Source organism: Acinonyx jubatus, chromosome E1, assembly GCF_027475565.1.
Source record: "Acinonyx jubatus isolate Ajub_Pintada_27869175 chromosome E1, VMU_Ajub_asm_v1.0, whole genome shotgun sequence".
Classification (NCBI taxonomy): domain Eukaryota; kingdom Metazoa; phylum Chordata; class Mammalia; order Carnivora; family Felidae; genus Acinonyx; species Acinonyx jubatus.
Genome location: NC_069397.1, coordinates 35626391 through 35765387, shown reverse-complemented (window position 1 = coordinate 35765387; position 138997 = coordinate 35626391). Strand labels below are relative to the sequence as shown.

Genomic DNA, 138997 nt, shown 5'->3' with positions numbered 1-138997 from the left:
GTGAATGCAAAGGGAGCAGAGCACAGGGTCAATTTGTAGCTGACTGAGCACATACCAAGCTCAGGGCCAGAGGGAGCCCTTCCGAGATCCCAACCACAGAAAAGGCTACAGTGTCTCCCGCCCCCTGTGATTTAACGTAAAAACAAGACCAAACGGTAAAATATCACTAAGGAAGTCCAGCAGAGTTCTTGTCCCTCCTCCTATCCCCATGATGACTTCTTCGTTGTTTGCTGGGAATTTCAATATTTTTTAATGTTTTTTTTAATTATTTATTTTTGGGAGAGAGAGAGAGACACACGGAGACAGAGCACAAGCAGGGGAGGGTCAGAGAGAGAGGGAGACACAGAATCTGAAGCAGCTCCAGGCTCTGAGCTGTCAGCCCAGAGCCCGACGCAGGGCTCGAACTCACGAACTGCGAGATCATGACCTGGGCCGAAGTCGGACACTTAATCGACTGAGCTACCCAGGCGCCCCAAGGTTTTCAAATGATTTTTAATGCCTTTGTTTCAATAATCCTTAGGAATGTGCTTAGTTTGCTTGGGGTGACCCAGAACAGCCCAGATCCAATGAACTGATTCATCACCTTCACCTCCAAGGTTTCTATGACCATAAAGCCAATCTTCTGGGGCCCTTCCCCTCTTTACCTCCAAATCCCTGCCAACCTTCTCACCACTGCAACCCCTGTCCTTTGATGCCCTTCCTACCTACCACCTGTTCTTCCCTCATAAACGCTTTGGTTTTTAAAAAATGTATTAATGTGTTTATTATAACTTATTATAACATATTATTAGCAATGACATAATATAACATTAAAGGAAGTTTAGAAAAGGACACGGTAAGGTATATATCTGGAGCCAGGATTACTAGGTTAATATAGAAATTAGCTTCTAGTTTTATTTTTTATTTTTTTTTTCAACGTTTTTTATTTATTTTTGGGACAGAGAGAGACAGAGCATGAACGGGGGAGGGGCAGAGAGAGAGGGGGACACAGAATCGGAAACAGGCTCCAGGCCCTGAGCCATCAGCCCAGAGCCCGACGCGGGGCTCGAACTCACGGACCGCGAGATCGTGACCTGGCTGAAGTCGGACGCTTAACCGACTGCGCCACCCAGGCGCCCCTTATATTTTTTTTTCTTAATTTTTTTTCAAAGTTTTTTATTTATTTTTGGGACAGAGAGAGACAGAGCACGAACAGGGGAGGGGCAGAGAGAGAGGGAGACACAGAATCGGAAAGCTTCTAGTTTTATTTTATCTATCTACCTATCTATCTTCCATGTTGTTTCCCAGAGGGACTCCCAACAATTTGGCCTACCTCCAGCAATATACCATAACAGCTGGCTCACCAACTCACATAATCTCATGGGAATCACTTTCCCTCCATACCCAAACTTGCTAATTCTAGACAATTTTTTGTACCTGTCGCCACATTTTTAACATTACTGCATCCTTCCGTGTCTCTCTGCCCCTTTCCCACACCAAAATTGGGGAGTAGAGGGCTCTAACTTGGAGGCTGCGCATGAATAACTCAGTAATAAAGCTGCCCTCCTGGGTGGCTCCGTCGGTTGAGTGTCGGACTTCGGCTCAAGTCATGATCTCGCGGTTTGTGGGTTCGAGCCCCGCCGTCGGGCTCTGTGCTGATGGCTCGGAGCCTGGCGCCTGCTTCCGATTCTGTGTCTCCCTCTCTCTCTGCCTCTCCCCCACTCGTGCTCTGTCTCTCCCTCTCTCTCAAAAATAAATAAACGTTAAAAAATTTAAAAAAAAAAAGCCTCCCTTATACGTGTGTACTTCTTTAGTGTTTTCAGAGAATTATCACACCCACCATCACACTGAAAGCTCACAGCCGTCGCCAAGAGGAAGGGCAGAATTATTAAGTCAGCCAGGGACTGCCCCTGGTTTCTCTCTTGCCGAAGGGGGGCTGTCACTTATTCCCAAGCCCAGTTATGGTGACACCTGAAAAGGGGAGACAGAGTTGTACTCGGCACAACCACCCGACGAAACCTGGGCCTCGTGAGCCCGTGTTGCCCAGTGGACAGGCACATTCTTGGCAAAGTCCAAGAGGACCGAGGTATGTGAAATATTGACCTGGGGCTGCTCCCTTGATTTCAGATAAACGGCCCGTTCCGCTCCCCTAGCCCTCTGCAACGGCTTCTGTTTACCAAGCCGTGGAGGAGTGGCTCCGTTTACCCAAAGGTTAATGTTAACTCGAGGAGACAAAACTGACCCTGAACGTGGCCTCTGGAGTCGCGAGTTGTCTCTGCTGTCTTTCGAGTCCTTGCCCAAGTGGTAAGAACAAGTCATGGCTGCTGCTGTCTGCCTGCCTCAAAGAGAAAAACAACAACAACAACAATAAGATCAAATTCTGTTTCCTCTTGTCCCAGAGGGCCTCAGGCACATGGACCAGGGAACCGAACCCTTGCACTTCTCAGGGAACTGATCGCCACCGCATTGGTTCCCACCTGCCTTTCCCCTGTATTCTAGGCTATCTATGACCCGAGAGCCAGTTGAATGGTGCTTGAGTCAGGTGCAAGGTGGCGGAGAGCAGTCGATGCCCCACGTGTCTATTTTTGCTTTGCCTTTGGTCTCCCAGCTTCCTCCTCCCCCAGCCCTCTCCGTCCTGTTTCTTCCCCAAGGCTAAATCCCGCTGACTTCTCTCAAAGGTTCCTGATAGAGAATACGGTGCTCAAAGTTTGCCAGGGGGAGGAAAGGGGGGGGGTGCCTGGGGTCACATGCTGAATCCACCTGCAGAAATGTTTACTTGGCCCACCACAGTGTGTAGTTGTTATAGTTTTAAATAGAAGTAGGGGCGCCTGGGTGGCTCAGTCAGTTAGGCGTCCGACTTCAACTCAGGTCACGATCTCGCGGTCCGTGAGTTCAAGCCCCGCGTCAGGCTCTGGGCTGATGGCTCAGAGCCTGGAGCCTGCTTCGGATTCTGTGTCTCCCTCTCTCTCTGCCCCTCCCCCGTTCATGCTCTGTCTCTCTCTGTCTCAAAAATAAATAAACGTTAAAAAAATTTTTTTTTTAAATAGAAGTCGTTGCTGGGGTGCCTGGTGACTCAGCCAGTTAGGCGTCCGGCTCTTGGTGTGTCGGCTCAGGTCCTGACGTCACGGTTCATGAACTCGACCGTGGCACCAGGCTCTGCCCTAACAGCCTGACAGAGCGGAGCCTGCTTGGATTCTCTCTCCCTCTCTCTCTCTGCCCCTCCCCTGCAGGCGCGCATGCGCGCGCTCTCAAAACAAATAAGTAAAACTTAGCAAGAACAGGTACATAAAGGAGTTGCCAATACGTAGGAAATGTGGATTTCTCCTAAAAATCCAGATTTCTGTCGCTTTTGGAAAAGTAGGTCCCCAGTGCTTCATGCCAGAAATCCGCCAGAGCCAAATAATGCCTCCCTCATTAGCTATTTTTCAACCTGCCCCAGTCCCGTCCCTGTGGTCTCCGTGACACCAGAGTCACAAAACAGCTGCGCCTGTGCTGTTATTTTTCTCACAGTAGCATGAAGAGAGAGGAAACATTTTCGTACGTCCAGGTCATTTCTCTCCGGGCCGCAAGCCTGGCGCCCTTGACATCTGGATTTGCCTGCCCTCTTCTGGCATCTCTCTGGCCCCCAAGCAGCTGTGAGTTAGAACAGAAGCTGCTTCCTCCAGAGAGTCTCAGGTCTTACTGGACTCTACCAGTCTCCTCTTACCCAGTGCCAGCAGCCACTCCCTTCTCTCCCGCCCAACAATTCGGGTGTCAAAAGGAGTCTCGCAGTCTTGTGGAACTAGAGAAGGAGAGGCAGCAAATTCGAAGGACGGGGCTAAGGAGAATAGAAAAGGGTGAAGGGGGGCTGCCGGCATCCCGAGATATACGTACATCCTGGCGTGAGGGCCGCTGCAGTGAGAGACGTGACTTTAAGTCACCTGCTAAGAGAAGTCTCTGAGAACTCAGATTCTGGAGCCTGTCTGCCTGGATTGAAATCCCGGCTCTGCCACTTTCTAGTCGCGTGACCTCGGGCAATGTATTTCATTGCCCCTTCTGCCTTAGTTTCCCCATCTGTAAAATGGTTTGCCCCAACCAGTTACGGAAATTAAAAGGAGTTAATACAATACAAAGTGCTTAGGACAGTGCCAGGCGCAGAGTAAGTGCTCACTAAAGGCTACCTGTCAGCACCAGCTATGTGGCCCTGGACTGTGACCTCCCTGATGGAAAAGACAGTGTCTGTGAATGCTCAGCTCCTACTACCGGGTCTGGCAGATACCAGAGGGTTATAAGCTTCCTGAATGATCAGACTGGAAGAATGAATAGATTCATGGACTCATTTAGCTTACCGTTCGTTTTCCTCATCTATATAATAGAAGCGCTGTTGTGAGCATTAGATAAACAGCAGTTTTTCAAGCACTGGCCTTGGGTTGAAGAGGGCACTTACAACACTTCGTGTCACTCATGTGTAACCGTAGCTACTTTTACAACCTACTTACCACGTAACTAAGCATTTACATTGTACTGAAGCATTTTCTATCCATATGTACTGTCTCAGCAGACCATCAGGTCATAGATATTCTCTTGCCTCCATTACAGATGAGAAGATTGAGGCACAGAGGGGCAAAGGCAGGAGACATAGCTGGGGTTCCACAGCCTATCTCTCTTCTACACGCCACACGCCGCCTTTCCCTCTCAGCTGATCACTCATAAACGGTGTGACCGGAAAGTGAAGCGACTGGTCTCCCAGCTCCCAGAAGCAGTTTTGGTGACCTCAGTCCCTTAACAATCAGTTGGTCCCATTTTCCTTAAAGCCAACTGCTTCCAAATTCCCACCTCCATTAAGGGCCTGGATCTCCCCAGATTTGCCATAACCTGGGAACAAGTCTACTGTTTCGAGTTTGTATTTATTTTCTCTGTTTCCTGCCCTTCTCGTCACCAAAGTCCACGTTGTACGTGGGTTCTTATTTGGGCTGTAATTATTACTTTTTTTTTTTTAAAGTAGCCTCACACCCAGCGCAGAGCCCGACACAGGGCTTGAACTCATGACGCTGAGATCAGGACCTGAACTGAGATCAAGAGCCAGACACTTCACCAAAAAAATAGAATAAGCAGCTCTTCCCGCCCATGGGTCCTGTCCCCATGCTTTAATAAAATCACCTTTTTGCACCAAAAAAAAAAAAAAAAAAAAGTCATACACTTCTCTCGACAATAGCCAAAGTATGGAAAGAGCCCAAACGTGCATTGGCAGATGAATGGATAAAGAAGATGTGGTATATATAGACAATGGAGTATTGCTCAGCAATCAAAAAGAATGAAATCTCGCCATTTGCAACTGTGTGGATGGAACTGGAGGTCGTGAGGCTAAGCGAAATCAGTCAGTCAGAGAAAGACAAATATCATATGACTTCACTCGTATGAGGAATTTAAGATACCAAACAGATGAATATAAGGGAAGGGAAGCAAAAATAATATAAAAACAGGGAGGGAGACAAAACGGAAGAGACTCATAAATATGGTGAACAAACAGAGGGTTACTGGAGAGGTTGTGGGAGGGGAGATGGGCTAAATGGATAAGGGGCATTAAGGAATCTACTCCTGAAATCATTGTTGCACCATATGCTAACTAACTTGGAGGTAAATTAAATAACTAAAAAAAAAAAAAAAAAAAAGAGTCAGACGCTTAACCGACTGAGCCACCCAGGCACCCCTGGAACACTTTCTCAGCTCTTACTGAATTCCTCAATATTACAGCTGGGAGGGACCATGAGAATACCTAGTTGAAACGTTTGCTTTTTAGAAGTTTTGAAATGCCCCTGCCAGCTAGAGGAGGGGACTTGCACAAAGCCAGAGAGCGAGTCAGAAGGGCCAGGACCAAAGCCCTGGCTACTGAACCCTCTGCTCATCTTTCCACTACGCCAGGTGAATGGACAGGCAATGCGGACTAAGCGCTTTGGAGAACGTTTAAGGCAACTGACTTGTGCTAACGTAGCAAACAGAGTAAATACCATCTTCGGTTTTACATAATGACGCAAGAAACATTTAGTTCACCTTTCCAAAGAGGACAGTTAAGACCATTTACAAACAGTGATGTTTCCTCTCATTTTAGTGTGGGGTTTGATCTTGGAGAAGCTTCCACGCCAGGCAAAGCCGACCAAATCTGGCTAGACAGCATGAAAATGCCCTTCATTGGCCACCAGGGGGAGGGAATGAGCCCTGGGATGGCTTCATGCAAACACGTTGCAGATTATTTGGAAAAATCTCACAGCAAGGGAGCGTTTCCACTTCTGAAAGACTATACATGCTGACTCCTCTTCTTCCCCCTAGAGGTGCACGGAAAATATCTAGCACTTTCTTTGGCAAGGCGGAATTAATACGGGTGTCAATACATTGGAGAAAAGAATTATTTGGTGGTTACGAACAGATCATGGAGCATGTTTAAAGTTGTAACTAAGTTTTTTCATCCCAACCTTCAGAGTCTGGACTTTACTTTGTCTGTAGAATTACATATGGCACTGAAGGGCCATCCTGCTGTGTCTGCCGGATGACTACCTTCTCTTCTCCCAAATAATATGTTTCCCGCACCTCCTCCCTTTTACAACTTTGAGTCCTCATTCCTCTACCAGAAGCATTGGAAAAGGTTGAAAGTAGGTTGGGGAAGATGGGGAGGTTAGATCTCTGGATCTTGCTTTCAGCTTTGCCTCTTTGATTTTGTATGTCATAAGAAGCCAGGTAATATCGCCTCCCTCATTCCCTTTTTTTTTTTTTTTTAGTGTCATTGACATACAATGTTACATTGCTTTCAGGTTCACCTTCATTCCCTATCTTTTCTGTGATTACCGGACCACCAGAAGATAAAAACTTCACATCTAGAAAAGTGCTTTGGGGTGCCTGGGTGGCGCAGTCAGTTAAGTATCCAAGTTCAGCTCAGGTCATGATCTCACGGTTTGTGGGTTCGAGCCCCGCGTCCAACTCTGTGCTGACAGCTGAGAGCCTGGAGCCTGCTTCGGATTCTGTGTCTCCCTCTCTCTCTGCCCTTCCCCCACTCACACTCTCTCTCTCAAAGACAAATAAATATATATTTTAAAAAGAAAAGTGCGGGCCGCCTGGGTGGCTCAGTCAGTTGAGCGCCGATTTCAGCTCAGGTCATGATCTCATTGCTTGTGGGTTCGAGCCCCGCGTCGGGCTCTGTGCTGACAGCTCAGAGCCTGGAGCCTGCTTCGGATTCTGTGTCTCCCTGTCTCTCTGCCCTTCTCCTGCTTGTGCTCTGTCTCTCTCTTTCTCAAAAATAAAATAAACATTAAAAACAATTTTTAAGTGCTTTGAGCTTTGATGCAGGCAGAATAAATTGAGGTGCTTTTTATGAACTTTTGCCTTTTCATTCTAGCCACCCTTGGAATTTCAGCCCAGGGACTAAATGGGTTCTTAGCAAGATGTGGATTAACAAGGGAGGGATGGGGGCACTCAACTGCGTAAGGGCTGTGCCAGTAAGAAGTGCTGAGAGTGACCAGCCATATTCTCTGGAAACACTCAGAATCTTGCTGACTCAGATTCCATTTTTTGCTCTGCCAGAAACTGAGGGGAAGATGCATTGTTCAGGGCAGGCTCACGCCCAGCCATTTTCTGCACAATACTCTGCATCACCAGCAAAGACAGATGGATCTGGATCCAGACCCCAGCTCTACTTCCTAGTGGGTGACTGTGGGTGAGAAACTGAGTTTCTTTGTACCTCAGTTTCCTCATGAGGAAAATGAGGAAAATAATATCTATCTTGGGGCGTTATTTAAAGATGAAATGAGTTAACATTTATAATGCTCTTAAAGCAGTGCTTGGCTTAAAATAAAAGCTATGTAAAATGAAAATATAACAGCAGGATTGGTGTATCTATTAAATAACTTACTGAATGAAGAGCCTGGTACATACCGGTGCTTAGTAAAGGTTAGCTCCCTTCCCATCTCATTCCCAAATGTGAGTTACATCTTTCCTAGGGTTCAAATCCCAAAGGAGAACATTCCTCAAGCCTAGAAGAATTCTCCCTCAGGAGGTGAGAAATAGGAACTGGAAAGGGGGGAGCTGAAAAGGAGGGGCAGGGGCATTTGTTGAGGGCTGTGCTGGCTATCCAAAACAGAAGTGTCTTTCTGGAAGGTTTCTCCAGGCAAAGGAAGAAAGGAGATCAGGAGATCAGGAGAAAGGCCCAGCGATGGGGAAGGAGGAGGCAGAGAAAGTTTGGCGATTCCCAGGGATCTCAGATATCTAAGGGACAGCTCCCTGGGCGGGGTTTGGGAAATCCAGGGCAGGAAGTGAGGGTGCACCGGTTCGGGTGAGAAGTGGGGACAGGAGGGGGTATGGAGCTAGAAACGGAAGAGAGTGAGGGCAAGGTCCTGGCATCGGGGTCTTGAGGATGAGAAAGGGAGCGAGGGTATTTCCGGGGTGAACGCCAGTACGGAGCTGGGAAGAGATGAGCTGCGGCGCCAAGGGGGAGCAGGGACTGGGAGGGCGAGTGGCGTTGGCCATAGAGAGCCACCAGGGAGGACAGAAGGAGTAACCCTGGTGAACTGGGCACCGAGGGGGACTTCGGGGGTATGAAGAACCAGGTTTTCCGTGGGGAGACACTAGGAGGCCGCGATCTAGGGCCAGCATCGGGTTTGGGGGGCTCTTACCCGCAATTCCTATCTCCCCGTCTTGCCCCCGCTCTGCTGCGCGTATCGTTCGCAGCCACACTTTCGGGCCCCCTCCTCAAAAGACTTAAGGAGACAAGGTCCCATTGGCTGCCCCACAACCCTTAAGCCCAACCCGCGCTCCTCCTAACTTGGGGTGCGCCCAGCCCACATATATTTGCATATAGGGCTTTCCAGGTCTTCGATTGGCCCCAGCGGCAGGCGGCCGTGCCCCCCCCCCCCCAATCCAATTAACCGCCCCTTTGCTCTGAGAGGCCAGCGCCCGAGGTCGTCCCGGGAGACGCGGAGGACGCTTGGGCCGCGCTCCTCGCGCTCGGGGCGGCTCCACTGCTAGCCCTGCGCGGGTCCCCGCCCTCCCCCGCCCGTGCCGTCGGGGCGTCGGGGCGTCGTGCGCAGGCGCAGCTGGAGCCTCGGCGCCGAGCGGATCCGAATTGTCTGCCTCGGAAGCTCCAGCTGCCCGGGAGGGGGAGGGGGAGGGGGAGGGGGAGGGGGGCGAGTGGGGTGCACCGAGGGGGGCGGTCTCGTCCTCTGGCGCTCTGGGGAGGATGAAAAGCCGAAGCCGGGACCAGAGGGGAGCCGCGCAGACAGCATTGGATTGAGACCCAAGTCAAGATCTCAGGCATGTGTAATCACGGGCAGTTGACATCATCTCTCCGGGTTTAGCTTCTCCAACCGTAGAGTAGATACCGCAAACCTGCAAGGAACCGCTCTGGCTTACTGAATCATGACATCTCAGAGAGTGGGGGGGTCGTGGCCCCTCTACCGAACGAGCCCCTGGCCGAGAGAGGCTGCCGCGCAGGGCTCCGGGGTCTGGGCTTCGCACAGCGACATTCTGATTGTCCTCTGGCAGGCGGGGGAATCAGAGTAATGACTGGATTCGCATGATCGTGGTTTCCTTCCGTTTCCGCCTGTGTCAGCCCAGACTCCTGCGGGCCTGCAAAGGGTTGGCGGCCAGCAGAGCTGTTTCTACCTGGGTTCGTTCAGGATTGGGGAAAGACCAAAGGATCGATTTAAAACTCCTGAAGTTTAAGGGGGGCGGTGGGTCAGTTGGTCGGCTCAGGTCATGACCTCACGGGCGGTGAATTCGAGCCCTAAATGGGGCTCTCTACTGTCAGCATGGAGCCCGCCTGGGATTCTCTCTCTCCCTCTTTCTCTCTGGCCCTCCCCCGCTTGCTCTCTCTCGTGCGCGCTCTCTCTCGACATGAATGAATAAACTTTAAAAAGCACTTTAAAAAAAAATAAATAAAATTCCTGAACCACAGTGTTCTCAGGAAACTCCCTTATGGATGGCGCCGGGGATTTCTTGTTGCCTATATCCATTGTTCTTCATTCTGCAGATTTCCAGATGCTTGAATTGATGTTCCTGAAATGTAGCTGCTCCTGCGGGAAAGGATTGTTCAGTCCCAAGGAGTAAGACTTAGGTAAGACTCTGCAACATTGACTCTCACGCTGAGGATAGAGTTCTCTTCCCTCGGTTGAGGGGAGACAGAGGAGACACAGGCCCTTCCCAGAGAAGCCGTAATCAAAAGGACTAGTGGAAGAGGCAAGATCCTCGCTGATGTGGAGGATGTGGAGTTAGTCCCCGGAGAGTTTCCGAGAGGATGAAGGTTTTAGCAGATTCATTGGGAACATTGTGTCCAATCCATGTGCCTGAGACTTCGTGCTGGCCTCTGATCCCTTATCTGAATAAAGCAGAGCTTTACAACAGTCCGCTGTCCCTCTCCCTGAGACGCCCCCTATGTCCCCAGGGAGGCTCTGTTCCTGGACACTTGGACATTCCAAAAATTGTGTAAACAAGTCTCATCAGAAGCCCATTTTGAAGCCCTAATCACCCCCCCCAACCCCCTCCCTTATAAAACTGATACATAATAAACCTTTACGCCTAGCTGTTTGTACAGTTACTGGCGACTGAGTGCTCTCATATGCCTGTAAATAAACTGTTAACCTTTTGACCTAAGTTGCTGGAGAAAGTTTTCCTCCGACACAGGACCCTGTCCCTTTACCAGCTGATCTGCCCAGCCAGGAGCCTAGAGGCAAAGGCATGGCTTAGCCCCAAGTGGACAATGAAAGGCTGGTTAGTGATGCTTAAATTCACGCTGGAGGGCCTGAGGTGAAACCAGGGGCCCATCTGCTGCTCTTCCAGAAACCTCCCTGCCATCCTATCCTCTACCTCTTCCCTCGGTCCCCCTTCCCTCCAGGTGGCCCTGGGCTATCGCGCCCCTCCCCACCTCCAGGGCCCTGGAGGCCCAGGTGACCAGTCATCAACTGGCCGAGAGCAGATGCTTCCCTAAGACCAACCGTCCCGGCTCTGTTTCCCTCCCCCTTCCGGCCTCTTTCTTTCCCCCAGTGTCCCACCAATCTACTCTGCCAAGCTGGGCTTTGGTCTGAGGTCCCTCTGGAGCGATATTGTGATGGAAATGAGGGAAAGGATGCGGGAGGGAGCGGCAAAGATTTACAACTTCCAGAGGGTTTCCATTAAAATCCCTGACAACTGGTTATTTACGAGAGGGTTGGCCACAGTGGGAGCTAATAGGCCAGAGCCTGGCACCCCTGTCCTTTCAGGGGTGCTGACAAGGGGGTGAAACAGTAGAAGTGCCCCCACTCTAGAGCAAAGCATCCCCTCCAGGGCTGGAGGGACGGCCAGGAAATCAGAAAGCATCCGTGATTTGTGCCAGGCAAACCCCAAACAGAAAGATCCCTGAGGCAAACACCGAGGGTTTTTCTGGGCCTGGGTGTGAAAGGTTGAAGCAGCATGTTGAGCCTCCTTCAGTCATCAGAAAAGTTGGACCCCGTCCCCTCCCCCGAAACTCAAACTCAGAGGCAAAAGTGCCCAAGGGAGAGACTGCAGGCACAGGTATGAAATTTTTCACGGTCTTTTTGTTCCCAAGGCACCCACCTGACTAAATAGTAAGACAGTTTCCCCTCAAAATGGTGTCTGCTCTCCAGTTGACACACAGACTCCTTCTCAGTTTGGGACTCTTCCTCTCAGTAGTTGATGGGGGAACAAAGAAAGTCCTGCTTCTGCCTGTACCAGTCAAAGGAAGTCTTGGTATGGGACACCTGGGAGGCTCAGTCGGTGAAGCGACCGACTTCGGCCCAGGTCATGATCTCACAGTTCGTGAGTTTGAGCCCCGCGTCGGGCTCTGTGCCGACAGCCCAGAGCCTGGAGCCTGCTCCAGATTCTGTGTCTCCCTCTCTCTCTCTGCCCCTCCCCCGCTCACTCTTTGTCTCTCGTTCTCTCAACAGAGCAAAACAAACAAAATAAAAAACTTAAAAAAAACACACACACACACACACAACCACAAAGCAAGTCTTGGTATCTGTACCAGGGACAATGGCGTCGGGAGTGGAAATGAGACAAAGATTCTTAGAAGACCTTTTTTTTTCTCATACCCCAGGTTTTGGTTTTGGTTCTGTTCCGTTTTTTTGCTTTAAGTCTGCAAGGTCTGAGAGTCACAGAATCAGAGTTCTTTTTCAATCAGAAGAGATCTTACAGGCCACGCGGTATTTCTCTTGTGTTTAGAAGACGAAATTGAAAGGCGCCCGGGGGTGGGGGGGGCTCAGTCCGTTAAGCATCTGACTCTTGGTTTCGGCTCAGGTCACGATCTCATGGTTCATGAGATGGAGCCCCGCGTTGGGCTCTGTGCTGGCAGTGCAGAGCCTGCTTAGGATTCTCTCTCTCCCTTTCTCTGCCCCTCCTCTGCTTGCTCTCTCTCTCTCTCAAAATAAATAAAATACACTTAAAAAAAAAAAAAAAGAATTAGAAGAGGAAATCGAGGCCCAAAAAAATGTAGTGGGACTTGCAAGCAGTTATGGTCACACAGAATCTTTGCTTTTTATTTATCTTTTAATTAAAAAAAATTTTTTTAATGTGTATTTATTTTTGAGACACACACACACACACACACACACACACACACACACAGAGCATGAGCAAGGGAGGGGCAGCGAGAGAGGGGGACACAGAATCCGAAGCAGGCTCCAGGCTCCGAGGCGTCAGCACAGAGCCGGACGCGGGGCTCAAACTCACGGACCAGGAGAACGTGACCTGACACTTAACCGACTGAGCCACCCAGGTGCCCCTTGAATCTTTGCTTTTCACAAAATTGTTTAATGATTGACTTAAATATTCAATGGGTATAGAATGGTGAAGTAAATTATGGTAGAATCACTTATTACAACAAAAAGGAAACCAATAATCATATGGTTTATAGCAATATAAAACGGTGTTTGGGGGCGCCTGGGTGGCTCAGTCAGTTGAACATCTGACTTCAGCTCGGATCATGATCTCTCACGGCTTGTGAGTTCGAGCCCCACATTGGGCTCTGTGCTGACAGCTCGGAGCCTGGAGCCTGCCTCTGATTCTGTATCTCCCTCTCTCTCTGCCCCTCCCCTGCTCACACTCTGTCTCTCTCTCCCTCAAAAATAAATAAACATTTTAAAAAATGGTGTTTAACCCAACAGTAGTAAGCAACAACAACAAAAAATTGCAAAGGCTATGACTATAATCGTGTCAAACGTGCACTTGTATGCATAAAAAACTGAAAGAAATGTTAAGAGAATTTTCTAAGGAAAGGAAAAGCATGACTCTCCTACAGATATAAAAATGAACGCATGTTAAAGATTTTATGTCACTCAGTAGGGAGCCAGTCAGTCAGATGGTTCAGCTGGTTCCAAAAAAGCAGCACAATTTGTCTGATAAAAAAGAACGTTGAAAGAAATTGCAAATGGACGCCAAACTGCTTTTTCTTCCACAAGGAAAGGAGGCAAAATAGTCCAACCTCTATCAGATCAGACAGAAATTCCTTGCCAATCAGTTACCTACAATTTACGGAGTTGTAAAATGCTTCCCATAGAATCAGTTCAAATTGGCTAATTCAGGGAAGGGTGTCCAACAGAGAGATTTTTCTCTACAGACAACAGTCTTGAAAATATGTGTAGGATTATGAAATGTCTCTTTCTTTTTAGTTTATTTAATGTAACTTTTTAAAACAAAGATATGCCTCCCAAGTTCTTACAGGGACCATATAATATCCCCTGAAATGTTCAATAGGTGATTTGGTTTGCCCACACATTCTAAAAACACAGGGTTAATGTGAGGCATACCTGGCTCCTGTTTCTCCAAAAGTTTATAAAACAGCACACCCGGGGTGCCTGGGTGGCTCAGTCGGTTGAGCGTCCAACTTCGGCTCAGGTCATCATCTCGCAGTTCGTGAGTTCGAGCCCCGCATCGGACTCTGCGCTGACAGCTTGGAGCCCGGAGCCTGCTTCGGATTCTGTGTCTCCCCCTCCCTCTCTGCCCCTTCCTTGCTCATGCTCTCTCTCTGTCTCTCTTAAAAAAAAAAATTAAAAAAAAAAAACAAAGCAGCACACCCAACCTGCATTCGTTGAAAGCCTAATGGTATCCCAACCTAATTAGTAGTCTCCTTCTTGCCATTGGTTATTCAATTCTTCTCTTTCTCAAAGCCGGGCGTAGAAACTCTCTGTACTTGGGAATGCAAGCTGGTGCAGCCACTCTGGAAAACAGTATGGAGGTTCCTCAAAAAACTAAAAAGAGAACTACCCTACGACCCAGCAATTGCACTACTAGGCATTTATCCATGGGCTACAGGTGCTGTTTCGAAGGGACACATGCACCCCCATGTTTATAGCAGCACTATCAACGATAGCCAAAGTATGGAAAGAGCCCAAATGTCCATCGATGGATGAATGGATAAAGAAGATGTGGTCTATCTATACAATGGAGTATTACTCGGCAACCAAAAAGAATGAAATCTTGCCATTTGCAACTATGTGGATGGAACTGGAGGGTATTATGCTAAGTGAAATTTGTCAGTCAGAGAAAGACAAATATCATATGACTTCACTCATATGAGGACTTTAAGAGACAAAACAGATGAACATAAGGGAAGGGAAGCAAAAATCATATAAAAACAGGGAGGGGGACAAAACAGAAGAGACTCATAAATATGGAGAATAAACAGGGTTCCTGGAGGGGTTGTGGGAGGGGGCACGGGCTAAATGGGTCAGGGGCACGAAGGAATCTACTCCTGAAATCATTGTTGCACTGTATGCTGACTAATTTGGATGTAAATTTTAAAAAATAAAGTTAAAATTAAAAAAGAAACTCTCTGTGCTCTGTAAGGCATCCAATTGCAGAGTCTTAGGCGGTTACAGAGCCGGAGAGCTTCAAGGGATAAAATTCCTCTCACTGCCTTTTTCCAGGGAGTGGAGAGTCTAAACGCCAGAGTCATTGCCACGGGATACAGCTGGGCAGGGCTGGAGCGAGCGCAGGGGTAAAAGTGAGCCGCTGCTTGGACATCTTGTAGGCTGCCTCCTGCCTCTCCTTCCCACAGTCCACACCCCTGTCGCCCAGATACTGTAGCTTTGCACCAGCCAGGACAGTGCTGACACATATCTATTTAAATTTCAATTTGATAGGGAATTTCCATGTCTGTGTGGGTTCCCCATACGTACCTGCATATGCTATTAAATTTGATTTTCTCCAAACAAATAAGTAAATACTCCATATAAAACCCAGTTCCCAGGTGCACTAGCCACATTTTAAGTGCTCGACAGCTACATGCGGTCAGCACAGGTACTGAGCACTGCCTTCGTTGCGGAGAATCCTACTGGAGAGCACCACTGGGGAGGACTATTCCCTCTCTCCACGTCGTTTCTCCTCCATCCCTTTTCCTGCGGGCCAAGCTTGTTATTCAAAATAAATCAAATGTCACCTTTGACCAAGACTCTTTGACCAAACTTTGGTTGGGCTCCTCTGAGCCCTCTTGACGCGGCTTCAACCTTGGGCTTCTATGTCTGCCTTTGCCAAGTCCACAGCTGGGGTGCAGGGGTACCAGGGCACCTGGCTCTGGGTGAGGGGGTGGGGGGGGGGGCAAACAGACCAGGTTCAGCCACTCACCGCTGACAAAATGCAAAGACAGGTGGCAGAACAAGGAAGGAATTTATTTCAGGGAAGGGCAACACCGGGAAGACAGTGGACCCTCTGAGATACAATCTCCAAAGTGCCGAAAATACTCCTGGGTTTTGTAAGGAAAATGTGGGACAGAGGTCAGAGAGTACTGCAGGTGGAAAGCGAAGGTCAGGTCATTGTTGTCTTGAGGTCACGTGGGGTCTTGCTGGCTCAGGGCAATCGTCGTTGCTTGAAGGGGTAGTTTTGGTTCCCATCATGATGATTTGCCTGCGGGTTCTTTTGCCTGAATTAAGAGATAAGCAGGAAAAAGAAAACTTTACTTAGAAAGTACAGACTGAGGTCAAAATGGAGGTAGTTGAGGTCCTCTTTCAAGTCCGGTTTCAGCAAAAATCTTAAATCAGCTTAGAGAGAATCCTTACTCTTCCTATCTGATCAATCCCTAGCCTGCCTTCAGCAAGAGTCCTATTAAATCAGTTTAGCAAGAACCCCCCATTCTTGATGTCTTCTCCTCTTAGTAATTTTCCACCACTGACTCCCTCATTCTGCTTGATTGGCTGTAAATCCCCACTTGTCCTTACTGTTTTTGGAACTGGGTACAATCTCTCTCTGTTTGTAATGCTCCTATTACAACCGTCCCAAATAAAGTTTTCCTTTCTGTTTTAATAGGCCTCAGAATAATTTTTTCTTTACCACTTTTTCTATGAAACCTTCTTTCTTGCCCCTAGGAAAAATGAATTCTATGCTACCTTAGCACTATGTAAATTCCTCTTCTAAAGCCACTACCATGGGGTATCATACTCATTTATGCATTTGTCTGCCCGTATGGATTACCGAACTCTCATGAAGAATAAATATGGTGAGAGTCATGATTAAGAGCACAGTCATTTATTTGAGTCAGAATGCTCAGTTCAAAGTCTTCTGATGGCACTTACTGTCTGGGTGAGCTTGCACAAGTAACTTTACGTCTCAAAGCCTCAACTGTCTCATCTGTGAAAAGGGTGTAATAAAAAGTGCTTCCCTTGTAAGGATTCAATGAGAAAACCCACTGTGTCAGGCAGAGTAACTACCCCCATCCCCAGTCTTCGTCTCCATTCCTAACACTTGAAGATAGGAGAGGAGGATTTTCTCTGTAGGTCTGAATATTGATTCCCATTCCTTCAATATCCAGTTATAAAGGGTTCCACTTGCAGCCTTCCCTTGACACTTCTATTGGAAATAAATCACAAACTAATCAATGTTTTTTATTCCACGCTATCGAACTTAGCTTCCCAAAATGTCAACAAAACAACCTGTTGATAAGACAAAACTGAGATCATTCTTACCTTACTGAGAAAGAAGACAGTCTTTTTTTTTTTTCCTTTTAAGTAGGCTTTTTGCCCAGCACAGGGCCCTACATGGGGCTTGAACTCACAACCCTGAGCTCAAGACCTCAGCTGAATCAAGAGTCAGAGGCTTAACTGACTGAGCCACTCAGGCACCCCACAAGGATACTTTCTTGCCAAAGTTGTAGCAGCAGCACAGAGGCAGAAAGACAAAATAGTGGTGTTTATTGAGACTCTGAAGTTGGTTTGGGGAAGGGGTGGGTGGATTTTTCAATGCAAAGATAGAGGCAAAAGTTGATTAGGGTAGGGTAAGGGTCATGATATCATAGTTTAGTATGGGTGGACACAGCCAAGCAAGGATTTTGAGGCCAAGGGCTCTTAGAATCTATCATGTGATGCTTTCTCTTAAACAATCAGTGGTTCTTTTTTTTTAGGCAGTTCCTAAAATGCACAATGGATTCATTTGCATTTTTAACTTCCCCACAAGAGTGTCATGAAATAGTTGTGTTAATATAGACATTAAGGTATGTAGGGGTAGGAGATTTCAGTTCCAAGGGCTTTTTAGAAAGCCACTAAGTAAAATTAAGGGAGATGTATCCAGGATACTGAGGGCACTTATCCCTGTAGACGGAGTTTAAAATGGAAAAGCAGGGGCGCCTGGGTGGCTCAGTCGGTTGAGCGCCGACTTCAGCTCAGGTCACGATCTCACGGTCCGTGAGTTCAAGCCCCGCATCGGGCCCCTGTGCTGACAGCTCAGAGCCCGGAGCCTGTTTCAGATTCTATGTCTCCCTCTCGCTGACCCTCCCCCGTTCATGCTCTGTCTCTCTCTGTCTCAAAAATAAATAAATAAACGTTAAAAAAAAAATTTTAAAAAAATGGAAAAGCATAATTTTGGTCACTCAGAAGGTGATTTGAACTTTCAAAAGAAGCCCCAGTCCCTGATTTACTCATTATTCCCAACCATGCATTCATCTCAGTTGAATGCCACCAGTCTTGAGAGAAGACACAATAAGGAATGCTCATGCCCCTACCTGAAATGTAAAGTGGTTTCAGGGGCATAAATCCCCCCGCGTTAGACTGCACAGAAAAGTTTCTGTCCAGATTTAGATGGATGCTACTCCTTACAGAAGAGGCACTTCTCAATTTACCTGTCCATAGAAAAGCATGTGCAGTGTTAAAGAAATAATTATTCTGACATTTGCTAAACCCGTAAGAGAGACATTATCCAGGACTATTGCCACAGGGACCGTTACAATAGAGGAGACATATGGTGCTCAATTCCAAATACGATAAGGACAAGTGCATGAAAAATTACTAAAGGGAGACATCAAGGGTGGGAGGGGATTCCTGTTGAAGTGCCTTAACAGAATTCTTGCTGAAGGCAGGCCGTCGATCAGCTATCAAGGGTGAGAATTTCCAAGTTGACTTTGCAGGATTCTGAGTTTGTGCTTAGTAAGAACTACCCTGACAGAGTTAACACTAAAAAATAATTTCATTATAGAGAGGGAATGATGAGACACAGGAAGTGGGGCACATAGGGAGATTGCTGGATCTCCTTTATTTAGGGGCAGGGGAGGCATGATTAAATGCCAAAGGGGGTCTCATCTATAAGACTCTTAGGGAAGTGTGATGTGGGGGCAGGAGAAAAATGAAGATGACTTCTCGATGGCCCTTTCTCGTTCAGGACTGGAAGAAGTAAAGTTTTGGGCTTTTTTTTTTAAAGGTAAGTAAACAGCTCATTCTAAGGGAAAAATAGGCTCCTTGGGTGAGAATGCTGTTTGGGATGGGCGAAAAGCACAAAGAGCCGCAGAGCGCCCCTGGGGCTCAGTCACCTGAGCACTACAAGTCCCAGCAAACATCGCGGCGAGGGCGGAGCTTGGTAGCCGTTGTGACGTGGTGGGCGGGATCAGACGGGGTCTGCGGTCCCAGGAGTTTTTAGCCCCGCCCCTGTCCCTTGCCCTGCCCTGTTGCTGTTGTGCCGACGCCGGCTGCTACCCCCGGTGAGTCCCTGGAGTGAAAGGAGGGCAATTAGGGGCAGTTGGGCCTTCGGGTTCCCCAAATTCAGACTTCCACTCCTGAGGAGGCACCTTGGGCAGGCAGAGATGTGGCTAGTTTCGGTTTTCACCAGCTTCCATCTTCCTAGGGTGACAGTAAGTGTGAGTGGCGTCATGGAGTCCCTGGAGCCCCTCCCGTGGCCTTGGAGGGTTGAGGGGCAGTTTTCTCCCGAGGAGGGCCGAGCTTCAGTGCTTGTGGCCGGGTGGCAGGCTCCTTGAGCAGAAGGGACCCCTCTGACGGCGAGTCAGGGTCTTGACGTCACAGCGTCATCTACCCCACCCCCCACCCCCCAGTGGGCTGAGGTCTTGGCAGTTCCTTAATCCCTATCCTTGACGACATCAGCATTGCTGTTTGCTTCGAGGCCGCGGCGGCGCTCTGCCCGGTCACCCTAGGCAAGTTACTTTCTCTTTGGGCCTCAGTTTCCCTGTCCGTGATCCCCAAAGCCCCTTTCCTTCAGATGAGGCCTTCTGTAATTGGAGATATTCTAGGCAGCCGAGAAGAAAGAGAGTAGTGACCTGCTTTTTTACGGTTGATCTCCTGTAGCCCCTCCTCACCGCTACCTTCACCCCAATTCAGTGTAGGTGCTAATGTTCCCCGTTAGGATTTCAACCCCTCCCAGGCGTGTTAACTTTTCCGGATCACTTGGATTCTTTGTTCCTGATGCAAGCCAACAAGTGGCCTTTGCTGGAGCTGAGTAGAATAACACAGATGCTATGTATTACAACTTAACTTCCCCTGTTGGCAAAAACCGTTTCAAACAAAAGACTTTTAATGCAGTCGGTCTTTGTAGATTAGGGAGAGTACATGACTAGGAACTATCCAGGTGACTCACTTTCACGGGTATTTTCAAAGGGCCTCTACCTGAAACTCGACCCTTGAGCAGGTATGACAGCTGTGGAGTGGAAAGGACCCCGAGAGAGACAGTGAGAGTTACTTAGTGTCGACAAGCTGTAGTATCTTTCAAGTCAGGTGGTACATCCAGGGCTCTTTAAAAACTTTGTGCTTGTTGATATCATACCATGGTTCCTTCTTTCCTTGGATGACAAGAGAGGCCGTGTAGATGACCTCTTTCGCTTTCTTTTTCTTTCACTTAGGATCACCATGATCGCTGGAAAGTTTCTTAGAGATTTTCTAGCCTGATCCATGCGTTTTACTGATGAGGATCCTGAGGCCTAAAAGGAGGGAGTGTGAGTTGGTTAAGATCGCAGAGCAGGGGCGCCTGGGTGGCGCAGTCGGTTAAGCGTCCGACTTCAGCCAGGTCACGATCTCGCGGTCCGTGAGTTCGAGCCCCGCGTCAGGCTCTGGGCTGATGGCTCAGAGCCTGGAGCCTGTTTCCGATTCTGTGTCTCCCTCTCTCTCTGCCCCTCCCCCGTTCATGCTCTGTCTCTCTCTGTCCCAAAAATAAATAAACGTTGAAAAAAAAAAATTTAAAGATCGCAGAGCTAGGACAGGAACCCAGGCCCCTTGGCTCCTAGCCTCGCTCCCTTCCCACTCACTACACTTGAAACGCTGTCCCCACCCATGTCATTTCAGGGGTCAGCACGGTCACCCCTTTCAAGGAAAAAGTGTACCATCTCGTTAAGTTAGAGGTGGAGGACACGGCTTTGAGCCTCTCAAACCGTTTTTTCTGGTTGCCTGCATCTCCTGTCCCAGAACGATTTTTCTTTTCTTCCCTGGTACCGTTGCCTCTGCTGGTGTGGGGTGTGGCGGAGGGCCTGCTTAGCACAAGCTGGGCAGCCAATCCCAACCGTTGTTAAGGAGGAATGTTAAAAGCCTCCTGGAGGTCCACAAATTTTCTAAGGTACTCTGAAAGATTTTAGGTAAAGAACTAGAATGAGGGGCGCCTGGGTGGCTCAGTCGGTTAAGCGCCCGCCTCTTGATCTCGGCTCGGGTCTTGATCTCAGGGTTCATGAGCGCGAGCCCCGAATAGGGATCCGTGCTGCTGGCCGGGAGCCTGCTTGGGATTCTGTCTCTCCTTTCCGCCCCTCCCCTGCTGGTGCACACATGTGTGTGTCCTCTCTTTTTCTCTCTCTCTCTCTCTCAAAATAAACGAACTTTAAAAAAAAAAAAAAAACTAGAATGATCTTGGAAATTTTGTTTTGTTTTTTTAATAGTCTTTTTTTTTTTTTTCAGTTTGTTTATTTTGAGAGAGAGAGAGTGCAAGCGGGCAGGGGGCAGAGAGAGACAGACAGAAGATCCGAAGCAGGCTCCGTGCTGTCAGCGCAGAGCCTGACATGGGGCTCAAACTCAGGAACCCCATGAGATCATGACCTGAGCCAAAGTCAAGAGTAAGATGCTTAACCAGTGGAGCCACCCAGGTGCCCCTGAACTTGGAAATTTTGGATTCCAACAAGTGGCTCAATAGTTTGAAGATCAGTGACTGTGTGTCTTTGCTTTTGCTCATGGCCATCCTTACACCCAGAGTGGCTGCTGTCCATGTTCTCTAAGGGTAGTTTTGAGTACGTATCTCTTCTTGGGCCTGGGAGGAGTGGGATTCAAATCCGTTCATGCATTTTGCTAATTGCTACTAGTTTAGAAAGTTGCATAAGCAGAATGAAGGAATTAGAGTAAATGTGGTTTGGTTTTTTTGCTTATCTTTGTTTTTACTGTTCCCAAATGAAGAATTGGTTTGCATTTCTCTCTTCGCTGTGGAAACATTTGGTTTCCTTCTGGGCACTAATCCAGAGACACTACTGATAGTCTTTATTTCTCTAAACATGTGGCCACTGGTATGAAAGGCTGATGCAAAAATGTTGGGCATACTCTATGACAGAACTTCGGTTATTTTTTTTTTTAGTTATTTTTATTTTTAAGATTATTTCTTCTTCCTGGTTAGGCATACACGGGGAGAATCTTTAGAAAAACTGGTGAGTTGATTTGGTTGAGTATTTGCATTGTTAGAATCTGAACCAGGAAGCTTTGCAGTATTTTTAGATTTTTCTGCTAAAAAGCATACCCGTGTCCTTTATGAATTCACTCAGAGCCGAAGTAGCATTAGCTGTTCCTTTTCAGGAGAGCATAACAGAATCTATGCCCTCATAGAACGGTCCTGGGAGTAGTAGATTAGGCTTGAAAAGCTCATTAGATGAAAATGTGTCAGGTTTTCTTAGAAGCCAGAAGCCAGTTCAGGGGACTCATTTGAAAATCCATTGCCTGTTATTGCATACATCCTCTGAGAACCCTAATCCTTTCGGAAACTGAGCTGAAAAATCACAGTCCAAGTAAAGTGCCTCTGACGGTTTGTTGAATCTCTGCGTTATCTTCCCATACTCGACCGTTTGCTTGTAGACATCCCTTCTTGGCCTTGGTCACTGCTTATGTGGCTAGTCTTTGGTGTGAGGGTAGGAAGAAGGAGTTAAGTGGAATACCAGTCCGTGATTTCTAGGGGACCTAATTTCATCCCACTGCTTTTTCATGACTCAGTAGCTCTCCAGGCTTCTACATTTTTGTTTGTTTATTTGTTTACTTTGACAGAGAACGAGCTGGGGAAGGGCAGACAGAGAGGGAGAGACAGAGAATCCCAAGTAGGCTTCCCGCTGTCACCCCAGAGCCTGATGGGGGTGGAGTTCGAACTCAAAAACCACAAGATCACAACCTGAGCTGAAATCCAGAGTTGGATGTTTAACCATCTGAGCCACCCAGGCGCCCCCAGGCTTCTACGTTTAACTTTTACGTTTTTTTTGTTTTTTCTCCTTCCCTCCCTGGATATGATCAGAATTAGAAATGATGGTGGACATCATTAGACATGACGGTGGTTCTATGGGGGAAGAGTGGTTAAGGAAGGGGAAGTCGGGGGCGCCTGGGTGGCCCAGTTGGTTGAGCGTCCGACTTCGGCTCAGGTCACGATCTCACAGTTCATGAGTTTGAGCCCCGTGTTGGGTTCTGTGCTGACGGCTCAGAGCCTGGAGACTGCTTCAGATTCCGTGTCTCCCTCTCTCTCTGCCCCTCCTCCACTCACACCCTGTGTCTCTCTCTCTCTCTCTCTCTCTCTCTCTCAAAATAAATAAACTTAAAAAAAATTTTTTTTAATAAAAAAAAAAAGAAGGGGAAGTTGATGCTTAAATCCTTCCACTTTTCCTTCCGTTGCTTAAATCATTCTACTTTTCCTTCCATATCCTCTCTGCCCCTTCTATAAACAGTCATTTCCGGACTACTTTGTCAGAAAGGTAATTTCCCCAGCCATTATCAGAGCCCATTTCTCCCAGGGAACTTAATCACGGGCGGGGGGGGGGGGCCTGGAGGAAGGGTTCAAGGATCGCTGACTTTGGGGCCCCTGGGTGGCTCAGTTGGTTGAGCATCCAGCTCTTGGTTTCTGCTCAGGTCATGATCTCATGGTTCGTGGGTTTGACCCCGGCATCAGGCCCTGTGTTGACACTGCAGAGCCTGCTTGAGATTCTCTCTTTCCCTTTCTCTGCTCCTCCCCTGCTCAGTGTGTGTGTGTGTGTGTGTGTGTGTGTGTGTGTGTGCGCGCGCGCGCGCGCGCGCGCTGTCCTTTCTTCAGTGTTCTGTTCACGAGCTCATTGATTGATTGTTTTCTCGAGTAAAGAAAGAGATCGCACGAAGCCCTCTTACCCTTGGCTGGTCTTGCCTTTCAGAGTAACATCCATTTGCAAAACAGCTCGCCAGAGTTTTGAGTGTGTAGAAGGTGGGTAATGGAGTGTGAATTTTATGGGTCCTGAAGGAAATCAAATCTGTGCCTTTTGTTTTTTTGGCTCTTGAACCAGCTAGGCCAGCTGAACCAGCCATACCGAGAATTGACATAGCACTTGGAGAGAATCATCTCTTCACCCTGTTTCAGAAAAGGGAAAGCTGAGAAACAGCAGCCTCTCTAAGGGTCTCCAACAAAATTAAGAGCAGGGCCTCAAAAAAATGAGCCGCATCGTCATTCACACCATTGTTTGCCTACAAAGCACCTTCCTTTCATTTTTTGATGAATCTCATGCATTTCATTTATTCAGTGAATACTTAATCAGCAATTGCTATGGGCTAGGCATTATGTGATGTACATTGGGGTGATAGTGTTAGGAAGTAAAAGAAGAGGGAGTTGGGTACTCAGGTTAATTGAGAGACAGGCCCTGAAGCCACTCTTACCCGCGTGTTCTTTATGATCCACAGATCACAGATTAGGTCGTTTTACAAGCTCAGATAAACGTTCCAGGCCGAGGACAGAGGGAATATGCTGACCTCAGTATGACTCGAGACCCCTAGGAAAGAGAGAGGTCCGCAAGCAGAGAAGCCCTCCGTGGCCACCCTCCCGTAGCACCCAAGAGATCACACAGGCAGCCGCTTATCGTAAAGGAACCGGTTCTGACCTAGACGGGGACGTGACCTCCCCCTTCCTCAGAAAAACTGATCTGAGGTTTGAGGTTGCGGATGTGGCTAAACTGTGTCACAAACCAGAAAGCCAATACATGTCTCAGTTCCTTAGCTCAATCCCAAGACTAGGCAGTTCAGTGCCATCGAAGTCCTCTCGCCTTCTCTGTGAAAAACTGCCTACTGGAGGAGTTGAAAGAAGGGGCCTCGTTGTTCAGAGTCCAAAATAAAACCAGGAAATAAATAGGGTCAGGCAGGGCTAGAAGAGCTATGTTTTTTGGTTATTTTACTTATTTTTACAAATTGTGCGTATATGGGGCGCCTGGGTGGCTCAGTCAGTTAAGCGTCCGACTTCGGCTCAGGTCGTGATCTCATGGTCTGTGAGTTCAAGCCCCGCGTCAGGCTCTGTGCTGACCTCTCAGAGCCTGGAGCCTGCTTTGGTTTCTGTCTCTCTGTCTCTGTCTCTGTCTCTGTCTCTCTGTCTCTCTCTCTCTCTCTGCCCCTCCCCTGCACGTGCACGCTCTCTTTCTCTCTCAAGAACAAACACTAAAATAAATAAAAAGAAGTTGAGTGTATACAATCTTCCAGCATGTTCCAGCAGCCAAATTTGTAAGGTATTGCATTCCCGTGGATTCAACTCTCCTTCATGTGCTGTGTCAGCTGAATATGTTTCCATTGCCCAGTGAAACCCTGGGTTGAGGACCATGGATAGACTCACTAAATGTTAGACCAGGGTGGCATTTAGAAGAAAGAGCAGGCGACTTTTGAGAGGCAGGAAATAGCTGGTCTCAACAATTCAAAAGATTCTGTTTCTTTTATATACTGTTTTACTTCCCAAATACTTTCTAATCCTTGAGTACATCTTTATCTGTACTGTGACCTGCGAAGGTGATGTACAGGTTTTATCCCCAATTTTATAGATAGGGATCCAACTCGCTTGCCGTCCTCCAAACGGGGGCAGCATTTCTCTGTTTCGTTGCTTTTATGCGTGCCATTTCACTTACCTGGAGTTTTCTCACCCCCAAACCCGCTTGTCAAAACGTTCATCTTCCTTGAGGGATCATCCAGGACTCTACTCACTCCTCAAAGCCTTTCTTCTTCTCTCTAACCATTGGCATCTCTCCCTCTTGTTTTTTGTTGTTGTTGTTGTTGTTGTTGTTTTAATGTTTTTATTTATTTTTGCGACAGAGAGAGACAGAACATGGGCAGGGGAGGGGCAGAGAGAGAGGGAGACACAGAATGGGAAGCAGGCTCCAGGCTCTGAGCTGTCAGCACAGCGCCCGATGCGGGGCTCGAACCCACAGACTGTGAGATCATGACCCGAGCCGAAGTCGGACGCTTAACCGACAAGCCACCCAGGCGCCCCTGTTGTTGTTAAGATAACTTGGGTGGTTTTGTTTTGTTTTGAGTTTATTTATTTGAGATAGAGAGTGTGCACGTGTAGGAGGAAGAGAATCCCAAGCAGGCCCCACACTGTCAGCACAGAGCCTCATGCGGGGCTTGATCTCACGAACCATGAGACCATGAGATCGTGACCTGAGCCGATCGTGATCGGGAGTCAGATGTTTCACCAACTGAGCCACCCAGGCACCCCGTCCCTTTTTTTTTTTTTTTCTTTTTTTTTTTAAGTTTATTTATCTCCTGGGGAATCTGGGTGGCTCAGTTGGTTAAGTGTCCGACTTCAGCTCAGGTCATGATCTCATTCACAAGTTTGAGCCTTGCGTCGGGCTCTGGGCTGACAGCTCAGAGCCTGGAGCCTGCTTCTGATTCTGACTCCCCCCCCCCCCCCCCGCCCCTCCCCCACTCATTCTCCCTCCCCCCTCTCAAAAATAAACATTAAACAAAAATGTTAAGTTTATTTATCTCCCTCTTTTGAACCCAAGACCATTTTGCATGGATTCTGTCCATTTGGCAGTGAGGTAGATGTTATTAGCCCCATTTTACAGGTGAGGAAACAGGCCTAGGGCCCAGCTGATGAAGTGAATTGCTCAAGCTCACGCATTTAATCGGTGGCGAGGCTGGAATTTGAACTTCATTTCAGAACCCATGCTTGTCCCCTTGCATGTCAAATAACCCCCTGCTCTCAACCCTATCTTTCTTCCTGCACCTCTGCCCAGCTCCTAGCAGAGTGAATACATGCAAAGACTCACTAATTATAGGATAAATGCAACTGAATGGAGAAGCTGACAGCTTGAGAAACCGACATTCTGGAAGTCACGGGACTTGCTGCGATGAAAAATCTAAACTCTAGGTCTTATAGTTCCCAGCTCAGGTTATTTTCCTCTAGGCTGCCTTACTTATGTAAGGCATTTAGAAGTAGAACAAGCTAGGGGCACCTGGGTGGCTCAGTCGGCTGAGCATCTGACTTCGGCTCAGGTCATGATCTCGTAGTTTGTGGGTTCAAGCCCCGCATCGGGCTCTGTGCTACCAGCTCAGCGCCTCGAGCCTGCTTCACATTCTGTGTCGCTCCCTCCCTCTGTCTCTCCACCGCTCATGCTCTCTGTCACTCAAAAATAAGTAAAAATTAAAAAACAAAAAAAGAAGTAGAACAAGCTAGCTATGAGCGGAGAATAAAGGTATGTGAGGGTGGTGGAGATCAAAGACATTCATACGAAGTTCTAGCATAGGAAGCTCTGAATGCAAAATGGCTCAAAGTGAAACAGAAAACAAGTTGTATGATCTCAATCCTTGTCAGGCTTTTGCTTTTCCTGACTTGCCTCGAATGGAATGTTCCTAGAAATCTCTCACAAATTTCAGACAGCCGTTTCTGAGCCGTATTCTATCCCCTGTCTCATAACAGGACGCCCACCATGGAAGAAACCGTAGAAGATCCCCCCACATCCACTGTCTTGCTGGATCATTGTCATTTCTCTCAGGTCATCTTTAACAGCGTGGAGAAGTTCTACGTCCCTGGAGGGGACGTCACGTGCTATTATACACTCACCCAACAGTTCATTCCCCGTCGAAAAGATTGGATTGGCATCTTTAGAGTAAGTGCTCAAAAACCAAATGTAAATGTTTTATTGATTTATTTTTATTTTTTTTAATTTTTTTTAACGTTTTTATTTATTTCTGAGACAGAGAGAGACAGAGCATGAACGGGGGAAGGGCAGAAAGAGAGAGGGAGACACAGAATCGGAAGCAGGCTCCAGGCTCTGAGCCATCAGCCCAGAGCCCGACGCGGGGCTCAAACTCAAGGACTGTGAGATTGTGACCTGAGCTGAAGTCGGACGCTTAACCGACTGAGCCACCCAGGCGCCCCTTGATTTATCTTTAAATGTTTATTTGTTTTTGAGAGAGAGAGAGAGAGGGACAGAAAAGGATCTGTGCTGACAGCTCAGAGCCCAACGCGGGGCTCAAAGTCATGGATCGTGAGATCGTGACCCGAGCCGAAGTCTGACGCTTAACCGACCGACCAACCCAGGCGCCCCCAAATGTAAATGTTTTAAAGTTAATCCTATTTTGAAATGTCCACCTGTGAGTTGACTGGGATGAGTGGCCCCTTACATAATTTCCGTGACCTTAAATATTTGCTTGCCAACTTAGTAGAGTGTTTTAATATGAGTATTACGGATCTGAAAAGGATGTTGAGAAGTTACCCGGTTTGACATCCTGCACCCGAGAAGTTTGTTCCTGAATAAATACGTCTTGCTTCTTTGTAAAGATTTCCAGGGAGAGGAATTTTTCTGAGGTCCCTCAGGGACCTCTTCTAGTGTCTAATTACCCTGCGGGTTCAAGTACAGAAGTGGTACTTTTTTATTATAGTCCACTCACTCTCTGCCTCCCATTCTCCCCACCCCCATCTGTATCTCTGTCTCTCACATCACATACACACACACACACACACACACACACACACACACATCATAATGACAGATCTTCCTATTATATCCAGAGACAGGAGCTAAAGGTCAAATTTTAAGTAATTTACACCGCTGAGTTCCAACGTCAGTGACCTTTGTTTTGACATCTCAGTATGTCATGTGCTTGTTTGCCAGTGTTCGTCCTGAAATCAGACATCCTTCTTGACAACACAGGGAAGGAGCTGGCGCTTGTTCACATCCCGCGTGGAGCCACTTTTCCTTAATTGTTTGGAATTCCAAGCTAACTGATGGGGCCATGGAAGCTGGTGTTTAGAAGCAGGGATAGTAGACAACCAGAGAGACCCTGGCAAGCATCATGGCGCCTCCTGAGACCGAAGGATATTGAGCTGTTAGACTCAAGGATGTTCTGGGGGCGCCTGCGTGGCTTAGTTGGTTGAGCGTCCGACTCTTGACTTGAGCTCAGGTCATGATCTCACGGTTTGTGAGTTTGAGCCCCAAGTCGGGCTCCACACTGAAAGTGCAGGGCCTGCTTGGGAGTCTCTCTCTCTCTCTCTCTCTCTCTCTCTCTCTCTCCTTCCCCTATGCTCTCTCTCTCTCTCTCAAAATAAATAAATAAACTTCACAAAAAAATACAGGATGTTCAGAAAACTGACACATCAGTGTTTCCCATTTTGAAAAGAAGTTAGTAGTTGTTTTTCTCTTCCCTGTATGTAGCAAAGCTGGCCAGTAGAACTTTCTACAAGGGAGCTATACCTTCAGCTACACGTTCACTGTCTAGGACAATGACCTTTAGCCCCATGTGGCTGTCAAGCACTTAAGATGTGACTAGTGAATTAATTAAAAGTTAATTAATTGAAATTTGAATGGCCTCCTGTGGCCAGTGGCTATCGTACTGGACAATGCAGACATCGGCAAGAAAAAAATTAGCCTTTGAAATGCGATCTGTAACTTTTTTTGCAACAGGGTCATACTTCGGTTTTGCTTAGATTGATTATATTTCCCAAGCACTTAGCAACTTCCAGTGAGGACTTAACCATAAGCCAAGTGAAAATCTTATGCTTTTTTAAAAACGAATGTTTAAAGGCATATTTTTTTTTTTAATTTTTTTTTTCAACGTTTATTTTTTTTGGGACAGAGAGAGACAGAGCATGAACGGGGGAGGGGCAGAGAGAGAGGGAGACACAGAATCGGAAACAGGCTCCAGGCTCTGAGCCATCAGCCCAGAGCCCGACGCGGGGCTCGAACTCACGGACCGCGAGATCGTGACCTGGCTGAAGTCGGACGCTTAACCGACTGCGCCACCCAGGCGCCCCTAAAGGCATATTTTTAATGCATCTATCTTTGGAATGCTTCATGCATCTCAGAGGTATTGCCATGACTCCATGAAGAAAGCATGGTTAATCAAAGAATGGCTTCTAATATTCATTGTTCATAAAGCTGTTGATTTGAACAGCTCCCCAAGAGCCTGAAAGGTTTTTTTTATTATTATTGAGCGAGAGCAGGAATGCAAGTGAATGAGGGCAGAGAGAGAGAAAGAGAGAGAGAATCCCATGAGGGGCAGAGAGAGAAGTGGAGCTCACCCGATGCGGGACTCGAACTCACAGACCATGAGATCATGGCCTGAGCTGAAGTCAGATGCTTAACCAACTGAGCCACCCAGGCGCCCCTGGAAAGACAGCTGTAAGGCTCATAAGGAGAACACAAATTTCTTGAGAACATACAGTGTGCTATGTCTCTGATGAGGTTTTTTTGTTTTTGCGTTTATTTATTTTTGAGAGGGAGGGAGCACACAAGCGGGGGTAGGGGGGAGGGGAGAGAGAGAGGGAGACACAGAATCCGAAGCAGGCTCCAGGCTCTGAGTTGTCAGCCCAGAGCCCAACGTGGGGCTCAAAGCCACAGACTGCGAGATCATGACCTGAGCTGAAGTTGGGCGCTACACCGGCTGAGCCCCCCAGGGGCCCCTGATGAGGTCTCGTGCATGGGTGCACATGCGTGTGCATGCGTGTGCGTGTGCTCTTTGATCCTGACAGCACAGCTGCACCCTCAGGTGGGCGTGTTCCCTCTTGTGCACAGGTGAATAACATGAATAGACTCAAGACCGTGACCTTCCTGAGGTCTCCCAGTGAGTGAGTGGGGAGCAAGTGTGTTAGACGCCTAAACCTTTGCGCTATTCTGCTGAGTTCACACGAACAGCAGAAGGTATATTAGAGAGCGAAGAGCTGCCTGTAGAGTGTCATCCCTCACCTCTCCCTCGGAAAGCCCTCCCGGTGTTTGTTCTTGCAACGAGGTCTTTCTGAAGGAAACCCCACGCCGCATGGGCTCAGACTCACAAGCTCGGGGTCAAGAGTCGCATGTTCCACCGACTGAGCCTTCTTGCGGCGTAGTCTCGACCATAGTCCTCAGCTCCTCCCCAGCCCTGACCCTGGGCCTTCCTGGCACGGCGCGGACGCTCGCGAACTGGTTTTCAGCGTCCACTATGCTTCGTCTTCTCAATAAAGCAAAAGCTGCCCACACCGATAGAGCCTCAAGCAGGTGGTAGCTTTCCTGCCTTCAGCGCGTGGCCCTGTGCTCCGGGCTGTCCTTTACCTGGGCGTTTACGTGTGCCCAAGGTCCGAGGGGACAGGTCCGAGAAGCGCGCCCGGACCAGCGCGACTCAGGTGGGGGACCCAAGGCCAGAAATCACAGGCGGCCAGAAGTTGTCTCCTGGTTCCAAGACCGCAGTAATTCTTAGGCCTTCCCAGATATTTTGGTCACAGTGCATTAAGAAACTCCAGGATGTGAATGAAGACTCCATAAAATTCCTGCTTCCTGTACCAACCGCAGGCCGTGCTGGCTCCGGGCTGCTTCCAGCGATGGGGTGCGTATTAATGAGACACTAAAACATGCCCTGGTACGTTCTGATGAGCGTTCAGTGTCGCCTTTTCAACCCTGCACTGATTCCTTCATATATAAAAATGGAATTTTATTTTCAGTTCTTCTTCTTCCCACTGGGCTCAGGCAGGGTCAAAATACGGCAATAGATGTAATTTTGCTTCTCATTTGCTGAGTGTTCTCCCCTTGAAGACACAATGGCTCCCTTTCTAGTCTCCGGTGTGCCCTTACCGTCTCGATATGATTTGAGCCATCTTTTACCCTCCTTCGACTTTACTGAGAATATTTTCCACTTAACCGGCTTCCTGCTCTGAGGCATATTTTACAGTATCCGTATATCATGACTTAATGCTTTCAATACCTGGAAGGGGCCTTTATGACTACCAGAAGCACCAAAGGGCCTTCCTTAAGCACGTGTTAAGAAAAACACTGAAGAAAGAAAATTCTATAGACTGGGCTCAGTTTCCTGGGGCCTCATCACCTCAGAACCCTTTGGCCCCTCTACTCCGCTGCAACATGCACATTATTCAAAAAGTGCATGTTAAAGATGTGCTAGTCTAACCAGGTCAGTATGGGTGACGAGACTGGACTGGACACAGGAGAGGACTGACCAGTGGAGAAGGCAGATCAGAAGGGCTTTCTGATTAAGAAGTTCTACGAAGCGTTGTAAGAAGACAGCGGGATCAAGAGTCACAACCCCAGATTTTCCCCAGTCACTCACCGTTCTCTGTCTGACTGGGTGTTAATAATTTTTGGAACTCTTGTCCTGGGTGTGGAACGGCTGGTTTACATTTCCTTCTGAGATAGGTATTCTGGACTGTGCGGGCGTGCAGGCCAGTGTCTAGTTGTATCAGACCTTGTACCACATATAGTTGTCATGAGTCAAAAAGCAAGATCTGGGGGCGCCTGGATGGCCCAGTCGGTTAAGCGTCCGACTTTGGCTCAGGTCATGACCTCACGGTTCGTGGGTTCGAGCCTCGCGTCGGGCTTTGTGCCGACAGCTTGGAGCCCGGAGCCTGCTTCGGATTCTGTGTCTCCCTCTCTCTCTGCCCCTCCCCCCACTCGCACACTCTCTCTCTCTCAAAAATAAATATTAAAAAAACTTACTAATAAAAAGATCTGATCCAATGGTGGGTGGATCTTATCATACTGAATTCATTTTACTTTCAACATAAACAAATCAAAAGCAAGTGTATTTTGAGAAGACATAGCCCAAATCAGGACTCTCCCCTGAGCAGTTTGAGATGCTGAATGAGAACCTTTTGTCATTGCAGGTGGGTTGGAAGACGACCCGAGAGTATTACACCTTCATGTGGGTTTCTTTGCCCGTTGACCTAAACAGCGACTCAGCCAAACAGCAGGAGGTTCAGTTCAAAGGTAAGGAAAATAAATACCGGATCAAAGGTGTTGAAGACCGCGGCCAACACGGATTCCCTTGAGCTTAATTAAGCTTTCTGGGGCAGATAAAAAGACTTCCAGATTTTCAGCTTTCTTACTAGACCTAATTTTGGATTAAAAATCATGTTGCGTCTTCAGCTTATTACCTGCCCAAGGATGACGAGTATTACCAGTTCTGCTATGTGGATCAGGACGGCGTGGTCCGGGGAGCAAGTATCCCTTTCCAGTTCCGTCCAGAAAATGAAGAGGACATCCTGGTTGTTACCACTCAGGTCTGTAAATCTTACCTCGAGCCCTTCCCGCCATTAAGAGTAGCGATTTCACAGGACACCTGGCTGGCTCAGCTGGTGGAGCATGTGACTCTTTTTTTTTTTTTTTAATTTTTTTTCATGTTTTATTTATTTTTGAGATAGAGACAGAGCGTGAGCAGGGGAGGGGCAGAGAGAGAGAGAGAGAGCGAGACACAGAATCCGAAGCAGGCTCCAGGCTCCGAGCGGTCAGCAGCACAGAGCCCAACGCGGGGCTCGAACTCACAAACCGTGAGATCGTGACCTGAGCCGAAGTCGGAGGCTTAACCGACTGAGCCACCCAGGAGCCCCTGGAGCATGTGACTCTTGATCTCAGGGTCAGGAGTTCAAGCTCCACCTTGAGCATGGAGCCTACTTTAATTAAAAAAAAAAAAAAAAAAAAAAAAACAAATCGTAATTTCAGGATAGGGTAGAATTTGAGCCAAAAAAATAAGCCTTTACTGAATGCCTTAACAGATGCTGTTGGGAGAAATGTATCCTGTACCCACTCAAACCAGTCAGGAATGACGTGGAAACATTGAACAGAATCACAAGAAGTGATTTCTCCTTTCTCTAAAACTTCTGTAACTCCGTTGGCATTCAGTTACTCCCTTCACTTTTCCAATCGCTTAATTTTTGTCATCACATCTTAGCACCACAGTAAATGTATCTGCTCCTCTGAGGAGGCACACACCAAATATTCTTTGTGTCTCTTAGTTCTGGCCCAGGGCCAGGTACACATGAGTATTAGATTCATTTACTCACCCACTTATTTCATGGGATGCCCTCTTTCCATCCAGCCCCGTGGCGGGCAGGGAAGAATGGATTAAATCACTTACTGTCCCGAAGCTCGTCCAATAGGAGAGACAAACGATACTAAGCATTTGCGAGAAGAATCCACATTCTTCTGTCATTCCCCCTTTTAACGTTTTTTTTTTTTTTTTAAGTAGAAATATATTTTGGGGTTCATAAAAAAATATTTTCAAAAGTCATTACAGTGAATCGCTTCTCACTTAAAAATAAACTCTTGAAACGTATTTAACTTGTTTTCTTACTGAAGCCTTAACCACTTTCCAACCCCATGTATCTTGGTTATAATCCTAAACTTTCTTGAGCAGTTTCTTGGGCAAGCACCTTACAGTCCATGTACCTTTCCTAATAGATCTAGTCCAGACTTTTAATAATTCTGGGGAGACCTCTCCAAGTCCTTGTGTTGGTCTCCATATCTCTTAGTCCGGTGACGTCACATTGGATGGGCTGGGACACACTCAGGCGGAGGAGTGGTCAAGCGTATCTTCACCCATGGGGTCAGCGGAACGTAAACATAAACCAGTTACTGAGATGGCATCTTTATTGATATGGATTCTTCGCACCCCATATCCTGTCCCAGCCTTGAGACGGATTCACACGTGTTGTTAGTGGGTCTTGACATCTGTTTGTTTAATCTCCCTTTCTCTGGGCTTCCTGACTGGGTCCCCAGTCCCTGCTGGGTCACTGCCATTATTCCCTCGTCCCCTCACACATTCCCAAGGAGCCCACCAAGGGAAGCCCAGCCTGTCACCTTTGCCGAGTGGCCACGGAGAGCAGTGATGGCAGTGGGAAAGGCACGCAGAGACAAACACGGGGATGCGGTCGGAGCCAACCCTCCACCCCAGAAAGATGAGCCACTTTTTCGCTTTTTATGGTCTTCCTTTTGTTTGCCTGCCTTTCTTGGTAACGGCGGGCTCCGTGTTGCAATTATCCAGACGTGCCTACACGGCCCCCTTCCCCTCCCAACTGAGGAGGTGTTCCCATTCGAGGTTCACAGATGTCCTAATAGTGAGTGGGAAGCCAGCAGACCCTCAGCATCCCAGCCTGTGGGAACGTTCCGCCAGAGGCACTTGACTATCCGTCGAGCTACAAAAGGTCGAATACAAATTGATGGAATGCTCTTTCGTAGGGTGAGGTGGAGGAAATCGAGCAGCGCAATAAGGAGCTTTGCAAAGAAAACCAGGAGCTGAAGGACACCTGTGTCAGCCTCCAGAAGCAGAACTCAGACACGCAGGCTGAGCTCCACAAGACGCAGGTATGGCCGCTGGTTCACCATGAACCTGCACACCCACTCAACAAACAAGCAAAACGTGTAATGAACCTGGAGTACAGAGGTCAGAAACGGGTGGTGTCTCTTCTCCAGCACCACTTTCTCTCTGGCCTGTGATCTCACTCCCTCACACTCATATTTTTGAATAGGCACAGCGTTGAAAGTTTTCTGTGGATTACTTTGTTGCAACTCTGGAATAGGTACTGTTATTACCCCGAGTTTACAGATGAGTAACCTGAGGCCTGAAGGGCAAGTGCTCCCTTCTACAGCTAATCAGTGATGGTGGAGCCAGGATTCAAACTCAGGCGGCGTGACGTCTTCCTAGTTCGTACGTAGAATATAAAGTATTTTCTCTGATTAGCTAGATCCGGACATCGAGGGAGAAGAGAGGATGAAGGCAAGGTTGCAAGTTCTCCTAAGTCCTTGCTGCTTCTCTTTTGAAACATCCTTCAAAACAGCAGGTGGTAAATGCGAGTTGAGCATGCAAGGAGCTAAAGAGGAGAATCTTCTCTAAAGACTATAAACTAATTACCCTGAGGTCATGCCTTAGAAGTTTCCAGAACACGCAGACGTTGGCAGTCACCATCTGTAGAGCCCTTGATCTACAGGTGAGGAACCCGAGGCCCAAAGGAGAGAGGAAGAGGTCAATTTAGTGATCCCACTGGGTTAGGACCCACTTCTCTTCGCTCCCAGACAGACTGTTCTTTATACCTCGCTGTCACACAAGTGCCCATGATGTCCTCGCCCCTGGGCTGGTATAGAAGTGTGGATGACAGGTCCAAGATACAGATCTGGCCAATCGTAGGCAGTGAGGTAACAGGGGTGGCGTAGGTATATAATTCACAAGCTCTCTTTCGACCATCAGTGTCTGGCCAGGAGCTCACCTGCCAGGTTCTAGCCAAGGAATCAGAAGGTCTGGGTTCTTGGGTTAGCTCGCCTACCTACTTGCTACCAGTTGTAATGATAACACAAGCCAATATTCAGCACCTACTGTGTGCCACTGTAATTAAGCCTATCGCTTCACTTACTCCTTAAAATGACCCGGCAGCTCAGGGGCGTGTGAGTGTGGATCAGTCAGTTAAGCGTCCAGCCCTTGATTTCGGCTCAGGTCATGATCTCACAGTTCGTGAGATCGAGCCCTGCACTGGGCTCTGTGCTGTTAGGAGAGTCTCTGCTTGGGATTCTTCTCTCTCTCTCTCTCTCTCTCTCTTTCTTTCTTTCTCTGCCCCTCCCCCACTTGCATGCACTCACGCTCTCTCAAAATAAGTGAATAAAACATTAAAAAAAGGGGCGCCTGGGTGGCGCAGTCGGTTAAGCGTCCGACTTCAGCCAGGTCACGATCTCGCGGTCCATGAGTTCGAGCCCCGCGTCGGGCTCTGGGTTGATGGCTCAGAGCCTGGAGCCTGTTTCCGATTCTGTGTCTCCCTCTCTCTCTGCCCCTCCCCCGTTCATGCTCTGTCTCTCTCTGTCCCAAAAATAAATAAACGTTGAAAAAAAAAATTAAAAAAAAAAAAAAACATTAAAAAAAAAAAATGGGGCGCCTGGGTGGCTCAGTCAGTTAAGTGTCCGACTTCAGCTCAGGTCATGATCTCAGTTCATGGGTTCAAGCCCCGTGTCGGGCTCTGTGCTGACAGCTCGGAGCCTGGAGCCTGCTTCAGATTCTGTGTCGTCCTCTCTCGCTGCCCCTCCCCTGCTCCTGCTCTGTCTGCCTCTCTTTCTCAAAAATAGATAATAAACAGAAATTATTTTTTAAAAGACTATGCATTTGTAAGTCTTGGAGCTAAAAGCAGCGAGTCAAAAAATTAATTAAAAAAATAAAAGCAGCGAGTTATTATTGATACGCTGGCTTGGCTTCAGTGCAAAATGAAGTTGGGGAAGAAAAAACAAATGGCTGGGACCAGTACGGTGGCCACTAGCCGCAGGTGGCTATTGAACACTTGAAACAGGGCATATTGTGATACTCCGGCAGCATAAAGTGTATAACAGATTTTGAAGGCTCCGTATGAAAAGAAAGTAAAATATTTCCTTTTTATTTACATATTGAAACAGTATTTTAGACCTGGTGGGTTAAATATGCCGTTAATAAAATTAATTGTGTCTGTTTCTTTTTACTTTTTTGAATGTGGCTACTTGACTTTTAATTACGTGTGCAGCATTCATGAATGTATTGGATAGCACCTTTCAAAGAGAAAAGCCACTTTATTTCACCCACTGCTGTGTCCGCAGTGCAGGAACAGTGCTTCCTAGGCAGTCACTGAACATTTGCTTAATGAATTAATGGACAGATACAAGCTCCAGGGGAAGAGAAGTTAAGGTGCGTACGTTTTGGGGAAAGAACAGATCGAGAACACGTTAATACGGAAATCCCCTTACTCGGACGTTTCGTTCACTGTTGTGTCATGACACATAGCAAGTGCCTAACACGTAGTAAGTGTTCTGTGAATATTTGTTGGATGCCTGAGATACTAAAAAATGGCTTAGAAATGGTCGGTTCCTTTGACGTTCTGCAGGAGGAGCTAGAAATTCTAAAGAGCACCGCTCAGAAGCTGGAACAGGAAGCGAAGGCGCAGAAGGACGGCTGGGAGACGGAGCTGCTTCAGTAAGTGTGGTTCCCGGCCGGGAGCAGCTGCGTGTTGTAGACACCCTTGGCCGGGCTCTGATCAGTTCTCCAGAACTCCCTAGAAAACAGTCCTGCTATCAGGACAGTGATCGGAATGATTGTAGGTTAGACAGTTAGGATCTGAATGGTAAGGAGACACGGCCTGAAGTCCAGTATTAACGTCAAGTTGTCGAATGCAGGCAGTTGGAGGCCAGGAAGCCGAAACGGGACGGAAGAGGAGTGGATTTTAAACTCACTCCGCGGCCCTAGGGCCAAGGCGGCCTTAAATCATTGAAGGCCTGGGGGATCTGACCCGCAATCAGCGTGTTTTTCACCTCCGCAGACTGAAAGAACAAAACCAGAAGATGTCCTCAGAAAACGAGAAGATGGAAGTCAGGGTGGAGCAGCTCCAGGTAGGTGATGCCGGACCTTTGCCAGAGTGCGTTGTCCTCCCCTTGCCACCATGCCTGCCTGGTGGCCCAGAGAGAGAAAGCTACGTTGCACCGTAGTGAGTGCCCGAAGCGTGCCTTTCAAAACATCAGACTAGGGGCGCCTGGACGGCTCAGTCTTAGGTTAAGCGTCCAGCTTCAGCTCAGGTCAGGTCATGATCTCACAGTTCGTGAGTTCGAGCCCTGCTTCGGCCTCTGTGCTGACAGCTCAGAGCCTGGAGCCTGCTTCAGATTCTGTGTCTCCCTCTCTTTCTGCCCCTCCCCTGCTCACGTGTGCTCTCTCTCTCTCTCTCTCTCTCTGTCTCAAAAATAAACGTTAAAAAAAAAAACTGGGGGGTGCCTGGGTGGCTTAGTCGGTTAAGCATCCAACTTCGGCTCAGGTCATGATCTCGCAGTGTGTGGGTTCGAGCCCCGCGTCGGGCTCTGTGCTGACAGCTCGGAGCCGGGAGCCTGCTTCGGATTCTGTGTCTCCTTCTCTCTCTGCCCCTTCACCTCTTGTGCTCTGTCTTTCTGTCTCTCAAAAATAAACAAATGTAAAAAAAAAAAAAAAAATCTTTTTTTAAAGATGGGGGACTGTCAGCTCTCCCAGTGGTTTCCAGACTTTTTTCTTTTAGCTGTAAAATCCCTGCAAGCCAAGTCTTTCTCAAAAGCCTAGAACGTAAAGCAGATAGCAGCTGAATCACTCTTGTTTTGAGGAAGCTGTACCTTAAAGAGCGGCTGGTTGAATTGTCCTCATTCGAGTCTCGGCTACTGAGGGTGTAAGGTAGAGCTGAAGAGAAAACGTTCCAGGGGTGTCTGGCTGGCAGTTGGGAGTTGCTACGGAACACACACCCCTTTGTGTTAGCGTTCATTAAATAGCACTGTCTCCCTCTTCAGTGGTCCCTTCATATCTTGGTTATATTCACTCATCTTGCTTAGGCCCAGCTGTCAACTCGAGAGAAGGAAATGGAGAAGCTCGTTCAGGGAGATCAAGATAAGACAGAGCAGTTGGAGCGACTGAACAAGGAAAACAGCCAGCTTCTTCTCACTCTAACCCAGCAGGTAGAGTCACGGACGAAACTAACATTTTTAGGCCCTTGCGGGAAAGCGTATGTTGTTCTTTCTTTACTCTGTCGTGTACCTGGGTTATCGCCGGCTCCGGGAAAGGCCTCAGAGGAAGCCACCTGAAATGAGGGGCCTCGTGGCTGTTCTCAGAAGCCAGCAAGGGCAGACTCACCTCTGTCTCTGCATCCTGGCTCGCTCATCAGCTCAGCGGGGCCCTTCCCCAGTGCGCGTGTGCCTGTGTTTCCGCAGCGGCGGTACTGAAATTTATTTCCGTGCAGAAGGAGCGCCAAAAGAAGCTGGAGCAGACAGTAGAGGAGATGCTGAAGCAGGAAGAAACAACCACCCTGAAGAAACAGCAAGCGTTAAAGGCATGTCTGTCTTCGGATGGCTTTTGGGGGAGGGAGCCTACGGGAAGGAAGGGGAAGGGTCTGTTTTCAGGTGACGGAAAGGATAAAAAAGACAGATGGGGACAGCGTTCCCCTCCGGACGTTTTGCTCTCGACCCAGAAGAGGACAGAGAATCTGTCGTTTACAAAACGTCTCAGAGAGGTGGCCGTTTCTGCCGTGTGGCGAATGGCAGAGCGATACCGAAAGTGAAACCACATGACAGGTTGTGGTAAACACAACCTTGGACTAGGTTACGACCCAGAGTAACCCGACTCCCTCCTTAAAGAGTTCTTATGGGGGCAGACAAATTAACAATTGTGGCGCTAAGCTGGACGGTTAGAGAATATGGCAGCAGTCAAAACAGATTTTGTTGTAACTACTATAATATTAGCAATTAGCATTCTAAATTATTCTGAGCTATAATAATATAGTAACGAAAGCCTAACCGTCTGATCTTTTCCTATAGTAGAATAGAATGTTGGAAAAGAGGCCTCGTGGTGATGACAGGTAGCAAGAAGCCCCATTTTCTGAATTGATAGAAGGGTATGAGAAACCCTGATGTCTGGAGGGTATCCAGCTGCTGGGTTTATAAATCCTGTCACACAGGCATCATGCATTCACTCAGTCATTACTCGGTCAACTATGGAGTCCCAGTATATATGAGAGACCATATATTTTCGCATGCTAAGGAGGAAAACAAAGTTCTCTGAACTCTGTTTCCGAACCAAATCGGCTGCCCAGAGAAATGTTTTATTTGGCCACACTGATGTTTTTCAGAAATTGAATTGGTGACCGACCACTAAACATGGGAATATTTCCCACTTACAAAAAAATTTTTTAACGCTTATTTATTATTGAGAGACAGAGAGAGACAGAGCATGAGCATGGGAGGGGCAGAGAGAGGAGGAGACACAGAATATAAAGCAGGCTCCAGGCTCTGAGCACAGAGCCCGACGCAGGGCTCAAACTCACGAACCGCGAGATCATGACCTGAGCCAAAGTCAGACGCCCAACCAACTGAGCCACCCAGGCGCCCCAGGAATCGCTCGTTTAAACGACCTGTGGCCATTCAGGGGTCTGAACGTCCTTGTGGCGGGTGTGGGTTCCCTGGGTTTTCGTGGAGTGTTTTCCAAGACCCAGGCGCCCCATTCTTCATTCCCCACCTATCCCAAGGAACCCTAACTATGAGGACCGTGTATCTTATGCTTCAGGAGCCTAGGAACAAGACAACGGCAGTGGAGGAGCAGTTAGTACAAGAGGTGGAGCGCCTCCAGGCAAAGGTAGAGGCCGGGAAAGCCTGTTTCTTAGAGAAGTACAAAGAGTGTCAACGACTCCACAAACAGATCAGGCAACTCAGGGCTGCTGCGCTGGTAGGTGACGGAAATAAGGGGCCCAGGCAGCAAGGGGTGTGAAGGTTTGTGGTGCTTAGACCAAGCCCAGAGGACTGTCCACCCTTGTTCAGAAGAGGCGGGATGGCGTGGACGGCCAGAAACCAGTCTGGGCCCCCCCCCCGAAATCTCGGCCCCCAGCTCCACCACAGATCTCAGGGAAGGATTTTGTAACCACCGAGTAGGTGTCTGCGTAGACTCAGATAGTCCTTTCTTATTTCTGCCTTTTGAGGAAGTGAAGCAGGACCAGAAGAGCCAGCAAGAGCCCATGGGGATGGGGAGCCAGGAGCCAGCAGTGAGCACTGTCGTCGGGTAGTCCCTCCCGCATTACTACCTCAGGGCCGGCTAGAAGCACACGGCAGTCCGGGCACCAGCATTCAAATAAAAAAATCTTGGAAAAAAAAAACCAAAAACCAAAACAAAAACGCAACTGCTAGGACTAGCTTAAGTGTCTTTGTGAGGCGTGTGCATGTGTGTGTGTGTGGAGGCAGGAGGTGGGAGCAAGCCTACCCGTTGTGGGGTGTTTGAACATAGGTCATCATACTGGGAAGCCCAGGACCTCAGCCTGGGTTCCCGGTGGCCGCGGAGGAATGCCTTCCAGGGTTCCTTCGTCCTCCGTGTTACTTGAGCCCAGAGGCCCGTCCTCCCTGGGAGGGGGCCGCGCCAGCCTAAGCGCCCCACGCCGCCTTGAGTGAGATGTTCATTCGAGACAGAGATGCTCATATCCGTGGCTGGGTGCGGTCGAACAAGGTTCCATTTAGCCCTAATCCTGATAAGTCCATCTGGAGGCTCTTCCCAAGCTTATCACCCTTTCCATCTTTGGTTGCTTACACTGCCACTAACCCAAAAGAAATTGGCATCTCGATGCCGGCCCAGGCCTCCCAGCATCTTGTTAAGTCACTTCTCTGTAAGTCGACACCGCCTGCGTCTCCTCCTCTGCGCCCCAGCTCCCTTGCCCCCCCACCCGCGAGTCCCACCAGTTTGGGAAAGCAGGTCCTCTACAGGCCCCTCGCTTTCCCCCACTTGGGATCCAGATGACAGTATGTGATCCTAACCCTAATTGTTTTTTATTATCGATAGGACGAGAACGCTGGCCTGTCAAGAAAACTGAGTGAGAACAAGATTATATATGATGCTCTGCAGAAAGAGAAAGAGAGATTGGAAAGAGAAAATGATGTGAGTGTGTACGGAGGGCGAAAACCTCAAGGTTTTAAGGGGAGGGAGCAGGGTGACCTGGAGATGTGGTGACCAAGAGGTAAATAAAAGAGCCCTTTCTGGGACAGTGGGTGAGACCATTGCTCCTGAGAACAAAGTTAATCTGGTTTCCTCACCTCCCATGAACTCTGTCTTGGTTCCTCAATCGAAACTTGCTTGGTGTGGCAGGAATCAACAAGAAAGGAACAGCCTTGATTAAGATCTAAATTAATTTTACTCTTAACTTCATACCTATTGTAGGTATTGTTTTTGGGGAATCATATCCTGCGTCCTTTTTGTGCTAGTTGAGGGACCCCTTTCCTTCAGCACAACTTTCTCCTTTTTCTCTGCCACTAAACCAGGGCAGAAGTGATGGTCTGTACTATCGCTGGACCCTTGGTGGGCCCTTAAGAAAATGCTGTGCATTCATTCGTGCCCTCATTCATTCATTCATTCATTCATTCAACCAACATTTATTTTCTGCTGTGAGTTAAACACAAGTTATTGTTGATTGAGGATGATGGCCCTAAATAAAGAAACTGCACTTGGGGGCGCCTGGATGTCTCAGTCGGAGGAGCATGGGACTCGTGATCTCGGGGTTGTGAGTTCGAGCCCCACCTTAGGTGGAGAGATTATTAAGCACAATAAGTTAAAACTTTTTTTTATTAAAAAAAATTTTTTTTTTAATGTTTATTTTTGACAGAGAGAGACAGAGCATGAGCGGGGGAGGGGCAGGGAGAGAGGGAGACACAGAATCCGAAACAGGCTCCAGGCTCTGAGCCATCAGCCCAGAGCCCGACGCGGGGCTTGAACCCACAGACCGCGAGATCATGACCTGAGCCGAAGTCGGACGCTCAACCGACTGAGCCACCTAGGCACCCCAAAACTTTTTTTTTTTTTTTAAAAGAAGCTGCACACAAAGGCACTTTCCTGCTCTTGCATCAAAGGTGTCTGTGCATTCTGGCTTCTACTCCTGGATCCACACCTCCCGTGGATCTCCATCTTTCCCCTGTCCGAAACCCTCCCGGGCTGTGCCTCCAAGTGATCTTTTCTGGCTTTGATTACGCCATTTATGCCCCTTTCAGCACCGTAGGGACCTTTGGAGCCTGTTTCCGGTCTTGTTATTCTCATCCTCTTGATTTAGATGAATACACCTTGACTTTGCAGTCTCTGTTTTCCCATGTAGGCTCTTGGGAAGGAGGGAGGACACACAATTTGCAACAGGGAAAAAGATCTGATTTTTTTTTTCTTTTAAGATTTTTTTTTTTTTAAGTAATCTCTTCCCCCATTGTGGGGCTCGAACCTGCAACCCTGAGATCAAGAGTCCCGTGCTCTTCCGACTGAGCCAGCCAGGCACCCCAAGATCTGATATTTGAAAGTGTGGTTAAGAACCGATAGTAAAGCCCTTTTAAGATGTCAAGGGGCAGTTTACTAATTATAAGAGCTTTAAACGCTGTCTGTCCTCCTCGTAGCTGCTTCTCTCTCATTCTTCCCATTATTCCCTCCCTCCCTCCCTCCCTTCCTTCTTTCTCTCTCTCTCTATTGGTGTATCCATCTGAAAGGATAAAACATGAAGACGGGAAAGTCATATCAGATGAGTATTCACACTGTGTAAGAAAATCGTCCTGGGAAGGTGGGACGGAGACCAAAAGAACCATTTTACCCTCAATAGCATCCAACAGCTCCAACCTTAATATAGCTCCTGCCGCCCTCCTGTAGGCACCCAACTTTTGTACCCCACCTCAGCTGGTATGTGATTTAGAGGCTTAAAATTCTTTTTTTGAGTTCATCTAAACAAAATGCAGCGTATATTTCAATTCAGGTCTAAAGAACTGAGATCTTCGGGGTGTTGAGGCCGCTGCTTTCTCTGGAGAAGAATTACAAATGATCATTTCCCGGGACCCCCCAGTGCCCCGCTGTTCATCGAGAGCTACCTCTTTCCCACCTTCCCACCTTGCCAAGCGGGCTATCCCCTCTCCACTTGCTTGTGGCCATTCTCTGTCGTCGTCTTTCAATATGTCTCTCTATCCAACGTTCTGTCCCTAGCTTTTGAAGAGGGAGAACAGCAGATTGCTGAGTTACATGGGCCTGGATTTTGACTCCTTGCCATACCAAGTGCCGACTTCAGATCAAGGAGGTGCAGGACAACACCCGGCCCTTGTCTATGGAAACCCCTATTCCGGTAAGAGACAACTGCCGTTTGAGCCCGAAGGCCCCTGCCCGCATCCTTTTCCCCCCACTAAAATTCTTTTTGGCCTGCGATGCTAATTAAGACCAGTCTCATTGTTAAGACTTGCTGGGCAGAAGCTGAGGACCCAATAGAAGGATTGCCAGGCGAGAAGTGTTAATTGAGAAATAAATCTGAATCTAGAAGACGCAAATCAGATCATTCGCCTAGAGGCAGCAGACACAAATTGAGTCCCGTGGCTATATTCCAAATATATAAATCAGAGAAATGTCTCTGTGTAGAAGATATACACACACAAAGCTGAGGAAGCTAATTAAGGTTTGGAAATGGAAGCACACGAGGTGGGGTATGCCACCCAGGAATGGGCAGTTATGGCGGCCACCTCGATGGCCTGACCGAGGGTAACAGGAACGTGCACCACAGAGACCCCGGGGTGGTTTGGAGGACAGAAGTGGGGGGTGAAAACCAGTCTTGTCACTCAAGGACTGAGGGGTCAGGGTGCCCTTGCCAGGCACGAGGGAACAGGGAACTTCTCTTCCTTTGTCTCCAAAAGCAATAGAAGACCTCATTGCCTTTTCTTGGGCAGTTTAAAGCAGCCGTGTTCTCTTAAGAGCCCCAGTCAAATCTTTACAGCAGGCAGGGGTATACCTTTGTTTTCCTCTTTAAAAACTGTTCTCGAAGCCTTTCCTTTAAAAATACCTGTTTGCACGGATTCAGTCTTCAGATCCATTCTCAAGTTGTTTCCTTACTAAATCATGGCTGTTTTTATTAAAATCTCGTTTTTCCCATACTGAGGTTTATTTGTTTTTTCTGACTGTATAGCAGTATGCATGGCTACCCCAAATGCCACTTCATTATTTTTTCCTCTTTTCCCTTTATCATCGACCTAGATCCCCTCTAGGGATCACCTAGGGATGTATCACCTAGGGATGGTATTTCTTTCACTGAATGAAATCTTTGTTATTATCCTCAGGTATCCAGGAAAGTTCTGCCCCAAGCCTGGTAAGTACGTGAATCATGAGAGTGCCCACATCAAATCCTTGAGAAATGTCCCTTCCTGCTCAAGTTCATGGGAGAAGCGTAGGGAGCCTGGTTCGTTTTGATAATTCCGGAAGTCAGCTGGATCGATTGGGTCAAAACCCGAAGCTGAGTGAGCCTGTCGAGGCAGGGAGAAGAAAGCCCGGTTCATCCGCCAGCTTTCTGGCAGGTAGATCTCCACCCGTGAGCGGAGGTACCAGAACTAGGGAGGAGATGCGAACAAGGCAGCCGGTGCAACAGGGCATGTCCCGTGTCCCTTCTGGGCTGGAAGCTCTTTGACCGCTTTAGCACTAGTGGGTCCTTTCACCCCTGGGTAGAGAAAGCCCCAGGGAGGGCCTCCAAACGTGAATCGGTTCGTTCGTCGTCCGTTTCCTGAGCACCTGCCGTGGGCCAAGCATTATGCTCCGTGCTGAGAATCTAGTAGAACACGGGACGTGGCCCCTGTTACCTAGAGCTTGCCTCTGTGCTGACCTCTTTGCCCTTCCTCCCAGCTCGCCGTCAAGAAGTGCCCCACCTGCAAATCCGACTACACTGGCGACATTCTTGATTTCACCTCGGAGCAGCAACGCCCACAGCCCCTCTGTCTGAGTTGTCCGATTTGTGACAAGACCTTCCCAGCAAAAGAGAAGCAGATCTTCGAAGACCATGTGTTCTGCCACAGTCTCTAAGTGTTCCGGCCTCTTGGATCTATACCGTACATAGATTTTGATAGAGTAGAACCTATAGCTTCTACTTGGAGTTATGACCCAAGACCCTGCCTAACGTGAAATTATTAGGGATTTACTCAGTCCTGCTGCCCTAAGGGTGGAGTCATGCTGATTATGTGGTGAGGGCTGTTACTTCCATCCTTGTGGGTTACTACTACCTTTTAAATCCCATAACTGGCCGTGGCCTGCTCTCCCCTCTGGTGCCCAGCCTTCTGAGGGTCTCCAGCACAAGGGCCCTGGGACGGAACTGACCGGCTTGACTCGAGTACTAAGTGATTCATTTTCTGAGCTGTCCCAGCGCCCTTCAAGGTCAGGCCTTGAGTGGTTTTGCACTCAGTTCTGAGTCTTAACCCTTCGGCTGGTGATTGAGCAGAGGCTAAGAATTTCTTCCTCCTCCTCCTCCTCCTCCTCCTCCTCCTCAGGTCCCTTCCTCCCACTGATGGCATTAAACTGGGCAAAAATGTCACTGCAGAGAACTCGGTCATCCAATTTGGAGACCAAAGGTTTCACAGCTCCCAGCAGAAGCATCTTATTCCTGAACCCTGGACACAAAGTATTGTTTCAATCACAGGCCTTCTTTCTCTCTGGATACCTCTGTTTGGCATTTTCTACTCTTCGATCTTTCCTATGCACGTAACTTTTATTGTTGTAAGTCCTTTTGTAATGATTAGTAGGACCTGTTAGAAACTGGGTTTGCAACTTTCTGAGCAGGTGAGTTTTGAATATGGAGAAGTCAGAATAATGAGCGCTATTAATCTCTTTAATACTAAAAATAAACTAGTCCTCTGTTTCAGGGACGTGGGTAACTTCAATTTGGTAATTTGAGTTTGCGGTCTTTTATTTCTAAGCTTAGGAGAAAAGGGTGACCAAGAGCCCTGTGGGACTTGTAGGCCCCAGCAGTGATTTCCTTTCATTTGTCTGAACTAGTCAACAAAAGTGTCCCGGCCCTTGTCTTGAGACGGAGAGCAAGGTGACGGAGCATTAGTTTGAGAAATCTAGGGCTCTGACTTCGTGTTCCAGCTTTCCGTGCACTTTTTGAAAGGGAACAGTGTGGACTCGGGCACTCTTCGCGAACCAGGTTCTAGTCCCTCCGTCCAGATTTGCCTAATTGAACTACAAGAAAGCAATTCCATTTTCTCTCCCCCTCCAGGGACGGAACAAATGGAAAGGACTCTCAGGCAGGCCACCAGCGGGTCACCATAGAGACTTGTACAAAAACCTCAGAATGATGTAAGACATGATGTCACGAGTAAGGTTGAGCCAGCCTCCTTCCGGGGTTTTCCCTACGTGATTGGAGTTCGGCCCTAGACCAGCTATATTGCCCCCCGGCCACCGCTCCTTGTCTGTATTTCTCCTCTGATAAAACGAACATGAAACTGTACTCCTGCTTCTCCTCCTCCCCTATCAGCATTTCATCGAGCTGTCTCGTGGACGCCCCGCCTTTCACCCCTTAAGGTTCCAATGTGACATTAAGAGGAACTCGGGCAGAGAAACGTAACGGGGAGGTGGTAACACCGGTTTCCTGGCAGATCCCTTTCCTCGCTGCAGAAATTCTGCAGCTCCCCAGATAGTTCCAGCAGAGAGCTGCAATTTCCTTTATTTTGCACTCATCAGCTCTTAATTAAGCACATGAATGGCGAAGAGCAGTGGTGCACGTGATCCAAATCAGTGAATACCAAAAAAAAAAAAAAAAAAAAGGTGCTAATGATCCTTTTTGCTGGACGTAAGACAAAGCATCTTTAACCACTGTTCGTTATCCCCAGCTGCTCTTACCAAGGACTTGAAGGGGAACTTATGCTCCAGGCGGCTCCTGGTGAAAGGAAACAATCATTCGCCTCTAACCCACTCCTTACCCCAGCCTTTCCCCTCTCACCTCCTTGCACCCACTCGTTTCAGAGCCGTAAAATACCCCGCAAAAAAAAATAGCAGGAAGTTACGGGGGCAAATGGTATTTAGAGCCCAACTGGGTTTTAGAATCGTCGTACCCGTCATGGCAACCAGTTTCCCCTCCTAACTCAGTTGCTCTTGGTCTTAATACGAACGTGTTTTTGCGCTACTTAGCACGCTTCCGGCACCCGGCACATGTGTGTGCGAGAGCGTGGTAAGAGAAAGCTAATGAAAATCCGGGACGTGAGTGTTGGCGAGGCCGTCCGAGAGCCTGGGGCCCTAAGAACACCTGTAGCTTCAGCCCTGTGCCCTGGGATAAAATGAAAACTGCCCCGATGTTTAAATGTCATTCTATGATTTCGGGTGGTTTTCTTGCAGTGGCCGTGGGACTGCACCGAGCTGAGCCCGCTCTAAGCTGGTCTCCTAGCAGCAAATGGCAATGCGATGAGCCGCCCTGGCTGAGGGATTGCAGTCCCCCGAGTAGAAAAAAAAAAAAAAAGACGCAAAGTGGACTCCCCGTGGGGATCAAACCCAAAGAGACACTCCCCTAATTCCCCTGAGGTGACCAACAGGGGGCCACACACTCGGGGAAGTCAGGCGAGCCCCAGCGCTCTCCTTAGTTGACCTCCTATAAATATTAATGTAATTGTCTTTACCTGCATGTAGCGCTTTATCGTCTGGACCGCGTTCGCGTGTTCCACGCACACTTTCAGTAATCTCTGAAAGGGCTCTGAACTCTCATTTTCGTAGAGGAAGAAGTTGAAACGTGGAGCAATAACTTGCCCACCATGGAAACAACCCAAATGCCCATCGGTTGATGAGTGGGCGAATGAAATAACGGCCTATCTAGAGGAGGAGATATTATTTGGGAGCAAAAAGGAATTGAGGGGCACCTGGCCGGCTCGGTAAAGCACGCGATTCTGGATCTCGGGGTTGGAAGCTTGAGCCCCACATTGAGTATAGAGATTACTTAAAAATAAAATTTAAAGGGCGCCTGGGGGCGGGGGGGCTCAGGCGGTTGAGCCACCGACTTTGGCTCAGGTCGTCATCTCACAGTTCGTGAGTTCGAGCCCCGCGTCGGGCTCTGGGCTGCCAGCTCAGAGCCTGGAGCCTGCTTCAGATTCTGTGTCTCCCTCTCTCTCTCTGACCCTCCCCCGTTCATGCTGTCTCTCTCTGTCTCAAACATAAAAATAAAACATTAAAATTAATTAATTAAAATAAAATAAAATTGAAGGGGCGCCTGGGTGGCTCAGTCGGTTGAGCGTCCCGCTGTTGATTTCAGCTCAGGTCATGATCCCAACGTCACGAGATCAGGCCCCCACGTCGGGCTCTGTGCTGAGTGTGGAGCCTGCTTGGGATCCTTTCTCTCCCTGTCCTCCTGCCCGTCTCCCCTGCACTCTCTCCCTCTCTCTGAAATAATACAATTTATTGTGCAGATAGTGGCATAATTACATACTTTATTTTATTGAATTACTTTATTTTTTTTAATGTTTATTTTTTAAGAGAGAGAGAAAGACAGAATGAGAGTAGGGGAGGGGCAGAGAGAGCGAGAGGGAGACCCAGAATTCGAAGCAGGCTCCAGGCTCCGAGCTGTCAGTCCAGAGCCCGACACGGGGCCCGAACCCACGAACCGTGAGATCGTGACCTGCGCCGAAGTCGGACGCTTCACCGACCGAGCCACCCAGGCGCCCCTGAATTACACACTCTAAAGGGGTGAACGGTGTGCTCTACGAATTCTGTCTCAAGCTGTTGTATTCTTAAAAGGTTAAAAAGCTTGCGAAGGTCATCCGCGGGTTCACAGTAGAATATCTTGAGTACAGAGAGGGAGCTGGGTCCACATTATTGAACTTGGTTCGAAGTATGCTTATTTCGGTACCACCCACTGCCACAACGGTATTGGGTTCTCCCCCCACCTTGGGCTGGAGGCAGGCGGCAGCTTTGGTGGTGATGGAATCAAGATGAACGGGGTCAGGGCATTTAATAGTAGCCCACCATTTGGCCGGCAGCATTAGTGGTCTCTGGGAATATCTATTCTGTGGAGATGAATGTCCCCAATAAAGTTGGGGGAGAGAGTCACCAGCCACAAATTTCAGATAATCATATTAAGGGATCCAGCCTGCTCTGCCTAATGTTATTACTTTCTCCCTGTGGAAAGAAAGCATATGGCACTCTGGGGACTCAGTCTATTGTTGACTCAGTCAATCAACATTTATTGAGCACCCACGGTGGGCAGAACTAGCACAGGGCCAGGATTTTAAAAAATAGAAAAGTTCTTCCCTTGAGGTATCTACGAGATTAATGAAGACATTCCCTCTGTCCTCGGGGAACCCTTTCAACTGCTGGCGGAGGGTCTCAGGTTTCGGGGGTCTCCTAATCTGACGGGGAAAAGAGACGGCCACCCCCGAAAGCAATTTCAGGACAGAAAAAAAGGGAAGCCATCGCACCAACGTAAGGACGTAAGTAAGGGCTGCGGGACCAGAGTGTTCATGAAGGGGTGATCGAAGCCTAAGTTAGTGATGTCTTCTAAAAGGTTGAGGGACAGAAGTGGCAGGCAAAAACTGGATTGTATTCTGAGGGTCTCTAAACAGGGCGAGGGAGAGGGGAAGTCAGAGAAGGGGCCCAGAATGCAAAGGACTCTGAACCAAAAGCACTAGAATATAAAAAGGGACCAGCCTCTGTCCCAGAAGACTGTAATCTAGGTGGATCATGTCTAACACGCTCGTCGGAGCTCAGGAGGCAGGAGTGAGGGTAGACGGGAGCAAGGTGGGTATAGGAGTGTCTCAGAATCCCAGGCTTCGGGACTCCCAGCATCCGGGGCTGGAGCTCTAGGCGGCCCAGAACTAACTTCCCTTATCGGCTCATCCTGCTCCTCTGACTGCACACTTCTCGTTCATTCTAGAAGCTGACTCTGCCGCCCGGACCACATAATGTAGAATGGTGGCTATCTGCAGGCCTGGGTTTTTCAGCTACTCTGTTTTTTTTTTTTTTTTTTTTTTTATTATTCTTTTTAATCTCTATTTTTGAAGGAGACCACCCACCGCAGAGGTTCAAGAGAGCAGCCAAGGCCTGGACCAGATTGGAGATAGACATGGGAGGGAAAAAAAAACCCAGAACTATTTTTTTTTTAATGTTTTATTTATTTTTGAGACAGAGACAGAGCACAAGCGGGGAGGGGCAGAGAAAGAGGGAGACACAGAATCGGAAGCAGGCTCCAGGCTCCGAGCTGTCCGCACCGAGCCCAACGCGGGGCTCGAACTCACAAACGGCGAGATCATGACCTGATATGAAATCAGATGCTTAACCCACTGAGCCACCCAGGCGCCCCCCAAACTAGAGCTATTTAAGGAGTTGAAACCAGCAGGATTTTTGTGACCCATTAGATGCCAAAGAATGAGGGTATATTAATTTGCTAGGGCCACCGTAACAAATGAACGCGAATCGGGTGCCTTCAAGCAACAGAAAGTTATTCTCTCACAGTTCAGGTTCTGGAAGCCCTCAGATGTGCAAACCCAAGGTGGTGTGGGCAGGGCCACGCTCCTCCCAGAGGCTGTAGGAGACAGTCCGTTCTTTCAGTGGCTGTTGGCATTCCTTGACTTGTGGCTTCACTCCAATCTCTGCCTCCGTGGTCACAATACCTCCTCAGTGTGTGTTCTCTGCCCGTCTCTTAAGGACACTTGTCACTGGATTTAGGGGGCACCTGGATAATCCAAGATAAAAGATAATCACGTCTTTTGTCATATAAGGCGGTGCTCTCTAGCTATATAAGGTAACGGTCACAGGTTCTGGGCCATGGACGTCTCTTTCCGGGGGAGGGGGCACCATTCAACCCACTCCCGGACGGTAGGGAAGGATAAGTACTAGGGTTCTGACCCAGGCCACCAAGGTAGACAACACAGAAGAAAGAGGGGCTTGCGGGGAGGGAATTTCAGCTTTAAGCATGCTGACTCTGAGGGACTCGTGGGGACAGTCAGTAGGCAGTGGGAGAAACGTGTCGGCAAAGGGCTGGGCCGGAGACGAAAGTCATTGTTGACATAGGGCAGTCTCGCTGAAACCGCACGGCGAGGGCACCAGCCTGGGCAGGGGAGATGGAAACGGTGGGGACCCCAAAAAACATCAACCGTAGGGGGTGGGCAGTCATCCAAGACGGGAAGAAAAGCCAGGAGAGAAATGGCAGGCTGAAAGGCCAGCGAGAAAACAGCTTCAGAAAAGGAATTCACCCAATCGGGTCAAATACTAGGAGGGTAGGGCTGGAAAGACACCTTTGACTGGGAATTGAACAGACCTGCAAACACGTCCACTTTCTCCCGTTTAAAAAACCCACATATGCTCTGGGCCACCTGGGTGGCTCAGTCGGTTGAGCGTCTGACTTCGGTTCAGGGCATGATCCCCCAGTTCATGGGTTCGAGCCCCGCGTCGGGCTCTGTGCTGACCGCTCGGAGCCTGGAGCCTGCTTCCGACTCTGTGTCTCCCTCTGTCTCTGCCCCTCCCCGGCTCGCACTCTGTCTCCCTCTCAAAAATAAAATAGGGGCGCCTGGGTGCCGCAGTCGGTTAAGCGTCCGACTTCAGCCAGGTCACGATCTCGCGGTCCGTGAGTTCAAGCCCCGCGTCGGGCTCTGTGCTGACAGCTCAGAGCCTGGAGCCTGTTTCAGATTCTGTGTCTCCCTCTCTCTGACCCTCCCCCGTTCATGCTCTCTCTCTCTGTCTCAAAAATAAATAAATGTTAAAAAAATAAATAAATAAAATAAACATTTAAAAAAAAATTTTAATAAATAAACATTAAAAAGCAAATCACATTTTAAGAAGTTCAAGTATAGTTCTATGAAGCAAACACAATCACTCACATTTCCATCCGGTTTTTTCCATGAGCTTAAAAAAAAAAAAAAAAAGACCGTTCATTCACATGTGTGTCCACATGGATGCGTGTAGGCACCTGCCTTGATTCCCGTCATAAGCATCCTTCTCCCAGTCCTCCCTGAGGGCCTGTCCCCAGCTGGGGGGCCTGAGTTCCGGACCTCGGTGAGGCTACCACCGCCCCCCCCCCCACCGCCCCCTGCAAGCCTGTGGGAGTGTGACCCTCCTGACCAGGGACACTTTTCCTCACCTCCTCCCACGGAAGCTGCTGCACCTGTTTGACCTGAACAAACACCAGGCGCTTTTCCCCGGGTCAATATTTCACATCCGTTGTCATCCATCCTCAACATCTGCTCCGGGAGGGAGGTGTTGTCTCTGCCCTCCCACTTCGGACCGCCTCATGGTCTCCCCCCCCACCCATGCCCCCCCCCCAAAAGAGGCTCTCTACAAGCCCCCAGGGCAGAGGCGCTTCCTCCTCAATGCTGCTCAGCATGTATCCTCTTTTCCTTTTTAAATCCTCTAGCTTCTGCCTGAGCTAATAAACTCTCTTAAATTACAAGGAGAACCGCCTCCATCTGGAAGCCTTCCCAGATTGCTGAACACTTGGGTACCCGGTCAACGCTGGCCGCCTCGTGTTGAATTCAGTGATCCCGCCCAGGCTTCAGCCGGCACAATCCAATCCCTGCGGGTCCCTCTGTGCTTTTGGATGTAAATGGTCAATTCCCCCGGTATCCGCCAGTGGGCCCAGAGTCTAGCCAAATGTCTGGCTTGCCCCCCTCTGCTTCCCGACTAGTTGCTTCCCACCATCACCATGAAGGAGCCCTGGGAGACACATCTTCATCTGAACAGCATCTCAAAATAGATGAGGAAGAGAAAAACCAATGCAGAAATGTGACGAAATACAGTGCAAAGCCTAACTAGGAATCGTTCCCAATATTTGTGTTTTTGCTCCCCACATTGGCTGGCAAAGGCATTTTCCAATTGCTCTAATCAGCTTCCAAGAACAGGGACAGACTCTGCCAGTCTGTTCTTTCCCCTCTGTGCTAATCTGTGACCCCCGGACGCCTCGTTTATTATTATGACATTATTTAAAACCGACACACATTGAGTGTTTCCTGTAAGTCAGTCCTGTAAGCCCTTTTTATCTTATTTTAGAGTGTATTTATTTTGAGAGGGGGGAAGGGGAGGGGCAGAGAGAGAGAGAGAGAGAGAGGGAGGGCAAGAGAATCCCAAGCAGGCTCTGTGCGGTCAGCGCAGAACCGGACGCTGGGCTCGAACTCGTGACCCTGGGATCACGACCTGAGCGGAAATCAGGAGTCTGAACGCTCAACCGACTGAGCTGCCCAGATGCCTCTATCTATCCCTTCTTATAGAGGAGGGAGCCAAGGCTTAATGAGGATGAGGATGGGGGGGGGAGGGAAAGGTGACACAGCGGGGGGCCGAGGGTGGGGCTAGAACCAGGGTTTAGGTTTGTAACACTATCCTGTTTGGGGAAACAGCAAATCCCTGCTGTGGGAGAGGGGGAGGGCTGGGTGTGGAGCTGGGCCTAACTTCCTCTCACCAGCCATTCCGTCCTCTCTGCAATAAAAGTTCATAGTCCAGGAAATTCCCTGCAAATGACAATGACCCTGAAACTTTCCCAAAGATAAGAACTGCTTGGCCGGGCTGGGGGGGGGGGGCCTCCCCCCACCACGTCTCTCCCCCCCACCCTCCCCGCCCCGTAACTCTTTCTTTGCCAGGCTTTCCAGCCTACCTTCAAGTCGGGACAAATCCTCCTACAGCCGCCCAGAGCCGGGTCGCCATCCCCATCAGGGGGACCCGTCCTGCCGTCCCACCCAACCCCACCTCTCCCTCCCTTCCCATCTGCCTTCTGGGAGTTTTTGCAGCTCACACCCTCCACTCGGCCCCAGAAAATCAACTGTTACTGTTAAGCAGCGGGGAGACTTAGGCAGGGCGGCAAAGAGTACTTGTAAAACAGAAACGTACTCGGGTCTAGGAAACTGCTATAAATGGGCATCTTGGCAAGGCCAGCGCTCCGTCTCCTGCGTGTAAACCCCGGGCGATTGCCAAACGGAGCGTCTGTTTATCAACTGCCGCGGATTCAGGAAGCGCCCGTCACCAGGGCAACCCGCCCAGTCCCCTGCCTCCAGAAGTGACCACCCCTGAGATGAAAAATCGCCCTTGGGAAGAAACTAAGGAGCTTTTACTGTTTGCTCGGGGCTTCACATCCTTTGTTGTCAGGAAATTCCTCCTGTAGCCGACATCCCGCACAATGGGGCTGTTTTTGTTGTTGTTCCCCATCTACCGCATAATATTTCCTTTTGATTTGAGCAAAATCGTGGGCTTCGAATGCGTGTATGGTAAGCACTGTGTTGAGCACTTTGTATTTGGTCGTTTCAATCCCCACAACAAACCATGAATCGTTAACGTATGAACAATTAATGATTAAAGAGATCATTAATGTACCCATTTTACAGACGGGACATCCAGGCTGAGAGAGGTTGAGTCAATTGCCCAAGGTCATACAGTAACGGAGTTGGGATCTGAGTTCAGACAGTCCAACTTGAGAGCCCCCGTGCTTAATTATTAACGCTTTGCATCTCCCTGCAGTTTTCACCTCCATAAACCCGCCTTTATTCCCCTTTGACCCAGGAAACCTACAACAGGTCCCAAAGAACCCAAACACATATTTTAGAGCCAGAGCCAAGGAAGGTTTCCTTCCCATCACACAATTCAATCTCTGACCGCGTCCACACCAGCCACTGCCCCTGGACAGCCCTGCCCTGCTCTCGTCCCTCTCAACAAAGAGGTTTCTTAACCGGAACTGGGGGACCCTGAGAGCCATTCAGGAAAGCTCCAGAGAACCAGCAGCCCTGGTCCCAAGGGAAAAAGGAGCCCCTGTTTCAGACGAGATCTGGCAGACGAGATCTAGGGTGGTATGGCCCTAGACAAAGGAGCCCCTATTTCTTTTTATTTCTTTTTAATTTTTTTTATTATTATTTTTTTTGAGACAGAGAGAGACAGAGCATGAACGGGGGAGGGGCAGAGAGAGAGGGAGACACAGAATCGGAAGCAGGCTCCAGGCTCTGAGCCATCAGCCCAGAGCCCGATGCGGGGCTTGAACCCACGGACCGCAAGATCGTGACCTGAGCCGAAGTTGGACGCCCAACCGACTGAGCCACCCAGGCGCCCCTAGGAGCCCCTATTTCAACGTGGCTGTATTTGCTAATTAAAAAGCACTTCAACAAAAGGCCTTTGTTTATTTTTATTTATTTTTTTTTTTTTGAGAGCGAGAGAGAGAGCAGGGGAGAGGGGCAGAAAGAGAGGGAGACAGAGGGTCCCAAGCAGGCTGCACACCATCACCACAGAGCCTGACGCAGGGCTCGAGCCCACGAACCTCGAGATCGTGACCTGAGCGGAAAGGAGAAGTCAGACATTCGCCGGACGGACGGAGCCACCCAGGTGCCCCAGCAAAAGACCTTTTAAGGAAGAGTTATTTGGGGGGAATTATGCATTCAGTAGTGTTGATGGGAACTCAGCGTAGAATTCCTAGCGAGCAAACCGCAGAGGAAAACACCTCGTGTCTCCTGTGATTGGTCTGTCCTTCGGCTCCTACCTCCCTTCCCTGCCTCCCACATCTGTCCCGCCCCTTCTCTACCCCACAGGGTCTGTCACTGGCCCTGAGTTTTGACAACCCTATACCTGTGTCTCCAGAGAGCACTCGGGCCAGCAGAGCTTCGTGGTCCAGAGCCCAGACCCTGGAACCAGACCTCCCGGCCACAGTCTTAGGCAAGTTACCTTGGTGTCCCCCTTTGGCAATGGTCGTGACAGTCTTTGCTTCAGCTCGATGAGTTGACATGTGTAAAGCATTTAGAACATAAAGAGCATGGGTTTGAAGTCAGCCTTGAATCCTGACTTTCAGCAACTTCCTTAACCTCTCTGAACTTCAGTTTCCCTGTCTGTAAAACGAATCCAATAACATCTCCCTCTCATTAGGGTTCTTGAGAGGATTAAATGAGACAATATGGGTAAGGGACTTAGCACAGGGTGTCATTGGAGGTGAACGCTCAGTAAGTGGCCCTTGTGGGGGCACCTGGGTGGCTCAGTCAGTTACGCATCCCACTTGGGCTCAGGTCATGATCTTGCGGTTCACGAGTTCAAGCCTCACGTCGGGCTCTGTGCTGACGGCCCAGAGCCTGGACGCTGCTTCGGATTCCGTGTCTCCCTCCCTCTCTGCCCCTCCCCTGCCACCCTGCAACCACTCTCTCTGTCAAAAATACACGAAGTCCCCTCGTGTATAAATTGGAGACCAAAACACCGCAGGAATTCTGTAAGGCCCGAAGGACATGCCTTGGGGTTTCCCTTTCCCTCCGTCCTGCTCCATCCCACCTACTGCCTGTGGGATGCTGACTCGGCCGGCAAGGCCCACTCAAAATGCTGCCTCTTCCCAGAAGCCTACCTGCGTCCCCTACCCGACGCCGACCGGTTCGGACTCGAATTCCTAGACCCTCAGTTCTGTTCTTGTCTCCTGTCCCTTCTGCCTCTTGAAGGCTGAAGGGACAGCACCTCTTCCTGTTCGGCATCTCCCCAGCGGAGGAACTTTTAAGTGCAGGAAATACCACCCCTCTTAAATCTTACCTCAAAATCAAGCAAGATGGGAGTGGGGGGCAGCCGTTGTTCCGGGGCTTGGCGGTAGAGCCCTCGCAGGAAGAGGGGACCCCGGCCCGGCCGGCCACTCGGCGGCTGAGCTCACGAGCAGCCCCCGGAGCCCTCTGGCGGGCAGTCTGGGCCTCCGCAGAACACTCCGTTGGGTTTACTCCCTCCCCGGGGCCTTTTCGAGGGCATGGAGGGAGGGTCCTTGACACTTCAGGAGCGCCTCCCTCATGTCAAGAATATTAAGATGCCCTCACACATCCCACGTGAGATGTGTTTATCTCCACACTCTGTACAAGTGGGGTTGCAGTTGATCGGTTGGTGTTCTGTGGCCATTTGTTTGGCTGCCATTTACTTAACTATTTATGAGTTTCCGTTTTGCAATTTCCTCTTTTCATTTTGAAATCAATCGCATTTTCCCGTGCTTTACCCCTAGTCAGTGCCTAAACCGGGTTGGTTAGATCCTGGGTCCCAGAGCTTGTCGACTAGAGAGCCCATCTGGACCACATGCGTCTTATCGGTCTTTCTATCTATTTATGTATCTATTTATCTATCATCTATCTATCTATCATCTGTCTATCATCTATCTATCTATCTATCTGTCATCTATCTATCTCCAGGTTTCTCCCCACTATCCAAAAGTGGAAGGATCCTATGAAACCTTCTGTAAGCCAAAATGGCATAAAGGGAAGACGCCCTTAGCAGTAATTTATATGGAGAATTTCCGCCTTTCTGATACCTTAGGGCACTTCTTGCAAACGGAGGCACAAAACAAATGGAGATAAAGCGCAGATGCCCACAGTCAGGGCAGAGCGCTGGAGGCTTGGTGTTGGGACGCTGAGGGTGGTTGGGAGGGACCGGGGAGCTCGGCGGGGCCACTCTGCGGCTGGGGGTGCTCGCTGCCTCGACAGACTTCTCAGCTCACCGCAAAACTAACGCTGGGCGAGTGCTGTTTTCACTTGTTTTCATAAAAGCAAAGATACCCTTTGGGCTTCTCTCAGTGAGTGAAAACAGGTACTTATAAAGGTCTTTTGTAAGAGCAAAGTGGCCTGATGGCTTTGGGCAAGCGGTGGGCACCTGCGCCTGTCCAGTTGCCAAGGATGGGAAGGCAGCCATTGGGCAGGAGCTGGAGAAGCGGCGCGTGGTGTGAGACTGCCCTCTAGAGGTTGTTCCCGGAAGGTGCAGGTGGGGAGGCCCCTGCCTGGGCGATTAGCCACCCCGCCGCTCCTTCACTGGCATTGACTGAGCCCCCACCTGTCCCAGACACCATGCACACGCTCTCGGAACAAAGGGTGACACAAAGAGGGTACAAATGGGCAACCCCCATTTTGGAGCGGCTGCTGCACACACATAACACGCAATTACAGCTGGGGGCAATGACTACCCTAATAGCTGTGCGTACCGACTTCTGTGGGAGCACAGGGGGAACGGGAAGAAGTCTGGAACCACAGGGGAAGGCATCACAGGTGAGGTGACATTTACCTTGGGCCTTGAAGGGTGAGCAAGGGGTTTCCAGGCAGCACCGGGAGGAAAGGGATTCTGGGCGCATGAGCAAAGGGCGAACAGCCCAAGACCCATCTGGAGAGGCAGGTGGGGCAGATGGCGAAGAAACTCCCATTCGAAAAACAAAAATGTGATGCTCTGGCCAAACCAGAGGGAGGCCTGACCCAGCCGCACAAACGGCCCCAACGTCCGGGGGAGTCAGACATACCCAGGACCATGACATCAGACACTTAGACACAGCAGCTGTGTCTCAAAGGGACAGCGCTGATCCAATGGAAGGGGCGAGGTCCGGGGGGGCAGGGGTGAGACCAGGAAAGCAGAGCCCCTCTGTCCTCTGGGCACCTCCCACCTAAGTGTAATTTGTGTGTAAACTACGTACAAGGGACTGGCAGGTGATCGGTTCTGCCACCAGGTTGTTTCGAGACTTCGAGCAAGTCACTTAATGAGGCAGAACCGTGTGCTCAATCTGAAAAGGGGACTATGATAATAACACCCGTATCAGGGTATGATTAATGCCGCATATCATAACAATACCACCTATTGGGGTTGTTTGAGGATTAAAGGAGATGAAGGCATAAAAAGGACGTCCTTAACTTGGTGCCTGGCACCCGGCAGAAACTCAGTAAAGGTCAGCGAGTTCCCACAATTCCACCCTTTTTTTTAAAGTGCATTTATTTATTTTGAGAGAGAAAGAGACAACAAGGAGGGGAAGGGCAGAGAGAGAATCCCAAGCAGACTCCCAGGCTCAGAGCTCAACCCAGGACTCGAGCTCACGAACTGTGCGATCACGACCTGAGCCAACATCAAGAGTTGGATTCTTAACTGACTGAGCCACCCAATTGCCCCTCCCACAATTCCATTCTTGACCGACTTTTCTTCTTCTTCTTCTTCTTCTTCTTCTTCTTCTTCTTCTTCTTTTCAGGAATAGAATTTACTGATTCATCACTTACTTATAACACCCAGTGCTCATCCCAACAAAGGCCCTCCTGTCGCCAATGGCCCATTTAGCCCACCACCCCCCCCAACAACCCTCAACTTGTGCTCTGTATTTCAGAGTCTCTTAGGTATGGTTTGTCTCCCTCTCTCTCTTTTTTTAAAATTAATTTTGCTTCCCTTCCCTTATGTTCATCTGTTGTGTACCTTGAGTTCCACATATGAGCGAAGTCACACGATATTTGTTTTTCTCTGACTTATTTTGCTTAGCATAACATACTCTAGTTCCATCCACGTGTGGCAAACGGCAAGATTTCATTCTTTTTCACTGCCAAGTAGTATTCCATTGTGTATATATACCACATCTTCTTTATCCATTCATCCATTGATGGACATTTGGGCTCTTTCCATACTTTGGCTATTGTTGATAGTGCTGCTACAAACATGGGGTGCATGTGTCCCTTCGAAACAGCACATCTGTATCCCGTGGATAAATGCCTAGTAGTGCAATTGCTGGGTCGTAGGGTAGTTCTATTTTTAGTTTTTTGAGTAGCCTCCATACTGTTTTCCAGAGCGGCTGCCCCAGCTTGCATTGCCACCAACGATGCAAAAGGCATCCTCTTTCTCCGCATCCTCGCCAACATCTGTTGTTGCCTGAGTTGTTAATGTGAGCCATTCTGACAGGTGCGAGGTGGTATGTCATTGTGGTTTTGATTTGTATTTTCCCTGATGATGAGTGATGTTGAACATCTTTTCATGTGTCTGTTAGTCATCCGGATGTCTTCTTTGGAGAAGTGTCTGTTCATGCCTCTCCACCGGATTATTTGTTTTTTGGGTGTTGAGTTTGATAAGTTCTTTATAGATTTTGGATACTAACCCTTACCTGACATGTCATTTGCACATATCTTCTCCCATTCCTTTGGTTGCCTTTTAGTTTGGCTGATTGTTTCCTTTGCTGTGCAGAAGCTTTTTATTTTTTTTTTTTAATTTTTTTTTTAATGTTTATTTATTTTTGAGACAGAGCATGAATGGGGGAGCGTCAGAGAGAGGTAGACACAGAATCTGAAACAGGCTCCAGGCTCTGAGCGGTCAGCACAGAACCCGACACGGGGCTCGAACTCACGGACCGCGAAATCATGACCTGAGCCGAAGTCGGCCACTTAACCAACTGAGCCACCCAGGTGCCCCAGAAGCTTTTTATTTTGATGAGGTCCCAAGAGTTCACTTTTTTCTTTTTTTAATGTTTATTTATTTATTTTGAGAGAGAGAGCAAGTGCACACATGTGAGCTGAGGAGGGGCAGAGAGAGAGAATCTTAAGCAGCCTTCATGCTGTCACCCGACTTGGGGCTCGATCCCATGAACCTCAAGATCATGACCTGAACCGAAACCAAGAGTCAGATGCTTAACCGGCTGAGCCGCCGACTAAGCCACCTACACGCTCCTCCTACAATTCCATTCTTGACCCTCTCAACTTCCACATTAACTCCCACTTCTTAGTCGTGGCTCTCCCCCATACCCCATGCCTCCCAAATCTGCCTCTAGACCTCTCTCGTCTGAGCTTCACAAGCTCACACACAGCTGCCCATGAGACACCTGCACCCAGAGGTGCTTCAGGAGCCTAAATCCAGCACCCCAAAAAGAATGTCTTCTCTGCTCCACCCTGGCATCCCTTCTCTCTAACTTGACTGATGACACCATCCAACCCACCCAGGAAACCCGAAGGCCACCCTAGACTTCTCTCCACTTCCTTGTGACCTGTCACTTCCCAAATTCCCAAACATCCCTAGAATCTGCTGCCTCCTCCCACTCTTAAGGTCTCGCATGGGCCTCCTTATTTCTCCTCTCCTCCACCTGCTACCTAAGGATGCTTCTAAGTCACAGGGCTGCTCCTGGCTTCCCCCAGCCCAGATCACTTCATGGCACATCAACATGCACGAGACAAAGGCCAGACTCCCAGCCTCACACACAAGGAGGCGAGCTCTGGATCTTGCAAGCATCGAGGACCTGAGCCACACTGAAGATATTTGGGTAGTGGGGGTTATTACAAGGACGCACAGGGAAGGGAGGAGGACAGGAGTCTCAGCCACCAAACAGCCAGGCCGTGTGGGAACTGGAAGGTGACTGAGTGGTCCATAAGACAGCGCCTCTGCGGGAAGGCAGTCCTTTACTGGGAAACATGACAACATTTCCGCAAAAGTGTATGAGCGTCATATGTCTGAACGTTGAAAAACAGATTTATGTGGTAGAGGAAAGGCAATTCTGGTCTCAGGAAGCAAAACAAGATCTCGAAATACCTAAACATGATCCAGAAAGCAGAATAAAATAGCGACTTAAGAGTATTGCTCAGAAACAGGCTGCCCTGGCTCCCTCATTATTGCCTGGGAGATTCCAGACAAATTGACTGCTCTCTTCCCCAGTTTCCTTTCTATAATAATAGCATACTAGTCATTTCATATATCAGGGGGCAGATTAAGAAGGAGAGAGAGAGAAAGAAATGATCTTGGTCTGACCACACTGCTATGCTGTGGGCCTCTTTGTTAAAGCAGCTGAGCATGTACCTTTAACAAAGACAGCGTCTTTTTTTTTTTTTTACTGTAATTTATTGTCAAATTGGCTTCCATACAACACCCAGTGTTCATCCCAACAAGTGCCCTCCTCAATGCCCATCACCCACTTTCCTTTCTCTCCCCCACCCCCCATCAACCCTCAGTTTGTTCTCTGTATTTAAGAGTCTCTTATGGTTTGCCTCCCTCCCTCTCTCTTTGTAACTATTTTTTCCCCTTCCCTCCCCCCATGGTCTTCTGTTAAGTTTCTCAAGATCCACATATGAGTGAAAACATATAATATCTGTCCTTCTCTGACTGACGTATTTCACTTAGCATAATACCCTCCAGTTTCATCCACGTTGCTACAAATGGCCGGATTTCATTCTTTCTCATTGCCAAGTGTATTCCATTGTGTATATAAACCACATTTTCTTTCTCCATTCATCACTTGATGGACATTTAAGGCTCTTTCCATAATTTGGCTATTGTTGAAAGTGCTGCTATAAACATTAGGGTACATGGGCCCCTAGACAGCATCTTTTTCTGCATGATCCTTCCCTGTTAGAAAAGCGCACTGGGAATGCAAGCTGGTGCAGCCACTCTGGAAAACAGTATGGAGGTGCCTCAAAGAACTAAAAATAGAACTACCCTACGACCCAGCAATTGCACTACTAGGCATTTATCCACGGGATACAGGTGTGCTGTTTCAAAGGGACACGTGCACCCCCATGTTTATAGCAGCACTATCCACGATAGCCAAAGTATGGAAAGAGCCCAAATGTCCATTGATGGATGAATGGATAAAGAAGGTGTATATATATACAATGGAGTATTACTTGGCAATCAAAAAGAATGAAATCTTGCCATGTGCAACTGCGTGGATGGAACCGGAGGGTATTATGCTGAGCGAAATTAGTCAGTGAGAGAAAGACAAAAATCATATGACTTCACCCGTATGCGGACTTTAAGAGACAAAACAGAGGAACATAAGGGAAGGGAAACAAAAATCATATAAAAACAGGGAGGGGGACAAAACAGAAGAGACTCATAAATATGGAGAACAGAGGGTTCCTGGAGGGGGTGTGGGAGGGGGGATGGGCTACATGGGGAAGGGGCATTAAGGAATCTACTCCTGAAATCATTGTGGCACGATATGCTAATTTGGATGTAAATTTTTAAAAATTAAAATTAAAACTAAAAAAAAAAAAAGAAAAGAAAAGCGCACAAAGGCACGAGGACACGCTTGACTCACACACTGAAAAGGATCTGCAAATGGCCTTTAAAGATCTGAAAATACGTTCAATCCACGCATTGAGAAATGCAAATTAAACCCACGCCGTCATCATAGTTCTCATTTATCAGACTGGCAGAAATTCAAAGGCTTGACCCGTAGTCTGTTGGCGAGGCTCTGCGGGAAGGAAACAGGTCCTCTCACACGTGGCTGATGTGACATAATGAGAAATATATATTTGGTCTCTGCCGCAGGTTCTGAACCCTGAGCTCCTAAAACCCTGGGAATTTCCTGAGCGGGAGGTGTGAAAGGAGTTTGTGCTGAGTTTATGCTGATGAGGTGACTCTTGGGAGGATGGGATTGACTGTCAGAGGGACCAACCTCAGGATGGAATCCCACCCACCCCTACGTCTGGGGAGAGAGCCTAGTGTGGGGATTAAATTAATCACCAATGGCCCGCGATTTAACGGACGGTGCCTATGTAACGGAAGCTGCATTAAAACCCTAAGCAGAGGGGTTTGGGGAACTTCCAGGTTGGTGAACACACGGAGGGGCTGGCTGAGCCTGGAGAGGGTGTGGAAGCTTCACCCCTCTTCCCACATGCTTTGCCCCGTACCCCCCCATCTAACCGTTCCTGCGTTGTATCCTTCATAATAAACCAGCGGTACAAAGGGTTGTGTTTCCCTGAGTTCTATGAAATTATCAAACCCTTCTAGGAAATTATCAAACCTGAGGCCCGGGAATCCCCAATATACGGCTGGCTGGGTCAGAAGGGTGGGAGGCCTGGACTAGGGATGGGTGTCTGAAGGGGGGGGGGGCTAGTTTTGTGGGACCGAGCCCTCAACCCGTGGGGTCCGCACGAACTGGGGAGTTGGGGTCAGAACAGATGTGAGTCGTAGGACACTTCGTCGGTGAACAGAGACTTGGAGAATTGGTTGCTGTGGGGAACATTCCAGCACGTTTGGGGTCAGAAGTGAGTAAAGTTTTCCCCTAGCTGTTGGAAGTCCAAAACCGCCCCTGTGCTGAAGGACTGGGAAATGCCCAACAAACAAGACCTGGCAATCCCACTTCTAGAATTTCCCCCGAATATCACCCTCCCCAACAATATAGGAAAAAACATACACACGAGGCTTTCTGGCATCATTTACAGTAGCAAAGTTTTAGAAACAACGTAAATGCCCAAACACCGGAGACTGGCTAAAGAAATCACAGAACAGGGGCACCCGGGGGTCTCAATCGGTTAAGCATCGGGCTCTTGATTTCGGCTCAGGTCAAGGTCTCACAGTGGTGGGATCAAGCTCCAAGTCGGGCTCTGCCCTAGGCATGGAGCCTGCTTAAGATTCTCTCTCTCTCCCTCTGCCCCTCTCCCCTGCTCGTGCTCTCTCTCTCTGTCTCAAAAACGAAAACAGGGAAATCACAGCACATCCATGACAGTGGAGTCCTGTGCAGCGGTAACAAAAGACAGAGGACGTTTGCGCTGAACTGATACACAGCAACGGCCAGGACGTAGTCAGTGAGAAAAGCAAAGTGCAAAAGAGTGTGTACGTGTAAAAACCTTCCTTTTGGGTAAGGGAAATACTCTGCCGCAAAGAGGAGCAGGGGGCGGGGCGTTCCACACAGGAGAGTGACACAGGAGAGTGAAGATGACAGTGCGACAGCAGAGCCCCCCGGCTAGATGCAGCAGGCAGGTGAAGGGCTTCTGGGAGGACAGGCTTGCCCTTGGGGAGAAGCACGATGAAGAGTCATTGGAGGGGAGGGAAGGGTTAGTCGCAGTTACAAAGAAAATGAAACAAGTGAAGAAATGAGACGATTAATTCCAGGCAACACAGAAAATTGCCAGAGAAAAGAAATGTCATCCTAAGAAACTACATGGCTCAGCTGGGAGTCATAGTTATTTGTCACAAACTGTAAACGTTGGGGCGTCTGGCTGGCTCAGATCTCAGAGCATGTGACTCTTGATCTCGGGGTTGTAAGTTCGAGCCCCGTGTTGGGTGTAGAGATTACTTTAAAAAAAAAAAATCCTGGGCACCTGGGGGGCTCAGTTGGTTAAGTGACTGAGTTTGGCTCAGGTCATGATCTCACGGTGTGTGGGTTCTCAGCTGTCAGCACAGAGCCTGCTTCGGATCGTCCGTCCCCCTCTCTCTCTGCCCCTCCCCTGCTTGTATGCACACTCTCTCTCAAAAGTAAAGAAACATCTTAAAGAAACTTTTAAAATTGTTGGGGTGCCTGGGTGGCTCAGTCGGTGGAGGGTCTGATTCTTGATTTCAGCTCAGGTCATGATCAAGGGATGGAGCCCTGCGTTGGGCCCTGGGTTGACAGCGTGGAGCCTGCTTGGGATTCTCTCTCTCCCTCTCCCTCTGCCCCTCCCCTACTCACGCTCTGCCTTTCTCTGTCTCTCAAAAATAAATAAACGGTACAGTTTTTTTTAATAAAATAAACAAAAAATAAAATAAAATAAACCAAGTAAATTTGAAGGTCTAGTTGACTTTGTTAAACGATTCACGATTGTGCCAGGATCCACCTCGCCAGGAGGGGGCCACTCCAAACAGCGGTACAAAATCGAAGGTCTTTATAGAAGGAGGGCGGGGCGAGGAAGGTACAAGCAAAAGCAAAAAAAAAAAAAAAAAAAAGGGACCGTTCCAGGGCAAGGTCACTTTCCCTCAGTGGGAAGCACAAAGGGTCTTATGCACATGACTTTCTCTTCCTCTGGGGGATGGGGAAGGCCCATCCGTACCAGATGACCTCATGGGTGCTATCAGAAAATTCCTGACTGACATTTCTGAGGGAGGTTGAAGCTGCCACGAGACTAACTATGAAGGCCTGGGTTGGTGACTTGGCTTGGCCCAAGGAACGCCATTTTGGGCCTGTGGTTTTCCTTTGAACGGCGCCGTGAACCCAACAGGCACACCAAGGTCCCCGCCCTCGAGGACCTCCAACCGTAGGAAGGTGAGAGGCGATAAACAGGAAACAGCACCAACAACTCGCTGTTTGTTACCACGACGGCTACAATTCGTTGCGGTCAGAATAGAACAGTGTGTCAGAAGGTGCTGAGTCCTATAAAGGAACTAACGGAACCAGGTAAGGAGTTTGGGGAGATTGGGAAGTAAGGGTTGCAATTTTCAATGGGATGCTCAGGGCAAGAGTCATGGAAAAGGCAAGCTTGGAACAGAGACACGGAAAACAAAACACCAGGGAGCGAGCTCCGTGGACATAAGGGGGCAGAGCAAGAACGTGCCCAGGATGGTCGAGCAACAGGAGGGAATCACTAGGGGGGAGTCGTAGGAGAGGTCAGGCAGGTTATGGAGGACCAAGTTCTGAAAGAAATGGGAAGCCATCGTGGGATTTTGAGCAGAGGAGTGACATAATGAACCTGTATCTTGAAAGGATCTCTGGGGCTGCTGGGGGGGGGGGGGGGGATTTATGATAAGGAAGCAAGGAAAAGCAGAGCAAGTGTTAGGGGTTGTCTGCAGTGATCCAGACGAGAAAATGGAGGGGGCTGGGGCCAGAGCAGTAGCCCTGTTGGTGTGGAGAAGTAGCCAGACCCTGGATGTAGTCTGGAGGCAGAACCAGCCTGGTTTCCTGGGATTGAATGTAGGGTGTTAGAGAAACCAGCTTTGTTGAAGAAATGGAAATGGCGGAGGGGTGGGGTGCGCCTGGGTGGTTCAGTCGGTGAAGTGTCCGACTTCAGCTCAGGTCATGATCTCACGGTTCATGGGTTCCAGCCCCACCTCGGGGTCTATGCTGACAGCTCAGAGCCCGGAGCCTGCTTCGGATTGTGTGTCTCCCTCTCTCTCTGCCCCTCCCCTGCTCTCTCTCTCTCTCGCTCTCTCTCTCTCAAAAAGAAATAATAAAGATTTTTTTTTAATTAAAAAAAAAAAAGAAATAGAAACAGGAGTGCCTGGGTGACTCGGTTACTTAAGCAGCGGACTCGTGGTTTGGGTTCAGGTCATGATCATGATCTCACAGTTTGTGGGATCAAGCCCCATGTCCGGACCTGAGCTGACAGCTCAGAGCCTGCTTGGGATCCTCTCCCTCTCGCTCTCTCTTGCTCTCAAAAATAAATAAATAAGTATTAAAAAAACAAAAAAGCAAAAAAACCCCCCAAACCTCAGGTCTCTCTGAAGTATCTTCCATTGAGCCCCCTCTGCTGGACAGATGTGAAATTGCCTCCCTTTTAGTCCTTTTTTTGTTTGTTTGTTTAGTTTATTTATTTGGAGAGAGAGCAAGCAGGGCAGAGAGAGGCAGAGGAATAGAAAGAGAGAGTGAATCCCAAGCAGGCTCCGTACTAACGGCGCTGTGAGCACGGAGCCCAACATGGGGCTCAATCCCATGAACCAGGAGATCACGAGCTGAGCGGAAATCCAGAGTTGGACGCTTAGCCAACTGAGCTAACCAGGCGCTCCTGAGATTGCCTCCTTTTTAAAAGGCCACAGAGGGGCGCCTGGGTGGTTCAGTCGGTTAAGCGTCCGACTTCGGCTCAGCTCACGATCTCGCGGTTCATGAATTCGAGCCCTGCCTTGGGGTCTATGCTGACAGCTCAGAGCCTGGAGCCTGCTTTGGATTCTGTGTCTCCCTCTCTCTCTCTCTCTCTCTGCCCCTCCCCTGCTCATGCTTTGACTCTCTCTCTCTCTCAAAAAAAAAAAATAATAATAAATAATAAACACTTAAAAAAATTTTAAAGGCCACAGAGCTGTGGAATGCAAAAGCGCAGGGTTAACCTTCCAAGGCCGATTGGAGGAGCAGAGCTCGAATCAGGCCCTCCCACCCCCCACTACTCACCGTTCACGCCCTGGAGCCAAGACCCTTAACTGGAGAGGAATTGAAATAGACGAGCAGAGCACCCGACGCAAGCCTAGTCCTGACTCTTTACCAGGCCTGGGAATAGTCAAAGAAAGATAAGATTTCTGGTTTGGGCTTCATATCAGACACCCACAAATAGGATGCTCGGGCCAGCAAGGTTTCTATGCGAATTGTAGCACCAGAAAAAATATATCATTCTGGCAAATAGAGACCTGAGATCTTCCTAAAGCAATGTTGCTGGAAGGCTCCATCCACGTAAAAAGGGTACCGGCAATACTAGGATGTGGAGGGCTCAGTCTGAACAAATCCCCGTAAACCAATGTTTACGTAGGAGCCCCTACCCACTGGTCTTCTTTGGGACAGCCTTGAAGGACGCCGGCTGTACAAGAGCAGTCATCCAAGCAGGTAGATCACTGGGACCGAGGAATTCACTCCACTGCCCAGAGAGTTAGTTACACGACGGCACCCGTGAGATTTGCTGGTTCCCTCATTTGCCTGTATGGACTCGTTCACCAAGACACAGCACAGCCTCTGGACCACTGGCCAAGCACGGTGCTTTCATAGACCCTTCCCACGAAACGCTTTCCTTAAGGGTAGCTGTTATTCTCTCTCTCAAAATAAATCAATACACTAAAAAATGGTTAAGATGGTAAACTTTTTTTTTTAATTTTTTTTTCAACGTTTTTTTATTTATTTTTGGGACAGAGAGAGACAGAGCATGAACGGGGGAGGGGCAGAGAGAGAGGGAGACACAGAATCGGAAACAGGCTCCAGGCTCCGAGCCATCAGCCCAGAGCCCGACGCGGGGCTCGAACTCCCGGACCGCGAGATCGTGACCTGGCTGAAGTCGGACGCTTAACCGACTGCACCACCCAGGCGCCCCGTAAGATGGTAAACTTTTTTAAGTTTTATTTTATTTTGAGAGAGAGAGAGAGAGAGATGCAGCCACAGGAGGGGCAGAGAAAGAGAGAGAGAGAGAAAGAAAGAGAGAGAGAGAGAATCCCAAGCAGACTCCACACTCCAGGAGGAGCCCCACGTGGGGCTCAGTCTCACAACCATGAGATCATGACCTCAGCCGAAATCAAGAGTCAGACGTTTAACTGAGCCACCAGGCGCCCCAACGTGGTAAATTTTATGTTACACGTATTTTAACACAGTAAATTCTTTTCAAAAAAATCAGATGAACGTGTCTTCATCAGCCACATGCTGGGAGAGGCAAACTGAGTTAAAAAGGTTTTTTGTAATGTTTTTATTTATTTTTGATAGAGAGGGCACTAGCGGGCAGAGAGAGAGGGAGACACAGAACCGGAAGCAGGTTCCAGGCTCCGAGCTGTCAGCACAGAGCCCGACGTGGGGCTGGAACCCACGGTCTCTGAGACCATGATCTGAGCCGAAGTCAGACGCTCAACCGACTGAGCCACCCAGGCGCTCCGGAGATGCAAAACTGATTTAGACATAGATTGTACCATCTGACCGTTTTTAAATCGTAAGAGAGGGAGGAACTGGGCTGGAACTCGGAAGAAGTCTCCGCAAAGGTAATGACTGACGAAGTAGGTAAGTTGTGGCTAAAACAAAATACAATAAAGCCAGGTGCTCCAAAAGGTCTTGGCACTATGGCTGCACAAATGAACCAAGTGTCCATGAGTCTGTCCTGATCCTTGTGCCAAGGGAGAGCCTCACTGCACGGAAGGAAGCCCAAGCGAATGTCCGAGAGCAAGAATTCTTGTCCCATTCAAGCGTCCCCCTAGCTGGACTAAGAATCAAATTGACATGAGACAGATTAAGAGGAGAAAATCAAGTTTGGCAGGGTATGAGTGGGGAATCCACACAGACATGGAGATTCCAAAGAAAGTCAGGCAAAGTGAGGTATATATGTCACTCCAAACCAAGGGGAAGGGGTGAGGATCTGGGACTTCCCGGGAAGGTAAAGAAAGGTAAATGCTTGGTAAACAAATGTTTGCCCTGCCCGACAAATGGGTTCCTCAGATAACATTCATCTCTGCTAATAGCCCTGATCCTGGGAAAGATCCCCAGTTTAGATTCTTCTAGGGTCGTTAAGGGAGGGGCAAAGTTTTCCTGGGGGCATAGCTGCCTCAAGGTGTTGCTTTGCAAATTACCTGGATGTGGATGATTGTAACTTTGGGAAAATGATAAGTTGCAGTTGTCCTTGAGGGGATGGGGTCATGCTTAGTGGCCTCATCTCAAGCTATACTGGGAGAAAGATGTGTGTGTGTGTTCGCACAAAAATGCACACATGCCCTAGACAACATGGCCTGGAATAGAGTGGAGCCCGTTGGGGGTGTCGTCCTGGTTATGGGTGTTCTCTTACCCTTTTCTAGATGCTACCCTTTAATTCTTGGTATGACTCCAAGTCATATTTGAGAGTGGCGGGTTTTTTTTTTTTTTAATGTCTACATGCATAGATTTTAATGTCTTGACTTCTTATTTAATTACACTGCGGTCTGAGAATGTGGTCTGTGTGATATTGACTCTTTGGTATTTTATGGAAGCTTATTTTGTGGCTCAGTAGGGGGTCGAATTTTATAAGTTTTCCACGCCTGCTCGCAAAGAATGCATGCTCTCTGATCACTGAGGGCAGAGTTCTTTGTAAATTGAATAACTGAAGGCAGTTAATCGTGCATTCAAACCTTCTTATCCTTAGTTGATTATGGGTCTGTTAGATGTGTCTATTACAGAGATGTGGTAAGTCCCCCACCGTACTGATGAATTTCTGAGCTTCTCCCTATAATTCTGTCAGTGGTCACATTACCTGCATATTATTAGATGCATACAGTTTGTTTTCTCTTTTAAATGTTTGTTTATTTATTTTGAGAGAAAGACCGTGAGCTGGGGAGGGGCAGAGGGAGAGGGTGAGGGAATCCCAAGCAGACTTCACACGGTCAGCGCAGAGCCCCATGCGGGGCTCGAACTCACAAACCGTGAGTTCATGACCTGAGCTGAAATCAAGAATCGGACGCTTAACTGACTGAGCCACCCAGGCGCCCCATCATCAAAAAAAATTTTTTTTTTTTTTTGCATCTCTGTTGGTTTATTCCAATCAGCATAAAGCCATGGTGTTATTTTTTCTATCTTTAAAAAAAATTTTTTTTTAATCTTTATTTTTAAGAGAGAGAGAAAGAGAGACAGAGTGCGAGTAGGGGAGGGGCAGAGAGAGAGGGAGACACAGAATCTGAAGCTGGTTCCAGGCTCTGAGCTGTCAGCACAGAGCCCGACGCAGGGCTCGAACCCACGAACCATGAGATCATGACCTGAGCCGAAACCGGACGCTTAACCGACTGAGCCACCCGGGCGTCCCTGCTATTTTTTCTATCTTAAAGAAAAATTCAGTTGGCCTCACTTCTTCCACTAGCTGCAGCCTCATTTCTCTCTTCCCTTTTCCGGTAAAAAAAAAGGGTATGTAGTCCTCTCTCCCCATTCACTTATTTTTCTCATTTTCAATTTTTTTGGTGTTTTATGTTCAGTGTTATGTTTTAAAATAACCTGCTCCTATTTCAGGGGCGCCTGGGTGGCGCAGTCGGTTAAGCGTCCGACTTCAGCCAGGTCACGATCTCGCGGTCCGTGAGTTCGAGCCCCGCGTCAGGCTCTGGGCTGATGGCTCGGAGCCTGGAGCCTGTTTCCGATTCTGTGTCTCCCTCTCTCTCTGCCCCTCCCCCGTTCATGCTCTGTCTCTCTCTGTCCCCCAAAAAATAGATAAACGTTGAAAAAAAAATTTAAAATAACCTGCTCCTATTTCAAAAGACGCACATGAGCATTGCAGAAAATTAGAAAATGTAGGTAAGCAAAAATAATAAAATGGAGGACACCTGGGTGGCTCCGTGGGTTGGGCGTCCAACTCTTGGTTTCGCCTAGGGTCATGATCTCACGGTTCATGAGATCCAGCCCCACGACCCCACTCTGGACTCCGCCCTAACAAAGAGAAGGGGATTTTCTCTCTCTCCCCTTCTCTGTCTGCCCCTGCCACTCTCTCTCAAAAATGGATGAATACACTTAAAAAAGTAATAATAGTATGAAAGGGCGGGCCTACACCAGCCGACTCCATCTTGTTCTGTGTCCTTCACCTTGACCACACCTCCTCCCCTTGAGTAACCCCCCCCCCTCACCTGCCTAACAGGACTGGACCCTTCCCCAGGACCCTTCCCCAGCCAATCAGCTGAGGCCATAGCCATTACCTCACCAACTGCCCCCAGGCCCCAATAAAACCTTTGTCCTTTTGAAACTCGCTCTCTTTCCCTGGTATCTCACCGCTGCTTCGGTGCAGGTAGGGGATTGAGCTCGAGCTAGCTCGAATAAAGGCTCTTTGCTTTTGCATCGGACTCGGCTCCCTAGTGGTCTTTGGGGATCACGAATTCTGGGCATAACAAGTACAAAATGGAAACATATTCTAACCATACTGAGAGTACCCGTGTTAATCATTTGGTACTCCAGTATACCTGGATCTTTTAGATACATATATATTTTTTTAATGTATGGGTTTGTTAATCAACATGAGATCATACCATACATACTATTTTATAACCTCTTTTTTTATTAATCAGTCATCTCTTCCTTTCCAAATCAAAAATTTTTCATCCCACCTCATAGCTAAACCATAATAAAAAAATTTTCAATAATCCCCCAAACGCCTTTTACTTTTAAAAAATTTTTTCAAAGATTTCTTTTCCATGTTTATTTTATTTATTTTATTTTTTTTTTATATTTTTTTTTAACGTTTATTTTTGAGACAGAGAGAGACAGAGCATGAACGGGGGAGGGTCACAGAGAGAGGGAGACACAGAATCTGAAACAGGCTCCAGGCTCTGAGCTGTCAGCACAGAGCCCGACGCGGGGCTCGAACCCACAGACCGTGAGATCATGACCTGAGCCGAAGTCGGATGCTTAACCGACCGAGCCACCCAGGCGCCCCTCCATGTTTATTTTAGAGACAGAGCAGAGGAGGGGCAGAGAGAGGAGGACAGAGTATCTGAAGCGGACTCCGTGCTGACAGCAGCGAGCCTGACCTGGGGCTTGAACTCACGAACTGAGAGATCATGACCTGAGCTGAAGTCAGACACTCACCTGAGCCCCCCAGGCAGCCCGCAAAACGTCTCTTATACCTGGTGTGTCCGTATCAGGATTCAAACCATGGCCACACGTTGCATCTGCTCTACCAGCACAATCTCCCTTTTTCAGGACACTAACTTGTTGAAGGCATTAGCCCACAGGTCCTGTCTTCTGGTACTTTTTAACTCGTTCCTCTATCACCCGGATTTCTTATAAACCGAAAGTTAGAGGTAAAGACTTAACGGTTTCCAGATAAATGACTCTGAGTAGATACATGATCAATGACGTATACTCCATACTGAGTCTCATCTCACACAGCCTCTGGGGACACCACTTATGACAACACTGTTGGACCCAGGGTCAAGGTGAGGACAGCATGATCTGTCCGTTGTAAATAACACTCCCCTCTTGTGCCTGGAAAGTAATCTATCATTATGTTGTGGCTTTGGCACTACGTGAATGTTCGATTTCCTGTCTTCTGGTTCTCCCGATGGTTTCAAACCAATCCTTGCTTGAATCTTAATTTCAGAGAATTTGCAAAGTGATGATGTTCAAGTTCTAGGTTATTCAATAAAGTTTTTCCTTATCAGCTGGTCTGTTTGACTCTCCTAAAATACATTTCCTACTTGAAAGACAAGATAAATGCCCATTTATTTTTCTTTCATTACCAATTTTCAAAGCAAGTTTTAGTTAAACAGCCAGATGAAACGGTGACAAAGCACTATGCTCTTAAACCCACCCCCCCGTCAGCTTTCACACCCGGGGATCCGCTGAATTTCTCTTGCAAAATTCACCAATGGCCTGTAGGCTGCTACATTCAGAAGTCAAGTCTGGGAAGTCAAGTCTAGGGGTGTCTGGGTAGTTTAGCGGGTTAAACATTCCACTCTTGATCTCAGCGCATGTCTTGATCTCAGAGTTCAAGCTCGGCACCGGGCTCGGTGCTTGGGTGTGACGCCTACTGAAATAAAAAAAAAAAAGTCAAGTCTAGAACCCACCTAGTTTGATCACTCCCTCCTTGAAACCCTTTCTTCGTTTGACTTTCAAGACAACGCTTTGCTTCAATTATCCTACTTCACTAGCCATTCCTTGTCCTTCGTCTTTGTAAGTTCTCATTTCTCTGGACTCTCGATACTGGAGTGGCTCAAGCTCCCTCCATGAATTTCTCAGTCTACACTCATTCTTTTTTCAACCTTGATCAAAGAGTATATATTTTTTTTAATTTGCATGCTATTTGTTTACTTATTTATTTTTAAATTTAATTTTTTATTTTTTTAAAACATTTTTAATGTTTCTTTTTCTTTTTGAGAGACAGAGCGTGAGCAGGGGAGGGGCAGAGAGAGAGGGAGACATAGAATCCGAAGCAGGCTCCAGGCTCTGAGCGGTCAGCACAGAACCCAATATGGGGCTCGAACCCACAGGCGGTGAGACCATGACCTGAGGCAACGTCGGACACCCAACTGACTGAGCCATCCAGGCGCCCCGACGGTAGTTTTGATTTGCATTTCCCTAATGGCTAACGACTGAGAGCACCTTCTCATGTGCTTATTGGCCATGCATATGGTTTTTTTACATTTTTTTTTACATTTTTTATTTATTTTTGAGAGACAGAGAGAGACAGAGCACAAGTGGGGGAGGGGCAGAGAGAGAATGAGACACAGAATCAGAAGCAGGCTCCAGGTTCTGAGCTGTCAGCACAGAGCCTGATGCGAGGCTCGAACTCACAAACTATGAGATCATGACCTGAGTCACTCAGGAGCCCCCATGTGTATGTTTTTGAAGGGAAGATGTCTCTTCAGATCTTTTGCCTATTTTTTTAAATAGTTTCTTTTTTTAATGTTTATTTATTTATTTTGAGAGAGAGAGAATGGGGGGGGGGGCCAGAAAGAGAGAGACAGAGAGAATCCCAAGCAGGCTCTGCCCTGTCAGCACAGAGCCTGATGCAGGTCTCAAGCTCACAAACTGTGAGATCATGACCTGAGCCCAAATCGAGCATTGGATGCTTAACCGACTGAGGCACCCAGGTGCCCTTCTTTTGCCTATGTTTAATTTGGCTTCATTTTTATTACTGAGTTATAAGAGTTGTTCATATATTTTGACATAAGTCCCTTATTAAACATGTATGACTTGCAAACATTTTCTTGCACTCTGTGGGTTGTCCTCTCACCATCATTTGTGTGTGTGTGTGAGCTCTATGCCCAATGTGGCTCGAACTCACCACCCCGAGATCAAGAGCCACATGCTCTACTGTCTGGGCCAGCTGGGTGCCCCGGGTTGTCCTCTCACTGTCTTGAAGGTATCCTTTGAAACACAAAGGGTTTTAATGTTAATTACACCCAATTTATCTAACTTTTTATTTTGTCACTGGTGTTTTTGGTGTCCTAAGAAAATATGGTGTATCCAAGGTCAGGAAGATTTATACTTATTTTTCTTATTCTTAGAATTATTGCAGTTTTAGCTGTTACGTTTAGATCTGTTATGCATTTCGAACTAATTTTTGTAGCCGGTGTGAGGTAGGGGTCCAGCTTTATCCTTTAGGATGTGGATACTGTTTCCCCAGCACCCATTTGTTGACACTGGTATTCTTTCCTCCGTTGAGTCGTCTTCGAACCCTTGTTGAAAATGAATCGACTGTAAATGTAAGGATTTAGTTCTGGACTCTTACTTCTTTTACATTGATCTGTCATCTATCCTTATGCTAGTACTGTACTGTCCTGAGTATTGTAGTTTGTAGCAACTTTTTAAATTAGGAGGTATGAGTCTTCCACCTTTGTTCTTCTTTTTCAAGATTGTTTTTGCTGTTGTGGGTGCCTTGCATTTGCATTCGAATTTTGGCATCAACTCTTCAATTTCTGCAAAGAAGTCAGCTGGGATTTGGATAGGGATTGCGCTGAATCTGTAGATCAACTTGGGAGCATTGTCCTCTTAACAATGTTAAGTGTTCCAATCCCATAAGCCTGGAATACCTTTCCACTTATGTAAGTCTTTAATTTCTTTCTAATTTCTTTCAATAACTTTTGTACTTTTCAGTGTACAAGTCTTATACTTAATTTGTTAAGTTTATTCTCAGTAACTTTATTCTTTTGGATGCTATTACAAATGCAATTGTTTTCTTAATTTCATTTTTTAGATTGTTCATTGCTAGTGTATGGAAAGACAATTAATTTTTGTATATTTATCTTGTGTTCTGCCACCTTGCTGAACTTATTCTAGTAGATTCAGGAGAATTCTTCAAGAATATAAAAGACCATGTCAGGGGCTCCTAGGTGGCTCAGTTGGCTGAGTGTCCAACTCCTGATTTCAGCTCAGGTCATGATCCCAGGGTCATGGGATTGAGACTGTGTTGGGCTCTGCACTGAACATGGACACTGCTTCAGATCCTCTCTCCCCCTCTCTCTCTCCCTCCCCCCATTTGCTCTCTCTCTGTCAAATAAAATAAAAACTTTAAAAAAAATTTATAGGCAGCTCTTTCTGCCCATGGTCCTGCCCCCGTGCTTTACAAAAAAACATCTTTTAGCACTGAAAAAAAGTTTATAAAAAATAAAAATAAAAGATCATGTCAGGGTGCCTGGTCAGCTCAGTCCAGAAAGTGTGTGACTCTTGATCTCAGGGTGGTGAGTTCGAGCCCCGTGTTGGATGCAGAGATTAGATAGGTAGATAGGTAGATAGATAGATAGATAGATAGATAGATAGATAGATAGATAAGTCATCTGCAAATAGAGATCGTTTTACTTTTTACTTTTTTGTTGTTGTTTGTTTGTTTTGTTTTAATGCTTATTTATTTTTGAGACACAGAAAGAGAGCGTGAGGGACCGGGGAGGGGGTGCGGTGGGCAGAAAGACGGAGACAGAGGATCTGAAGCAGGCTCTGCGTTAACCTCAGAGAGCCCAACGTGGGGCTTGAAACCATGAACCAAGAGACCATGACCTGAGCTAAAGTTGGACGCTTAACCTACTGAGCCACCCAGGTGCCCCACTTCTTCCTTCCTCATGTGAATGTCTTTTATTTCTTTTTCATTCATAATTTCCTTGACTATACCCTCCAAGCACAATATTGAATAGAAGTGGTGAAAGCAGAAATCTTTGTCCTGTTTCCGTTCTTGGGGGGAAAGCACCAGTCCTTCACCATTAAGTATGATGTTGGCTGTGAGTTTTTCATAGATAGGCTTTATCAAGCTGATGAAATTCCCTTCTATTCTAGTTTACTGAATGTGTTTATCGTGGAAGTATGTTGCATTTTGTCAATGCTTCTTCTGTATCTATGGAGATGGTTGTGGGGTTTTTGATCTTTACTCTATTAACATGCTATATGCATTGTTGGGTTTTTTTTTAATGTTTTATTTGTTTTTGAGAGGGAGAGAAAGAGACCACAAGTGAGGGAGGGGCAGAGAGAGAGGGAGACACAGAATCCGAAGCAGGCTTCAGGCTCCGAGCTGTCAGCACAGAGCCTGATGCGAGGCTCAAACTCACGAACTGTGACATCATGACCTGAGCCAAAGTCGGACATTTCACGGACCGAGCCACCCAGGCGCCCCTACGTTGTTTTTGTACCTTAGACCAACCTTACATTTCTAGTGTAAAACCCATTCACTTATGGCATATAATCCTGTTTAAATGTTGCTGGATATGGTTTGTTAGTATTTTGTTGAGGCCCCTTGCATCCAAAAGATATTTAGTGTGTACTTTTCTTCTCTTGTCATCTTTTTATCTGGTTTTGGAATCAGGGTAATACCGGTTTCATAGAACAATTGAGAAGGGCTGCTTCTTAAGCTCTTCTATATTTTATTTTATTTTTTTAATGTTTTATTAATTTTTGAGACTGAGAGAGACAGAGCATGAACGGGGAGGGTCAGAGAGAGAGGGAGACACAGAATCTGAAGCAGGCTCCAGGCTCTGAGCTGTCAGCACAGAGCCCGACGCAGGGCTCGAACCCACGGACCGTGAGATCATGACCTGAGCCGAAGTCGGATGCTTAACCAACTGAGCCACCCAGGCGCCCCAAGCTCTTCTATATTTTAAAGAGTTTGTAAAGGAAGGGCGCCCTGGCTGGCTCAGTCTGTAGAGCATGTAACTCTTGATCTTGGGGTCATGAGCTCGAGCCCCATGTTGGGCGAGAGCTTACTTTAAAAAAAGAGTTTGTGGGCACCCGGGTGGCTCAGTGGGTTAAACATCCAACACTTGATTTGGGCTCAAGTCATGAACTCACAGTTCATGAGTTCAAGCCCCACATCCAATTCTCTGCTGTCAGAGTGGATCCTCTGTCTCCCTCTCTCTCTGCCCCTACTCCACTCATTCCCTCTCTCTCTCTCTCTCTCTCTCTCTCAAAAATAAATAAACATTAGGGGCGCCTGGGTGGCTCAGCCAGTTGAGCATCCGACTTCGGCTCAGGTCTGATCTCACATTCTGTGAGTTCAAGCCCCATGTTGGGCTCTGTGCTGACAGCTCAGAGCCTGGAGCCTGCTTGAAATTCTGTGTCTCCCTCTCTCTCTGCCTCACCCCTGCTGCTCTCTGTCTCTCAAAAATGAATAAACGTTAAAAAAAATTTAATAAATAAAAATACATACATACATAAAGAGTTTGTAGAGAATTAATATTAGTTCTTTAAGTGTTTGGTAGAATTCACTGGTGAAGCCATCTGGACCTGAGCTGCTCTTTTGGGGAGTTTTTAAATTATGGATTCAATCTCTTGTTATAGATCTGTTGAGATTTTCTATTTCTTCTTAAGTCAGTTTCAGTAGTTTGTGTCTTTCTAGGAATTTGCCCATGTCATCTAAGTCCTGTAATTTGTTGGAATATAACTGTTCATAGTATTTCCTTGTAATCCGTTTTATTTCTATATTGTCAATCTTGTCAAAGAATCAATTTTTAGTTTTGTTGATTTTATTTACCATCTATTTCCAATTTCATTTATTTTCATGTTATCTTCATTATTTCCTTCCTTCTGCCTGCTCTGGGTTTAGTTTTCTTCTCTTTTCTAGTTTCTTAAGGTGGAATAGCAGGTTATTGACTGGAGATCTTGCCTCTTTTTTAAATATAGGTGTTTACAGGTATAAAGTTACCCATAAGTACAGCCTTAAGCTGCATCCTATAAAATTTGGTACATTATGTTTTCATTTTCATTCATCTTACAGTAGTTTTTAATTTCCCTCATGATTTCTTCTTTGATACATTGGTTATTTAGGAGCATGTGTTTAATTCCCACATATTTGTGGTTTTTTGTGTGTGTGTGTCAAGTAGATATTTCTAGTATGTGATTTGATTTTATTTTTTTTTAAGTTTATCGTTCATTTTGAGAGAGAGAGAGAGAGAGTGAGAGCAGGGGAGGGGGAGAGAGAGAGATAGAGAGAGAGAGAGAATCTCAAGCAGGCTCCTAGCCACCAGTGCAGAGCCCAATTTAGGGCTCAAACTCACAAACCATGAGATTATGACCTGAGCCGAAACTAGGAGACAGACACTTAACCAACTGAGCCACCCAGGCACCCCTCTCGTATATCATTTTAATTCTCTTGTTTCTTATACTGTATTTTTTGAGTTATTACTTAGTGGCTGCCCTAGGGATTACAATTAACAGCTTAATTTAAAATAGTCTACTCCAGGGGCGCCTGGGTGGCTCAGTAGGTTAAGTGTCCAACTTCGGCTCAGGTCATGGTCTTGTGGTTCGGAACTCAAGCCCCATGTTGGGCTCTGCTATGAGCAGAGCCTGCTTTGGATCCTCTGTCCCCCCCCTCTCTGCCCCTCCCCCTGCTTGCATTCTCTCACGCTCTTTCAAAAATAAACATTCTTTGAAAATTAAAAAAAAAGCAATATAGTTCATATTAATACAAACTTAATTTCATTGTATACAAAACCTTTACTCAAATATAGCTTCATTCCCCCCACTCTCCTTTTTACTATTATTGTTATACAAATTACATCTTTAGATATTATAAACCCCGCTAACACAGCTTTATAATTATTGCTTTATGTAATTGCCTTTTAAATCAGATAGAAGAGAAAAGAGTTATAAACAAAAACATATTTATATTGTCTTTTATAATTATTAGTGTGTTGACATTTGCTAGAACTCTCTATTCCTTCCTGTGGATCTGGGTTACTGTCTAGTGTCCTACCATTTCAGCCGGAAGGACTCCCTATAATATTGCTTGTAGGGCAGTTCTGCTAGTGATCAATTGACTCAATTTTTGTTTATCTGGGAATGCCTCAATTTCTCCTATGGTTGTTGAAGGATAGTTTTGCTAGATATAGAATTCTTGGCTGATGGTCCTTTTCTTTCAGTGCTTTGAATATGTCATCCCACTGTCTTCTGGCCTCAATAGTTTCACGTGAGAAATCAGCTGTAAATCTTATTGGGGACTCTTACCCATGATGCGTTGCTTTCCTCTTGCTGTTTTCAAGATTCTCTCTTTGTCTAGGTCTTTTCACAGTTTTGCTATGATACTTCCAGGTGCGATACATTCTTTCTTTGATGATCTCATCCAGTCTCAGGATGTTAAATGCCAACTATTTACTGATGACTCCCAGATCGATATTTCAAACCCAGACTCCTTCAGGATTCCAGACTCATATAGTCAAAAGCCTACTCGTCGTCTTCACTGGAATCATTACCTCAAACTTAATAGGGTAAAATGGAGATCCTAATCCTGCTTTCAAAAAAACAAATGCTCTGATCACAGTCAAAACTTACCCCATTTGATGGCAAATCCATCACCCCAGCTGTTCAGGCTAGAAAGCACGGAGTCTTTAACCACAGGGCTGTTGCACTTGTTTTTTGGAACACTTGTCCCCCAGATATCCTTATATCTTACTCTTCTCCTTCAAATCTTTTTCACATGTTACCTTCTCGGTGAAATTTTCCATTCTAAATAAGTTTCTTCCTCCCTCTGTGGTAAGGATTTACTCGAAGATTTAACATCTTCTCTTTGTAGAGTGGCCTGTAGTTTCACTAAAATGAGAATAGGTGTGGATTTTTCTTTTTTTATACTTATCCTATTTGGGATTTGTTGAGATTCCTTAACCACAGGATTCATGTATTTCATCAGTCTGAAAATTTCTCAGCCACAATATTTTTAAATATTGTCTCTTTCCCATTCTCTCTATTCTTTCCTTCTAATATTCTAATTAGATGAATGTTAGCTCTCATTTGGCCCTTCATGTTTCTTAAACTCTTTTTCATATTTTTGTTCTTTTATTTCTCTGTGCTTCATTCTGAAAATTTTCCTCAGATCTATTTTCCAATTTGCTAATTTTTCCTTCAGCTGTTATTAATCTCTTGTTTAACCTATCCATTTTTTTAATTTCAATTGCTGCATTTTTCTTTTTCCTTTTTTTTTTTTTTTTTTTTTTTTAAGATTTTGTTTTAGGCAATCTCTGTATCTGATGTGGGGCTCGAACTCACAAACCCAAGATCAAGAGTCACACACTCCACTGGCTGAGCCAGCCAGGCACCCCTGTAGTTGTTAAAGTTCCATTTATTTCTTTTTCAAATCTGTGAGTTCTTTTTTATATCTTTGTTATTATTTATTCCTTATGTTCTGAGTACTTTAAAAAGCATTTAAAAGTATGGAAACATACTTAATTTTAAATAACAACAAAGGCATCAGTGACACTATATGCCAAGCACTGTATTAGACAATATTATTAACTCATTTCTTTTCATAACATCCCTGAATAAGGAAATGGAGGCACAGAGAAGCTAATCAACTTACCCAAGGTCACCCAGATAGTAAATACAGCACTTGGAGTATAATCTAGGCAGGGCGACTTTAGAACCTATACCTTAAACCACTGTACCTTACTGCCTCTTTTATAGTTGAGTTGTCATCTGAAAAATTATGTTATCCGAAATCCTTGCTGTTTGCTACGTTTGTTCATTCTTGCTCATTGTGAATTATTTCTTTATGCAGATCACTTTTCAGTTGTTGTGGGAATCTTGCATGGGTTCAGGGAAGTTTTACACTGTTTCAGCCCAAGGGCATCCCTGGTCCAGACTACTTTTTTTTTTTTTAATGTTTTATTTATTTTTGAGAGAGAAAGAGAGAGAGAGAGCATGTGCGTGTATGCTTGAGCAAGGAAGGGGCAGAGAGAGGGGGAGACAAAGGATCCAAAGCGGGCTCTGCACTGAGAGCAGCGAGCCCAATGCAGGGCTCGAACTCACTAACCGTGAGATCATGACCCGAGCCAAAGTCGGCATTCAACTGGCTGAGCCACCCAGGCACCCCCAGAACCACTTTTAATGCCAATTCCTTATCTTGGACATTCCTAGACAATAGGGTATTGATTTTTTTTTTTAAATTGTGCTTGCATTTATTTATTTATTTATTTATTTATTTATGTAATCTCTACACCCAACATGGGGGTTGAACTCACAACCCCAAGATTAAGAGTCACATGCTCGGGGCTCCTGGGGGGCTCAGTCAGTTAGGCATTGACTGACTCTTGGTTTCAGCTCAGGTCAATCTCACAGCTCATGATTTTGAGCCCCACATCAGGCTCTGTGCTGACAATGCAGAGCCTGCTTGGGATTCTCTCTCCCTCCCTCTCTCTCTGCCCCTCCTGTGTGTGTGTCCCTCTCTCAAGATAAACTTAAAAAGATTCACACACTTTATCCACTGAGCCAGCCAGGCACCCAACAGGGTATAGACTTGAATTCAAAATCAACACAAAAAATCATCTTGTAGTTACAAATTCTCAGGAAAGTTTTCTGTGTGTTTTATTTTCTTTTTTAATGATTATTTATTTTTGAGACAGAGAGAGAGGGACAGCATGAGTGGGGGAGAGGCCGAGAGAGAGGGACACAGTACCTGAAGCAGGCTCCAGGCTCTGAGCGGTCAGCACAGAGCCCAACGCAGGGCTCGAACTCACAAGCCGTGAGATCATGACCTGAGCTGAAATCAGACGCTTAACTGACCGAGCCATCCAGGTGCCCGTGTGTGTGTGTGTGTGTGTGTGTGTGTGTGTGTTTTCACCCAGAGCCAGAAGCAGGTAGAAAATCTTCCTTGTTACCTCGCCGGGGATGTGTGTGTGTGTGTGTGTGTGTGTGTGTGTGTGTGTGTGTTTTAAGTCCACCCTTCAAAGGGTGTAGCCTTTTGAGGGTCTTAGCTTTATTTGGAAATTTCAATTCCAACCCCCTTTCTCACGCAGGCACCAAACTCTTCTGTCCCCTTGGAGGATTCAAACTCAAGCCACTTAATTCCTGCGACTGACACCCCTTTCTCTACTGCACCATATCCCCAGCCATGGCTGCTTCACTTTAACATTACACGTTTACTGCTATGGTTTTACGTTCCTGCTTTGTTTTGGGTCCCTACAGACTTTCCTTACTTTCTTGTGAGCCCAGCTATGCATTTAAAAGCTAGCATTTATCACCATGAGTCATCCTTCCCCCTCCCCCCCGAAAAAACCCCTCCTTTTATATTTGTTCCTATTGCCGTCACAGAATAGATCATCACCAGCAGGGTCATTTGGGAGAGGAGGTGTTTTGTTTTGTGTTTTTTTTACTGTGGAAAATTGGTAATTTGATATGATAGAGAACGCATTTTATTTTAGCCGTCAAAAGCAAGGCCACGCACATTAAAAATATACTATTTCATCCTTAGGTAGCATCTATAGGTGTGACAGGAGGATTTTCAGAATATTTCATCCAGCCACGGTGCCAGAAGTGGAAATGTCGCAGGCGTGTTTGCACTATGTCCTGGCCGTGGCTGACTGGTCCCAGACCGGCTGCCCCAACTCTCCCCGTGTTTTTCTACGTGTTGGTCACTCTGCCTGGAATAACCTCGTACATTCTCACCCTCTCCCCTGACATATCTAGCTAACTTGTATTTATCCTCAGAACTCAGCCCAGAAATCTTTTTTTTTTTTTTTCTTTTCTTCAACCAAGACCTTCCTTGGTTCTGGCCAGATGAAGTTAGTCTCTCCCTTCTTTGGATTTTGTGGGTAGTTTCCTTGTGATGCCCATTAAGACGCTCTTGATCTTTTTTTTTTTTTTTTCAACGTTTATTTATTTTTGGGACAGAGAGAGACAGAGCATGAACGGGCGAGGGGCAGAGAGAGAGGGAGACACAGAATCGGAAACAGGCTCCAGGCTCTGAGCCATCAGCCCAGAGCCCGACGCGGGGCTCGAACTCCCGGACCGCGAGATCGTGACCTGGCTGAAGTCGGACGCTTAACCGACTGCGCCACCCAGGCGCCCCTTGACGCTCTTGATCTTAATTGCCTGTTTGCATACTTATTTTCCTGCTGGTTTCGTGCTTGTCTAGGGCGGAAACTGGTATTATTCGTCCGGGCTGAAAAATTGAATTCCTAACGAGGGAGGAACTGGGCTTGAGGGGGAAGAGGGAAGATCTTGAGAGAAGGTGGGTTTGAAGACTCAGAAATGCCTTTGGAAAGAGAGATCTCCTGGCTTGTTATCCACAAGTTTGCTCTTTGCCACTATATCAACAGCATGTCTGTCTACACAGCAATCCTCTCAGGGTTCCCACAGTTTTTTGGCCTCCTTCAAGACAGCTAGTCTAACCCCAAAATGCCAGGTCCGGATTTGAGGTTTCCCAGCAACTTTTTTTTTTTTTTTTGGTGTTTTTTAAAAATGTCTCTTTTCTAACCGTGTATTGCTGGACCTATTAAAAAAAAAACAATCAATTTTTTGCATTAGAATAAACAGTAGCCATGGTCGATAGCATCCATTCACAGTCTTAAGGTTTGAAACCGACCCTCGGGTTTATTAAAGGAAGCCTTTCAATATCATAGGAATGCTATTTGCCCTTAGCAAACAGAGTTAAAAACTCAATTATAATAAGATACACAAGTATAAACCACTAAGACTTTAGACAAGTATAACGTGAAGTATAAACTGAAATTTAATGCCGATCAGGAAATAATTGCCAACCTCTCATTTATCTAATAAATTTATCTAGCAGAGTTATCTTGTTTCCTTAAGACATGTTTTCCCATCCTAATAATTTCTCATTACGTGACTAATTAAAGCTTGTCATCTCCAGCTTTGATTACATTTCTACCAAGTTTAAATTGGAAATGAGGCTTAAAATTTTATTTCCAGGGGCGCCTGGCTGGCTCAGTCAGCAGAGCATGTGACTCTTGATCTCAGGGTTGTGAGTTCGAGCCCTGTGCTGCGTGCAGAGATTACTTAAAAATAAATCTTGGGGCACCTGGGTGGCTCTGTCAGTCAAGCACCTAACTCTTGATTTTGGCTCAAGTCATGATCTCAGTTGTGAGATCGAGCCCTGTCTGGCTCCAAGCTGGGCATGGAGTCTGCTTAAGACTCTCTCTCTCTCTCTCTCTCTCTCTCTCTCTCTCTAAGGGCCGCTGGGTGGCTCAGTCGGTTAAGCGTCCAGCTTCAGCTCAGGTCACAATCTCACAGCTTGTGGGTTTGAGCCCTGAGTCAGGCTCTGTGCTGAGAGAGCCCGGAGCCTGCTTTGGTTTCGGTGTCTCCCTCTCCCTCTGTCCCTCCCCTGCTCACGTTCTGTCTCTTTCTCTCAAAAATAAACATTTTAAAAAAAAAAAAAAAGGTCCTCTATTGTTTTGTTGAGAGAGAATGCCCCTCCCCTGCTCATGTGCACACACGAGCTCTCTCTCAAAAATAAATAGATACCATAAAAACAAAATAAACAATCTTGTTGAAAAAGGCATATCTCCCTTTTACAGATAAAGACTGAGTCTTAAAGAGATCACACAGCAATAGTGATGATGTCAGGATTCGAAACCTGCTAGTTTGACCCCCAAATTCACATTCTAAACATGACATTGAACTGCCTGATTTCCAGCAGGTCACAGGATAAACTAGATAACTTTGAGTGCGTCGGAGTAGAGCTTTATGATAAATCTGTATGTGAAAAACAAACAAACATGCAAAAAGATAATCCACATGAAAATATAATTTATTTTAGAGTTGGAACAGAAAGAGTACATTCACCACCCACTGACCTATGCCTCGTATTTATTTGAGTTCATAGTTCTGTAAGGCAAATAGTATGAACCCTGTTTTAACATGTTCCTCGGTTTTACGTGGCCCGAGAACTCCCTTAACCATTAGGTTAATAGCTTCTGGTTTGGACCCAGGCAGACTTGGGTTCAAATACTGACTTTACCCCTTAACCAAATACGTCAAACTGAAGAAAGCCGTTCTGTGAAATGAGGTAATCTGTAAAATGGGGGGGTAATAATACCTACTTAAAGGGTTGTCCTAAGGATTAAATCACATAACAGTTGAAGGAACCTGACACAATGCTTGCCATATGGTGAGGCTTCTATCAATGGTAGTTTATAACACTAAAGCCAAGAGAGAGTTGGTAATCTCAGAGATATGCAAATCCAGTTACGTGGTGAAGCCACCATAGGAACTCAAGTCTGTATCATCCACACTCTTTCCATTATACTATGTTGGCAAGCTATTTTAAGTCTCAAGAGTCCAGAGTTCCAACTCTCCAGATGAGTATAATTTTTAATATTTTTCTATTATAAATGTAATATACTCATAAAAATATAAATCAACCTTACTACACAATCCAGAATTAACCATTAATATTTTATTTTCTTCCTGTCCACATTTTCTGTAAAGGTTTCCTAACTCATATACTTTCACCGGCAACAGTATAGGACAGGGCTTGGCTCCCATTAATAATAAGAATTCTGCTCTTTTGATATATGTCAAATGGTGTGCTTAACCTACTATATGATTAGCGGAATTAAAAATTCTTTCCTTCAATGTGTATTTCTTCTTTAGCGGATTGCCTGTGCCTGTTCTTTGCTCGTTTTTCTACAGGGGTATTAAGTGTTTCATCCTTCGAATTTGCTTTCCACCATACAAAAAAAATACAACAACAAAAAAAATCTGCCTGGTAGTCCAGGACTGCTGAACTCCGGCCAAAGGCCACAAAACCCCGATCGCCCACTAGCGAACTTTATAGACCAGCGGGCGCCTTCTTTCTCCAAGGTGGAAGCAAGGCTTCCACAAATCACGAGGGCGCGAATTGCTGCAAAGGCGTTGGCTCTCCCGGCTTCTGGAGGAACGTCTCGCGGGATCTCAGCCGTCCTTGGGGCCTCGGACTGAACTACAAATCCCGACATACAATGCGCCTCAAGGCCCAAGCGCCCGAATGAAGGCTCAGGTCCAAGGTCATGTGTCTAACTGCGTAAGACGCCCGGTCATCTCTCCCACGCCTTTTTCTGCAGCTTCCACCTTGGCCGCCATTTTGTGAGGGAGGTTATGGAACCTCTGAGCCCCGCCGACTCTATGGTTGAGCATTTCGGGGATCGACCAATCGGAAGCCAGATCTCGGAGGAAAACCCCGCCTTCACCCGCATGGAGGCGGGAACTGCCACGAAGCTCCTGTGGAGAGAGAGGAAGAAGCTGCGGAAAGCCAATAAGAAAGGAGGACTTGAGGACGCTAGCCAATAGGGATGCGGGGGGATTGCGGCCAATGAGAGTGGTGGGACCTCGGGACACGTGGGTGGGGGAGCTGGACGCTGAGACCTAGAGCTAAAGCTGGGAGGTGAGTCAGTCACCTTGAGCGGGGCAAGCGCTGTGGTCCGAGCAGGGGCAGCGGGGCAGTGGGAGTGCAGGTGACTTGGGGCCGGAAGCCAGCGATTGGCAGGGGTGTGGGCTGGGCTGTGCGAAAGGGCGTTTGCCCCCACGGCCGGGAGAAGCGATGGGCGTCTATATCCTTAACTATTAATGTTAATTCCCAACGGTAATGAGCGATTAACTGTCCCCACTAAGGCGGGCCGAGGACAGCTGTGTAAAATGGGCAAGACTCTGCACGGCACCTACCCAGTAGCTGCCTCCAAGTCTTCCCGGGGGACCATCCTCTTTAGCAACATTTCCTCCCTGGGGTTCGGGCCTTTTTCCTCTACTGAAGATCTCCGTGACCTTCCTTTGCAGATCCTTTCGCGCTATCCTCTGACCTCTAATGCCCTCCTCATCTGGGGCACGGTGCAAGGAAGGAACAACGTGGTCCAGGGAGGACGGGCGGGGTGTAGGAGACGACCGAAGGGCGCCACTATAAGCAAACGACTAGGTTGCCAATGAATCTTTTTTTCCTCTGCAGAGTGAGAAAATGCAGACCACCGGGGCACTACTCATTCCTTCTGCTCTGGTAAGCTGCGGCTCCGGTGTGATCTGTAGTGCCCGATGTGGGAGCCATCGATGTTTAATGAATGAACTGAGAGGAGCTTGACATCCTGATGATGTTGGCTCTCTGGGGAGGCCATAGTGATGCAGTTAACCCCTGTTTATTGAGACCTGTACACCAAGCTTTCTTGGCTTTGGAATGTGATCGGAGTCTGGATATGACCTTTACCCCCATTCTGGCTTGGCCATAGCCGGATAGCCCACGGAGGCAGTCATTCTCAACCTCGGCTGCGTGTTGGAATCATCTGGGGAGCTTTAAAAAATCCTGATGGCCAGGCTACACCCTATGGTGGTGGAATCCATGCATCTGTATTTTTTAGAACTCCCCAGGTGATTCTCATGTTCAGCCATGTTTGAGAACCACTGCCTTCCACTGAAATATTTCAAGAAAGCCACGTTACAGAGGGCTCTGCTTAGATGGTTGTTTCAGGAGCCTCACCAGGCTTACTGGCCCAGTCCATTCAGGGAGTGTAACAGTGAGTACACTTCAACAAAATAAGATTTCCCCCTTCTGATTCTTTGGTGATCTGGCTCCAAACCCTCCTACCCGGTTTGATGTTAGTGTGGGTTCTTGTTCCCTTCTGACATATCGACAAGAGCTGTGCCCATGGAAGTGAACTTTGGTACCTGCTTTTAAATGGGAAAGTTGCCACTGCCAACTACACCTGGGTCTCAGGGCATCGGTCTCTGGTGCAGGCCTATCCGGTAGGAACAGGAATACGTTAATTGACCTTGAAATATATTGGGCTTGTTTCCTGTTGGTAATTGTAGTTGTTTTTGACAGGAGTTCGGCGTGTGGGTTTTTCTGTACCCCTTGCTTGATCTGGAGCATGTGTCTTTCACTTTGCAGATCCGCTGTTGTACCCGGGATCTCATCCGGCCTGTGTCTGCATCCTTCTTGAGTAGGTCAGAGATCCCATCTAAACAGGTAAAGGAATATGGGCCCTCTTATAAATTTGGGGGCATCTGGCTGGCTCAGACGGTGGAGCATGTGACTCTTTATCATAGGGTTGTACGTTTGACAACGTGTAGAGATTACTTAAAAGTGTAGAGATTACTTAAAAATAAAATCTTGGGAGGGCGCCTGGGTGGCTCAGTCGGTTAAGCATCCGACTTCGGCTCAGGTCATGATCTCCCAGTTCGTGAGTTCGAGCCCCGCGTTGGGCTCTGTGCTGACAGCTCAGAGCCTGGAGCCTGCTTCACATTCTGTGTCTCCCTCTCTCTCTGCCCCTTCCCTGCTCATGCTGTGTCTCTCTCTGTCTCAAAAATAAATAAACATTAAAAAATAAATAAAATGAAATCTTGGGAAATAATTACTTTCTCCAGAGAGGGGTTCTTCAAGATAGTGGACTGCGGGCCAAAGGGGGAGGACAGACAACCCATGGTGCCTTAACAGTTCTAAGTGCCCCAAGGTGAGAGCACCGGAGGTGAGAAGTTTGCAAAAGTGAGGAGGTCTCCCTGGCCCCTGGTCTGAAAATGGGCCCGGAGACTAATTCCCGGCATGCCCTGCAACCTGGGCAGGCTATACCTGCCAGGCAGTTTGCCAACGGTTTCGGGGCCCCGGTAGGTCGGGTCGGGATGGAGTCAGCCACCTGTCCTTAGGCCTCACTACCTCTCTCCTTCCCGACTTGCCCCTCTAGCCGTCCTACTGCAGCTCCCCGCTCCAGGTGGCCCGGCGGGAGTTCCAGACCAGTGTCGTCTCCCGGGACATTGACACAGCAGCCAAGTTTATTGGCGCCGGGGCTGCCACAGTTGGTGTGGCTGGCTCAGGGGCTGGCATCGGAACAGTGTTTGGCAGCCTGATCATTGGCTATGCCAGGTAAGATGGGGGGTGGCCTAGAGCATCTCCTAACAAATGCCACCCTGTCTGGGAGAGGCCTCAGTGGGAGCTCCCACTAGCTTGGGGGGGATTTCATCGACCTCCTGTTCTCTCCAGGGATCTCCGAATTAGAATTTAAATACATTTCCAGCCTGACTCATTTAAACTTAACCTTGTTGGCACGCTGCTTCCCTGTCTAGATCCCCAGGATCTAGACAGGCTAGGCCCTTTCCCAGTTTCAGCAGCCCCCAGTCACCTAACTGACGCGTGTCCTCTCTCCCTCCCCTCTTCCTCTCCCCTTGGCTGGCATCGATCTCTTGTCCCTGGCAGGAACCCGTCTCTCAAGCAGCAACTCTTCTCCTATGCCATTCTGGGCTTTGCCCTGTCCGAGGCCATGGGGCTCTTCTGTTTGATGGTCGCCTTCCTCATCCTCTTCGCCATGTGAGGTTCCCCGAGGGTCGCCCACCCGTCCCTGCTGCTTGGACTTCAGGCCGTGCCTGGTGCTGGAGTGTGCTAAGCTTTACCATTAAACACAACGTTTCTGTAAACCCATATGCCTGCGCCTCTCTCCTTTGCCCCTGGGGGGGGGGGGGGGGCTTGGTGGAAAGGAGGGACAGGGCAGCGGGATCGGATCACCAGTTGGTGGTTTGGAACTCCCCAGGGCTGAGAAATAGCACTGCAGTGATGTAAGAACATGGAGGGTTCCCTTCGCTCCCCAGAGGGAGCACGGACTTGTCTGAGTGATTGGTGCTTGTTTTTCCCTTCAAGTGTAATACAACAATAGGTCACCCTTTGGAGGGGCCTAATTGGCACCAAGGTCTCATCCAAGTGTTTTACGAGTGTGTCAGCCACCCTAGAATTCTAGGTACAGTGGTTATACCTGTTTGGCACATGAGGGGACCGGGGCTTAGGGAAGCACAGCGTAACGCGTCCAGTGTGACAGAGCTGGTAAGTGGAAGAATTGGGGAGCCCACCTCAGGCCTTTAACCCTTTAACTGCCTGTGTTGTCCCCTCTGTTTTCACTGTGGCCACACGATGAAGGTGGCACGGACAGGGAAACCGTCCCAAAGAAGTTACAGAGGCCCGTTGGAAAGAAATGGAGGGCGGCCTCCTGGCTGCGTTTAGCCCCGCTTGTACGTTTTCTTTTCATTCTCAATTAGTCTTCTTTGAGTGTCTGAACGTTCTGGGAGGTACAGTCCCTTTTCTTGGAGAATTTACAATCTTAGCCTTGGGAGGGGTAAGATGGGTGAGGTTTTTGTTTGTTTGTTGTTTGGTTTTGTTGGGATTTTTTTTTTTTTTTTTTTTGGTCGGTTGGTTGGTTGGTTTTTGGTTGAACCAACTAACGAATTGCTTAGAGAGCCTTGTGCCCATCTTTATCTCAGCCTGTGCCCAGCAGGCTTCCCCAGCTTGGCTAACGTGGGGCTGACGGCCCAGCTGGTAAGTCCACAGCGGCTGCTTCCATTAGCTACAGCCCGAGCAAAACGTACCACGCTTTGTCTCCAATTGGATGGCTTCTAAAGGAGTAAAAGTGGGGTCCGCTTGTGAAAACCCTATCCCTCAACTTAACTCACAACTTGGGGGAGACAGTGAAACCAAGAATATCCCTAATTAACGTCAAGAACACCTTCTTAGCTGAAGGGCAGCTAGCAAAGAGGGTTAAAGACCAAAAACTGTGAGTTTAATAAGAATGGATTGAATTGATACGCAAAGAACAATCCTCAAGTGGTAAATAAACACCCTCCTAGTTGTCCCGGGGAAGGCAAGGAAATCTAAGGTCCTGCCCTTAAGGAGTTTGGGGCCTGAAGAGAGTCCTTAAACCATGAACAGTATTGCAGGACCGTGAACAGTAAACGGTACTGCACGTTGAATACCTGGGTATGAAAGCCGCGTGCTAGGGGTGCCTGGGTGGCTCGGTCGGTTGAGCGGCCGACTTCGGCTCAGGTCACGATCTCACGGTCCGTGAGTTCAAGCCCCACGTCGGGCTCTGGGCTGACCGCTCGGAGCCTGGAGCCTGTTTCGGATTCTGTGTCTCCCTCTCTCTCTGACCCTCCCCCGTTCATGCTCTGTCTCGCTCTGTCTCATAAATAAACGTTAAAAAAATTTAAAAAAAATCATAAAAAAAAAAAAAAAAGAAAGCCACGTGCTATAGATGAGGAAAAGCAAGGAAGCTAGTGTTGTAATAACATCAGCTAACGTTTGAGGACCTGTATGTCTAGCATAGTGCTAAGCACTTTCTGTGAATGGCTTCCAACATCCCTATGAAATAAGTCATTTGGTGGGTAAGGAAAAAGAAAGGCAGGTGTGGGGACCTGTGAAAGGCACACAGCAGATTAGTGAAGCTGGAATTCAAATTCCAGAACCCAGGCTCTTAGCACTGTGCCGATTCCTCTAAGCTTCACAGAAGTTCACCGACCTGCTCCGTATCACACACAGCAGGCCATGGATTCCAGTCCGGGCCCCTCTAAGATTCATTCAACAAGCGATGGTCGGCTACCACAGGGTTTCTCAACCTTGGCACGTCTGGGGCCAGACGATTCATTGTTGTGGTGGGTTGTCCTGCTTTGGTCCTCTTAGCCTCTTTCCCTTAAGTAATTCTCTCAAGGTTGTCCACCCAGTGACAGACCCTGAAGCGGAGCCCAGGAATCTCCAAGCAAAAGACAAGGAATGGAACTAAGGTCGAACTGGCCGCCGAGGTGTCCCCAAGGGAGCAATGGATTAACTGGTAATGTTATGAAAACGGAACGGAGTAACCCTTTGGGATGTCAGGCTGGCATCCTTGCCAGGTCGCTACCCTCTAATGGTAATCAAGGCATGGCCTCCAGGGAAGATGGTTTTTGCCAAGGGGCTGGCGGGAATTTACCTTGGTCATCGGCTCCAAACAGCCTTGGAATCGCTGGACTTACGAGTCTAAATCAGCCAAGTTGAGAAGGTAGTTGGTGGACCCGTGGAACCCTAGAGAATCAGGGGAGAATGCTTCCCCAACCTGTAGCAAGGCTAGTCAGTCCATTACCAATGAGATTCTTTAGTCTATGGTCCGTGGGTGGAGCCATTTTGCTTAGTGCAAAATATTGGTAAGTAGACACAGAGGTGTATTGAGAGAGGACCCATTATGTTCATTATATTCTCAAGAGAGGTAGTGACCCCTACCTTAAAAGTTCAGCATGGGGGCGCCTGGGTGGCGCAGCCGGTTAAGCGTCCGACTTCAGCCAGGTCATGATCTCGCGGTCTGTGAGTTTGAGCCCCGCGTCGGGCTCTGGGCTGATGGCTCAGAGCCTAGAGCCTGGAGCCTGTTTCCGATTCTGTGTCTCCCTCTCTCTCTGCCCCTCCCCCGTTCATGCTCTGTCTCTCCCTGTCCCAAAAATAAATAAACGTTGAAAAAGAAAAAAAAGTTCAGCATGGATTTGGGAGTCAGAGGGGAGTGCAAACACCATCCCTGCCACTTCCTAACTGGGTGGTTCACTCCCCTGAGACTCAATTTCCTCATCTCTAAAATGGGGATGAGGACAATTCATGGTGGTTGGGACAACCACGTGAGCTAATACAAGTAAACACATACAAAAAACAATTTAATATAGCTATTATTACTTAGAAGCCTCAAACCGCCAGTCCAAGTTCTGAGTTTTCCTTTTAGTCCAGGGTTTATGACCTGGATGGGAGCTCTTAATCTATCCCTGGCATCGAGCCCAAGACCAAAGGCCGGGGGCCCTGTAGGGAAAGGACTGCTCCGGAGGGGCACAGGACTTTGGGGAAGGGAGGAGAAGGATCTTCATGATTTATCTTTTTTAGACAGGGTGGAGTGACCTGAACTCTAGGACACTCGCTGGCCTCTGTCCTTGGGGGAGGACACTTGCCTTGAGGTCATGAGCAAGGTGCTACCAAATTTTGTTGCACTAAGAGATGGCTCAGTGCAGGGCACTCTCCAGTGCTTGGATCCAAATTCAGGTGGGAAGATGGCTTAGTTGGTCATCTATCCCCAGAGGACATGGGAGAAGCTTCAGAAGGCACACTCCTGCCCTCTGGCCACGTTGCCAGAAAAGCCGCCAGGTGTTTTCTTTCAAAAGTCGGTCAACACTGGACGAAGTAATGCCAGCTTGAAACATTCTGCTAGCCTCTTCCTGGCCCTTCTTGTCCCCAGCTTAGAGGCTTCCTGGAGTTCCCTTGGTAAGTAAGTGGTGAGCTGGTCCTTTAAGCAGCTGCCATGCTCTACAGCCCGGGCAGGCCTTGACTTGAAGATTCATTGTGCAAGCTTGGCCCAGCCCCTTGGAAAGAAAATGGAGGAGGGGGGGAGGAAGGAGGGAGAATTCTAGAGATCGTTCATGGCCGGGGAGGAGGCCAACTGGCTACCGTGGCCTCATTTCCTCTCTGTCCCCAGGTCTGCAGCAGTTACTAGTTCCTAGAGATACAGGATGGGTGCCCCATGTTTTCTGCCCTCGATTATGTCATATGCAGTAGCTAGACAGATGAGTAACCAAACCACTAAAGTAAAAAGTAGGTGCTATAATAAAGGCATGAATTACTCCCGAGGATGGAGTAATTGTAAATGACTAGTTAATAGTAATAATAATACGCCTGGAGGTGGTAAGGTTTGGCAGAGAACGTAGTATTTCAACCTGCCTCGAAGATGAGTAAGAATAAGAGTTAATAATTATTGAACATTCACTCCGGCCAGGTATGGTGCACATTCATTCTCACATCATCTCTGCTTTATAGCTACTGTCATGTTACCAGTATTACTGATGAGGGACAGAGGCTCGGAGTTTCAAAAACTAGGGTTTCCCCTGGTGGAGTAGAGGGGAAGAGTATTCCAGATAGAGAAAATATGAGCAAAGGGGCGCCTGGGTGGCTCAGTCGGTGAAGCGTCCGACTTCGGCTCAGGTCATGATCTTGCGGTTCGTGAGTTTGAGCGGGCTCTGCGCTGACAGCTTGGAGCCCGGAGCCCGCTTCGGATTCTGTGTCTCCCTCTCTCTCTGGCCCTTCCCTTCTCAAGCTCTCTCTCTTAAAATAAATAAACATTAAAAAATTAAAAAAAAAGAAAAAATATGAGCAAAGGCCTGGAGGAGAGATGGTACATGGGCAAATGGGAGGCTAATTATTTGGACGGTGCTTGCCACTCTACAAAACATTTCTGGGATTGTCACACATCATCCTCAGAAAAGCTCTGAGAGGTAGGAATCCTCACCATCCTCTGGATGCAGAAATAGACTCAAAAGAGGATATGTGCAGAGTGGTACAGATGAAGAGCTGGGCTCTCTTTCCTCTGGATCTAAGGTAAATGTTTTCTGTCCATTGAAAACAACAGTCCGGTAGTAAGGAGGGGACCACACCGAGGAACCCTCTCACCCCGTGGGCCAACTTCAGGCCTCTGCAGTCTGGAGCCGTGGAGTAATGGAGTATTGTTTTTCTTGGTGTGAGATTATCAGCGAGTCGACTTTTGACCATCTTCCTAAATAAACAATACCCAAACAAAATTCCAGAATCCTCCAAACGTGAATAAAACATAATCCGAATAGGCAATAGATGCACACAGTGGTTAGAACTTTTTCTCTGGAGGGGCAGCTGGGGGGCTCAGTTGGGTGACTCTTGATTTCGGCTCACATCACGATCTCACGGTTCATGGGTTCAAGCCTTGCCCGGGGCTCCACTCGGGTAGAGCCTGCTTGGGATTCTCTCTCTGCCCCTCTCCCACTTTCGCGCGCGCGCGCGCACACACACACACACACACACACACTCTCTCTCTCTCTCTCTCAAAATAAATACATTAAAAAAAAAACCAAAACAAAAAAACTTTTTCTCTGGAGTCAGACAGATTTGGCTTACAGCCCCAAATCTGTTGCTTGCTCTCAGCGTGACTTGTGTGAAGTGACAGAACCTCTGTAAGCCTCTGTTTTTCCATCTATCAGAAGGGACTAATAATAGTACTTCATAGAGTCGTTGAAAGGAATAAATAAGACAAGGTATACAAAGTACTTGGCACATATTAAGCACTCAATAAATGTCAGCTAAAGAAACAAACGTCGAGCCTCAATAAACGTTCGCCATTATCATGCAAGTCCATGGTCCCTTACTGGAAAATTCACGACACAGTGAAAACTGGACTTCTCTTCTAAAAAACAAGCCGGGCGGCTAAATATAATAGAGTGCGGCTAGTTGTTTGGCTTGTATGAATATTCATACACTTTGCTGTCGAAATACCAATGTTGTTACTGGGTGCTGCTCCAGACCTTCCTGGAAGCGTTACTCTAAATTCTGAAACACATCTGGCCAAGGGTGTCCCGATAAGACTATGAGCCTGTGTTCTTGCCAGGGAGACAAGGGAAAGCTTTTTTTAGAAGGCTTCTGTTTTTCTTAGTCCATAGTATGGTCTTTCACCTTACATGTCTCTGGGGTCTTGAGGAAGCCTCCCAGAATTTAAACTCACAGTCCCTTGATTCCTGTGTCTTCAAGGACTTGTGGGAAGAAAAAAAAAAAAAAAACAGACACGAGCTTGGAGTCAGGAGGCCTGATTTTTCTTCCTTTTACCAAGCTTCTCTAGGTCTGTTTCGTTATTCCTATGGCAACGCCTAGCAACAGTGCCTGGCATTTAGTAGCCCCTCCATAAATGTATACTGGATACACTCAAATGCGGGAGTTTTTCACTCGCAGGCTCGGAGTCCTTCCTCTTGGTCCTGTTGCACGCCGGGGGCAATGGCAGCCTGCCCTCCGTGGGTGAAAGTGCGGGGAGCAAGGATAAATTAGAGGTTTTCAGACAGTAAACGAGCCCTCAGCAAGTCGGCTCATCTACTCGAAGCTCCCCCAAGGAAGCTGGATCCCCAATTCTATCCCACGGACACAACCGAGGGTCGCTCCCGCTAAGGGTGGGGAGAGGATCCTTCCTTCCTCCTCTTGCCACACTTGAAAATAAAATATTCCACGGCACTGGGCTCTCGGCCGCACCTCGACGTCCCGGCACGCCTCAGATCCTCCTCCCACAAAGCGGGGGACCGACGCAGGCCCGTAGCCCTGGCGGAGCCGGCTCGCTCCCACCCCCTCTCGCCCTGGAGGACCGTGGGTGGACGCTCTTGCAGAACGCCTCTCGCTGGTCGGGCGGGGGTGGGCGGAGCCAGCGCCGCCCGGGCTGTGGAAGCGGAGGGTGGGGACACTCTGGCCCGGCTCTCGGTGGTGCGGGAGCGGGAGGGAGCAGCGGCCGCTCTGGTCGGCGGACGTGCTGCCGAGCAGTCCCGGAAGCGAAGCAGCGATGGCGGAGAGTCCAACTGAGGAGGCGGCGACGGCGACGGCGGGCGCCGGGGCGGCAGGCCCCGGGGCGAGCGGCGTCGCCGGTGTTGTTGGCGTTAGCGGCAGCGGGTTCGGGCCGCCTTTCCTGCCGGATGTGTGGGCGGCGGCGGCGGCAGCGGGCGGGGCCGGGGGGCCGGGGAGCGGCCTGGCTCCGCTGCCCGGGCTCCCGCCCTCGGCCGCTGCCCACGGGGCCGCGCTGCTTAGCCACTGGGACCCCACACTCAGCTCCGACTGGGACGGCGAGCGAACCGCGCCGCAGTGTCTACTTCGGATCAAGCGGTGAGCCGGGGTTTTTCCTCCCCCAGCCCCGAGCTCCGGGGCTCGACCTTCCCCGCCCCCGCTTTTACCCACTACCCCCCCCCCCCGCCCCGCCGCCCGCTGCCTCCGCGCTTCCCTCGCGGCGGCCCAGCTCCAAGGCCCACGTCTTGCCAGCCCGGAACGTCGCGATCCAAGTCCCCTCTTCCCCCGCCCGCAGCTCCACACGTACCAAACCCCTCCTCGAGTGCCCAGGTCCGACCCCGCCCCTCGGCTCCCTCCCTTGAGCCCTTCGTCTCTGTGCCCCATACCCTCCCCCATACCTCCCGCCCGAAACCCGACCCTTTCGCGCTTCAGCAACACCCCCTCCCGTCTTCCGCGCCGCCTCTCTCCCCCCTTCCCCACCCCTGCCTCGCTAGATGCTGCCCGGAGGCCCCACCCATCGCCCCCCCCCCCACCCCCGCGTCGTCTCCTCCGGAGCCCCGTTTGTAACACGGCTGGCTTTCCTTGGCTTCAGACTCGAGGCCAGCCTTTCTTTTTATACCCCATCTCTTCAGACCCTCTCCCCAAGTCTGGATCGCTTCCCTCACGTACCCCCAGTCTCCCCTTGAATCACTTCTGCAGAACCCCGAAGCTGTCCGCTCTCACACCTGTTCCAGGAAACGCACGCTTTCTCTCCCCCCCCCCCCCCCCCGAGTCTCACTCTGGCTTGTAATATCCCACTCAAGACTTTCTTGCGTTTTTCCCTCTGGGTCATCTGGTTTACTTTTCTGAAGCAAATCCACCCTGCTCAAATATAGGAACAAAGGCCCAAGTCCTTTCTGTGCCTATTTCTTGGGTGACTGACCTTAGATCCTATCATTTAATAGATCATGTTTTTTTGCAAAAATGCTTGGTGTAGTGTTTACTGCATAGGAAAAGAGTAATGCTTTTAGCTGCTTCTAATCCTGAGACCTGTTTCTTGATGACCAGCCTCATCCTCTCCCCGTACCCCCCACTGCAGCCATCCTCCCCTGGGTAGTCCCATCCCCCCACGCTCGGAGTCCCTTCCCGTGTCTCTACCTACCTTTCAAGGTGGTGATAAAATTGAGCAGCCCGCTGTGTGTGAAGTGTCTGGCCCAGTGCCTGACACATGCCAGCTCCATCCGGGTTGCCACCTCTAACTTCAGAACCTCAGCACCCCCCTCTCTACTCCTGTACAGTCTTCCATCCCTGACTTACCTGTGAGTTGCGCCAGTACCTTTTCCCCTCTGCTCTGTCACTTGTGTGCCCTTGATGTCCCTATGTACCCTAGCAAGTCCCCAGGCTTTTCCCACCTAGAGTGTCCTTTAGACCCTTGCTGACGGCTGATGCATTCTAGGTTGTGCAATACACCCTACAAATCCTCCCGTCTACAGCAGCCGCTGCGTGTCCTTCTCTCCTTCCCGGTGTGAGATTCTCGGCTATTTCAGAGGGTCCTCCTCCCCCTCCCGTTCCCCCCCCCCCCCCCCGCCAGTCTGAAGAGATCTCTCCCCCGCCCTTGGACTCCTGGGCAGGCAGACCATTACTGCCCCTCGCTAGCTCACTTGCTTCCTACAGTCCCCTTGCCAACAACGGTCCACTGTATGGTTTACAGCATTCGTTTCTTAGTGGAGTTGGTGATGTCTTCCCAGCTACTGAGCACTCTTCATTTAGCATTCAGCGGTAGTACCTGGGAATCTTGGAGGTGGGGAGTGAATGAATTGCCCTGTGGGAGGAAGAGAGAGTAAATGGGATGTGGCTTTTCCAGGGTGACATCTGATGCCATTGGGATCTCTGATTTTTTTTTCCCCCCTCCCCCTGAGGAAACAATGCCCTTTTGATAATAATTCCGCTCTCTGCTTGCCTGACGAGTACTCAGCTGAGGTTTCTCAGCCAGCGAGACAGTACAGACGTTTGTGGTACCAAGCACCACTTTCTCAAACCCTGGCCTCATTGAGGTGATCACAACTGTTCTGCTCAAGGGATTCCCCTTTTTTCTCCTTTCCCTCACTCCCTTCCCCACCTCCTCTTGGTGTTATACAGGGATATCATGTCCATTTATAAGGAGCCTCCTCCAGGAATGTTCGTTGTTCCTGATACTGTTGACATGACTAAGGTATGTAACTCGGAAGGGGTTGGGGGCTACTGGGAAATTGGGCCCAGAAAGTTGGAAGAGCCTAAAAGATTATCCAGCCCACATCTCTGATTACAGAAATGCATAAATCGAGATCCCAAGAGAGTCCGTGGCTTGCCCAAGGTCACCCAGTGAGGTGGAGCAGAGACTTGAACAGGTGTCTTTTATTTGGGTGCCAGTCGGTCTGGCTTGGAAAATCCCTGTTGATGCCTCTTGTCCCAGCCTAGCTATTGTCAGGACACTCTTTCCCTCTCAAAAATGCTCCAGTTTGGCTGATACATTATATGATCACCCTGTTCCTTTTAACTGCCCAGTACTTCCCCCATCCTGCCACTCTTGGCTTTTAAGTAGGGTGCTGTAAATCAGATGCGGAGAAGGTTGGGGTGGGGTGAGCCTGAGTAAGCAGTTTATGCTTAAAGGGCCTTGTTCAGGCTCCTGTCCTTACTGGTTACTGTCGAATATCCGTTCCATCCCAAAGACCATTCCTGTCTTGTCCTCCGCACAAACGTGGAGGAAGCTTAAATTCCCTTGGCATGGATACCTAGGCCTCTCCGTCATTGAGTGCTCTACCCCGAGGAGTCAGTGTTCACTTGATCTGATGTTGTGAAGAAATCAGATTTCCTAAATCGAGGAAACTCTCCATAGTTTCACATTCCCTCACAGTCAAAAGTTCAGACGTTCCAGTGTTGGTATATCTATTTTTTTGTTTTGAATAGGTTTCCCTGTACATGGATTTTTTTTCTTTTTATGTGGTTGGAAATGTTTTTCCTGGGACATCTTGTCCTCAGTCAAGTGTCACTGTTCCTATGCTAGTCCCCCGGGTCCCAGAACTGATGTCATGTTGATGCCATTTGAGCTTGTTATTCCAAATGACTGAGGGCAAAAAGATAATCCGGGGTGCCACCCGCGCAGAGTTGGGACTGAGGCATTGGATTGCAGGGCCTCTTTCGTCTTGCTGTTAAAATTCTGAGCAAACCTAAATGCCTAGGAGCCTTTGAAAAAAATATAACGGGGTCCGTTCACCTTTTCCTCCTTTCAGGAGAGGAAAGCTCGTTCAATGATTGTGGCCAGAGGAAAAGAGTTTAGCGTTCTGTTTTAAGTGCTGCCGATTTTTTTTTTTCCTTTTTAAACTAACCTACGGTATTGGGGAAATTTCTGGGGATGGTCTGATGGCTCCAAATGGACCCTGAGTTTTCCCCGTTACTCTGTGTGTCTTTGACCCAGCTGGAGGCTGCCTGAGCCACATCCTCCACAGTCGGTTTGATCCTATGCAGAGGAAGCAGACACCCTCGGCCTCCGTCACAGCCCTCAGCTCGGCGCTGTGACTGCCACTGGTGCTGTGGCCACCAATCCCTCTGCTCTTTTCCATTCATCTTACGCCCCCCACCCCCAGCTTTGTACCACGTGAACAGGGTGGAGTTGCCTCATAGGCATGTTTAACCTAGGCAGATCCAAACGGACGGACTCCGTGAAAACATGTATTCGTTTCTTAAAATCAAACACGCTAGGATAATATTTTACAGATGCCTACTTTAACTCGCACAGCGGTGTTCCATCTGCATTTGTTATATCTGACACTGATCAGGGAGGCCCAAACAAAAAGCCCGCCGCAAGGGAGTTTTCAGGGACCCTCGAGGGAGGGTGATTTTGACGCGGTTCGATCTCCACCTTGGGCTCTAACCTTAGAACCGTAATCCCTGACTAAGGCGCCCCTCCACCGGAGTGGGATTTCTCAGAATTCCAGACATAACTTCTCGGTATGAGTGAGGACAGGCTGTTCAGGCTGCACGGTGAGGATGTGGAGGATGGAAACCAGATGAAGGTCCTGCCTCTGGTGTGGGTAGCAAGTGGAAGCCAGGAGGGGTTGGGATGGGACATCACCTCACAATTTTGAGATGGGGTTTTATTTTGCAGATTCATGCATTGATCACAGGCCCATTTGACACTCCTTATGAAGGGGGTTTCTTCCTGTTCGTGTTTCGGTGTCCGCCCGACTATCCCATCCACCCACCTCGGGTCAAACTGATGACAACGGGCAATAACACAGTGAGGTTTAACCCCAACTTCTACCGCAATGGGAAAGTCTGCTTGAGTATTCTAGGGTAAGAGGAGACTTCTAAGTGGCCAAGTTGGTTGTTAGCAAATAATTACTGCAGGCCAGCCTGTATCAACCAGGGTTCCTCGTCCGAAGCACGGAACACAGCAAACGACTGGAGTGACTGTTTCCTCATTTTTCCCCAGGATGGTACACAACCGTATATCATTCTAGGTGCAAAAGAGAGAAGTTAATTTATGACCCACAACGGATGCTTCAGCGAAGCGATTTCTCCCTGAGCGCCAACGGCACCTGGGAACTTGTGGCCCTGCAGATTCTGGGGTTCCACCCTAGACTTAGCACATCAGAAACTCCAGGGGTAGGGCCCAGCAGTCCGTGTCTTCCAAGCCCTCCAGGCGATGTCTGGCGCAGTCCAGCCTGAGAACCACTCCCTTAGGGCCTCAGGGCTTAACCTCTCTCCTGAACAGGTTGAGAAAGGCTGCGGGTCTGTGCCATGTAAGGTTGTGGGTGTCTCGTTTCTGAGTCTCTCAGAGAGTGGCTTTGGAGGCGGTGGTAGTGATGAACACGATTCTGATATGTTAACAACTGAATGGAAAACGAGGTTGGAAATCACATCAGGTCAGAAACGAGCTCCAGGAACATCTTGAGTCTGGGTGCTACTGAGATTTTGCTCCGTGCAGTTCTCACTCGTTCCCTTTCATTGCCCTTTGGGGGTTACCAGTTCAGAGTGGAAACGTCTTCTGGATAGGTCTTTCTCGTGTGGGTGAATTTCCCTAGGGCAGAGAACAAGTACAGGTTGAAGTTGGGAAGGTTGCCCAAACCGGCGGTACTGTTTTCTCTTGTCCAGCATGTTTCCCAGTGTGCGTGGGGGAAAAGGCAGCTGAACCAAACTGGAGATCAGGATTTTTTTTTTTTTTTTTTTTTGTTAAATCTCTTAGATCCAGGGATGTGTTCTGTGATGGTGGCAGTGAGGAAGTCCTTCAAAAGAGGCTGCCCTTAAAGAGATCTTTTATGTTGTCAGGGTTTTTGTCTCTGCTGGAGGATAGCGGTATATATAGCCCACAGTGGTGAGGCACTCCGTTGTTTCCGTGTGACACTTGTGCGTGACAGCGTCTCTGTACGACGTTCTCCGCTAGGCCAGGATAAAACTGTTTTGAACAAACAACAGCCCACAGTAGAAACGGGAAGATGGCAGGGTGAAAGTGGCAGAAATGGGTGGGGTCGAAAAGGAGAAGCTACCTTGACATTGTGAACTTTTCCCATGAAGCGTCATAGGGTAGAAGATTGGCCAGTCAGCTTGAACAAGCCTGTCCTGGCTTAGGTTGTGTTCAGCCTCCAGATCAGGTGCCAGCTGAGCTAAGAAATGTCACGTCCAAGCTGCCTTCCTCCTCCGATACGCAGTCACGTATGTGGAGGAGAGGACCGGTCTTGTTCTGGATGCTTTGCAACTCTATTATTTCAGACCCTCTGCAGTGTAGAAATGCCCCCTACCCCCTTCCTGTCCTTTGGCAGCGTTCTGTAGTCTTCAGAGAATTTGATGCTCTCTGGGGGCTGGATCCAGAACGGGATCCCTGATCATCAACACCCCCCCCCCCCAACATGGCCTCTAATCAGATGGCTCCGGCCCCGCTGTGCCTGTATCTCCGCTTCTGTCTCCTCCTGACTCCTTCACCACCCTTAAATAAGGAAGCTCTGAGATCCACACAGGTTAACATTTAGACTGCCTTTGAGGCTGTTTTCTTACCTTATTCCTTTCATTTTGATGAATGGAATCTTCCCTGGTTACTGTTTCTTTCTTAGGCCAATGAAAATCCCTTCAAAGTTATCTTGCTTGCTTTACCCTCTTTTCTTTTGTCCCACTTGATAAGAGGATTAGGCAGTTGACTGACTTCTGGTGAATGAGGGTGAGACAGGCTGGGAAATTCCAGAGCATTAATAGTGAAAGAGAAACGTTGAGTCACTGATGGTGCTGTGGTGTGGCCAGGCCCCAGGGTACTGGTGCGCTAGTCTTTCGGTGGCGGCCTTCGCGCTGGCCTCACCCGGCTACTCCCCTCTGCTGTGTTTTGCAGTACATGGACCGGCCCTGCCTGGAGCCCAGCCCAGAGCATCTCCTCTGTGCTCATCTCCATCCAGTCCCTAATGACTGAGAACCCCTATCACAATGAGCCTGGCTTTGAGCAGGTAAGACCGGGGCGGGGCGCGGAACTGTGGGCAGAATACTGGGTTTGAAGAGATCAGAGAGGTCTGCTTCGGGGTCCTATTTGTTTGTCACCATAGGAGGAAAAGGGAGCTGGTTCGTGGGCTCCTTAAAAATGAGGTTTTTTTCCTCGTAAGTCCCGATAACACCGTCAAGTTCTTGCCCCGTGACTTGGGTGAATCTGCAACGTGGGAATGAGTGGAGTCATCCGGAAATTAATTCTAAGCCTGCTTTGGGGGCTGTTTTGCAGCCAGTGGCTTCTTCTGCACGTGTCCATTCTCCAGTACCCCCTTACGGTACTTCCTAGTGACTCCTACTCCCGGAGTTACCAAGTGCTGTTACTTAAAGAGCCACAGGAGCTAGTCATTAGCCAGGGCAAGCATTTTTTGGTCAAGGGACGCCTGGGGGGTTCGGTCGGTTAAGCGTCCCAACTCTTGATTTTGGCTCGGGTTGTGATCTCACGGTTCGTGGGTTCAAGCCCTGCATCAGGCTGCATCAGGCTGCATCAGGCTCTGCCTTGATGGTGCGGTGCAGTGCCTGCCTGAGACTCTCCCACCCCACCTCCCTTCCTTCCTCCCTCCCTCTCTCTCTCTGTCTCTCTTTCCCTCTCTTGCTCTGCCCCTCCCCCACCCGTGCGCACACGCACTCTCTCAAAATAAATAAACCTTAAAAAAAAAAAAGGAAAAAAAGAATATTTTAGTCAATGCTACCGAAGAGAAGGCAGAGGAAAGTCGTATTTTCCAAAGGTTTGCTATTTGCCAGCTACTGCCGAATTTTGATATATAGTATCTCATTTAATCTCTCCTCGGGGTAGATGTTACCCCTCTGTCAGATGAGGTGTTGGTCACGTGGAGAGGTTGATTAACTTTCACAAAGACACCCAGATCATGGTAGAACCCAGCATTTGCCTGGAACCCATCGTTCTTCCATTATTTAAAACTGCCTGCCAGGATTACTCATGAGTACAAGAAAAGAGTTCCAGTGATAATCCCCAAAGATTATAATTCTGTCTAGGTGATTAAAACAGTTAACTGAGTTTTAAACTATTTGGAACAAAGGGAAGTACCTTTTAAGAATGAACAAAAGTTATTCCCAAAACCATCCTTTCCCAACAGTGTATTTGATTTCAGGCTTCGGTAGAAATGGAAAAGGGCCTTACTCACTAACCAAGGAGCTGATTTTAAGGTCTTTCCTTGTTTGGAAATTCAAGAGAGGTGACTGATTCTTTTCTTTTTTTTTTTTTTTTTTTAAGATTTCATTTTTAAGTAATCTCTGCACCCACTGTGGGGTCCGAACTCACAACCCTGAGATCAAGAGTCGCACGCTCCGCTGACCGAGCCAGCCAGGCATCCTGTGACTTTTATTCTTAATACCCCGAAACATTCTCACTTCACAGCCCCCTGGTGTCCAGGTGGCTTTTTCACAGCTCCCCAGAAGGAAGGAAGTGCCCAGCTGATCCATTTCTTAAGTCTTTTTTTTTTTATATACGTTTATTTATTTTTGATAGAGACAGAGCACAAGTGGGGGAGGGGCAGAGAGAGAGGGAGACACTGCATCCGAAGCAGGCTCCGGGCTCCGAGCTGTCAGCACAGAGCCCGACGTGGGGCTCAAACCCACAAACCGTGAGATCATGACCTGAGCCAAAGCTGGATGCGTCACCGACTGAGCCACCCAGGCGCCCCCATTTCTTAAGTCTTAAGGCTAAGCAACTTCTTTCTTAAGTGACTAAAATGGCTTAATGACAGGAAGAGTACCCTTGTCGGGCCCCACCCAACCTTGAAGATCTTGGAATCAGATGCGATCCACTGTCCTCATTTGTCTTCCCCGCTGTTTTCACGTGCTACTTGTTGTTTATCAAAGTAGTCACTGACAGTCCAGCGTCCCAAAGATAACGTATCACCAGAAAGAACATAATGCGGGTAACAAAAGAACTGACCCACGTGGGGGACGCCTGGGTGGCTCAGTCAGTTAAGTGTCCGACTCCCGATTTCGCCCCAGGTCCCTGATCTCATGGTTTGTGAGTTCGAGCCCCGCATCGGGCTCTGTGCTGACAGCGTGGAGCCTGCTTGGGGTTCAGAGAACTGACCTGCTGAGCGCCAGCTAGTAGTTTGCGTGGTGTTTGACAGGTGGGGACTGCTGTGGCTCTCCTCAAAACGTTCAACACGCCCCACGGCACCCCTGTGATCTCACTGTGGTGCATCTTGGAAGCCGTGGCAATACGCCGAGGGTGTGTATCTCTTTCTTGTTCGTGCTGGGTTTTTAATCAGAGGCCAGGGTTCTGATTGCCGGGCTGGTGCTAGGGGGAGCGTTGAAGAGTAAAGGAAGGGTTACGAGGATGGAAAACTGTACCCCCTTCCATTTATACCCGTGCGCTCGTACCGGCTTTCTCCAAGTTGGAGGGTTTTTTTGGAAGATTCAAGTTCCCCTTCGATAGATTCATATCAGTTGGTGCAGTGATGGCGGATCCCTGCAGACCTGAAAAGGAGTTAACCGGGAAGCACCCTGGTGTCTATAGAGTTCTTCACCGAGACTCCTGATAAGTGTGCCTTTTTTGTCCCGCCACCATCCCTGCCGTTGGTTCTTTCCCACAGAATCGACCTCAGAGGCCTCTCGTTTCACCGTTAGGAAAACGGTGACGGACCTAGGTTGCTGCTTACGGGTCGAGCGACCTGTAACGGAGGATGGGTATTGGCCCTCGTGGCGGGGGAGGTGAATGGGCCCCAAAATAAAAACCTGGTTGCTCTTCGAGGATCTGCTACCCAGCCGGAAAGGTGCTCTCTGGACTCGTCTGCGTGGGTCACGTGCCCCATGCTCATCGTGAAGTCTCCTCCTGTTGACTCTTCTCTTTGCCTAAATTTTGTACTTGCATACTCTGGTATCTGTTAACGTTGCAGGAGAGGCATCCAGGAGACAGCAAAAATTACAACGAATGTATTCGGCATGAGACCATCAGAGTGGCGGTCTGCGACATGATGGAAGGAAAGTGTCCCTGCCCTGAACCTTTACGGTATGTATGCGTCAGGAGAGTCAGTACCCACTTGGTACTCGGTATTCTTTTTGGAGGTTTAGCTGGTTCGTACCTTTGAGAGTCTTCGGGGCAAAATCCAGCGTTGGGCACCAGGGGAGATACGGAAAAAGGAAAGATGTGGCTCGTGCCCGAGGGTTACTCGAGAGGAAGTTCGGAGAGCTTCTCTTTCCTGGGAGAGTGCCGAGCCTGCTGGGAAAGTATTAACAGTCACTCTCCTTGAATCATCCCTAAGGTAGGAGAGAAATCAGCCACGGGCCGTCGGCTGTTCCTTTTTCCATTTGCCACCGAAAGATTTCTGTAGGATGCCACACCCGGGCTCGGGAACTCTTACTTGGTTTGGCAGCGAGGCTAGATGACGAAGCGGGGAGCCCTCCCCCGCCGTGTTCCTCACGTCAGCTTCTCTGCCTCTTTTCCAGAGGGGTGATGGAGAAGTCCTTCCTGGAGTATTACGACTTCTATGAGGTGGCTTGCAAAGATCGGCTGCACCTTCAGGGCCAGACTATGCAGGTAACGCAGCCCCTGCCACTGACTCCAGACGCCTTCCCGCAGACCATGTAAGCCCCCCGCCCCGGCAAGGACAGCGCCCGCGGCTCTCAGAAGTCAGAGCCGAGAGCAGCTTGGCCCAGTTTGAGCGGCCGCGGCCCAGAGAGGAGACTGCCTTGCCTGAGACACGCGGTATTGCTTCTCCGTTCTTGGCCTAAACGAGGCGCTCACGAGTAGAGTCCGAACTGTCCTGCTTGCTCATCTGGAATGCCTTCCTTTCGTAGTAGTCTTTTCAAACTCGAGAGCTTTCGGCCTTCTGGGAATCTCCGTGATTACAAGGGCGAATCTCCTATTGGAGTCCGGTCCCTAGGTCAGAGGGGTGCTCAGAGAACGAGGCCGAGGGAAGCGTTGGATGTGTGGCGTTGTGGGTTGGAGGATTCCCGTGGCAAAAGATAGCAAGCCCTTGTGTAGTCTCTGCCTGTACCGGGGAAACGTACTTTCCACTTCCAATAAGAATGCAGCGCTTAGGGGCGCCTGGGTGGCTCAGTCGGTTAGGCTTCCATCAGCTCAGGTCACAATCTCTGGGTTCGTGAGATCGAGCCCCGCGTCAGGCTCCGTGCTGACAGTGCGGAACCCGCTTGGGATTCCCTCTCTCTCTCTCCCTCCCTCCCCTCCTCATGCCCTCCCTCTCAAGTGCACTCTGTCACGTGCTCTCTTTCTTAAAATAAACTTTAAAACTCCTTTAAAAAAAAAAAAAAAAGAATGCAGAGTTTAGACTTGTTTTCAAGAGGAGATTCTTACTAAACCAAATTGTAAATGGTCTCAAATATAAAAAAAACCCGCTTGTTAAGAGGACGAGACTCCTGCTCTCCCGAGGACCAGGTCTTGTGTCTTTTGGGTCATTTACTGGCCATCTTGCTTTAGAATCCTGCTGACTTGGGTAAGTGACTGACATGTCCTTGAGGTCCCTCCCCAGCTCTTTCTGAGCCATTTCCCCCGCCCGGTCCTCGCCACCAGCCGCAGGGGTGAATGTCTTCTTTCCTCCGCTGCTGCTTAGAAATGGCGGTGTTCCTTTCCTTCCTTCACGGACTTTCCACCCACCTGCCACGTGCAGACTCACAGGGCAGGGGCGCCTGGCTGGCTCAGTGGGTAGGATGTGCGGCTCTTGATCTCAGGGTTGGAAGTTTGAGCCCCAGCGTTGGGTGTAGAGGTTACTTGAACAAACAAAACGAAACAACCTCAGAGGGCAGGGGCGGCTCGGGGTTAACTTGTTTCCCAACCCCGTTTTTAGAGGACATGGGAGGTGCTTCCTCCCATGGTTTCAGGAACCCTTAGTGCTGGTATTTAAAAGCATTTCCATCGTTCACCCTGTGGAGGAAAAATAACTCGTGATGAGAGAAGGAGAGGGAGGGGCAGCGTCTGGGGAGGAGGGAAGTGGGTGGCTGTGGAGCCCGGGATGAAAAAGGGAAGGTTTGAAAAATTGACCGCCTCGGAGGGAGTGTGGCGTCCAGCCTCGGCGGAGCGTAGCCCTCGTAAGTGGCAACACGCGCTGGAGCCCCGGGGACTGTGATCTGTGTTCCCTGGCCCCTGACCCTGAGGGTGACGTGTAGGTAAGAGTGTGGAAGGCGTTTATGTGCGAGAAGCAGAATGTGAGGGGAAAACCGGCTGGCTTTTCAGGACTCTCGAGGAAGGCGGTCCCCTCGCCTGAACCCCGGCCCCGCTGCTTGGCCGCCCTGTTCTCTCTGTGGCATTTTAGATTCCTTTTGTTTTTGCCCTCCGCCCCAACCATAGTTCTTCTTGAGACTCTCGGGACCGTGAACCCCTCTCTGCAGAGTGTTTGGAGATCTTTGATCTAGGATTGAGCTGGGTGGCCCTGGAGTCATGCCCAGGAACCTGGACAGGGAGGTGGTGACAGGTGTCCGTGGAAGAGTGCACGGGTGCTTAATCTGGAAGTCAGAGCTCCTGAGTTCTCGACCTGCCTGTGACGTTGGAAAAGCAAGTTCCCCTTTGCTGAGTGTGGGAAAGGAGGATAATTTTTCTCTCGTGTGGTTTTTGTGAAGTGAATTGAAAACTAACCCAGGCACGCCTCATGATTACGGTTCTGGTCTTCAATTTCTGTTCCTTATCTACCTCTCCTTTCCTCTGACCTCCCGCATAGTGGCTTGATTTCAGGGAACAAAAGTACATTTTCACGTTGGCCCCAGCCAGACCTGTCTGGGGTGGTTCATCTGCCATAACGTTCCTGAACTAGTCCCGTGTCATGTCGTCCGCTGTTGGCCCCTGTCCCGGGACTCGGAAGCGGAGCGCGCGTCCCGCGTGGGCCCAGAGCTGCTGTCTCTAGGGTGCGCCGTCCAGACTCGAGTCTTCCATCCCGCTTGTCTCCTTTCCCCCACAGGACCCTTTTGGAGAGAAGCGTGGCCACTTTGACTACCAGTCCCTCTTGATGCGCCTGGGACTGATTCGTCAGAAAGTGCTGGAGAGGCTCCATAACGAGAACGCCGAAATGGACTCTGATAGCAGTTCGTCTGGGACGGAGACAGACCTGCACGGGAGCCTGAGGGTTTAGACCCTGCTCCCTTCTCCCCTTCCCCCACTCAAGAGTCCCAGCAAAGTCCCTTCCCCCCCACCCCAGGGACGGAGAGGCAGTGTGTATCTCCCTCCAGACGTGACGTCAGCCTGCAAGATGGCAAGAACCGAGCAAGCTCGGATCCCAGGGTGTGGGAGCGGGGAGGCCGTTCCTGATCTGCCTCCCTGGCTCTCGAGCATCCGGGGCCATGTTCATCCCATAGCAGGGGCCCAGGTACCTACGCAGGAGCACCCGGGGCGAGGGCCTCTGGCAAAAACACGGCAACCGACACACCTCTCCACAGGGCCGGCTCCTTAGGGATAGGTGGGAGACAGGCTGTAATTCCAAGAGGGAGTGTGCCCACGCGACGTATGGGGTTATCTGGAAGGGAGCTTTCGGGGGGGGGGGGGGGCTGTCTGTGACACTTACGCAGTCTGGGTGGTTGTCTGTCTGTCTGTCTGCAGTCTCGAAGCAGGGCTTCCCAGCGCCCTTTTCCCCCCTGCCTCTCTTCTCCCACTACTTCCCATGGGCCAGCATAATTTTGTGTTTCCTAATTTATAGTCACTGTTCTAGACAGACCAAAGAGAAGGAACAGTGGTGGAGTCTAGGCTGCTGATCAGTAAGCTTTACCTAGCACCTGAGCACCTTTCTCCTCTGCCCCGCATTCCCGCGCCCCTTCCCGGATCGAAGACGGAAGGGGACTGGCACCGGGACAGAACCGCGTCTTGGTTATAAAGCCCGCACAGGCACCCTGAGAGGCTGATTTTGTTCCCGTGATCGCTGATTTGAGAAGTTCCCCACACAGCCAGCTGCTGTGTATATGGGATTGGAGCCACTACATAGAATAGTTTCTTTACAGATTTTCAAAAAGGCTAGTAGCCACGATGAGGGCACTTCTGAGGGCGGGGTGCGGCGGGGAGACTGATGCTCATCCTGTTGTGTTTCCGTTTGGCTGTCCTTGTGTATTTTCACCCCAGCCCCTCCTGCGCCCCCCTCCCTTCCCCCCCCCCCCCCCGCCTCAACTTCAATGCCCAGGAACCTGTGGGGAGCAAGGTAGCCAATGGCAGGGGGGCGGGGGGGGGGGATGGCTGGGACTCTGGGCTCCCCTTCTCGCCACTCCCCTCCCTCTCCCTCCCAGCTGCTCTGCCGCTGGCTCTAAGGGGTGTCCCCTGGCTGTGTCGCTTCTCTGTATCTAGCAACAGTGATTCTTTAGCCGGTTGGCTCGGAAAAATGGGCTTTAGGTGCCCTGTGGTACTGGGCGTTGAGGGAATCCAGCCTTCCCCTTTTTGGTGTGTTCGCCCCGTATTTTCCGGATTCTTCCCGTTAAGGCTCCCAGCGGGGTGTCGGTGACCCGTGTGACGCAGGGCCTCAGGTAGCATCCAGCCACGTGGAAGGGAGAAGGGAGAGGAGACGGCGTACCTGTACCTGCCCCGCCCGCTGCCGTGGAGGCGTCTGCCTGGGGGGGGGGGGGGGGGTGGGACTTCCCTGGGGGAGTTCCGGGGGTGGGGGGCACAAAGGAGAATGTCCTACTTGGGAGGGCAGGAAGCTGAGAAACTGGACAGGACGTGGGCTTGGGGAACGGAAGTTTATCTTGGATACCGAAGGCTGAGTCTCTTAACGAGACTCAAAAGAGGGACCCTGCTTCCCATTTCCCTCTTCCATTCCCAGAGCTAGCGCAGGGCTTAGAAGAATGCCCTTGGTCTGTTGGTCCAGTGGTCGTCTGTCCTCCATTTTAAGTGTTCCCACTTTCAAGTGACAATCCTCTCCTTGGCCCTGCCATGGGCAGAGCATGTCTGGCATACCGGCCCGACTTTTACGCCCTCCCTAATCTTGAGTTGAGGAAATATATGCACAGGAGTCAAAGAGATGTCTTTATATCTGACTGTACATAAATGAAGTTTTTTGTTTTTTTTTTCTTTTTGGTGCAATAAAGTTTGTTTTGGCAGAAGGAGGAAGCGCCTGTGGGTGTGGGAGGGTTTGCGTGAAGGGAGCGTGGGTCTCCTCGACAACCACACCTCTCCCCTGGGTCTGGAACCATCAGGGAGGAAGAAAGCGCTCCGTGAACTGTCGAAGCTGGGAGCTCCCGGCAACGTGACCTGGGTAGATGGATGCAGGGCTGCTGGTGACCAGTTTCCCGCCCACCAGAAGGAGAAGAGAGTTTCGTGAGCCCCCCTCGGGCCGCCAAGGAGAGGAGTGCCACCTCGGCCTCAGCCGCTTCCAGGGAGATGCAGGTCCCACAAGGACGGGCAGGCCTCGAGTCTGGGCACCTGGGCTTGGCCCGAGTGTCCCCTGGTAAGGATAGGGTGTCCACGTTCGGGATAATCCAAACCACTGGGTTTTCTGTTTTCTGGCACTTAACCAGCCCTCAGGAGCCCAGCGTTCGGAGACTGTGGAGACGCTGCTTCGCGCAGCCTCCGCCCCACACCCCCGTCCCTACTGGGTAAAGGGAGGCCCCCGCTTCCCGGCGCAGAGGCTTTTCCTCCTGGCTGACCACGGGCGTGGGGAGAAACTCCACGAAATGCCGCCCCGTGCCGTGTGCAGCCAGGATACGGGAAAGTGAGGGGGTCTGGTGGGAGTGGACCTAGGCTCTGGCTTTTCTCTTTGCTTCTTCCGCCTGGTGGCCTCTGGTAGAGGACTTGGACCCTTCGCCCGAGACATTAAGGAGACCTACTTACCCAAGTAAAGTCGTGAAGATTAGAGGGGGTTCGCAAATGGGGTAGGTGGGGTAGGTGCTCGGTAAACGATGCCCTTGCCGCCACTGAGGCTAGAGGGGCCCGGTGAGCAACGGGAGAGGGAAAGCCGCTAGGAAACGGGAGAACTACCACCGTGTAGGGCCACTGTCGGTCAGTTCCCCCAGATTCCACGGTTTCCTCTAACCACCACTTGACTTTGACCTCTGTTTCACACTCAGCCGTGTCTGTCAGAACCTGCAGGGCCTCAAGGAAGCTGGATGAGACCGGACGAGTGGCTATGACTTACGGGTCCGTTAGGGTCTGCTGGTTTGAGATCAAAACATCTTTCTAGGGACCAGCTTTGAGCCAGCGGGCTGTGATTTATGCCTCAGGGCTAGAGAGAGACTAGGCTGCCGAGCCAGGAGGCGGACAGCCTTCGTTCTAGACCCAGCTTTGCCGTGAGCTTGGAAGACCGGCCCGTAGAGGCCCTGCCCTCCGTGCTCGCTGTTCTGTGTAACTCGGGTCCTCCTTACTGGATAAATGAGGTTTTCTCCACTAAAGATGCTACGGGAAGGCACTTTAAGAAAAAACAAGCCAATGGGTGAAGCGTACAGAGGGCGCAAGAAAACTTGGAACTCCTTCTTCTTGAAAGAAAACAGACAAAAGCAAAGTTGTTCGGGTTTTATTCGCCAACCGCTCTCCCCTCCTCTCCCTGCCAGCTGCTGGGCCCCCACCCCCCCGGGCGCTCCCAGAGTCAGGGGAGGGCTTCTCTGGCCTCCTCGGCTGTAATCTCCTGGGAGTAGAGGTCCGTGAAAAGAGCGGGCAGCCAGTAGTGGGCCTCCCCGGGGGCCTGTAGGTCCAGCCAGGCCAGCCCTTCCTTCAGCAGGTGTTCCTGGAGGGAACGGGGAGGAAGAATCCTCTGGGACAAGGGAGCCCCCGTAGGGTAGACTGACAACCCCCCACACCTGTTTTGGCTTCAGTGGGGTTTTCAGGCTACATCTACACGAGTGCCTTCCCGTATTTACACAATGGGAGCCACCGTGCTTAGTTCCGCGTCCGTTACCTCGAGGGTAAACCTTTAGGGAGAAGTTAACGAAAGGGCTGTGTTAGCTTAGAATGGACTCCCCATTCCTACAGCTGGAAAGAGGCCCAAGAGGGGCTGGTGGTGCCCCACAGCATTAAATAGATGTTTCTGTTACCCTGCTTTCCAGAAAAAAAAGGAGATCTAGTTTAACTGCCTGGATGAGGAAGAAGGTATTGAAGGCCAGGGTTTACAGTCTCACGCCCCTTCTCCGTAACATCGGCCTCTCGTTAGCGCCACGAAATCTGTATGTACAGAACTGTAACTACAACACGCAATGTAACAACGTGATCGTGGATGTGTCATTAAGTAGTTCACAACCCCCTCACTCTGTATTAACAGCGTTACTTCTGATACAAACTACGTGGTCTGACCAGGCTCTACAGGCCGGAGACAGGAGGGGGGGTGGGGGCGCTCGCCTGCCGCAGTCAGGAGCCTGCCTCAGTTGTACCTCTCAGGGCCACCCTCAGAGACGTGGGGTCACTTCTGTGGGCCTTCAAGGCAAGAGGCCAGCGGAGCGAGGCTAGGTCCTGCCCGTGTGCTGCCTGTCCGCCCTCCTCCTCCCATCTGGGGCCCATCTTTTCTGGGCCATTCCAAAATTCACATACCAGCACTTGCCGCGCTCGCTCGGTCTCCCATTTAAGACTGGCTTTGATATCGCTGACGGTCACGTAGCCATTTTTCTGAAGGAAGGAGGGATGGGGAGTCAGGTAACAGCGTACTTTCCCTAAGAGCCCAGCATCCGCCCAGGAACAACGGGTTTACCCACACGGGACAAAGAACTGCCCTTGGGCGAAGCCTATGAGAGCACAGAAAAAGAATGTTTAGAAGTCCCAGCAAAGAGATAGAGAAGCAACTTTCAGGGTGACGAGGTGTGTGTGGGGAGGGGGGTGAGTCTTAAAAAGTGGGGTCCCTGGTACTAAAACATTAGACTTTCTCAGAGAACTTTGGAGTATGATCTGATTCAGGACAGTGAACGGACAGGAAGGGACGGTGACCATTCCCCAGGGAGAAAAGCCCTCTCCTTCTTGAGTTTTGTTCGGGGGTATAGATTTAAGAAACCCGAACCCCTCTTTCCTAAAGCCATGGTAAGGATTTGGGGGGGGGGGCGTGCTGAGGAACAGGGGGAACGGTAAACAAGATTACACATTTGTTCTGCGGAATCGACACCCAGTTTTAAGAAGACCTCAAAGAACCCGTCTACCCAAGAAAATACAGTTCGTTGTCTGCATGTCCGCCTATTCCGCTAGACTGTAAGCTCCCGCAGAGCAGGAACCACGTGGTACCCGTCGTTCTGCGCCCCGCAGCCTGGCCCGGTGCTTGGCACTGTAGCTGCTCAATAAACGTCTTCCAAAGCAGCTCAGGTCTGACTGGTGCATCCGCTAGACAGTCGGGCAGAAGACCCCCCCCACCTCCCCGCCCCCCACCCCGCCCCTCGGCTCCAGAAGCCCCGCCCAGGCCGCCCCGCCCACACACGTGCACGCACACGCCTCCCCTCCCCTCCCCTCCCTGCGAGCCCTGGCCCTTCGCGAGGCCCACGGTACCTCCGCCAGCTGCAGTACCACCGTGTGGTCCATATTGAGCTCAGCCGGAACAGACTGAATGAGGTAGGTGCCACCCACGGGGATGATGCCAAAGCCAGTGCCGAGCGCCTTCAGCTTCTTGATGGCCCTGATAAGGTCGTCTCTGAGGGGAGGAAACGCTGCTGAAACACCTTGGGCCGAGCGGACCTGGCAACGACGCACTTCCGGCTCGGCCCTGGGCAGGAGGCCCCGAGAGAAGACCCAAGAGGGCGGGCGACCTTCAGTGACATTAGCGAAGAGGCGGGGTCAAAGGGCACCAAATGATGCCGCTGCCAGTCAAGGGAGACGGTGCCCGGCGATCAGCCCGCGCACTCAGCAGACCATCCTAACCCCAGACAGAGGTCAAAAATACGCCTACGGGGGCCCGTCAGGAAATGTGAACGAAGGAGCTAAAGGCAGGGGACAGCAGGGAGCGGCGTGGACTACGGCCAAGTGCAAAACGCTTCTCCATTTTAGAGGGCCACCCGGCTGATTACTGCCACGTGGCTTTTCCCTAGTTCCCCACTAACTCAAACCAGGGAAAAAGAAAACCCGCAACACGGTGGGTTCGTATACCCAGCCCACATACTGACAGCATTTCTTTTTGTTTTTTTAAACCTTTTCTCACCCTGAGGTCCCACGGAGAGGCTGGCGAACCAGATCAATCCATCTCCCCTATCTTCTGGCCCCCACCCCTCTCCCCAGCCTTTCTCCCTGCGGGCGCGCTAGCTTCCTGAACCCCATGCAATCCAGGGTCTACACAGCCCCAAGTTTAAAGAAAAAAAAAAAAAAAAAAAGCAACAATACATACGTAGACATGAAAAAAATAAATAAATAATCCTTAGAAGGAAATACACTGGAACGCTGGCAGTTGTAATCTCTCGGTGGAGAAGTTACAGGTGGTTTTTGGTTTTTTATAGCTGTGCACTTTTGGCATTCTAAAACAACATGCTGGAATAAAATGATTCCTAAAGAAGCCCAGACATACGAGCCGTAAAGAGAAAAGATTTCATGTGATTTCTAGAAAGGCTTTTCTACGCTCCAAGGGACTGGAAGGCACGACCTACTGGCTGACATCCTGTGCGAATTTGCCCCTTCCTTTTAACACCTGCTGACGTAGTTCCTCCAGAGTTATCAGACCTGTTGGAGGGGACAGGAAAGCAGATGAAGTCCGCTACGCCAAACCAATTACAAACAAGCAGAGGCAGCAGCATCTCCGAAAAGCTACACACACTCGCTCAACGTCGAGGCTGTTATCTGTTCACGGCCAGTGGTTTCTAACTGGGGCTAAGCTCGCTTTGCGTTCTTGACTTCAACACAGCCCATTGGATGCGCTCATTAGGAGGACGCCGCTGGAGGCCCATTTTGGAGGTCACGTTTTGGGGAGCACAGGAACTCGGCGTCACCCTACTTTCCTGGGAGTGGCACAGCAGACTTAGAGTTCCTCGTGATAAAGTCATAACCCAGGCACGTCGTGTATCAGGGGAAAAGGCCTTAGCTCCTACCTCCCTACCGTTCTCTATACTAACCAGGGGCTGGACCTCCCCGGGGCAAAGGTCTCTAGACAACAGAGACAACCATCCAGGCCGTTCCATTTACCCCTGGCCATGGAGACCTGGTACAGATTCAAGGGCATGAAGCGGCTGAGACGCTTCAGAAGACCAAACGGTTTCTCAAGATCTCACTGGCCTGCAGACTGAAAGCTGGAAAAGCTCATCTTTCAGGGCGCTCTCTCTCTCTCTCTCTCTCTCTCTCTCTCTCTCTCTCAGGGAAGCCCAAAGCCCAGTCAAGAGACTTCGCCACACTCACCTCCATTCCGGTGCTTCAGGGCCAGGCACACTTCGATGATCTGAACACCCAGCTCATAATAGAAATCTCCCACGCCCAGCATCTCAGACCAAAATCCTTTTCCAGCTAAAAGACAGAAAGGCAACAGTCTAGGTCATATGTTAGCCTACGTCCATAGTTTCTTTCAGAGCTAGATCAAAACATCTATCCTGTAGGAAGCCTGCCCTGCCTAGCCTAACTCCTTATGCCCCATTTACTACTCAGGATCCCGGAACAGTTGAACTCTTGGAAATTCCTGCTAAAAAAGAGGCTCAGACAGTTGTAAAGGGTGGGCCTTCTAAAAGGCATTTCTGTTTGGCTAAGTGGCTCCAGGATACTAGGAAACTGAGTTTTCCTTTCCCAAAGCATACAGGGAAATATAATGGGACAAGGCTAAGAAAAAAGAATATGCAGGGGTGCCTGGGCGGCTCAGTCGGTTGAGCGACCGACTTCGGCTCGGGTCACGGTCTCACGGTTCGCGGGTTCGAGCCCTGCGTCGGGCTGTCTGCTGACAGCTCGGAGCCTGGAGCCTGCTTCGGATTCTGTGTCTCCTCCTCTCTCTGCCCCTCCCCTGCTCATGCTCTGTCTCTGTCTCTCAATAATAAATAAACGTTTAAAAAAAAAATATGCAGACCGGGCATTCAAAAATCCATTGAAGGCCATAGTTTATGGAGTAAAAAATGCAGGCTATAGAGTAGTAATTATAGCATAATCCAATATGTTAAAAAAAAAAGTTTATAAATACAACGTATGTGTCCAGCAAGATAACCTTAGACTGTTAATATGTATCCCTGCAGTTAGGGGACAGGATCAGGAGACTTCTATTTTCTGTTTTTCTCTTTTCTCCTTCGTTGACCGACTGCATAATTACATGCTACTTTCATTAAAATGAAATTCTTTTTTTTTTTTAATGTTTTATTTATTTTTGAGAGAGCGAGCGAGCGAGTAGGGGAGGGGCAGAGAGAGGAGACACAGAATCTGAAGCAGGCTCCAGGCTCTGAGCTGTCAGCTCAGAGCCCGATGCGGGGCTCGAACCCGCGAACCGCGAGATCATGACCTGAACCGAAGTCGGTCGCTCAACTGACTGAGCCACCCAGGTGCCCCCGAAATTCTTTTTTAATAGGGGAAAAAACCCATTAAAAAATCCCACTGTAGATTCATTCAAGGGGAGGTCAGGCACACTGGCTACCAACCTACTCTCCAGCCTCTCCAGCTTTCTCATCAAAGCGGGCCCTCAGCCACCCTGCCAGGCCCGCACCAAAGACTACATCCTCTGGCTCTCCCTGCAGGCCCTTCTAGAAGATGCCCTGACAACAGTGATGACAAGGAGATGCGCTCCTGTCCCTAGGAGAATACCACACCCCTACAGTCAGCTCCTTACAGGCCAGAGGATCCACCCCGATGGTGGCGCACATGTCCTGGAACTGCACCCGGAATTCTGGATTCTTCCGGATCTCCTGCTTATGCTTGCTGGCAAATTCCTCCAGGTTGGTCTTGAACATGTCCAACTGCTTTGACATCTGTAGGGTGGACAAGGAGGAGGTTAGGGGCAGCCCAGCTAGGTGACAGATGTCAAAAATAAGTTCCTGGCCCAGTGGCAGGGCAAGGGTTCAAATAACCCATTTCCTCCAGGCCTACTATTATGCTGTTTCTTATTCCCCCTTTCTTTTAAAAAAAAAAAATTTTTTTTTAATGTTTATTCATTTTTGAGAGAGAGAGAGGCCGAGGAGGGGAAGGGCAGAGAGGGAAACACAGTATCCGAAGCAGGCTCTGAGCTGTCAGGACAGAACCCGATGCAGGGCTCAAACTCCCGAACCACGATCATGACCTGAGCCGCAGTCAGATGCTCAACCGACTGAGCCACCCGGGCGCCCCTTGTTCCTTCTCTATTTATCCCTTCCTCTCCTTCATGGTTCTGCTGTCAGCTGACTTTGATGCTATAATGTTTCCTCAATTCTAAAACACACATTTTGGGGGACTCCTGGCTGGCTCTGTCAGTGGAGCACATAACTCTTGATCTCAGGGTTGTGAGTTTGAGCCCCACATTGGGTGGTTTACTTAACAATAAAATGTTTTAGGGGCGCCTGGGTGGCTCAGTCAGTGAAGCGGCCGACTTCAGCTCAGGTCATGATCTCGCGGTTCACGGGTTCGAGCCCCATGTCGGGCTCTGCACTGACAGCTCAGAGCCTGGAGCCTGCTTCAGATTCTGTGTCTCCTTCTCTCTCTGCCCCTCCCCCACTCACCCTCTGTCTCTCAAAAATAAATTTAAAAAAAATTAAAATTTTTAAAAATAAATCAAACAAGATATTTTAAAAAGAAACATAAATAAAAAATAAAACACATTTTTCCCCCAATGTGTTCCTGTTCTAAAGACAGGATGCCTCTAACAATCAGTGGCACATCTAATGTAGTGCCTTCTTTTTCTTTTTCCCACCGAAACTGTCATTACATTGAAGGTGCACCTCATAATCCATTTTGTCTTAAAAATGAGGGAGGGGGGGAATGCCTGAGTGGCTCAGTCCGTCAAACATCTGACTCTTGATTTCAGCTCAGCTCATGATCTCATGGTTCCTGAGATCGAGCCCTGCAGCGAGGAACGTGCTTGGGATCCTCTCTCTCCCTCTCTCTCCTTCATGAGTAGTCGCAAGCTTGCTCTCTCTCCCTCTCTAAATAAACTTTTAAAAACGAGGGAATGCAGCATTCAGAGAGAGGGAAATCTCCAGCCACTGACAGAAAGGCTGAATAGGAGAAAATGAATTAGGTGCGCAGTGACTATTTAATCTTTCGGTCATGGACCTTCTTGGAATCAACTCCAAAAAAAAGAATCCCTAAGGGAGGGGTGGGGGCCTACCAGACTGCATTCCAAAGCTACGGTGCTAATGATTTGGGGATTTTCTGACTCATGGCTGTGACTCCTTCCCTTTCTCTAATTAACAAAGCCTACTTTCTACCTGCTGGGAGAGTAACCGTTCCTGGCCCAACAACTCCTCACTTGCTACATATTAGAAACATTATAATCACCATTTCCAGTTGATTCCCCGTATGTCATCTCCATTATGAGTGGGAGCTTTTGAACAGCACAGCCTGTGTCTCTTTTCTCAGTTCAAGGACCCCCATTTCCTTGCTTAACTGCTTCCTCCTCTCCTTCCCCAGTCGTCATAACTGAGTAAACTTGGGGCACGGACAGAAAAGGGAAGTGTTAGAAAAGGAAACCGCAGGCCCCGCACCCCATCACTGACACACACTTCTGGAGGGGACAGTGGTGGTGCTGGATGGCACAGAGTAAGCAATATTTTCATGTCATCCCCCGGCAGGTCAAGTGAAAGCCTCCAAAGATCTAAGTCAAACGGCTCTACCAACTACTATCCAGGTAACCTTGGACAAACCACCTGAATGTCCTCAATTCTAAACTGGGAAGAACAGAGCTCTCTCCTGATAGGACTGTCAGGATGAATGAACAAGACAGGGTGGAGAAAAAACGGGCACGTGCATGGGAGGATGAAAGCACGTAATCATTCAAAGATGTCAGCTATCACTGTCATTAGCGAGTCGGTAAATGGTCTGAGCAGTCCAGAAACCAAGATTTGCCAAAGAGTCGAGTTTTAGTTTGATCGGAACAACCTAAGGGCACCCCGGTGGCTCAGTCGGTCAAGCCTCCGACTTGGGCTCAGTTCACGACCTCGGGGGTTCTTGAGTTCAGCCCCCCCGCGGGAGGCTCTGTGCTGACAGCTCAGAGCCTGGAGCCTGCTTCGGATTCTGGGTCTCCCTCTCTCTCTGTTCCTCCCCCGCTCACACTCTCTCTCAAAAATAAATAAAGATTTCAAAATGTTAATCCACACGATATAGTTTACATCAAAGGCGTCCTGTCCACCCGGTCGGGTCTCCCTTCCTGCCTGGAGTCCTCCAACCGACTCACCTGGGCCAGCTGGTCCTCAGCCAAGACAGTTCCTCGCTCCTTGTACTTGGCCTGTCAGACAAAGAGACCGGCGTGAGTTGAGAGTGGGCACTGGGGGCTCCCACTTGTACTGCCCCGGCTGAAGTATGAAAAGAGGAGGGTCTCTTTTAAATGGTTTTTCTTAGGGAGAGGGATGAGGAAGAACAATAGACGACTGGTCTGTAGCCAAATTTGGGGACGCGGGGGGAAAGGGCTGGTGGACCCGGGGATGCTGACATTCCAACCCACCGGAAGCTGAAGAGTCTCAGTTCCCCGGGACCCGAGCAGCCTGCTGTCAGACTGCGATGGGGGGCGATTTGAGGGTACAGAGCTCTCCGCTCCAAGACTTCAGTCCCTGTCGGGTCGGGGGTGGCTGTGGGTCGGCCTTCGTCCCCTCACCTCGGCCAGCTTCTTCTTGGCGATGGCGCCGGCTCCCACCCCGCGGCGATGCATCCCAGCCCCGGGCCCGCGGGCCGCCCCGCTGCCGGGACCCCGGGTCTCCGCGTCCCGGGATCCGCCGCCGGCTCCCGACGCGGAAGCGCGGGCCGCGCGTCATCTCCGCGCGCCGGAAGCTACGCGCCGACTTCCTGCCGCGGGGCAGAGCGGCCCCGCCTTCCTCGGGTGGCCGGGTTGGGAGAAGCCCCGGCGGAGCCCCGCGGCGGGGAAAGACGAGGCGGCGAGGACGCGTGGCGGCGGCGGCCTCCTTGTCGGCCGCGCGTTCCCCCACCCACGTGGGTGCCTGGGACCCTCGCTTGTTGGCGCGGCTGCCCTTCCGCCGCCACCCAGCCTCCGGCCGCCTGATACGGGGCCAGGCGCGGAGTCGCCCCGAAGCTTCCACATTGAGCATGGAACCCAACCCATTCTGCTCTAATGGAGCCGACCCCGTTGGAGTCAAACGCGGAGGTTCTGACTGGGGCAGGTCTTGCAGTTAAGAACTTGGACTCTGGAATCGGAAAACCTGGCCCCAGAGCCCACGACCGCTGCTTATGATCTAGTAGCTTCCGGCAAAGTCCTGAACCTCTCGTGGTCTACTGGCCACGGTTGGTTTAGAGTAACCTACTCGTGAGGTGGTTGTGAGGATGAAGGGAGAAAATATGTCACCAAGCATTTAGGGCGATGCCTGACACATAAGTAAACATCCGCTATGATTGTTATTCACCAGATGTGGGGTGGAATCCGTCTGTGTGTTTACGAAGCTCCATAAGTTGTTTTTTAAAATTTTTTTAATTTTATAATGTTTATTTATTTTTGAGGCAGAGAGAGAGATAGAAAATGAGTGGGGGAGGGGCAGAGAGAGAGAGGGAGACACAGAATCCGAAGCAGGCTCCAGACTCTGAGCTGTCAGCACAGAGCCCGATGCAGGGCTCGAACTCACGAGCGGTGAGATCATGACCTGGAAGTCAGGCACTCAACGACCTGAGCTGCCCAGGTGCCCCTCCATAAGTGATTGCTATAGCATTGAGCCTAACAAAAGGACTAGTGAAGGATTCTTAGGGAGTAAGAAGATCAAATTCTGGTTTTTGGAAAAATTAGTGACAGCCCAGGACTCCTGGGTGGCTCAGTTGGGTAAGCATCCGACTTTTGATTTCTGCTCAGGTCATGATCTCCTGGTTCCCAAGACCAAGCCCCACATGGGGCTCTGCGCTGGCAGTGGGGAGCCTGCTTGGGATCCTCTTTCTCCCCTTTCACTGCCCCTCCCCCTGCTAACATGCGCCCTCCCTCTTTTTCTCTCTAAAAATAAATAAACTTTAAAAACAGAAAAATCGGTGACAACCTAGAGAGACTTAAGTCAGTCATAGCAATCCAACCTAGGAATGAGAGCTAGGGGGTGCCTGGCTGGCTCAGCCCCAGGAGCATGCCCACTCTTGATCCCAGAGTTGTGGATTTGAGTCCCACACTGGGTGTCGAGATTACTTAAATAAATAAAACTCACAAAACAAGAAATGGTGAACGCTAGGACTAAGAGAGTGGCCACGAGGACAGGGAGAATGGGACAGACGGGATATTTGGGACAGACAGGTATTTGGAAGGCAGAATGGTAACACCGATAGATGAGGGCAGTGTGGGTGGGGGGAAATGCTCCCGTTTCCTGGCTTGGGCAACAGGGTGGTGCTATTCAGAGAAGGGGTGTGGGGACAGGGATTGACACCACAGGATGAAGCTGGAGAGGTAATTAAGAATGGTTTTGAACATGTTGAAATTGAGGTCTCTGTAACATCACAGGAGAGATGGCCAGTGGTCATCTGGATGTGCTGGTAGAAAGGTCCACAGAAAGAGCTGGGCAGAGCTACACAGATCCAGAATCCGCAGCAAGGTAAAATCGTGAATGTGAGTAATGTTACCAGAGGTTTCAAGTTAAAGGATTCGAAGAGGATGGGCAATCGTCCGCCACCATTTTGGTCCTTAAGGGATAATGGAGCCAGGAGCCAATGAGCCTGGGTCCCTCAGGATTTCATGCAGCGGAACTGTCACTGTCACACCAGCCGTGAGCTCCCTGCCTCTGGATAATCTTTATTTTTGAGAGAGACAGAGACAGAGTGAGCGCGGGGAGCGGGGAACGGGCAGAGAGAAAGGGAGACACAGAATCTGAAGCAGGCTCCTGGCTCCGAGCTGTCAGCACAGAGCCTGATGCGGGGCTCGAGCTCATGGACTGTGAGATCCTGACCTGAGCCGAAGTCGGACACCTGAGCCGAAGTCGGACGCCTGACCGACTGAGCCGGGTTTTATTTTTTAGTAATCTCCACACCCAACGTGGGGCTCAAACTCACAGCCCAGAGATCAAGAGTTGCTCGCTCCACTGACTGAGCCAGCCAGGCGCCCCGCATACCGTCATATTCTTCCTACGCCACTCCCTGACACAAAAATTTGGTCCCTTCGTGACTCACTGACACAACTAGACACACCTGCTTCATTTCTCACTCTTTGACTCACACCGTATGACCCCTTAAGATGCATGCGCTGATCCCTCCCTCACACCCATGTCTTCAAATTGAACTATCCATACCCTCAAATGCACACACACACATACTCACTCCCACAGGTGCAAACACCTGGCCCGAGACAAACCTTGTGACCACACTTACGCGGACACCCTCACTCCCTTATTCGGACACGTTTGTTCTCTCTTACAATTTTAGAGAAAGTATGTTGACCAGTAATGTGCTGGTAAATGTTTAACGAGCCCCTCTCCTGGCTGGGAGGGAGGAGCTCTGATTTATGGCACTTGTCAATTTCCACGGTGCACCCTGGCCATGGCCAATTTCAAGCTAACAATGATTCTACAACCTGCTCACAAAATTCCTGACAACTTAACCACGGCTCCCAGAAGCGCTCAGCCCCAGTATACGCTGTGTGCAGCCCATCACATTTGCCATCCCTTGCTTTCAGTGACTCACTGGCCTTAGCCGGAGCACGGGACTTCAGTTCTTTACCTCACGGAGGCAGTGTAGTGCATGGTTAACAGCTATTACGTTCTTATCTTAAAATGATGTCATGAGGCTTTAAGTGATGTTTGCAAGGTACCGAGCACAATGCCTGGCCCGTAATAAGAACACTGTACCAAGATTATTTTAAATCACCCTTTCTGATTCACTGACCCCCGGAGAACCCAAGACTCCAGAGACAGAGATCCAACATCTCCCCACAGGACGACCAGCTCTACCATAGAGAATCACTAAACTATATCCTCTGAGCAAAGGCATGCTCTGAATTGTGTGACACACATTCTCTCCGACCTCAAGGAGTTTAGGGGAGAGGAAATCTACAACATCGGAGTTGGAAGACAGTGCCTGGCAGCCCTCAGGCAAATTCAGTTCTCAAAAGCGTTTTGTTTGGTCAGCAGAAAGCGTGTCTCTTCCATTTTCACAGTCCCCATCCTTCCCATTGTCTTACAGCCTCCCCACTTTTCTCAATTATGCTACTGGCCCAGCCCTTCAGCCGATCCAGCTGGCCACTCCCTGATTTTAAATCAATACCCTTGTATTTCTAAATTGAGGTTTAGGTGGGTAAATGATAACAAAAGTTAACTTTTATTGACCATTTACTTTGTGCCAGGCATTATCTGAATTAATACCTCAACCCTAGGAGTTGGGTAGTTAGGAATCTTCTTTTTCACAGACAGGAAACAGGCCAAGAGTGAGGAACTAACTAACTTGCCAAGTCACGGACTGAGTAAGCGATTTGAATCTTTGAATCGAGGTGCGTTTGACTCTTGTCTCCTAAAATAGGACTAGATCGAGGGGAGAGAGGGCATTCCAGGTAAGATAACCCGAGTGAAAGGGGTGGGTAGACAGCCCTGTTTTCTGTGGACACCAGGCACTGGGGGGAAGGCGGTGGGCGGAGGGGGGGAAGGGGGGCTTTGAACACTGGAAGATAAAGGTACTGACGTTTGGACAAACGGAGTTGGCCCCTTTCCTTTTACTCCTACCACTATCATGCCAGGGTAAGCCTGGAATCCTGCAGTGGTCTTCCCTTCCCGCTTTCATCTCTGTTCATCTCAGTATATAGTCCTCACTCATGATTGTTTGGGAACGCTTCTAGGTCTTCCAACCTGCCCCTGCTCAGAATCCTTCAGGACCTTGCCCTTGGTCTGAGGATAAACTCCAAAAGCTTCAGTATGACCTTTAAGACCCTGCCTCTGCCTACCCATCCAGCATCTGTTCGTGCTAATCTCCCATTGCCTGTTTTGCTTTGTGATAACACTGGGGCGATATCTATTAAGGCTTGCCTCATCCCTTGGCCATTTGATCCTTGCAAGTTCACTCCGCTTGGACGTCACGTTCTCAAAGAGGCCCTTCCGACCCCCCCCCCCCCATCTAGATGAGGCTGCTCCATTCTTTCTCATAGCACCCTACTCTTTCTTCACATGGCTTAGGATGTTAGGTGATTATTAATGTGTGTGTGTGTGTGTGTGTGTGTGTGTGCGCGCGCGTGTGTATGTATGTTGAAGATTAAAGTCTGTCTCCATCACGGGACTGCAAATTCCTCAAGGGCAAGGACTGTGCTCATTTCCTTGGCTGCCGTATTCCCAGTGGTGACCACAGTCCCTGCCAATGTTAGCTTTCCAATAAGTGTTTGTAGACTAAAGAGACGAATTATGGGTGCCGGTGGGAGCCATAGCTCCTTTGCATTGGGTGGCACACACACACAGAAGACCATTCCCTGGTAGCGCTCGGTAGACGTCGGAATAAGTTTCGACCATGGGCACAAGGATTCATTTCAGCTTAAACTTTATTGGTTTGGCTTCTCTCGGGGGCCCTGGGGTGCAGCTGAGGCCTGAGCAAGTGAAGGGCAGAGTCCGGACCTGAGCTGGGTTTGGTCTGAGTCACTGAAACCTGGGGAGAGTGGAAAGAGGAGGGGTAGAGTCGGCAAAGCAAATCCATCCTGGTGCCCAGCCATGGTTCAGCTGCTCCTACCTCCCAATTACCTTCTTAATTATAAGTCATCAAAGTAAGTCCAGAAAGCACCCACCACCTTCCTACGGAGAATTTCTCATACTCTTCTCCATTGTTCTGATCCTGCCCCCCTCCCCCTTTCCCTTCCTGCCCTCTACAGGAAGCCATCCCAGATTTGGTCCCCGGCTTGCCAGCATGGAAGCCTGAGATGTGTTTCGGTTTCCACGCCTCAGTGTTTGCATCTTGAAATGAGTGTCCTTTAGGTGGGCGGATCTCTTCACGGTGTTAGTCATCCCTTGCTTCTGGGACATAATAGATTAAAGGACTTCCTAGCCGGTGAGGTCGATTCAAGGACCACTGAGACCCACAGAGAGAGGAAACATGCCTCCAACTCTGCAAGTGCCCTCACTGGGAAGGGGCCATGGGACAAGGATACAGTGGGAAAGCCGAGAACAGGATGGGGTGGGCGGGGAGGTGAGAGCAGCCTGTCACCTGGACGCAGTGGAGACAGAAGTTCAAGAAGGGATAATAGCCGCCAACATCACTGAACTCCTGTTCCTCACAGGTTGCTCTCGGCTCTCTCCCTGGATTATCTCGCTTAAACCTGACAACGGTCCCATGAAGTGGTCTGAATAAGCCTTGATTTTCGTGAAAACACGGAGGTTCAGAGAGGCTTATGGGTTTGCTGGGGTGACGATCTGAACCCATGTGTGGCCCCAAAGCCCAAGCTTATGAGCGCTGTGTATGATGCCCAAAGCTGCCGACCGCCGCCCCCACCTGAGCCTGCAGATTTCCATCTGATCCGCCATCCAAGCCAGCAGCTCTCGAATCAGTAAATCCTTTAGCAGATCTTCATCACTGGGGTTCTTGGGTAGGGAGCTGCCAAGAAGAAAGCCTTCGGAGGGCTTGGCCATTTTTTTTTTTTTTTTAGCCTTGGCCCCACCCGGAGTGAGTAAATAGAGGGCCCGGGACTCCAAGGGGCAGCGGGGGTGGGGGGAGGGAGTCAACACAGCTGCTCTCTCTCTCATCTCAGCTTTCAAAGCTCCACCCTGGTCTGCAGGCCGGGGGGAATAGGGGGTCTTCAATACAGATGTCCCACCCACCCACCCAGAATGCCTTCCCCAAACCCGAGAGGTGATTTAGGGCACATTCACTCTCTAGAATGATCCGAAGGTTCCTCAGCTTTCTCGGAGAGGGGGCAACTGATGTCAAGGGACTGGCTTTGGAAGGGTCCCCATTCCTCAAATACGGCCTTCTTGAAGTTTGTCGGGGAGAAGCGGGGAAGCCAGATCCCTGAGGCCTCTTGCGCTGCCCCCTCTCCTTGCCTCTGTGACTCTGCATACTAGGTCATCAATCGTCGGGACTCTGGCCCCCAAACCCCTCCTTGGACCCCAGCCCCGATTTCTCCCAGGCTTCTCCCCTTAAGCTTGGGCTGGCCTCCGGGAACTCAGAGAAGACCCCTCTTTGAACTGAGAGTGGAAGGGGATGCTTATCTGGGGCCTTGCCCTGCTCCAGGGTCTGGGAGAGGGAACAATGAGGCCCTGCCCCCACTCCTTCCCTTGTGGGCTGACTCACCCCTGCTGCTCCCTCGCCGCCCCCTCCTTCCTGTTAGATTGATGGGCCAGCTCCAGGGCCCCGGCCTCCCTCTGGGTGATGTTGTGCTTCCAGCTGGTCAGGTAAAGATTAGGGGGTGGGTGGGGCTGGGGAGACTCCAGATGTCCCCCAGTCCCCAAGAGCTCCGATCTTTGGGGACCTTAACCCAAGTCGCAGAGGGGACGTCTTTGTTCAACGGCCCCACTGCCTGTCTTCAGCTGCCAGAGAAGAGCTTTTCGGCGTCTACCGTGCTGAGCAAACAGCGAGGGCAGGGGAAGGGACTTGGCCAAGAGAAGAAGAAGGACAAGGACAGTGTATCCTATTTCCTAAGTCCGAAGTGACCACCACCAAATCGTCATTGTCAGCAGCTCAGCGATCTCTGTCTTAGTCGCCAGCCCAGTGGGGATCCTCTGTGAGCCCCCCCAACCCCCCCCCACCCCCCACCCGCCATCTTCCCTGATCCTTCTCCTTAGAAGAAGACTGAAAAATTGCCTTAGTCCCACGCCAGACTGGGCTACCGCCTGAGCCCTGGTCAGGGCCACCATGTTGCCCAGCTCCCCATCGGTGCCTAAGGGAAAGGCACAGCCTGGAGTTGAAGTACAGGCCCGCGTGGCACATGTGACGTCCGGTCTACACGAAGGAAGGCACAGCCAGCCTGGGGCCAAGAGAGGGCAGGTGCATTGACTTACTCATTCTTCTTCCCCTTCTGGGCCAGCAGCCAGTTCACAAAGTCTTGTTGGCGGATCTTGTCCATAGCGATGCTGTAGTCACTGATGAAAGTCCCCTCGGCGTACCTGGGGCCTCGAGGTCGGGAGCCACTGACCCTAGTGTGGAGTCTGGGGGGGCAGGGAGGGGAGACGAGAGAGAAAGCAGGACACCGTGGGAGGGGCAGGGGGCGAGGGGACTCACGATGCGGGGACAAACGATCGATCGTCACTGACAGGAGGCTGATGTTTGAAAACAACCCTCCCCCCTTTCTTGGGAGTCAGTTTTTATGGAGACGCCCTGTTGTCTAAGCATCAAGCCCCTGGGACTCTGTCCTCAGCCCAAGGGCCCACTGCATCCTTAGTGGGTGTGGCTCTCGCTTCTGGGCAGAGAGGGATCAGGGGTCCCCCTGAACTCAGGGGACTGATCTCAGGTCCCTCCTTTACTCCTCTTGCCTGGCCCAACCCCATTCAAGTCTTCGTGCTTGATCCATACCAACAGTAGTGAGCCCTCACATAACGGCACTTACTCTGTTCCAGATCCTCTATAAGCCCTTTACTGCGTAAACTCATGTGATCCTGATAACACCCCTACAAGGTAGACAGCATATTTTTAACAACTTTTTTTTTTAACGCTTATTCATTTTTTTGAGAGACAGAGCGTGAGTGAGGGAGGAGAAGAGAGAGAGGGAGACACAGAATCTGAAGCAGGCTCCGGGCTCTGAGCTGTCAGCCCAGAGCCCGATGCGGGGCTCGAACTCACAGACCGTGAGATCGTGACCTGAGCCGAAGTCGGACGCCCAACCGACTGAGCCACCCAGGTGCCCCCAGACACCATATTTTTTTGTGTATTTATTTATTTTGAGAGAGAGAGAGGAAGAGAGAATCCCAAGCAGACACCAAGTGTGGAGCCTGATGCGGGGCTTGAACCCACGAACCATGAGATCACGGCCTGAGCCGCAGTCGGACGTTCAACCCCCTGAGCCACCCAGGCGCCCCAGGTAGACGCTCTTTCTATCCCTTTTTGGGAACGAGGAAACCAAGGTACAGCGAGATTGATGTAGCACACACAGTGCAGGGGGCAGATCTAGGATCCACCCTTGGGCAGTGTGAGCCCACGTTCCCAGCTTCTATGTGACGGCCCCTGTCCTCGTCCACATCTGACGTGGACTAGCCGTCTTTGCCTCCGACAAGGCCCAGCTCTTTGCTCAGACAAGTCCCTCCTGGTCCTCCAGAGCACAGAGGTCCCTTGCTCCACGGGCTCAGAACATTCTGCCTTTCCTCGCGGTGCTCGGAACAGCCTGCAACTCGCCTAGGTGGTTCTTTGTCCCCCACCTTGGGCCTGTACGTTCCGCGAGGCATTTGTGGACCACTTGGCACGTTTATGTCCTGTGGGTGGCGCCCAGGAGGCCTTCTCTACAGTTTGACCAAAGAATGAAGACTTTCGCTAGGAAGGGAGGCGCCGTCCTCTAGTTCAGACACTGAGCCACTGAGGAGGAAGTCCTTCCAGAGATCTAACCACAGTCTCTCTTGTGGCAATGGGAGCTCGGAATAAATACCCTCTGGTTCTGTCCTCACTCGGCGCACACACACTGCTGGCAGGCTCTCCCTCCAGTTCTTCCCTCTTGGCCTGGGATTCCTCCCTTTCTCATCCCCTCCGCCCCCTCAAAGCCAGAACCCGGCCATCCTCTGCGGCCTCCTCCCCTGCACCCCTACCTGGAGTGACCCTCCCCTTTCTCTGCCAGCACCGCGGCCAGGAGCAGGGACCCCAGCAGCAGATTGAAGATCTTCGTGGCTCCCATCTTCCAAGGGTTATTTCCTGAGCGAAGAGACAAAAGGGGACCAGGATGAGGGAAGCACCGTGCTCAGGGACAGCCGGTGTGGCCGGCCACGTCCTGCTGATGCCTCAGAGCGTTGTGCGGGTTCTGAAAGCTGGGGACACTGAGCTCTGGGGATCAGGGCTTTTCTGGGAGGCTGGAGCCGCGCCTTGGGGAGCGGCAGGGGCTCTCAGATCGGCCGTCACCTAAACCATCACAGAACCTCTTGCCCGGAGTGAAAGTCACCAGCAGGACCGGACCGTCTCATCCTCTCCTTCTCAAGCTTCACTGTTTCTACCCGGGGTCCCCCTGCAGGAAGACGAGCCCAGACATCTCTAGGTCTGGCTTGGGCTTCTCGGGGCTTGGGAGGAAGGTTTGTTACTGCTTTTCACCCCTTTTCAAGACGCCCCCCCCCCCCCCGGATGAAATGGGGTCAGACCTGCCTTGGCCACCTGGGTGTTACAGGAATCCTGAGAACCGTCGCCTTATTTCTCACGTAGAGGAAAAGAAAGAGAGGTGCCGGGGTGACGGTGCTGAGCATTAACGGGTGCCAAGATCCACTGCCCCTCCAGTGTCCCGTCCGTTCCCTGTCCCAGCTGCTCTCTTACCTGGCTTCCTTTCCAGCTCTTCCTTAGATCGAGGACAGGGCAGGGATTGCTTCCTCCCACCTTCTGGACCTTTGGAGCCTCTCTCAAGAGAGTCGGCGCTAGCCCCTTTATATCCAGGCATCGCACACCTGCTGATTAGCCTAAAAGCATCTTATCTCAAAAAATTAAGTCCGCAGCTCCTGCCACATTAAGTCCATTTTACGCGTAATAAAGTTGCCCTTTCCACCTGAACTATGCTAATCGATGATTAACATTTGGGTATCTCAGCTGCCTCAGACGGCAGGCTACCTTAAGGGTCCCCTTTCTTCTCCCCCCGCCCCCACTTCTGGGCACGGGGCCCTGTATTCTTCCCGCCCCACTTCCTTTACAGGTGCTCTCAGAAAGGATGCCCTGGGTGAGGGCACACTTGGGTAGGGTGGCATTGCCTGGGGTAGGACCACTCCCACAGGCCACAGGCCGCCCCTGGATCAGAGAGAGAGGGGCACAGTCCTTTGAACCCCGGCCCTGGATAGTGCCTCACAGCTTTGGCAGGGAGGCAATGTCCCCGCTGCGAAATCTAGGGGGATATCCCAGCTGGCTGGGGGAAAGGGCTGGAGAGAGACCGTTGAGGGAACACGAAGAATGGGGGGTTCCTGGGGTAGCTGGGAACCACAAACTTGCAGCCAAGCTGCCTTCCTCCGTAGGGGCAGGGTAGAGGCAGGGGGGTGGGGTGGGGAAAGAGGTACGTTTACCCCTTGGGAACTCGAGGGAAGGCGGGAAGCTACAATTCTATCTGTAAAGATTTATTGGGGCGCCTGGGTGGCTCAGTTGGTTAAGCGTCCAACTCCCGATTTCGACTCAGGTCATGATTTCACGGTCCGTGAGTTTGAGCCCCTCCCAGGCTCTACGCTGACAGCGTGGAGCCTGCTTGGGATTCTCTCTCTCCCTCTCCCTCCCCACGCTGCCCCTCTCCCCCTGCTCACATACTCTCTCTCTAAAATACAAAATAAATCCTAAAAAAAAAAAAAAGTTATGAGATCCAAGCCTCTCTCCTCAAATGCCCTACACAAGAGAATGCCCTATACAAGAGAAGTCTGTGGTTCTGTCTCTGCCATCAGACTGGAGGATCTGGGGGTATGCTGTCCCTGTCAGGCTGGAAGGCTCACCAGGGCACGGCTTTGTCCCCCTGATCAGACTTGGGGGGGGGCTCTCTGAGATCAGGAGTATGAACCAAAGGCTACCTGTTCCCCATCCCACAGAAGCTTCCGGAGTGAGGCTAAGGATCATCCTGAAGGAGCTGCCTCTGACTCTCTCCAAGCACCAAGCACATGGCTCTGTCTTCAGGGCTCAGGCTCGAAGGGGCAGGGCAGACACTGCATTTAGGGCGGACCCCCAAGGCCTCCTTCCTAGGCTCTTCCTTCTCCGCTCGCCGTGGTACTTTGAACCCCAAACAACCAAACTCGTGCCCTGCCTATTAGCTTCAGGCTCGGCTGATAAAGGCCACTTTCCTTTCCAGGTAAACTGTGCAGCCGGAAAGCAGCTCCAGCGTGAAGTTAAGTGCTTGTGTGGGACGAGGGGGTAACTGGACTAGGGGAGCAACTCGGCTCTGCTCCCTAGAAACCTCGCCCACCCGCCGCCTATGTTTCACCGTTGAGAAGAACTTCTCTCCCGGCAAGCTCTGCAAATTCCATCTCCCGGCTCTCAATGGGGAGAGATTAGGCATCATTTCAGATCTGGCCTCCAGAGGGGATGTGGGGGTGCTTGTGATCCTGTTTCCTGTTGAGCAACAGTTGATGGGCTCGCTCGGAAGGGTGTGTGTCAAAACCTGGGCACCCCTGCCTGGAGGCACAAGGTATCCAGGAAGGGTGAACGTCATTCCCTGGGACCCCTAGGTCTAATGCCCAACAAGACTTGAGGGTTCTGGGATGGGTCCTGGCAGCCCTAAGTCCCTGCCTGGTGCTCTGGGGATTTGTTTGGGGGCCAGGCTCCTCCGAAGGCCAGTTGTGCCTCAAACCTGCACGTCACCCCGTCTTGGAGGGGACCTCTCTGCAGTCCCCCAACCTGTTTCCCTTTGATCTTTGGCTCTCAGGCAGTGGACAGACTAGAGAGAATGTGCTCTGGGCCCTGGGGGAGGAAGGAATGTAGGGAGGGCCAGAGGAGGAGATCAGAGAAGATGCCAGATGCCCAGGGAGACCCCCAGCCCCCAACCCAGGGCATATTGGGAGGCTGGAGAATGGAAAAGATGGCCTTCCGCGTTTCCGGGGATCAGAGCCTGCTGAACTTGATCAAAATAGTTCAGTCAATCCCCTGCAACCCACCAGCCCGTCCACGCACGAGAAGTGCCCGAGGGTGCAGATTCCAGCACAGTGCAGCCGTGGGGACAGGGAGGGGGACCCTGGACGTGGCAGACCCTCAGTCCACTGGGGAAACTTTCCAGGATGTGGGGGGTCAGAGAGGTCACAGGGGACGGGAAGGCAGGAGGAAGCCCGGATACAAAGGCCAATGGCCCAGACAGGTGGAGAGCGGGTGTGTGTGTGTATGTTTTGGGGGGGGGGGGGTCTAAGGACTCATAGAAGCCAGGGAATCAGCACAGGAAGGGATAATGGCAGTATTGTTGCAAGAGAACCCAGGGTCCTGCTCCCCAGAGCCTCCTGATTCTGGATTGAGGCCCCAGGATGAGAACCCGAGCAGCAGAGAGGCTTTGGGGGTTGCCGGCTCTTCCAGCAAGAAAACTGGAAGGTGGTGACTCACCCCCGCCCCCCAACCCTCCAACCCCCCACAGCCCAAGGGCCACAGCGGACATTCCAGACCCAGCACCACAGCCAGGCCAGGGTGACTCAGAGGGCTGGTTGTAGCCTCCCTGCCAGGGACTCCGCCTCAGAAGTCGACTGGGGCTTCAAGCTCATCGGCTGACTCAGAAAGCAGATATCCCTCTCTGATCTCTCTTACACCAGGTGGCAGATTTATACTTCCTCTCCTGCAGAGGAGACAGAGACGCAAGCTTTGCTGAGCCATCTGCTCTGCGCCTTGCCTCCCCAGTCACCTCTCGAGCCCGGTCGTGGGCCCAAACGTGTGTGTGCACGCCAGCCCCGGTACCACTCCGGTCAAGATGGGTCCTTTGCCGGAGGAATCTTCGAGAAAGAAGATACTTGGTCCAGGAGATCGTAATACCCTGGCATGATGACAGATAGGTTAACCACCCTTACGGCGGCGAGCGATTTTTAATGGATTATAATTGTCAGGTCACTATGCCATACACCCCAGGCCAATGTCTGAACTAGACTTTGATGAAAATAAATAAATAAATAAATAAATAAATAAATAAATAAAGGGGCGCCTGGGTGGCTCCGTCGGTCAGGCCTCTGACTCTCTTGACTTCGGCTCGGGTCGTGATCTCGGGGTGCGTGAGCTCAAGCCCCGCGTCCCCGCTCCGCCGTGCCCTCGCGGAGCCTGCTTGGGATTCTCTTGTCTCCCTCTCTCTCCGCCCCTCCCCTGCTCATGCTCTCTCTCAAAATAGGTAACTAAACTTTAAATAAATAAAATAAAACTCTTCGTTAAAAACAGGGAATGTGCTACCTACCGCCTCTCTTGGCCAGCTGCTATAAGGAAGCCGTTTGGAAGTCCCTCTCAATGCCGACCCCCATCCCTCTTGCTGTTTTCAAAGGCTCTCTTTTGTCTGCCTTGGTCGAGAAAAGGGCTCAGCCCTTAGTAGTCGCAGCCTAATCAGTGGGAGGAGAGCTACCGTGGCGCTGCGAAGAGGCAGAACTGGGGGGTGGGGGGTGGGGGGGGCACAAGGCTCTCATTCCCCCCCCCCCCCCCCCGCCCCCAGGAAGAGAGGGAAAAGCTGGAGGTGTTTTTAGGATGAAAAGCCAAAGGGCTGGGCCTCCCAGAGAAAGCTGCATTCCTGACCCTTTCTCTGCCCCAGGTGGGAGCACATTCCAGGGGGGAGGGAGGTGAGGGGGTGAGAAGAGAGGGCCTGCCCTTCGTTTTCCCTGCAGGGGGACAACTTCCAGGGTCCCCAGCGAGCACCCCCCCCATTCCTGGGCTAGGTGAGGGGTGAGCCCTCTATAACCTCAGCCACCAACCAATCGCACCCTTCTTTAAGTACATTAGGGAGTAGCCTGTGGGGCGGAGAGGGGGCATTCCAGCCGCCCGCCCCTCTCCAGGTGAGGTCTGGCTTTGGGCAAAGCCCTTATCCGGGCTGAGCTTTTGTCTGCCCATCTCGGAACTGGAGATAAGACGGGAGAATCCGGGAGCGCCTGGCTGGCTCAGCAGGGTTGATCTCAGGGTGGTGAGTTCAAGCCCCACAGTGGGGCATAGAGCCTCCTTCAAAAGCACACGAACAGCCGCCGCCCCCCCCCCACCCCAAACAAAAACAGAATCGGTCCTCCCTACCCCGTGGGCAAGTGTGGCATTGATGTCTGGTTCGCCTGAAGGCATCCTGCCAGTGTTGGCAGGTGGCATTCTCTGGAAAGATCTCCTCCACCTCACTCTAATGGCGAGAATTCAGTAAGACGGAATAACAAATCCAGGCCGACTCGGCCTTTCGCCTGGCGCAGGGAAGGTTCATGACATCCGCCTGTTAGGGGTGAGGGCTGTGGAGACAGACCCGCCTAGGCTAGCAGCAGGGTGGTTTAGAGCAACTAAATCAAAGGTGCTTCGGATCAGCTTTCTGGAAAATGGGGAATGTCATGATTCCTGCCTCAGAGAATTGATTTGGGAAACATGTCTACTGAGCAGATACATTGTGTTACCTTGTATGTTGATACATTCCTCATCTTTTGCAGGGGAACAAACTACTCCAAACCTTAGTTTATTTTTTATTTTTATTTATTTATGTATCTATGTATTTATTTTGAGAGAGAGAGAGAAAGAGAGAGAGACTGAGCACGGGTCGGGGAGGAGCCGAGAGAGAGGGAGACACAGAATCCGAAGCAAGCTCCAGGCTCCGAGCTGTCAGCCCGGAGCCCGACGTGGGGTTGGAACCCACGGACTGTGAGATCGTGACCAGCTGAAGTCGGACACTTGAACGACTGAGTCACCCAGGTGCCCCTAAAGATTTTATTTTTAAGCAGTCTCTACACCCAGCGTGGGGCTCAAACTCAACAACCCTGAGATCAAGAGTCTCACACTCCACCCACTCAGCCAGCCAGGCGCCCCCAAACTCTAACAGTTCAAAGCCACAGACGGTTGACCTCTCACCGTTTCAGGACTCTGGCGGTGGCTTAGTTGGGTGGTTCTAGCTGAAGGTCTTTCATAAAGTTGAGGTCAGCTGTCAGTGGAGTCGCTGACACCCCCAGAACCCTGGGGCCGTAGATCACCTTCCAACACCTTCCAAGCTTGTTGCAGCGACTGTAGACTAGAAGGAAGGCTTCAGCGCCTCCCCGTGTGGACCTCTCTGCGCTTCTTCCCCCAGAGCAAAGTCACGCACTTAAAATGACAGCCTAGGTGAAACTCAGAAATGACATGCCATCCCACCAGCTTTATGCTATTTGGTCACAGAGACCAACCAGATTCACGAAGCATTTCTTTCCATGGCCGTAAACTCTGGCCATTTAATATCTACTTATGCTCATCTCAGTCCCCTTCCCTCTGCAAGAGTGAGAACTGAGGTGATTTTGCATCCTGAAGACAGGCAAAGCAAGTAATTTCGCTGATATTCCACAAAGACCCAGCAGAGTACAGACATCAAAATGAGTTGGATTCCAAGCCTGTACTTGCTTTTTAGGCAGAAAATACTGCTTGGGACATATTTAAACCAAAAAAAAAAAAAAAAGTGGTTTCTTGTTGTTTTTAATTTTTTTAATGTTTATTTATTTTTGAAAGAGAGCAAGCAGGGGAGGGGCAGAGAGAGGGAGACAGAATCCCAAGCAGCCTCCAGGCTCTGTGCTGTCAGCACAGAGCCCGATGTGGGGCTTGAACCGTGAGATCACGACCTGAGCCAAAACCAAGAGTGAGACGCTTGACCAACTGAGCCACCCGCGCACCTCACCTAAAATAAGTTTTTAAATTGTTGTTTATCTGAAATTCAGATTTGGGGAGCTTGAGTGGCTCATAGGGTTGAGCCTCCGACTCTTGATTTCAGCTCAGACCATGATCCCAGGGTCACGGGATTGAGTCCGATGTTGGGCTTTGCACTGAGCATGGAGACTAAGATCCTGTCTCTCCCTTTGCCCCTCTCCCCCACTTGCACTCTCTCTCTCTCTCAGATATATTTTCTACAAAACTTAACTGCACATCCTGCCCTGTTATTTGCCAAATCTGGCACCCTGGCCTGGAAAGCTTTTTAAAACCCCAATACCTCGGGGTGCCTGGCTGGCTGAGTTCATAGGGTATGCGACTCTTGATCTCAGGGCTGTGAGTTCGAGCCCCATGTTGGGTGTGGTGCCTACTTAAAAAAAAAAAAATCCCAATGCCTCAGCGCCATTCCCAAAGACTCTGTTGTAATGACTCTGGAGATTTTTTTTAAAGCTTTTATTTTGAAATAATTTAAAACCGGGGCTCAGTTGAGCATCCCACTCTTGGTTTTGGCTCAGGTCACGGTCCCAGGGTTGTGGGATTGAGCCCCAGTCGGGCTCTGTGCTGGAAGTTGCAAAAATAATACAGACAACTCCAATATACCCACAGATTCATCAACTTTTAGCAATTTGCCACTTTTGTGGTATCATTCCATTATTTTTTTTCTGAACATGTGAACATAGGTTATACATGTCATGTTCCTTTACCACTTAATAATTCCACGTGTATTTCCTAAGAACAAGGATATTCGCACACATAACAGCAATAAGTAAATCATGAGATTCAACAAGTTTAACATTGGTTTAAAGCATATAGTCCGTATTGCAATTTTTTCAATTGTCCCAATAGTGTCTTCTGGGGTATTTTATTTTCCCTTCGTTGTCAGATTCACCCCAGGATCATGTATCGCATTTCATTGTCATGTCTCTTTATTTGCCTTCAATTTCTCAGCCTTTCTTTGTCTTTCGTGATACTGACATTTCAGAGAGTAGAAATTCGTTGTGTTATTGAACGTTTCTTAATTTGGCTTTGTCTGATCTCTCTTCCAGATGAAATTCGGGTTATGCAGGGTGGCCAGCATACTATACAATTTAAAGTGTGTCCTTTTGGGGTGTCTGGGTGGCTCAGTCAGTTAAGCAACCGACTCTTGGTGTCCGCTCAGGTCATGATCTCAACGATTTGTGAGTTCGAGCCCCGCATCAGGCTCTGTGGTGACAGGGTGGCATCCCTGCTTGGGATTCTCTCTCCCTCTCTCTCTCTGCCCCTTCCCCACTTGCTCTCATCTCTCTCTCAAAAACAAACAAACAAACAAACAAATGAACATAAAAAAATTTTAAAGTGTGTCCTTGCTAAGGGATTGCACTTAGAGGATCAAAATGTCTACCTGCCCATGAGTGATGGAGATTTTCACGCTGTATAGTTACGATTTTACTCTTTAAAAAAAAATTTTTTTTAATGTTTATTTTTGAGAGAGAGAGAGAGAGAGAGAGAGAGACAGAGTGTGAGCAGGAGAGGGGCAGAGACGAGACACAGAATCTGAAGCAGGTTCCAGACTGTCAGCACAGAGCCTGACACGGGGCTCAAACTCACAAGCTGTGAGATCATGACCTGAGCTGAAGTCAGGCATGTAACCGATTGAGCCAACCAGGCGCCCCTCTATTTTCCTTTTTATAACTAAT

At 49.4% G+C, this 138997-nt stretch overlaps 5 protein-coding genes and 3 long non-coding RNA genes across 14 annotated transcripts; 5 read left to right on the top strand and 3 right to left on the bottom strand.

Moving 5' to 3' along the window:
- Positions 1 to 15586: 15586 nt before the first annotated feature.
- LOC113592624 (uncharacterized) lies at positions 15587 to 19594 on the bottom strand. Its single transcript, XR_003412532.2, has 2 exons — positions 18980 to 19594; positions 15587 to 15853 (listed from the first exon to the last, which is right to left on the bottom strand). It is a non-coding gene; the product is annotated as an uncharacterized LOC113592624 (long non-coding RNA).
- CALCOCO2 (calcium binding and coiled-coil domain 2) lies at positions 18758 to 46525 on the top strand. Of its 4 annotated transcripts, XM_015078561.3 has the most exons (14): positions 18859 to 18892; positions 20042 to 20134; positions 27061 to 27250; positions 32230 to 32332; positions 32492 to 32625; positions 34580 to 34705; positions 37231 to 37319; positions 37663 to 37732; positions 38687 to 38809; positions 39091 to 39180; positions 41667 to 41762; positions 43827 to 43962; positions 44942 to 44970; positions 45498 to 46525. In XM_015078561.3, the coding sequence occupies exons 3-14, from the start codon at positions 27071 to 27073 to the stop codon at positions 45672 to 45674; spliced, it is 1353 nt and encodes a 450-aa protein (XP_014934047.2). In that variant the 5' UTR covers positions 18859 to 18892; positions 20042 to 20134; positions 27061 to 27070; the 3' UTR covers positions 45675 to 46525. The 4 variants fall into 4 exon arrangements, with proteins under 4 accessions (XP_014934046.2, XP_026889799.1, XP_014934047.2 ...); XM_015078560.3 differs by lacking the exon at positions 20042 to 20134 and having other exon boundaries at positions 18758 to 18892; XM_027033997.2 differs by lacking the exons at positions 18859 to 18892; positions 20042 to 20134 and adding an exon at positions 19316 to 19339.
- LOC113592623 (uncharacterized) lies at positions 39675 to 40992 on the top strand. Its single transcript, XR_003412531.2, has 2 exons — positions 39675 to 40568; positions 40819 to 40992. It is a non-coding gene; the product is annotated as an uncharacterized LOC113592623 (long non-coding RNA).
- A 41056-nt stretch (positions 46526 to 87581) lies between the features above and the next one.
- Positions 87582 to 90687, top strand: ATP5MC1 (ATP synthase membrane subunit c locus 1). Of its 2 annotated transcripts, none has more exons than XM_015078600.3 (5): positions 87582 to 87682; positions 88238 to 88285; positions 89171 to 89248; positions 89961 to 90139; positions 90470 to 90687. In XM_015078600.3, the coding sequence occupies exons 2-5, from the start codon at positions 88247 to 88249 to the stop codon at positions 90582 to 90584; spliced, it is 411 nt and encodes a 136-aa protein (XP_014934086.1). In that variant the 5' UTR covers positions 87582 to 87682; positions 88238 to 88246; the 3' UTR covers positions 90585 to 90687. The 2 variants fall into 2 exon arrangements, with proteins under 2 accessions (XP_014934086.1, XP_014934085.1); XM_015078599.3 differs by having other exon boundaries at positions 87645 to 87752.
- Positions 90688 to 97259: 6572 nt separating this feature from the next.
- UBE2Z (ubiquitin conjugating enzyme E2 Z) lies at positions 97260 to 112081 on the top strand. The gene is made up of 7 exons (XM_027033999.2): positions 97260 to 97690; positions 99710 to 99782; positions 101715 to 101902; positions 103926 to 104037; positions 106948 to 107060; positions 107498 to 107588; positions 109960 to 112081. The coding sequence occupies exons 1-7, from the start codon at positions 97374 to 97376 to the stop codon at positions 110128 to 110130; spliced, it is 1065 nt and encodes a 354-aa protein (XP_026889800.1). The 5' UTR covers positions 97260 to 97373; the 3' UTR covers positions 110131 to 112081.
- A 1387-nt stretch (positions 112082 to 113468) lies between these two features.
- Positions 113469 to 121763, bottom strand: SNF8 (SNF8 subunit of ESCRT-II). 2 transcript variants are annotated; one of them, XM_015078544.3, is made up of 8 exons: positions 121606 to 121763; positions 121189 to 121239; positions 118654 to 118792; positions 117255 to 117359; positions 116513 to 116585; positions 115428 to 115569; positions 114492 to 114566; positions 113469 to 113694 (listed from the first exon to the last, which is right to left on the bottom strand). In XM_015078544.3, exons 1-8 carry the CDS (start codon positions 121657 to 121659, stop codon positions 113557 to 113559), a joined length of 777 nt encoding a protein of 258 aa, XP_014934030.2. In that variant the 5' UTR covers positions 121660 to 121763; the 3' UTR covers positions 113469 to 113556. The 2 variants fall into 2 exon arrangements, with proteins under 2 accessions (XP_014934030.2, XP_026889801.1); XM_027034000.2 differs by lacking the exon at positions 121606 to 121763 and adding an exon at positions 121456 to 121593.
- A 42-nt stretch (positions 121764 to 121805) lies between these two features.
- Positions 121806 to 134577, top strand: LOC128313353 (uncharacterized). 2 transcript variants are annotated; one of them, XR_008293927.1, is made up of 4 exons: positions 121806 to 122246; positions 123430 to 123534; positions 125323 to 125463; positions 132817 to 134577. It is a non-coding gene; the product is annotated as an uncharacterized LOC128313353 (long non-coding RNA). The 2 variants fall into 2 exon arrangements; XR_008293926.1 differs by lacking the exon at positions 132817 to 134577 and adding an exon at positions 126760 to 127551.
- GIP (gastric inhibitory polypeptide) lies at positions 126418 to 131438 on the bottom strand. The gene is made up of 6 exons (XM_027034002.2): positions 131322 to 131438; positions 130613 to 130715; positions 128882 to 129028; positions 128175 to 128267; positions 127377 to 127478; positions 126418 to 126539 (listed from the first exon to the last, which is right to left on the bottom strand). The coding sequence occupies exons 2-6, from the start codon at positions 130696 to 130698 to the stop codon at positions 126530 to 126532; spliced, it is 438 nt and encodes a 145-aa protein (XP_026889803.2). The 5' UTR covers positions 130699 to 130715; positions 131322 to 131438; the 3' UTR covers positions 126418 to 126529.
- Positions 134578 to 138997: the final 4420 nt, after the last annotated feature.

Excerpts from the sequence above, each read along its gene's own strand:
- UBE2Z (XM_027033999.2), top strand. The coding sequence starts at position 97,374 with ATGGCGGAGAGTCCAACTGAGGAGGCGGCGACGGCGACGGCGGGCGCC. Across the intron at positions 107,061-107,497 it reads CCCTGCCCTGAACCTTTACG|AGGGGTGATGGAGAAGTCCT; the intron begins GTATGTATGCGT and ends CCTCTTTTCCAG. Across the intron at positions 107,589-109,959 it reads TTCAGGGCCAGACTATGCAG|GACCCTTTTGGAGAGAAGCG; the intron begins GTAACGCAGCCC and ends TTTCCCCCACAG.
- ATP5MC1 (XM_015078600.3), top strand. The coding sequence starts at position 88,247 with ATGCAGACCACCGGGGCACTACTCATTCCTTCTGCTCTG. Across the intron at positions 88,286-89,170 it reads TACTCATTCCTTCTGCTCTG|ATCCGCTGTTGTACCCGGGA; the intron begins GTAAGCTGCGGC and ends TTCACTTTGCAG. Across the intron at positions 89,249-89,960 it reads CAGAGATCCCATCTAAACAG|CCGTCCTACTGCAGCTCCCC; the intron begins GTAAAGGAATAT and ends TTGCCCCTCTAG.
- SNF8 (XM_015078544.3), bottom strand. The coding sequence starts at position 121,659 with ATGCATCGCCGCGGGGTGGGAGCCGGCGCCATCGCCAAGAAGAAGCTG. Across the intron at positions 115,570-116,512 it reads TTCGCACAGGATGTCAGCCA|AGACGACCTTATCAGGGCCA; the intron begins GTAGGTCGTGCC and ends TCCTCCCCTCAG. Across the intron at positions 113,695-114,491 it reads AGCGAGCGCGGCAAGTGCTG|GAACACCTGCTGAAGGAAGG; the intron begins GTATGTGAATTT and ends CGTTCCCTCCAG.
- GIP (XM_027034002.2), bottom strand. The coding sequence starts at position 130,698 with ATGGGAGCCACGAAGATCTTCAATCTGCTGCTGGGGTCCCTGCTCCTG. Across the intron at positions 128,268-128,881 it reads CAGAAGGGGAAGAAGAATGA|CTGGAAGCACAACATCACCC; the intron begins GTAAGTCAATGC and ends TTACCTGACCAG. Across the intron at positions 127,479-128,174 it reads GCGGCGAGGGAGCAGCAGGG|CTCCCTACCCAAGAACCCCA; the intron begins GTGAGTCAGCCC and ends TCTTCTTGGCAG.
- CALCOCO2 (XM_015078560.3), top strand. The coding sequence starts at position 27,071 with ATGGAAGAAACCGTAGAAGATCCCCCCACATCCACTGTCTTGCTGGAT. Across the intron at positions 39,181-41,666 it reads AGAAACAGCAAGCGTTAAAG|GACGAGAACGCTGGCCTGTC; the intron begins GCATGTCTGTCT and ends TATTATCGATAG. Across the intron at positions 43,963-44,941 it reads CTATGGAAACCCCTATTCCG|GTATCCAGGAAAGTTCTGCC; the intron begins GTAAGAGACAAC and ends TATTATCCTCAG.